Consider the following 144,179-nt stretch of genomic DNA (forward strand, 5'->3'; position numbering starts at 1 on the left):
ACCTAGGCACAACCCTTCAGAACACAGGTATAGGCAAAGACTTCATGTCTAAAACATCAAAAGCAATGGCAACAAAAGCCAAAATTGACAAATAGGGTATAATTAAACTAACGAACTTCTGCCCAGCAAAATAAACTTCATCAGAGAACAGGCAATCTACAGAATGGGAGAACATTTTTGCAATCTATCCATTTCACAAAGGGCTAATATCCAGAATCTACAAAGAACTTAAACAAATTGATCAGAAAAAAGGAAACAGCCCTTTCAAAAAGTGGGCAAAGGATATGAACAGACACTTCTCAAAAGAAGACATTTATGCGGCCAATAATCATATGAAAAAAAAGCTCATCATCACTGGTCATTAGAGAAATGCACATCAAAACCGCCATGAGGTACTATCTCATGCCAGTTAGAATGGTGATCATTAAAAAGGAAACAACAGATGCTGGAGAGGATGTGGAGAAATAGGAACACTTTTACACTGTTGCTGTGAGTGCAAATTAATTCAACCTTTGTGGAAGACAGTGTGGCAATTCCTGAAGGATCTAGAATCAGAAATACCATTTGACCTAGCAATCCCATTACTGGGTATATACCCAAAGGATTATAAATCATTCTACTATAAAGACACATGCACACAAATATTTATTGCAGCACTATTCACAATATCGGAGACTTGGAACCAACCCAAATGCCCATCAATGATAGACTAGATAAAGAAAATGTGGCACATGTACACCATGGGATACTATGCAGCTGTAAAAAAGGATGAGTTCATGTCCTTCACAGGGACATGGATAAAGCTGGAAACCATCATTTTCAGCAAACTAACACAGGAACAGAAAACCAAACACCACATGTTCTCACTCATAAGTGGGAACTGAACAATGAGAACACATGGACACAGGGAGGGGCACATTACACACTGGGGCCTGTCGGTGGGTGGGGGGCAAGGGAAGGGATAGTATTAGGAGAAATATCTAATGTAGGTGATGGGTTGATGGGTGCAGTAAATCACCATGGCACATGTATACCTATGTAACCTGCATGTTCTGCACATGTATCCCAGAACTTAAAGTATAATACAAAATAAATAGATCAAAATAAATTATGAAAAAAAGAGAAAAAAAGTAATTTGTGCTTGATAGTGAAACCTAGGTGTATTAGTGAGGGTTCTCTAAAGGGACAGGACTAATAGGATATATGTATATATAAAGAGGAGTTTATTAAGGATTATTGACTCACAGGATCACAAGGTAAAGTCCCATGATAGGCTGTCTGCAAGCTGATGAGCAAGGAAGCCAGTCTGAGCCCCAAAACCTCAAAAGTAGGGAAGCCGACAGTGCAGCCTTCAGTCTATGGCCAAAGTCCTGAGAGCCCCTGGCAAACCACTAGTGTAAGTCCAAGAGTCCAAAAGCTGAAGAGCCTGGAGTTCTGACGTTCAAGGGCAGGAAGCGTCCAGCACAGGAGAAAGATGAAAGCTGGAAGACTCAGCAAGTCTGCGCTTTCCACTTTCCTCTGCCTGCTTTATTCTAGCTGTGCTGGCAGCTGACTAGATGGTGCCCACCCAGATTGAAGTTAGGTCTGCCTCTCCCAGTCCACTGACTCAAATGTTAATTTCCTTTGGCAACACCCTCACAGACACACCCAGGAACAATACTTTGCATCCCTCAATCCAATCAAGTTGATGTTTAATATTAACCATCACACTTGGCAAATCATAATGCTAAATAGAATCATCATATGGGTAACTTACTGGAAATAGAGTAGCTGATTTTATCAAATATGAAAAATAATTTTTGTATGTGATGCTGGTGCTATTGGCATACACTAGAGGCTTTTGGTTGCAAGCAATAAAAACAGACTAACTGACTTAAGCATGAAAGAAGTTATTGAAAGGACTTGGGATAGCTCACAGAATCAAAGGAAAAGATGAGGATCTTGAAAGGACAGGGATCAAAGCTGCTCCAGGGCCCCAGGCAGAAATACATCATGGAAGAGACCCTCAGTTTCTTCAGGGCTCTCCTCTTGGCAGAATGCAGCGCCTCCGACTATTTTCATTGTTAGCTCCCTCCTCTCAACATTCATATCCTCAGAGGGGAAGATTAATGGGCTTAGTTTGAGTCACGTTGCCAGGCTAAGGAACAGTAGGTCTTGTTTGACAGTCTTACCCAGACCAAAATGAAACCAGAAAGGGAAATGCAAACAGGCACCTTCAATCCTACAGATACCCCTACAATGGCCTTCCTGAAGAGTTGTGCTCCGAGTTCTATGCAGTTCTCACTGAGGTGACCACAATCCCCATCCTGCCTTTCTTTTGATTAAATGTATGCTTTTGAGAGTTGCCTGTTTGGGAACGGCCAAAGAATAATTTTGTTCTGTGAATCCACTTGTGAATACAGTCTATTTGCAAATAAATCTGAAACTCTATCCAAATTAGGTCCTATAAGATTTATCTGTTGCAGTACTTTACAACATTTTTCTGTTAAAATATCCCCAGTGAGAAAGTAAATAATAGAGAATGAATGGATGAGCAAAGATGTCCACCAGAAGCCAAACCTTTTTTCAGAATGTCATGTTTTAACTTACCATTTTATTCACATTTTGCAGTACTTACTTTATATTTTCCTCTCTCAAAATCTTTATAAAATTGACCCTCTTGGTGGGGCGCGGTGGCTCATGCTTGTAATCCCAGCATTTTGGGAGGCCGAGGCGGGCGAATCACGAGGTCTGGAGATCGAGACCACAGTGAAACCCCATCTCTACTAAAAATACAAAAAATTAGCTGGGTGTGGTGGCGGGCACCTGTAGTCCTAGCTACTTAGGAGGCTGAGGCAGGAGAATGGTGTGAACCCAGGAGGCGGAGCTTGCAGTGAGCCGAGATCACCCCACTGCACTCCAGCCTGGGCAATAGAGCGAGACTCTGTCTCAAAAAACAAACAAAAAAAATTGACCCTCTTGCAGAAAAGCCCTATTTGTATTGGGGTTTTTCTTTCTCCTTGGCACACTGACATGTATCCCAAGTATATAAAGCACAGAAGTATAGAAATAAGGGAACTCTTACATGATTTTTCTTATTATTGTGTGGGACTTCAACTCTTATGTGCTAGACCTACAGTTCTCTCTAAGGAAGACTAAAAATGCATGATGAGTAATAATTTATACCCACTGACATTGCCTGGATATTTATCATTAGAATTCCCGAGCTGTGAGGGCCTTGAGAAGGAATCTAGCCTTTTACAGATAGAGGAGCTCAGGCTCATAGGGGTGAAGTAACTGTCATATTCACACCTACGGGAAGAGGCAGAGCTAGAACTTGATTGTACCTGAGTTTTCTTACTTCCATCCAGCACTCTTTTGACTACAGCATTTGCAGCAATATAAGATTCACTCAGTACATTCTACTCACAAACAGTATCTAGAATAGTCATATGTCCAATAAAGTATCTGCAGTCATCTGTTCTGGTGGCCATAACTAAATGCCATAGACTGGGTGCTTAAACAACAAATTAATTTTGTCACAGTTCTGGAGGTTGGAATTCCAAGATTAAGGTGCTGTCAGGGTTGGTTTCTGGTGAGGCCTCTCCTCCCAGTCTCTTATCTGTGCACGCAGGGAAAAAGAGAGAGCATGCAGTGCATTTTGGTTTCTCTTCTTCTTCTTATAAGGACACCCAGATTAGGGCCTCACCCTTATAACATTATTTAGCTTTATTTACCCTCCTAAAGGCCCCATCTCCATGTACATTCACATTGGGGGTTAGGGCTTCAACATATGGATTTTGAAGGGACCCAATTTACTTAATAATAGAATTTATCTATATCTATCTATCCATCCATCCATTCATCTGTTCTTCATTGAGGTGATTAATTACTTCACTAGAAAAGAGAACAAAAGATGGGGAGAAGGACAAAGTAGAAAAGGATAAGCAAATTTTTTAAAGCCTAATTATCACCCACTTATACTTACGTAGAATATTTTTTTCTAATTAGATAATTACCTATCAATCTTGGAAAGCAGCTGGAGACCAGGATTGGGATGCAGGGCTGGTGACATTTAGAAGGAAGAATGAAATACAGAATATGAGATGTTGTACCAAGGCCCTGGATGGTAGGTGTAGGTTGAGTGTCACTTGAGTTGGAGAAGGGAGAGTCATTTTGGGCATTGAGAAAAGGGACTACTTGGGGGTAGATAGGTAAAGGGAAGATAAACTTCCAAAGACTAGTTTTTCTTGAAACCTTTCAGTGTTTGTTTTTCATCTGTAAATTAAGGATTATAGTAATATCTCCTAGAGTTAATTTTCTTGAATAAAACTTATATAAAAAAGGACATTTTTTTCTATCTGCTCCCCATAATTTGCAAATCTGCTCCTCTCTCCCAATGGAGACATTGCTCAATATCCCAGATGCCAATCATATGGTCACATGTAAGTGGTACCCCCACAGGGTTATGCAGTGGACAGCATGTGTCTATGCTGAAGGCCCTTGTCTTTTCTCCATGGACCCCAAACATTGCAAATTACGGTTGCTTAGCCCTGCCAAGAGTCAGAACTGAGCCATTGCCTGGTCATATACCTCCTATGGGCTGCTCCCTTGGTAATACAAATTCTGGTTAGAGCCTTTAAGTTGGCCCCTGTAAGGGCTTGCTTGTTCTTAGATGGATTAATCTCCCATTCAGCCTTGGGTTAGTGGGTGACAATGTCATCCCAGTTTGGAACCTAAGAAGCAAGAACTGAAATAAATGAAAAGGAGCTAGTGCTTTTTTCTGGCATACACACAGTCTCACTGGAAATTACTGCTTTGATCAGAACTGATATTTTCACTAAACAGCATTCTTAGTATCTACTCAGAATTGCTCAAAATATCAAGTTTAAAGGGTTTCTTTGGACACTTTAAAAATTTCTGCTATGCAGCATATACGATAGCAGGAAATGCTGTAGACTTATCTACCTCTGATGTGGGCTTTCTGCTAATGCCTTTGCAAAGGGGCTCAAAAGTCTTCTCCAAATCTGCTTGGTTGCACCTGTGGGTCTCCTCCCTTACTTCAGAGAGAGGATGTTCATGGATGTCTTAGCTGTAGAAGGGTAAGTTAAGTTCAAGGCTGATGGTCAGAAAACTCTCCTTCCTTACAAGGAATTGTTTTTTCTCTATAGGTGTTTCCTATCTCCCCTCAGCAAATAATGCTCTGGTGTTGAGGCTACAGCTGAAGAGTCTGGTCTTATTACAAAATAGCCATTAATGTAGGGGAAAGGAGGTTAGAAGGGTCTGATGGCATTTAGCTCTTTCATGATTTTTATCTGTAGGTTATATGAGTTTCACCAACACTAAGAAACTGAATAATAACAATTTTGTTTTGAGACGGAGTCTTGCACTGTTGCCCAAGCTGGAGTGCAGTGGTGCGATCTCGTCTCACTGCAATCTCCGCCTCCTGGGTTCAAGTGATTCTCTAGACTCAGCCTCCCAGTTAGCTAGTATTACAGGTGCTCACCACCATGCCCAGCTAATTTTTTGTATTTTTAGTAGAGATGGGGTTTCACCACATTGGCCAGGCTGGTCTCAAACTCTTGACCTAGTGATTTGCCTGCCTCCGCCTCCCAAAGTGCTGGGATTACAGAATAATAATTTTCTAAAGCTCTCTTCGTCATGCATCATGGCTCAGTTATGTCACCCATCATTTAGTTAATTTGATATTTTGCTCTTAGCTAAATTTGCTTAGCCAAATATGCATACAAATGAAATAACTGCTGTCTTTACAAGTCACCCAGAAACTCAATGTTTTTGCATCACATACCATAATTGATGGGGAATTAAATTGGATTCTTGCTGGCATATCAGTCTGAAGCCCCAGGGAATGGTAAAAGTGCCCATGTTTGTGAGAATAAACCTTGTGGAACTGGTGTCATTCCAGTTAATAAAAATGGATTATCTTAATGGTTTGATTCAGGGGTCTTACTAGCATAGTCTCAGCCCTAGGATTGCCTTCACTCTAGGTGGTATCTGTTTTTGACAGGACAGAGGTGGTGTAATGGATTTCCCCATCTTTTTCTAAAGCAAGATATTGTTTTAATATTCTCTATGGGTTTCCACAAAACACGGTTTTTAAGAATCCAATATAAAGGATTTTATTTAATACCTATTTTCAACATTCAAAACAGTCACTGACAATTGCCTTCAGAGTGGGAGTGTTCTTAACCCAGTCAATCTCCATATTAGAAAAACACTTAGTATATAGTCCTTTTGCTCAATCTATTCTCTTCCACACCACACAACCCCACGACTGCCACAACCTCCCTCACCCTGGATTAAATCACTGTTATTCAGGCCTATAGTACTAATTTCTTACTTAGAATTTATCAACCACTTTTTTTTCCCCTCAATTCCCAATGTCACTGAAAAGTGTCTGAATAGGCAATAAATTTCTGTGTATTGTATGAAAAGTAGCTCATGATTCACCTGGAAATGTAATGAAACTCCAAACTGGGATCCCTGTGTTGGTTATGTGTTTTTTGTTTTACTTTTTTTGTTTGTTTGTTCATTTTTAAGAGACAGGATCTTGCTCTGTCACCCAGGCTAGAGTGCAGTGGCATGATCTTGGCTCACTGCAGCCTTGAACTCCTGGGTGTCAGGCCTCTGAGCCCAAGCTAAGCCATCATATCCCCTGTGACCTGCACGTATACATCCAGATGGCCTGAAGCAAGTGAAGATCCACAAAAGAAGTGAAAATAGCCTTAACTGATGACATTCCACCATTGCTATTTGTTTCTGCCCCACCCTAACTGATCAATGTACTTTGTAATCTCCCCCACCCTTAAGAAGGTTCTCTGTGGCTGGGCGCGGTGGCTCACGCCTGTAATCCCAGCACTTTGGGAGGCCGAGGCAGACAGATCATGAGGTCAGGAGATCAGGACCATCCTGGTTAACACAGTGAAACCCCGTCTCTACTAAAAATGCGAAAAATTAGCCAGGCGTCTTGGCGGGCGCCTGTAGTCCCAGCTACTCGGGAGGCTGAGGCAGGAGAATGGCATGAACCTGGGAGGCGGAGCTTGCAGTGAGCCAAGATCATGCCACTGCACTCCAGCCTGAGTGACAGAGCGAGACTCCATCTCAAAAAAAAAAAAAAAAAAGAAGGTTCTTTGTAATTCTCCCAACCCTTGAGAATGTACTTTGCGAGATCCACCCCCTGCCTGCAAAACATTGCTCCTAACTCCACCGCCTATCCCAAAACCTGTAAGAACTAATGATAATCCCACCACCCTTTGCTGACTCTCTTTTTGGACTCAGCCCACCTACACCCAGGTGAAATAAATAGCCTTGTTGCTCACACAAAGCCTGTTTGGTGGTCTCTTCACATGGACGTGTGAGACACTGGGTTTAAACTATTCTCCTGATTCAGTCTCCCAAGTAGCTGGGATTACAAACTCTCAGCACCTTACCCAGCCAATTTATTTTTATTTTTATTTTTTTGTAGAAATAGGAGCTTGCTAGGTTGCCTAGGCTGGTCCTGAACTTTTGGCCTTAAGAGATCCTCCCACCTCAGTCTCACAAAGTGCTGGGATTACAGGTGTGAGCCACCGTGCTCAGCCTATTTTCAATTGTAATTAATCCCAACCGATAATTTTACAAAGATCACTTCCTCCAAATGTTGTATTGACTCACACTCAAACTCTTAACAGCAGTGTTGTGGGTCCCTTTTTATGGGCAGTCATCAGCATCTATGCGCAGTCTTTACTTTTTGCCAATCCGATGGGTGAAAATAATGGTATCTCATTAATTCATTTTTCACTTTCCTGACAACTAGTAAGATAAAAAGGTTTTTATATATTTGTTAGCCTTTGCATCTCCTCTTCTGTTAATTACCTATTCATATACTTTGCCCATTAAGCAATCGAGCTCTTCATCTTTTCTAAAAATAAATTTGTAAGGTTTATTTTTATGGTAGGGATATTATCTTTATTTTATCAGATATATTACTAGCATTTTATCCCAAAATACTTTCCAAAATGGCTTGCATTATGATGTCTTTCATCTTACAGAAAAAGTTATCCTGGCTGGGCGAGGTGGCTCACACCTGTAATCCCAGCACTTTGGGAGGCCAAAGCGTGCGGATCACCTGAGGTCAGGAGTTCAAGACCAGCCTGCCCAACATTGTGAAACCCCCTCTCTACTAAAAATACAAAAAATTAGTCGGGTGTGGTAGCGAGTGTCTCACATGTCCGTGTGAAGAGATCACCAAACAGGCTTTCTGTGAGCAACATGGCTGTTTATTTCACCTGAGTGCAGGCAGGCTGAGTCCGAAAAAGGAGTCAGCAAAGGGTGGTGGGATTATCATTGGTTCTTATAGGTTTTGGGATAGGCAGTCGAGTTAAGAGCAATGTTTTGGGGGCAGGGGGTGGATCTCACAAAGGACATTCTCAAGGGTGGGGAGAATTACAAAGAAACTTCTTAAGGGTCGGAGAGATTATAAAGAACATTGATCAGTTAGGGTGGGGCAGAAACAAATCACAATGGTGGAATGTCATCAGTTAAGGCTATTTTCACTTCTGTGGATCTTCAGTTGCTTCAGGCCATCTGGATGTATACGCGCAGGTCACTGGGGATATGATGGCTTAGCTTGGGCTCAGAGGCCTGACATTCTTGTCTTCTTATATTAATAAGAAAAATAAAACAAAATAGTGGTAAAGTGTTGGGGTGGTGAAAATTTTTGGGGGTGGTATGGAGAGATAATGGGCGATGTTTCTCTGGGCTGCTTCAAGCGGGATTGGGGTGGCGTGGGAACCTACAGTGGAAGAGAGTTAACTGAAGAAGGATTTTGGGGTAAGGGGTGACATTGTGGTGCTGTTAGGAGCATTTGTGGTATAGAATTATTGGTGATGGCCTGGATGCGGTTTTGTATGAATTGAGAAACTAAATGAAAGACACAAGGTCTGAATAAGAGAAGGAGAAAAACAAGTATTAAAGGACTAAGAATTGGGGGGACTCAGGACATCTTATTAGAGAGTCCAAGGGCGTCCAAGGGGGGTTTAGCGTAATTACTTGCTTGGTTGGCAAGTTTTTGGGCTCTATCCTTGAGTTTTTTAATGTTGTCATATACCAGGCCAGATTGATTTATGTAAAACCAACACTCTTCATTTAAAAATATACAGAGTACCCCCCCCTCCTTTTTTTTAAGCAGTGAGTAAGTCAGGGCCTTGGTGATTTTGGAGGAATGAGAAATGCAAAGCCAGCAACTGTTTGTTAAAGAAGGATTAGAAATGGCTAGGAGAGAGTGAGATTGATAGTGTGGTGGAGATAGCTGGGGAGAGGTAGAGGATGGCATAAGAACAGGAATGAGAATAAGAGTAAATATAAAAGTAAAGAACAGGACTTCATCAGGGTGCAAGTACTGGAGGGTACCTTGCCACTGAAGATCTTCTATCCACATAAAGAGAGACTTAAGGGTGGCAGTTGAGGTAAAACCAGGCGCCACTAAATACCAAGAGCCTGAGAAACTGCTTGGGTGATTTGACTAATAAAGGCTGGTCTGTTATTAGACTGTATAGAGGTGGGAAGGCCAAACTGAGGAATTATATCTGACAGAAGGGAAGAAATGACTGCAGTGGCCTTCTCAGACCCTGTGGGAAAGGCCTCTTCCCATCCAGTGAAAGTGTCTACCCAGACCAAGAGTTATTTTAGTTTTCTGACTCGGGGCATGTGAGTAAAGTCAATTTGCCAGTGCTGGGCAGGGGCAAATCCCCGAGCTTGACCCGAGCTTGATGTGTAGGGAAGGGAGGGGGCCTGAACAATCCCTGAGGGGTAGTAGAATAGCAGATGGAACACTGAGAGGTGATTTCTTTGAGGATAGATTTCCAGGATGGAAAGGAAATGAGAGGTTCTAAGAGACAGGCTAGCGGCTTGTAACCTACATGGAAGAGGTTATGAAATGATGACAGAATAGAATGGATCTGTGAGGTTGGAAGGAGATATTTCCCTTGGTTAAGAACCATTTGCCTTGTGTGGGAAGAGATTGATAGGTGGAAGTTTCAGCAGGGGAGTAGGTGGGAGTGACCGATGAGAAGGAGAAAAACTGGCCAGGAGGGACAGAAGTTGGAATTCTAGCTGCTTCATTAGCTACCTTATCAGCATAAGCATTGCCCTGAGCGATGGGTTCTGATGCCTTTTGGTGGCCCTTGCAGTATATGACTCCAGCTTCTTTTGGAAGTAAAGCAGCCTTGAGAAGAGCTTTTATTAAAGAGGCATTAATGATGGAGGACCCTTGCGTAGTAAGGAAACCTCTTTCAGCCCATATAACAGCATGGTGGTGCAGGATATGGGGTCAGTATAAATATTGACGTGTAGTCCCTTTGCAAGAGTGAGGGCCCGAGTTAAGGCAATGAGTTCGGCTTGCTGAGAGGTAGTGGAGGTGGGCAGAGCACTAACCTCAATGATAGATGTGGAAGATACTTTAGCATAGCCTGCCTTTGCTGGTTAGTGGCGATTAGGCCTGGTGGAACTGCCATCAATATACCAAGTGTGATCAGGGTGAGGAACAGAAAAGAAGGAAATATGGGGAAACGGAGTGAATGCCAACTGTATTAGAGAGATACAGTCATGTGGGTCAGGTGTGGTATCAGGAATAATGTGGGAGGCCGGATTGAAGCCCGGGCCAGGAACAATGGTAACTGTGGGAGACTCAGCAAAGAGTAAATACAGCTGAAGGAGCTGGGGAACAGAAAATATATGCATCAGGTGTGAGGAAGAAAATAGATTTTGGAAGTTATGAGAGCTGTAGACAGTGAGTTGAGCATAGTTTGTGATTTTGAGGGCCTCTAAAAGTATTAGGGCAGCGGCAGCTGCTGCACGGAGACATGATAGCCAGCCTAAAACAATAAGGTCAAGTTGTTTGGACAAAAAGACTACAGGGCGTGGTCCCGGTCCTTGTGTAAGAATTCCGACTGCACAGCCCTGCACTTCGGCTGTGTGTAATGAAAAGGGTTGGGATGAGTCAGGGAGAGCTAGTGTGGGGGCAGTCTCTAAAGCTGTCTTCAAGGAATGGAAAGAGGAGTGGGGAAAGGATTTAGGATCTATGGGGTCAGCTAGGTTTCCTTTTGTGAGTTTATATAATGGTTTTGTTAGGATGGCAAAACCAGGTATCCAAAGGCGAAAGTATCCAACCATGCCTAGGAAGGAAAGGAGTTGCTGTTTTGTAGAAGGTGTTAGGGTTTGAGAGATCAGTCGGACATGATCTGCAGGGAGAGCCCGTGTGTTTTTATGAAGAATTATGCCAAGGTAGGCAACAGATGGAGAAGAAATTTGAGCTTTGGAGGGGGATACTGGATATCCTTTGGAGAATAAATGTTGAAGGAGCAGGAGGGTGTCTTGTTGAGAAGATTCAAAGGAGGGGCTACAAAGTAGAAGGTCATCAAATATATTGAATAAGGTGAGAAGCAGAGAGGTGGAAAGAAAGTAAATCATGGGAAAGAGTTTGGATGAAGTAATGAGGGCTGTCCCTGAAGCCTTGCGGCAGCACAGCCCAGGTAAGCTGCTGGGACTGATGGGTGTCAGGGTCAGTCCAGGTAAAAGCAAAGAGAGGCTGGGATGAGAGGTGCAGGGGAATAGTGAAAAAAGCATCTTTAAGATCAAGAACGGAAGAGTGAGTTGTGGAAGAAGGTATTGAGGACAAAAGAGTGTAAGGGTTGGGCACTACAAGGTGGATATGCAAAACAATTTGGTTAATAAGGCGCAGATCCTGAACTAACCTGTAAGACTTGTCCGGTTTTTGGACAGGTAAAATGGGGGAATTGTAAGGAGAGTTTATAGGTTTTAGAAGCCCATGCTGTAACAGGCAAGTGATAACAGGCTTTAATCCTTTTAAAGCATGCTGTGGGATGGGACACTGGCGTTGAGCGGGGTAAGGGTGATTGGGTTTTAATGAGATGGTAAGGGGTGCATGATCGGTCGCCAAGGAGGGAGTAGAGGTGTCCTATACTTGTGGATTAAGGTGGGGAGATACAAGGAGAGGATGTGAAGGACGCTTTGAAATGGGGGAAAAGGTGGCAATGAGGTATGGCTGTAGCCCAGGAATAGTCAGAGGAGCAGATAATTTAGTTAAAATGTCTCAACCTAATAAGGGAGTTGGGCAGATGGGGATAACTAAAAAGGAGTATATAAAAGAATATTGTCCAAGTTGGCACCAGAGTTGGGGAGTTTTAAGAGGTTTAGAAGCCTGGCCGTCAATACTCACAACAGTTATGGAGGCAAGGGAAACAGGCCCTTGAAAATAAGGTAATGTGGAGTGAGTAGCCTCCATATTGATTAAGAAGGGGATGGACTTACCCTCCACTGTAAGAGTTACCCGAAGCTCGGCATCCGTGATGGTCCAAGGGGCTTCCGAGGCGATCAGGCAGTGTCAGTCTTCAGCTGCTAAGCCAAGAAGATCTGGGAAGGAGTCGATCAGAGCCTTGGGCCAGTTGGACAGTCCAATTTCCAGTGGCGTCCTGCATAGATGGGACATGGCTTAGGAGGAATCCCGGGCTGTGGGCATTCCATGGCCCAGTGGCCAGATTTCCGGCACTTGAAGCAAGATCCTGGGGTGGGGGGAGGTTCTGGAGGAACCCCTGGCAGCTGCGGTTCAGGTGTTTGGAGTTCTTGTGTGCTGGAGATGTGGCTGGGGCTTGTCTCACAGTGGAGGCAAGGAACTGTAACTCAGAAATACATTGCTACTTTGCTGCCTCTACTCTGTTACTGTACACCTTGAAGGCAAGGTTAATTAAGTCCTGTTGTGGGGTTTGAGGGCCAGAATCTAATTTTTGGAGCTTTTTCTAATGTTGGGAGCAGATTGGGTAATAAAATGCATATTGAGACTAAGACGGCCTTCTGACCTTTCAGGGTCTAGGGCTGTAAAGCGTCTCAGGGTTGCTGCCAAACGGGCCATGAACTGGGCTGGGTTTTTATATTTGATGAAAAAGAGCCTAAATGCTAACTGATTTGGGAGAGGTTGGATAAAGAAAAAGGAGCATTAACCTAGACTATGCCTTTAGCTCCAGCCACCTTTTTAAGAGGAAATTGCTGGGCAGGTGGGGGAGGGCTAGTTGTGGAATGAAACTGTAAGCTGGACCAGGTGTGATGAGGGGAGATGATAAAAGGATTATAGGGTCGGGGAGCAGAGGCTGAGGAAGAACTGGGACCTGGCTCGGCCTGGTGAGAAGCAGCCTGGGGAGAATGGGAGAGGTCAGATGAGTCCGTAGAAAAGAAGGATTCGAAGGACTCAGAGCTTGGAGTGGAGACTGAAGGAACAGACAGGAGAGAAAGAAGAAAGATTTGGGATGAGTCTCACTGGGAGCAGAGACTAGGGAGGGACCAATGTGTAAAATAATGCCTGAATGTCAGGCACTTCCGACCATTTGCCCATTTTTCAACAAAAATTATCTAGATCTTGCAGGATAGACAAATCCAAAGTTTCATTCTCTGGCCACTTGGAACTATTGTTGAGTTTGTATTGGGGTCAAGCAGTATTGCAGAAGAAAATAAGACACTTAGATTTTAGGTCAGGTGAGAGTTGAAGAGGGTTTAAGTTCTTGAGAATGCAGACTAAGGGAGAAGAAGGAGGAATGGAGGGTGGAAGGTTGCCCATAGTGAAGGAGGCAAGTTTAAAGAGAAGGGTAGAGACATGGAGAAGGGGGGTGGGGAGCAGCCCTGGGCTGCAACGTGGGTGAGCAGCCAAAGCAGGTGTCCCCGCAATTGACTTGTCACCAAGGGAACATGGGTGAATGATCAAGGTAGGCATCCCTGCGGAGATCAGACACCAATGGAACATGAGTGAATAATCAGAGAGGCATCCCGCAACGATTAAACACCAAGGGAAGGCTGCCTTCCCGAGTCCGTGACTGGCACCAGAGTTTTGGGTCCACAGATAAAATGTGTCTCCTTTGTCTCTACCAGAAAATGAAGGGAATTGAAATTAAGAGAAGGGAGAGATTGAAGGGTGGCGCCAAGATTGAAAGGAGAAAGAGGTTGAGGGACAGTGAGAGAGGTTGGAGAAGAGAGTAAAAAGAGGCCGCTTACCTGATTTAAAATCGGTGAGATGTTCCTTGGGCTGGTTGGTCTGAGGACCTGAGGTCGTAGGTGGATCTCTTCACGGAGTGAGGGTGAGGACAGGGGACTGGTCTCCAAAAGGAGTCCCACTGACCCGGGTCTTCGGCACCAAATGTTTCATGTGTCCGTGTGAAGAGATCACCAAACAGGCTTTCTGTGAGCAACATGGCTGTTTATTTCAACTGGGTGCTGGTGGGCTGAGTCTGAAAAAGGAGTCAGCAAAGGGTGGTGGGATTATCATTGGTTCTTATAGGTTTTGGGATAGGTGGTGGAGTTAAGAGCAATGTTTTGGGGGCAGGGGTGGATCTCACAAAGTACATTCTCAAGGGTGGGGAGAATTACAAAGAAACTTCTTAAGGGTGGGGGAGATTATAAAGAACATTGATCAGTTAGGGTGAGACAGAAACAAATCACAATGGTGGAATGTCATCAGTTAAGCTATTTTCACTTCTGTGGATCTTCAGTTGCTTCAGACCATCTGGATGTATACGTGCAGGTCACTGGGGATATGATGGCTTAGCTTGGGCTCAGAGGCCTGACAGCGGGTGCCTGTAATCCCAGCTACTTGGGAGGCTGAGGCAGGAGAATCGCTTGAACCTGGGTGGTGGAGGTTGCAGTGAGCTGAGATCGCGCCACTGCACTCCAGCCTGGGCTACAAGAGTGAAACTCCATCTCAAAGAAAAAAAAAAAAAGTTATCCTGTAGCAGGATGAGCCACAGACAAAACTCTTCAGACACCGAGTTAAAGAAGGGGGTGTTTATTCAGCTGGTAGCATTGGCAAGACTCCTGTCTCAACAGCCGAGCTCCCCGAGTCAGCAATTCCTGTCCCTTATAAGGGCTCACAACTCTAAGGGGGTCCACGTGAGAGGGTTGTGATCGATTGAGCAAGCAGCGGGTATGTGACTGGGGGCTGCATGCACCAGTAATCAGATCGGAACAGAATAGGACAGGGATTTTCACAATGCTTTTCCATACAATGTCTGGAATCTATAGATAACATAACCAGTTAGGTCAGGGGTCGATCTTTAACTACCAGGCCCAGGGCGCAGCGCCGGGCTGTCTGCCTATGGATTTCATTTCTGCCTTTTAGTTTTTACTTCTTCTTTCTTTGGAGGCAAAAATTGGGCATAAGACAATATGAGGGGTGGTCTACTCCCTTAATCCTTCAGATAATCAAATTAGTCAATCTTTTATATATAGAGCATATACTATAAATACATAGATACATACAGTAAAATATATTTGTGTGTTTATATACATTTAGTGTGTATTTATGTGTTTATTTAGATCTGAGATTCTAACCTATCTCATTTGCCTTCTCTCTGAATAATTTCTTTTAACATTCTTTGTAAGGCAAACCTACTAGAAACAAACACCCTCAATTTTTGTCTGTCTGAGAAAGTTTTCTTTTTCCTTCACTTTTGAAGTATAATTTTGCAGGGTACAGAGTTCTAGGTTGGTGTAATATATATATATATATATATATATATATATATACACACACACTAAATGTATATACATACACATATGTATCAATGTGTATATATAAGAATATATGTATATATGTGACCAATGTTTCAGTATTCTATGTCACTTAGAAGTTATTGATGCAACTTATATCAATTAGTCAATTAACTAACCTGATTTCATATTATTCCAGGTCTTAAAGTTAATTAAAGATTTTGGAAATTCTATTTAAGATGATACATTACAGATCATAATTAATGTTGATATAAAAAGTTTCTCAGAATTTATATAGTTCTACACTGTTGAGTTTATAATTTTATATTTTTCCTAATTTAAAACATTATATGGGAGTAAATATATCTGATCAGTAACTCAATGCAAAAATTCAGGAAGTTTATACTGACTAGTTTCTTTATGTGAAGATAAATCCAGGGAATGAACTTAGAAATTTTTTTAAAAACCCAAACTATCAAGCCAGTGTGATTTACCTAAGGATTTTGGATTGTTAAATAAAAATGCTTGTGACCTAGTAGTTTTTGTCAAAAAGGGATTTCACCCCCTAAAAAACTAGCACATATTAATAGTTTCTTATTATCTGGGAGTTCTAGGGATATTAGATGTATATAATACTTTTTAGCCTCTAAAGCTAATAAGAATAAAGTTCCTTTTACTGAAGAGACTTTATAATCTAAATCAGGTGTTGGCAAATTTTTTATGGGTACAACCCAATATATATATATATTTTAGACTTCGTAGGCCTTGAGTTCTCTGTTGTTACTACTCAACTCTTCCATAAACTGCTGTATTCATAAATGAATGGATGTGGCTGTGTTTCAATAAAACTTTACAAAAACAGGTACCTTACAACCACATTACCAATAGTAGATATACAGCAGTTCCTTTTACCCAGCACATCATGTCTGGCTATCAACAAAAAATTGCAAGGCATGCTAACATGCAAAAAATACAGTTTGAAAAAGAGCATGAATCAGAATCAGACCGAGATATAGCACAGATGTTGAAATTATCAGACCAGGAATTTAAAACAACTGTGATTAATATCCTAAGGACTCTAATGGATAAAGTAGACAGCATGCAAAAATAGGCAACGTAAGCAGAGTTGGAAATTCTAAGAAAGAGTCAAAAAGAAATGTTAGAGATCAAAATTACAGTAACAGAAATGAAGAATACCTTTGAGGGGCTCATTAGTAGACTGCACACAGTTGAGGAAAAATATCTCTGAGCTTGAGGGTATACCACTAGAAATTCCAAAATAGAAAAGCAAAGACAGAAAAGATTAAGGAGAAAAATAAACAGGATATCTAAGAACTGTTGGGACAACTAAAAATTGTGTAACTATGTTAAGTGGAGATTCCAGAAAAAGAAGAAAGAGAAAAAGAAAAAAAAATATTTGAAGCAGTAACAACTGAGAATTTCCCCCAAAGTAACATCAGATACCAAACTTCAGGGTCAGGAAGCTCATAGAATACCAAGCAGGATAAATGCCCCCAAAACTACACCTAGGCATATCATATTCAAACTTCAAAAAGTCAAAGATAAGGAAAAAGTCTTGAAAGAAGTCAGAGAGAAAAAACACCTACGAAGGAGCAAATATAAGAATTACATCCAGCTTCTCAGAAACTATGCAAACAAGAAAAGAGTAAAGTGAAATATATTAGTGTTGAAAGAAAAAAACCCCACCAATCTAGAACTCTGTAGCCTGCAAAATTATACTTCAAAAGTGAAGGAAAAAGAGAACTTTCTCAGACAAAAATTGAGGGTGTTTGTTGCCAGCAGATTTGCTTTATAAGAAATGTTAAAAAGAAGTTCTTCAGAGAGAAGGCAAATGAGATAGGTTAGAAGCTCAGATCTAAATAAAGAAACAAAGAGCAATAAAGAATAAATAAGTGAAGGTAAAATAAATGAATTTATTTTTCTAATTCTTAATTGATCTAACAGATAACAGTGTGTTCAAAATGGTAACTTCAACAATGTATTCAATTATGTGAACATATATATTTGATTATGTATGCATAGATATTATATATGTATGCATATGTATAAGTGAAATGAATGATAGGAATTATAAAAGGAAATAGGAAGAAGGAATTAGGATTATTTTGTTATTATAAGGTACTTGTACTACCCATGAAGAAGTATAGTGTTATTTGAAAGTGGACTTGGATTATTTATAAATATATATTGCAAACTCTAGGGCAACCACTAAAAACAGTAAAAAAAAAAAAAAAGAGGTATGACTGGTATGCTAAAAGAGTATATGGAATCATATAAAAGGCTCAATTTAAACCATAGGAGACAGAAAAAAAGTGGAAGACACAAATAGAAACAAAAAACAAGTACAGCAAATAGAAAAAAGTAACAAATACAGTAAATATTAATTCAGCTATATCAATAATCACTTTAAACATTAATGGTCTAAATACATGAATTAAAAATCAGATAATTTGTTCCTCATTTGGGTCAGTTAAAAAAAAACAGAGATTGTCAAAGTGAATCTAAAAACAAGATCCAATGATATGCTTTCCATAAGACCCCTACTTTAAATGTAAATATACATAAATTAAAAGTAAAAAGATGGATAAAGATATACCAGGCTAACACTAACCAAAAGAAAGCAAGAGTAGCTATATTAATTTCAGACAGAGGAGACTTCTGAGCAAGGAAACTTGTCAGTAATAAAGAGAAGCACTGTATAATGATAAGGTCAATTCTTCAAGAAGACAGAAAAATCCTTATTATGTATGTTATGTACCTAACAAAGGAATTGTTCTGTTGTTTCAGGAGAGGAGCGGGAAGAACAAAGAGTACTTTGTCTTGCAACTTGGACACCAGCTTAGCCACAGCAGAATAGAGCACTAGGCAGAGTTGTGAGGCCCCATTCCAGGCCCTAGCTCCCAGATGACATTTCTAGATATACCCTGGGCCAGAGCGAACCTGCTTCCTAGAAGGAAAGGATACAGTGCTGGCAGAATTTATTACCTGTTGACTAAAGAGACCTTGGGGCCTGAGTCAATTAAATTTATTTCCTTTATAAACTACCCAGTCTCAGGCATGTCTTTATTAGCAGTGTGAGAATAGACTAAGAGAGTAAATTGGCACTGAGAGTGGGGTGCTGCTGTAAAGATAACCGAAAATGTGAAACCGACTTTGGAACTGGGTAACAGACAGAGGATGGAACAGTTTGGAGGGCTCAGAAGAGGACAGGAAGATGTGGGAAAATTTGGAACTTCCTAGAGTCTTGTTGAATGGCTTTGACCCAAATGCTGACAGTGACATGGATAATAAAGTCCAGGCTGAGGTGGTCTCAGATGGAGATGAGGAGTTTGTTGGGAGCTGGACATGTGGCATTTTGCCCCTGCCCTAGAGATCTGTGGAACTATGAACGTGGGAAACACGATTTAGGGTATCTGGTAGAAGAAATTTCTAAGTGGCAAAGTGTTCAAGAGGAAGCTGAGCCTGAAAGTTCAAAACGTTTGCAGCCCAACAATGCAGTAGAAAAGAAAAACCCATTTTCTGGGGAGAAATTCAAGCTGGCTGCAGAAATTTGCATAAGTAACGAGGAGCCAAATGCTAATGACCAAGACTAGGTAGGCGGGGTGGAAGTGTCTCCAGGGCATGTCAGAGAACTTCACAGCAGCCCCTCCCATCACAGGCCAGGAGGCTTAGGAGGGAAAAATAGTTTCCTAGTCCTGGTCCAGGTCCAGGGCCCCTCTGCTGGGTGCAACCTCTGGACTTGGTGCTCCACGTCCCAGCCGTTCCAGCCCATGGCTAAAAGGTGCCAAGGTAAGAGGCTGTTACTTCAGAGGGTACAAGCCTTGGGAGCTTCCATGTGGTGTTGGTACTGTAGTGTGCAGAAAACAAGAATTGAGGTTTGGGGACCTCAGCCTAAATTTTAGAGGATGTACGGAAATGCCTGAGTGTCCAGGCAGAGGTGTGCTGCAGGGGCAGGGCCCTTATGTAGAACCTTTGCTAGGGCAGTGTGAAAGGGAAATGTGGGGTTGGAGCCCCCATACAGAGTTCCCACTGGGCACTGCCTGGTGGATATGTGAGAAGAGGGCCATTGTCTTCCAGACCACAGAATGGTAGATCCACTGACAGCTTGTACCATGCACCTGGAAAAGCTGCAGATACTCAACACCAGTCCGTGAAAGCAGCCAGGAACAGGCCTGTACCCTGCAAAGCCACAGAGTCGGAGCTGCCCAAGGCCATGGGAGCCAACCTCTTGCATCATTGTGGCCTGGATATGAAACATGGAGTCAAAGGTGATCATTTTGGAACTTTAAGGTTTAACGACTGTTCTATTAGATTTCGGTCTTGCATAGGGCCTGTAGCCCCTTTGTTTTGGCCAATTTCTCCCATTTGGAATGGGTATAGGTACCCATTGCCTGTACCCCTACTGTATCTAGAAGTAATTAACTTGCTTTTGATCTTACAGGCTCATAGGCGGAAGGGGCCTTGTCTCAGATGAGACTTGGGGCTGTGGACTTTTGAGTTAATGCTGAAATGAGTTAAGACTTTGGGAGACTGTTGGGAAGGCAGGATTGGTTTTGAAATGTGAGGACATGAGACTTGAGAGGGGCTGGGGTGGAACGATATGGTTTGGCTGTGTACCCACCCAAATCTCACCTTATACTGTAATAATCCTCATGTGTCAAGAGCAGGGCTACGTAAAAATAATTGAATTATGGGAATGATTTCCCCCATAATGTTCTTTTGGTAGTGATTAAGTCTCACAAGATCTATGTTTATAAATGGGAGTTCCCTGGCGCAAGGTCTCTTGCCTGCCACCATTTAAGACGTGACTTTGCTCCTCATTCACCTTGTGCCATGATTATGAGGCTTCCCCAGCCATGTGGAACTGTGAGTCAACTAAACCTCTTTCCTTTATAAATTACCCGGTCTCAGGTATGTCTTTATTAGCAGCATGAGAACAGACTAATACAACTACCAAAGGCACAATCTGTGAAAAAAAATTGGTAAGTTTGATTCTATTAAAATTTAAACTTCTGTTCTGCAAAAGATACTGCCAAGAGAACGAGAAGACCAGCCACAGACTGGGAGAAAATACTTGCAAAAGACATATCTGATAAAGGACTATTATCCAAAATGTACAAAGAACTCTTAAAACTCAACAATGAGAAAACAAACGACCTCATTTTAAAATGGGGTTTTAACAGAAATAAACAGACACCTCAACAAAGAAGATGGACAGATGGCAAATAAGCATACAGAAGGATACCAACATCATAAATCATTAGGGAATTGCAAATTCAAACAATGAAATACTGCTATACACCTATTAGAACAGCCAAAATTCAAAACACTACAACCGAAATCCAAAACACTAACAACACAAAATGCTGGCAAGGATGTGGAACAATATGAACTCATTCGTTGCTGGTGGAAATGCAAAATAGTATAGACACTTTGGAAGACATTTTGGCAGTTTCTTGCAAAACTGAACACACTCTTGCTGTATGATTCAGCAATTGTGGTCCTTGGTATTTTTTTTCTTTTTTTTTTCAGAGATGGGGTCTCACTCTGTCACCAAGGCAGGAATCCAGTGGTGCGATCTCAGCTCACTGCAACCTCAACCTCCTGGGCTCAAGCAATCCTCCCACCTCAGCCTCCCAAGTAGCTGGGACCACAGGCACATGCCACCATGCCCAGCTAATTTTTTGTATTTTTGGTAGAGTCAGGTTTTCACCATGTTGCCCAGGCTGGTCTCAAATTCCTGAGCTCAAGCGCTCAGTCTGCTTTGGCCTCCCAAAGTGCTGGGATTATAGGAGTCAGCCATGCCTGGCCTTCTCCTTGGTACTTATCCAAGTAAGTCGAAAACCTATATCTACACAAAACCTGCACATTGATATTTATAGCAGTTTTATTTATAATTGCTAAAACTTGGAAGCCACCAAGTTGTCCTTCAGTAGGTGAACAGATAAGTTCTGTGGTACATCAGCAATGGAATGTGGTACATCCAGCAATGGGATATTATTCAGCACTAAAAAGAAATGAGGTATGAAATCATGAAAAGACATGGACAAGCTTAAATGCATATTAGTAAGTGACATAAGGCAATAAGAAAAGGCTACATACCGTGTGATTCCAACTGTGTAACATTCTGGAAAAGGTAAAACTATGGAGACAGTAAAAGTAGCAGTGGTTGTAAGGATTAAGATAATGTAAAGCATTTTGTAAACTGAAAAGTAAATGAAATACCATCCCCATAGTGTTTTGGGCTTAAGGGTCTGAGGCTGGATAACTCTTTCTGTATTTTCCTGTGCTTCATAAAATTTTGGGGTGGAAGGTTAAATGGTATTTAAGAAATCCAAACATTATATTCAGAACCCCTAAGTTCCTAAATGTGCCACATTTACTGCTTTTTTGAAATGACAAAAGAAGAAAATCTTTAGAAGAGAGAGGACTCCATAAACTTAAGATTCCAAGTATGTCCAGAGCAAGACATCCAGTGTGGCTTTCCTGTTATTCCAGAATTGTGGCTGAGAACAAAAGGCACTGAGTCCACGTCCTTCTAAGTACAGTGAAGCAGCCTGAAGTTGACAGCAACCACCAGATGCAAAGCAGGTTCACGGTGCACTAGTTACCGGTTCAGCTCACTGCATTTTGGACTGCACTTTTCCTATATCCAGTGTCCAGTGACGCAGAACACTCACACACAAGTTACATGAAGTGGGTTTATTACTTACAGACAGGCAGCAAGGGACAACAGAAGCATGTCATAATGACCATATCTCCCAAGGCCGAGGAAAACTTCGGGGAGTTTTAGGATGGCAGAGGGAGGATGGCGTCTCATCTGCTCGTGCACTGCTTGCACCGCAACTAAGGGACCCCAGAAAGCAGTTTGCTCTCAGTTTTTACTACAGGGCAATGGGATGTGCTGGGCTAGTACTAGTTGAAGGACATCCTATTTCTAGAAGAGACTGGAACAGAGCCTGGGCTGTTCTGGTCAGTTCCTCCTTGTCTATAGTATATTGCATTCCAACACATTCTACAGTTATTCTCGAGAACTACAAGTGAGAAAAGGGGAAGAACTGTGTTGGTTCAAGGCCACCCAGAGAACTGTTCTGTATGAGACCCTCCATCCCTAGCCTACTGACAGCTGACAGAGAAGAAAAGTGGGTACCGCCGCCCCACCACTCTTTAGGAGGCTGAACATCCTGGGAGCTAGGGGACCTGCTACTAGGAGGAAACTCTAGGAGGAAAACAAGCAAATGTCTGGGGAGAGACGCCAGGATCTGCATGTGAGTGTGTCAGATGGACATGTGGCTAGAATCCTTTTGCTTAAGTTTGCAATTCAAAGAAATACAGGGGCCGGACGCGGTGGCTCACGCCTGTAATCCCAGCACTTTGGGAGGCCAAGGCGGGCGGATCACCTGATGTCAGGAGTTCAAGACCAACATGGTGAAACCCCGTCTCTACTAAAAATACAAAAAAAATTAGCCGGGCGTAGTGGCGGGCACCTGTAGTCCCAGCTATTCGGGAGGCTGAGGCAGGAGAATGGCGTGAACCTGGGAGGCGGAGCCTGCAGTGAGCTGAGATTGCGCCACTGCCCTCCAGCCTGGGCGACTGAGCGAGACTCCGTTTCAAAAAAAAAGGAAAAAAGAAATACAGAAGATAGAGCCTGTCTGTGCCTGCACACCTGAGAGCAGGCCACGGGAACATGAGATTGATGTCTTTAATCTTGTCAGAACCGATAGACATTGGGGCAAAGAAGTGAGTACGGTAGAGAAATGTGGCAAGGTAGTCAGCATGGGGGGTGGGGTGGGGTCTGCAGAATACGTGGCCAAATCTCAATGGGACACTGGTGTATAGGGAGCTTCCTTAACAAGCATCATGTAGCTGCATAAACTACAGCAATGGGCAGTGAGGAAGAAGACTGTAGGCTTCCCTGATCATGGCCTTTCGCCTCTCCTTCTTTGTCCATCATCAGAGGAGCTACTGCAGAGGAGACCAGGAGAGAAAGAAGTGTGTGAAGGGTGTGCCTGGTGCCCAGCCCTCAGTTCTTCAGGCTGCACTGCCAAAGGGAGGAAAATTGCACTGCGAAAGGGAGATGGACATGAGATTCAACTTTTAAAGTAAAGTTAAATGAGTCTTAGAAACCAAAATGAGACTAGTTGAAAAAGTGACAATGTTAGAAAAATTAAGTCACATAGCCAAGACGTGAACAGATGTTTCCCAGGGGGAAAAAGAGGCTTTAGCGAACAAAGAATAGGTAGGTATTACAAAAATGCAACTGTTTACACACACACACGTGTGTAAATATGTGTGTATACATGTGTGTGTATGTGTATGTGTACAGTTGCATTTTTGTAATACCTCCCTAATCTTTATATACTTATATAAATACAAATAATATAAATATTATTGTTGCACACACACATATATATGATGATAGAGGATGTGGCATGTAGGATAAACCTTGAGAAATGGGTTGGAATGTCGGCAATACCAAGTCGGGAATCAGGAATTCAGGAGAAGAGCTTGAACAAAAAGGGCAAAGACAGTACAGACTTACCGCGGGGAAGTACAAAACCATTCTAGAGGACCACGTCGAAGTCCACATGGACAGAAACATTAGGGTGTTAAAGGGGACGATAAGGCTTGGATGGGCAGTTTGCTTCAAATAGTGGCGGTCATTGAAGTCAGGCACAATGTCTATTTTCCTTCCCACTGTAAACCTAACCCACGGCGGTTGGTCAAAGTCTTGCCGAATAAAAAAAAAAAAAAAAGAATTAAGTGACTGGACTGCCAAGCTGTAGAGCCTCTACTAAGCAATGTACAGCCAGGAAAGGATACCTTAGATGAGAATGACATGGGTAGAGGGGTGTTTCAGAAACATGGCTAAACAGCCTCGCTCCCAGCCTCAGCTGGGAGGCTGAATAAAGGACAGTAGCAGGACCACTCCAGCCTTTGAGGACACTTTTGGAAACCCTGGTGTTTTCCCAGCATCAACACTTACTGAGGGCTGCTTTCCATCCCTAGGTTCTTTCCGGCATTTGTAATTTCCAATCCACTTAGGACACTTCTACTCCTCAGAAACCGTTTCTGTCGGGGCCGTGAGAGGAGACAGTATAAGACTTCCTGGACTCAGGGGACGCCGGGTCCCCTGGAAGCGCCCATCGCATTGAAGACCACGTGTGCCTTGCTCGGGTCCCATTCAGACAAGTCCCGGGTCGTTCGCTCATCGCCCTCCACGCGACCAGGGGGCGCCCGCGGCATCGGCCCGGCTAGTTCGCAGGCGTGCGCCTTCCCTCACTGCGCCGGGCTGGGCCACATTCTCGGACCCAGAAGCCGCGTCAGAATTCCACGCTGGCCAATCAGAACTGTCCATGTACTACTGGGGGCGGGGCTGCCAAGGGAGGAGGAAGATGGCGGCGGGGGCGAGGTGAGGTGTTGGCAGTGGAAAGGGGTTCGGGCTTGGGGGGCGGGGGGACGCGGAGCGATGGCCCGCGCCGGCCGCAGGGGCGGATAAAAAGCCGTCGCGCCGCGGGAGTGGGCGGGAGGGAGAGGGGGTGTCCGAGGGCCACAAGAGTATGACGGGGCTGTACGAGCTGGTGTGGCGGGTGCTGCACGCGCTGCTCTGTCTGCACCGGACGCTCACCTCCTGGCTCCGCGTTCGGTTCGGCACCTGGAACTGGATCTGGCGGCGCTGCTGCCGCGCCGCCTCTGCCGCGGTCCTAGCGCCGCTCGGCTTCACGCTCCGCAAGCCCCCGGCAGTCGGAAGGAACCGCCGTCACCACCGGCACCCGCGCGGGGGGTCGTGCCTGGCAGCCGCACTCCACCGGATGCGCTGGCGCGCGGACGGTCGTTCCTTGGAGAAGCTGCCTGTGCATATGGGCCTGGTGATCACCGAGGTGGAGCAGGAACCCAGCTTCTCGGACATCGCGAGCCTCGTGGTGTGGTGTATGGCCGTGGGCATCTCCTACATTAGCGTCTACGACCACCAAGGTGAGGCCCGGTGCGGTGGTGGGGGGTGGCCGAGGCGTCTTGGACCGCTGGACCGCTAGACCGCTGGTCTGGCGGGTGGTGCCCATGGCACGAGTTGCCGCGGCCTCTCTGCAAATCACAGCGCTAGCGCTTTCGAGGAAGGGAGATCAGCTTTACTGAACACCTACTAATTCTCTGGATTTGACTCAGTCGCTTTTTAACATTTTAAAAATATCCCTTGGCCGGGCGCGGTGGCTCATGCCTGTAATCCTAGCACTTTGGGAGGCCGAGGCGGACGGATCACCTGAGATCGGGAGTTCGAGACCAGCCTGACATAACATGGAGAAACCCCGTCTCTACTAAAAATACAAGATTAGTCGGGCGTGGTGGCACATGCCTGTAATCCCAGCTACTAGGGAGGCTGAGGCAGGAGAATCGCTGGAACCCGGGAGGGGGAGGTTGTGGTGAGCCGAGATCGCGCCACTGCACTCCAGCCTGGGCAACAAGAGCGAAACTCTGTCTCAAATAAGTAAGTAAATAAATAAAAATAAATAAATAAAAAATCTCTTATTCGTTATAATACCGCAGTAATGTAGATGGCATTTGTATACCCTTGCCAAGGTTTAAAAACATTAACTGATTTGCCCAAGGCCACAAGATCGTAATGGGGCCACAAAGATATTGGAATTTTAGCCATTCTGTGCTTTTTCACAATCTTTGCCTTTGGTTACACCACACTGTTTCTTTAAGAGAGCTTCCAGGCGCTGTTCTTAAGTCGCAGTGAGGCTGTAGAGGACTTAGGCATGGGCTGTGTGATAGGTACTGCAAATGGGAGCGGTGGGGTTCAGGTGGTATTTGAACTGGGTTTATGAAAAATATGTGAGAGATTGGATAGGCAGAAAAGAAAATGGTCCCTTTCTGTCTTGGAAGCCTGGGATGGTTTGTGATCCTTCATCATCAGTGCCCAACACAGTACTTGATAGAATTGTCCTCTCATACGTTTTGATTGAGGGAATGAATTTCACCATAGGGAGTTTTTGTAAGTACAAAAATTCAGTACTTATTGGGTAGCTACAAACCTAAAGCACTGTGCTAGGCATATTCCTTGGAATCTTGCATTTAATTCCATGGACTCTCAGGCTTGTTAGGAGGTAGGCACACACTCACATATTTGACATGGTTAATAACAAGAAGTGTTGAGAGTAAAATTACTATTGTGAGAAGAGAGGAGAGAAATTGTGAATGAAGGAACTTGAGAAGTTCATGCAGTGGAGGTGGGATTTAAGCAGGACCTTGAAGAATAGGTAGGAGATAAGTTGAGGAAGACTCAAATTTGGGATGTCAGGTTTGATTTTCAATCAGATCTTGAAGGCATTGGAATTTCTTTAAAGATAAAGATGTGAGAAGAATGATTTAAGAGTATTGGTATGAAAGGAAGAAAACAAAAGTTTTATTCTCTGTTCAATAAATTACCTGTGTGCTCTAGAGAAGCATACATCTTTGTCAGATTGGTAAATTTAAGTGCAGGGTTTTGTCAGAAAGGGAAGGCAAAGGCCAGACAATAACGCTTACAGGGTGATCTCTGATTGCCCTATCATCTTTCCTGCAGCCCGCAAGGAACATGATGACGCAGTAGCCTGTCATCACCAAATGATGATTTGCCCTATAGGGTAAAGTTTGATATATTCAGAGACTGACATTTATGGAACTTGCTAAAGAACTCAGCAGACCAATAGAAATCATGAGACTGTTAGGAGATGACACAATCCATGCCTAAACCAATGCAACCAGTTTTGCTTGGGGAAAAAAATAGGTGAAGCGAAAGTGGACATCAAAGGCATTAAGCAACGTGGTGGATTGATGTACAGCCAGGTGATTCTTTTAAAGCAAGTATCTTTATCTTCCAGTAGGGAAGGAAAATGTATAGCTAAATTGTTTGACTTGATGACCGTGCCTACTAGTACAGACTATGATGTTGCCACATTTCCTTGTTCCGGCAAGTCCTGTGTTTAAATTGCTGATGTGATTCAGAAGTATCCTGTGTCATAGTTGCTAAAAGAAAAATGATTAGTAATTAAAAGGAAGAAGTAAGCTAAGCCAAGTTTTGGCTGAGAACTGAAAGGCACCTTAAGGAGCATTTTCAGTGAAAGGGCTTACAGGATTTTGTATCTTAACTGTAAAATCAGTTTTTTTGTTTTTTTTTTTTTAAAGGAATAAGAAATATTCCTGAAATAGGAGACCTTCAGTTAGTCCATTCTTGGTTTTGATTCGTTCATACATTCATTTACAGGTGACAGCTGGGGTCTGTTAAGTACCAGATACTCTTCCAGACATGGGAATGCAGCAATGTACTCATGGAACTTAGATTTCAGTGGGAATCTGACAAATAATATACGTGGGTGAATATGTGGTAATGTAAGTGCAATGAGGAAAAGTAAAGCAGAGAAGGGAAGATAGGAATGTTGAAAGTCAGTGGTGTAGGAAGGGGTACAGTTTTAAATAGGGAGGCCAAGGAGAGGCTCTTTGAATATAGACTTGAAAATATAGGCCATGTGGATATGTAAGAATCACTCAGAGGGAGTATAGACATGTAAGCTTTATTTAGTGTTTCTTTTTCAGTGTTTTTTTTTTTTTTTTGAGATGAAGTCTCGCTCTGTCACCCAGGCTGCAGTGCAGTGGTGTAATCTAGGCTCACTGCAACCTCCGTCTCCCAGATTCAAGTTCTCCTGTCTCAGCCTCCCCGAGTAGCTGGGACTACAGGTGCTGCGCGCCACCCTGCCCTGCTAATTTTTGTATTTTTAGTAGAGACAGGGTTTTGCCATATTGGCCAGGCTGGTCTCGAACTCCTGACCTCAGGTGATCCGCCCGCCTCAGCCTCCCAAAGTGCTGGGATTACAGGTGTGAGCCACCGCGCCCGGCCATATTCAGTGTTTCTAAATAAATGTCTATTTAAGCTTATTTCTAGATAGATATTTAACATATGAAAAATCCTATTGACATACTCGTAAATACCACTGGGATACAAGAAGTACAAGAAATGGTGTCTCTTAAAGAGTTTCCACTCAAGTAAGGATGTCCATTAAAAATGAACACAAGCTAATATAGAAATGCTAAGTGAATGGCAGATACTTTATTTAAGGAGCAAAAAATGGAAAATTTCCCGGGTTACCTCCATATTTGTCTGGTAAGGAAGGGAGCAACACCTGAGCTGGACCTAGTCAAAAAGACAGAATTGGGATTGGCGTGAACCGTGTTCTCTGTGTGTGTGAATGGGGATTTCCCTAATGGCAGCATTCTCATTAGACTAGGTTCAGTAATAGCATTGAGTAGAGTGTTGGGAGCAGTGAATATAGTAGGTTAATTTATGTAATGAACAGTTGGGAAATGAGGTAGGATGAAGGCTTGGACAGCTATTCTGGTTACCTACTGCTTTGTAGAAATCTAGCCAAAGCATAGTGTTTTAAAACAACAATTTATATATTGACTTAGTTCAGTTGGGCAGTTTTTCCTTTGGGTCACTCATAGCTTTCATTCAGATAGAGTCTGGGACCCAAAGGTTTCTCCTTATGTTTGGTGCCTGGTTTTTGATGGCTGAAATAGATGGGGCAGGTTGGTCATCTGGCTTCACATGGTCTGGAGGTTGGCTTCAGGGTAACCAGTTAACTAACTTCCCCCAGAACAAATGTTTCCAGAGACTTGGCCAAAGGCTGAAGCTGAAAGATGTCTTAGGACCTAACCTAGGAAATCATGCAGTGTTATTTTTGCTATGTTCTCTTGGTTAGAGAAGTCTCGCGTCTGTTCTGCATCAAGAAAGTGGAGAAATGGACTTCACCTCTCAATGAGAAAATGGCTTGTGTAGAAAGGTTGGGTGAGGATTTGAAGGGAGATGGATGGGCAGCCACTTTGAAGACAAGCTTACCACCTTACATTTTATTCTGTCCTACACCCCTTTGCTCTCAAATTTGTACTTAAATTCGTTCTAATTATGGTTGGATCTAGATAATAATATTTAATCCTTAGACTAAAAGATCTATTATATTGACCTTAATTTGACTGCCAGCAAACTGATCTTTTTTTCACTACCTGCAATATTTCTTGATTATAATAGAGTCTGCAAGTAATTCTTTCATCTTTCAAAAATTCAGGTTGTTCTCTCAGGACAGTGATCAGGAATTTTTTGAGTTCAGAATTCTAGCGAGATTTGGTTGTTCTGTCTATATGATTATAATTTAAGAAATGACCGTAACTGGGATGGTACAAGAACCAGGGGTTGGGGTAAATGGATTTTATTGTTCTAGCCTTAGCAGTGTTGTTTGTCTGTGTCTCACATGCAAGTACACTTGGCTCCAAGTTATTTGGATATGTATTGTTATCTTAAGTGATGGAACTTGTTCTTATTTCCTGGCTTTATTGTGCCTTGCTGGGAACCTTGCTGTTGGTCAGTATTTTTCAAAACCTGTCTGTGGACCATCTGTGAATTAGTCATTGGGGGTGCTTATAAAAAAATGCAGATTCAACACAGTTAGTAATCAAACTTAATGAGGGAACTGGGACCTGGGCGTCTCTGTTTTTATCAAGCTACCTGTATGATACTTCTGCACACTGAAGTTTAACCCTAACACAGATCAAAGGATACTCTGCTACTTGCCTTACATTATTTATATTTCATGTTCCTTTTCATGATTGAGGATAATTTGGGGTAAGCCTTAGGATTATTTGCTGTAAATTGGAATGATCCAGAATAAGGCATTGCCTTCTGTGTGAGAATTCAACAGTAAGACAACAAATTTTTTTTTTGTGCTGCTCTTTCTAGTGCTATTTCCTTAGTTTATTTAAATCGAAACTAGGTTGCTTTTGAAATGGTTTTTGGGTACAGGTTTCTCACAGTAAAATTTTAAAAGTCTGCCCAGTGTATCCTATCTTTTCAACCTGTTTCTGAATGCTTTGCATACCTTTTGCTATGTCTGTATTTAGGTATTTAATGTTCCAATTTCCTGGAACTCCCTCTTCTCCTTTTTCTGGCAAATGGCTGTATGCCTACCAAGAGGCTATTGTTCACCTTTTCTGAGTCAATCCTAAATATCACCTTGTATATTTTTGCCTTTCTTGAGTATTCACTCCGTTCCCTATCTTACTATATTTCTGAATCTCCTCAGAACTTCAAACATCTCTAAAGGTACTTCTGTTCTCTGCTTTGTGTAGTCGTATTTATATGTATATGTGCATAAACTTTCTTACTAGATTATAAGCTCCACAGATACTATCCATCCTTCTCATTTTTGCTTTTCTTACAGAGTGTATCTTGGTGTTATGCATGTAATGAATAGTTAATATGTGTTCCTTGAATTCAAAGAAGGGCTGCATTTCCTGTAGATAAGAATAATGAACTGAGTTGCGCTTTCTGCTTCCCAACGCAATACCCAGAAGCCTTAAAGTAATGGAGGAAAACGAACATAGTTTACCCTAGTTTACTTAGTTGGCACAGTGACACAGATGCTATTGAGAAGTATGATTTTCTTAAGTTTATTCTCCTTATGTTGAAATACAGAGGTGCCGGAAATGTTGAAAGTCTAAATATAAATGTGATTACATTTGACATACTGAATAGTACAACCTAGTGTTTATCTTCCCTCATGTGGAAACTCATGTAAGGGAGCATTCTGTTCTTAATCTCTACCTTTGTGTAGTTGACTTCTTGTACAGAGTTTCACATTTATCTTAACATCCTGAAATGTCCTCTTCACCTTTTTCTGGCAAAGGGCTAGCTACCTGTCAAAAGACTGTTGATTCTTTTCTTTTTTGAGATGGAGTCTGGCTCTGTCGCCGAGGCTGGAGTGCAGTGGTGTGATCTCGGCTCACTGCGACCTCTGCCTCTGGGGTTCAAGCTGTTCTCCTGCCTCAGCCTCCTGAGTAACTGGGATTACAGGCATATGCCACCATGCCCACCTAATTTTTTGTATTTTTAGTATATATGGGGTTTCACCATGTTGGCCAGGCTGGTCTTGAACTCCTGACCTCAAGATCCACCTGCCTCAGCCTCCCAAAGTGCTGGGATTACAGGTGTGAGCCACCGTGCCCAGCTTGTTGATTCTTGTAAGTTCATCCTAACTATCATCTCTGAAGTAGCCTCTCTCGACTGTTCCATCCCCAGTCTTACTCTGTCTTTGAAAAATTCTATCCTGCTTTTGTTAACTTTTTAAATGACTTTATTCTCTATGTACCCTTTTGTTTAACTATAGTACTGGATCTGTGTATTAAAGTAAACCTTTGCTGAGTGTGGTGGCTCATGCCTGTAATCCCAGCAGTTTAGGAGGCTGACACGGGAGGATTGCTTGAGCCCAGGAGTTTAAGACCAGCCTGGGGAATATAGTGAGACCCGCATCTCTGAAAAATAAAAATAGAAAATGAGCTAGACATGGTGTGTGCCTGTAGTCCCAACTACTCAGGAGGCTGAGGTGGGAGGATTACTTGACTCCTGGAGGTTGGGGCTGCAGTGAACCATGGTTGCACCACTGTACTCTAGCTGGGGTGAAAAAGTGAGATCCTGCCTCAATCAATCAATCAATAAATCAAACCTATATCTTAAGAGTAATAATTATCCTTTGTTGAACTTTTAGTCTGTACTGGATACTATAGAAAAGTGCCTTAAGTCGTCAGCAGTTTTACAGATAAACTGAGATTTAAAAAGCCAGGTTCCAAATCTAGTAAGGAGCAGATCTAGAATTTGAACCAGATTTTTATTCTAGAGCTTTTGTGCTTAACCATTACATTATTTTGATTTCCACTGGTAAGAGAATGTGACGACAGTGGTCACTTTTAGTACTGTTTCTGATTCTTTTGGGTCATCTTCAAGCTTTGGTAAACAGGCACTTATCTACAGGTTATAGAAATTATTTGTAAAAGATATTTAAAGACTAATGGAGATTTCTTCATTCCACTAGTATACATGTTCATCCTTTGAGTTATAGGACACATTTTTTAAAAAAACAGCTAAAAAATTTAATGTTATGGTGCTCCAGCTTTGTGTTGAGCTGTTAGTTTGTCAGGTGAGCAGATTCTGTAAATATATTCTCATTTTAAAAATGTCCAACAAGATGCCGAAAAAACCCACATGGATTGTTCATTTTACATATCTCTTGTGCTGACAAGCTAGGACTTAAATCCAGCCCTCATTTTGTTGTATACTTTGTCACCATTACACATACCTGTTCTCTTACTACAGCACTGCAGTATAATTTTCTACAGTATAATTATTGTTCTGTGAGGTGTCCTGAAGGGCTCTCTCCTGAAATAAAATAGCTTAATGGCCTATGTATTTTGTTATGATTTATTTTCTTATGACTACTTCAGTCATGTAAAATTTTAATGGTAGATTTTTTTCATTTTAAATAATTGCTCCATAAATATATGTTTTCTTCTCTGAAGATTGCTCTCTAGTCGTTTTATAATTGAGTTGTTAGAGGTAACTTAGGTGACTAGTTTAAAAAGAAAAAGAGGTAGGCCAATTTTTAGAACAGGCATTTATTTATAAATAGAGATTACTTTAATTCCATAACCAGTGAAGTGCTTAATAATAAGGAGAGATTGTTTCAATGCTTATCTCATTTTCTTCTCTTGTTTGTTCTTGTAAGTACTTGCTATTATTTCTTAAAAAGTCTGTTTCTGTAGAAGGGAATAAATAATCACAGTAAAAATTCCAGTTTCAGATTTAAAAGAGATAGTAAATGTATTTTAAAAGTCTCATTTTATAGACTTGATTATACATTTCACATACCTTTTAAAATAATCAGTATTTGAGGAATGCAAATAAGATTTGCTGATGGAATACTTGTCTAATTAAACTCCTTGTGACTTGGTTCCCTTAATTTAAAAAAAGTATGCATGTCATGACTTTATTATTCAGTTAATGTGTAAGACTGAATACAGTATGTAACCTAGTAGGTAGATTAGGCAAATTAACTTCTACTCTACTCTGCTTTCTTCTAATCCATATGTCTGGCTTCTCCTCTGTTGTACTTCCAAATGTTGTGGTGTCCTAGAGTTTGGAGCTGTATGTATGCCTTTGTCTTTCTGTTACTCACTTTGTTGCAACTACTCAACTCTGCTAGTGTAGCCAAAAATGGCCATAAGCAAATGTGGCTGTTTTCCATAGCAGTAGTTTGCTGACCCCTGTCCTGCAGATAATCTCCCCAATCCCATGGCTTTAAATGTCACGTGTGTGCTGACACACAGGTTTGGGCTGGAAATACAGTCCTGATATCTCCCATAATTCCAGACTTCTATATCTAACTCCTTGCCTAAAATAATTTATTAGGTCAATCCTATGCCTTATATGTCTAAAACAGTACTTTTGAGACCTAATCCTTGTTTTAGTCTCCATTGCAGCCACCCAAGTTTAAATTACCATTGTTCTTTCACCTGGATTACTGTAGTAGCCTCCTAATTGATCTCTATTTTTCTATCCTGGTCCCTGTATAATCCATTCTTCACCTACCAGCGAGGTGATCTTTTTTTGATGGCATCATTTGGACTGAATAAAACCCTCCAACAGCTTCTCGTTTTAGTTGGAATGCTTTTGAAATTCATTACCAAGGCCCACAGGCCCCTTCATGTTACGGCCATTGCTGACATTTCTGGTGTCCATATGATACTCTTCTTTCCTCGAATGTGATGAGAAACCTGACTGCTGAGAGAATATGCAATAGAGTGATTCCTATAATAGCAATCACCTGGGGAAGTATTGATTTTTATATTTTAAGAACTGAAAAAAACAGCAAAAAACTTTTTGTTTAATACAGTTGTTAAAATAATCATGAGACTAGCACCAAGGAAGGATACATATTACACAAGTAAAAAAAGCAGGATACAAATTGCATAATCATATACACTAGGATTACATATGCATGTGGACAAAGACTAGAAAATATTGAGAAGTAGAAATAGTTGTGTTACAATGGTAAGGTTAGGGACATTCCAGTAGTTATGGGGAAGGTTAGGGAACATTCCCTTATTATCTAAACATTGAACATCTTATTTTTTAAGACTAGAATTTAAAACAAATATTTCTTAGAATCTAAAATGAAGTCTTCATTTGGCCCCCAAAATGCATACCTGCTGTTTATTAAGAAATAACAAAAGCATGGTAGTCTTCCTGAGGTATAACTTTGCTAGAATAATTTTCTTCTTTCACGGAAGTTGAAGATTTTGTGGTTTTATTTTTATTTTTTTCAACTTTTATTGTAGATTCAAAGGATGTGTGTGCAGGTTCCTTACTTTGGAAATTGAAGATTTTCTTGTGTGTGTTTTTTCATAATGGCTATTTGATATATCTTTTCTTTCTTTTTTTTTTAGAGACAGGGTCTTACTTTGTTGCCCAGGCTGGAGTGCAGTGGTGCGATCATAGTTAACTGCAGCCTTAAACTCCTGGGCAGCCTCCTGAGTAGGTTGTACTACAGGCACAAGCCACCATGCCTGGCTAATTCTTTTATAAAGACAGGGTCTTGCTACATTGCTCAGGCTGGTGTCAAATTCCTGACCTCAAGTGATCCTCCCATCTCAGCCTCCCAAAGTGTTTGGGATTATAGGCATGAGCCACCATGTCCAGCCCATTTAACTTTTTTCTTTATATTTCATATAGTTTACATTTGGGAAATTGAGAGTACGTGAAATATAATTTTAAAGCAACAAAACATAAAGTAAAAATCTTTAAGTCATTATTGCAAAAACTTATTTTAGATTCCCAAGTCACTCCTAAAGAATTCAAATATCTGTTTGCCCTGTGAAACCTCCTTAAAAGCCTTTTAAAAAAGAGCTCTGGAGTCAGGAGAATCACTTGAACCCAGGAGGTGGAGGTTGCAGTGAGCCAAGATCGCGCCATTGCACTCCAGCCTGGGTGAGAGAGTGATACTCCGTCTCATTAAAAAAAAAAAAAGGGCTGGGCGCCGTGGCTCACCTGTAATCCCAGCACTTTGGGAGGCTGAGGCGGGCTGATCATGAGATCAGGAGATCGAGACCATCCTGGCTAACACGGTGAAACCCCGTCTCTACTAAAAATACAAAAAATTAGCCGGGCGTGGTGGCGGGTGCCTATAGTCCCAGCTACTCGAGAGGCTGAGGCAGGAGAATGGCGTGAACCCAGGAGAAGAGCTTGCAGTGAGCCGAGATCGCACCACTGCACTCCAGCCTGGGCAACAGAGCAAGATTCTGTCTAAAAAAAAAAAGCTCTAGTCCTAGTTTTTTCGAAAAATACTACTCATTTATTAAAAGATAGGTTGTATTTATTTTATAAAATTCAACTTTTTTGGAGGAATTCAAAATTTAGTTGTACAGTGGAGTTTAGTATTGTTCCTTTATCAGAGTTAGAAATAGTAACTGAACTGAATAATTTGAGGGATTCCTGGATTTCAGGCCAAATTCTTAGATGCTTGGCCAAAGACAATTGCTTGACCTTTATGGATCTTTTTCCTCACCTGTAAAAGGTTGAAATAAAGTGATTCTTGAGGCGCAATACTATATAATTCTGTAAAATACTGTTTTCTTAAAAATTTGAGTAATTTCAAGTGTTTTCCCTTAATCAGTTATTTCTGAATGAATATGGCCTTAGCTTCCTTTTACATAAAATAACTTTTGTAATAGTTTCTTTATCATTTTGGCTTTAGTTTGGATTCTAGAAGGGAAACAGGATGAATTATAATATGAGAAAAAGAATCTGTACATATACTATGATATTACTAGAGGAATTGCCTGTTTTAGTCAAAGCCAACCTTATATCTTGTATTTCTTGTGTATCATGTGAAGTGTGTATGTGTGTGTGTGTGTGTGTGTGTGTAGACATTGAATCCTGAAGAAAATTGTAAGCTGATAATATTGCTTGTGAATAAGTATGATCAGATTTCTGGGTGGGGGTCAAGTTATGAGTTATTAGGAATCATCTTGCCCATAGTGTCTTGTCTACACTCTTAGCAATTCTCAGAAACCATACCTTTAAATTTTATTTCTGCATCCAAATGAGCCAAGAAAGATTCTGTTCCAATAACTGTATGAAAGTCTTTATAAGAGACATTTTGTAACTGTGTCTGTCTGTAATATTCTTTCCTTTTAGTGGAACTTCTGCCTGTGTGCAATAAGGAAGTGTCTGCTTTTATTGTGGGATGTTCCTGGAAACCTAAGAAAAATTCCATTCAGTGACATGTTCCTTTATGTTTCATTATTGTTAAGCAGCACTTTGTACATTGGTAATTCAGTTGATTAAATAAACATTGAACTGCTATATGGAAAATATGGGAAAAGAGATGAGTAAGACACACATTCACAAATAAGACTACAGTTGAGGGGAGGGTGGAGAGATTTAAGCTATAATAAAAAGTAGAATATTCGTTTATTAACAAGTTTAAATGAGTGTATGTGGAGGGGTTGAGAGTGAGGGTAAGTCAGAGGAGGAATGGGGCACATCTGGCTGGGGAATTGGGAAAGGCCTCTTGAAGGTAAATGACATTTCAGCTGGCCTGTGAAGAATTAGGAGAATTTAACAGGCATGGGCTTGGGGAAGTGGCATAAAGGATGGAGGTTGGAGTCACTCCATGTGTTTTTGAGGAACATAGGCAATTCTGATTTGTGGGGATAAAGTATTACTGGGAAATGGAAAACTGCATTTGATTTCTGTTCAACAAGCATGGAAGCATAGGCTGGAATGTTAATGTTGGGCTGAGCAGTTCGTTCTTAATACACTAGGCATTTTAGGAACCATTTAAGATACTGAAGTTGGAATGTGCCAGGATTGAATAATCTGGTGGTGAAGCTAGCAGTACTTAATAGAAGGGGGCAGGAACACCCACAGAAGTTGCTTATAATATTATAAGGAAGTAGGCTGGGCCGGTTGCTCATGCCTGTAATCCCAATACTTTTTGAGGCCCGAGGAGGAAGGATCACTTGAGGGCCAGGAGTTAGAGACCAGCCTGGTCAACAAAGCAAAACCCTGTCTCTACAAAAATAAAAAATAAAAAAATTAGCTGGGCACAGTGATGTGCACCTGTAGTCCCAGCTACTCAGGAGGCTGAGGCAGGGGAATCACTTGAGCTTAGAGGCTGGAGGCTGCAGTCAGCTATGATAGCCCCACTGCACTCAGCCTGGATGACAGGGTGAGACCCTGTTTCTTAAAAATATGTGTGTGTATATATAATAAAGAACAGCACAATGGCTTGGAGCAGTGTGGGCAATGGACAGAAAGGAATATGGATATAGGAAACATTGCTGTAAAGGAGTATATGGGCTTAGCATAATTAGTAGGGCTTTGGGGGTTGATAATGGGAGAGTAGAGAGGATGCCTGGGTGACTGGGCAGATACTGATGCCTTTTTTAGAAATAGAGCGTCAAGAAGGAGGACTTTTTTTTTTTTAAATTATAAACCACTTTATAGCAATTACAATTTTAAATCACCTGCTGTCCTACTACCCCTATACATTTACTGTTCTCATTTTGCTGGTCCTCTTCCAGTCTTGTTCTTAAGTGCATGTAAGTTATACACTTAAAGTCCTGCTGCTTTTAATTTATTTTCTACCCTTGATGTCATATAAGTGTTCTGAGAGCTAGCTTTATTAGATAAGCCACCAAGGTTTGGCTTTATTCACTCTCGGATGCCTACAGAACTTCAAGGTAGAATTAGATGTTTGAACGAACTGGAAATGTTAGGAACCAAATGATCCTGTTTCTACTTAAAATTTTAACGTTTTGTTCATCATGGATAGTTTGGCATTTTAACTTTTAAAGATACTGCATTGTTATTCATTATCTTAATTACTGAGTTTTTTGGCACCCCCTTAAATTTTTGCACCCCAAATTTTACTTCACTTATTTTTGGGCCTTTTTTGTTTTCAAGTCTGGTGAGTGACTAGAATCAGAAAAGAAGGAGCACATGGACAGAAAGAGAGGGCTGAGACGGGAACCCTGAGGAATAATCTTTATTTAGGGTGAAAAGAAGAGAAAGTGGAAAGTGAGAATGGGCCATTCAAGGAGCCAGGTTACGTGTTGAATCAGGAAGAGAACATTGAGACAAGTTGGGATAAAGATAGAATTTTGAGAAGGAAGCGTGGTGGTCATTAATGGTAATGCTTCAGAGAAGTGGAGGAGGGAAGAATTAAGATTGAGGAGAGGTAGTGAATATTCTGGTGATAAGGTTGTCATGCATTGCTTTGAAGAGGGCAAGAGTTCCTGAAAAGATTTACCATTTTAATCTGGAGGCTAAGGTAAATATGAACAAATTGGTGAGAACTGAAGGCTAGGTTTTTAAAAAGAGTATCAAAGGAGGGGATTGGTGTGATGTGAATAGACAAAGCAGGCTTTCCTAGTATTACCCGACACTATTAAAATGAATAAATCTTAGTTTTTATGGGAAAGGGAGTCATTTACCATTTGATTTTTAATAAACTTGTATGTTCTGGCTGGAGTGTTATGGAGATTTTACATTTGTTTGGTTTTTTTTTTGTCTGTTTTAAAGAAAGAGTCTTTCTCTGTTGCTCAAGTGGAGTGTAGTGGCATGATCATAGCTCACTGCAGCCTTGAACTCCTGGGCTCAAGCGATCCTCCCACCTCGGCCTCCTTAATAGCTGGGACTAAGAGCGTGTGCCACCACGTCCAGCTAATTAAAAAACATTTTTTTTGTAGAGACAAGGTCTTGCTATGTTGCCCAGGCTAGCCTCTAATTCCTGGCCTCAAGTGTTCCTCCTGCCTTGGCCTCCCAAAGTGCTGGGATTACAGGTGAGAGCCACTGGCACCCAGCCCATTGTTAAATTAAGAAATTTTTGAAGTTCATATGACTTCCACAATTTATACATATAATACAGACCAAAGTGTGGTCTAACTTGTATAGATAGTTGGAAATCTTGTAAAATTTATAAGCCGGCATCATATATTTTATATGTTGTTTTGGAATATATGCTTTTTATATACATGTGAATTTTATGATTGATTTGGGGATATGATTATATCCTACACTTCTGCATTACTCCACAGGTATTACTGTTCTAAAGATTGCCATTCAAATAGCTCCTGATATTAATCACCTTCCTTTAAAAATTTTGCTAATATTTAGTGATATATTTTTTGCTTAATCTTGTTCTAGATATGGCTGTTTCAAAATGTTCACTTTTATATTTCCACGCTTAGAGTCTTATGATTGTGGGCTTTCATAATAATTGTGGGCATTCATACGTAGTGCCATCTTAGCCTTCTACTTTTCTCTATATATACCTACTTATATTTGAAATCTTACTAATCGTTATTCTTGTGTATATGGCTGTCCCACGTTAAGGAGGCTGACTCCCAAGTGTATATATATCTATGTCTCAGTTTCTGAGCTCCCATATTCTTTCAGCAGACATTTATTTATTGTTTGCTCTGTGCCAGGCACTGTGGTTGGCCCTGGTGAGCAAAACAGATAAGATCCCTACTCACATTGGTGCTTATATGACCTCTTTTGAACTTCTTCTGTGTCATCTCTCTTAATCACTTCTATAGTAATCCTCACCTAAATTTTCTGTCATTGGCTGTCTAAAACCGAACTCATCCTTTCCTTCAAACAAGTTCTCTTTGTGGAATTTTCAACTTTCAAAAATGTTATCGGCTGGGTGTGGTGGCTCACGCCTGTAATCCCAGCACTTTGGGAGGCCGAGGCGGGTGGATCACGAGGTCCGGAGGTCAAGACCATTCTGGCTAAACGGTGAAACCCCATCTCTCCTAAAAAAATACAAAAAATTAGCCGGGCATGGTGGCGCATGCCTGTAGTCCCAGCTACTCAGGAGAATCGCATGAACCCAGGAGGCGGAGGGTGCAGTGAGCCTAGATCACGCCTCTGCACTCCAGTCTGAGCGACAGAGTGAGACTCTGTCTCAAAAAAAAAAAAAAAAAAAAGATTATCATTTTCTGCTACCTAGGATAAAAGCCATGGAATTTTCTACATTCACTTCTAAGTCAGTCATGTACCATACATATTCTCTCAATTCTTCCTTTGTGGTAAATCCTTTTTCCCCTCATCGCCTCGACAAATTATGTATGGACTAATACAGTAGTCTGCTGCTTGCCCTTCTATATGCTGTTGCCAGATTAATTCTTCTAAAGATGCACATTTTTATGTATTTCCATATTGCTCAGAAATTGTTGCTTATCCATTTGATAGGCAGAATGAGATAAAAACTAGGACTATCCTCTTACCAGTTTTTTCATATCCTTTGCATCAGCAGCATTGGTCTGTTTTTTTAACATTCCAAACTCATGCTTTTTCTTAAGCATTTTTTCCCACCTGATATCTTCTCTAGTTTTTTCTGTTTAACCTGAGTTCATCTCAGCTCAAATCTTATTTTATAAAGCCTTCCTCACCAAAGGAGACTTTTGTAACTACTGTTACACATACACTTCTGGCTTGGCATTTGTATACAGTATATTCAGCAGGTTCTGTGCCATAGAGATATATATATATAGTTCAAAATATATATTCAAAATTGATATAATTTTGATTGTTTAATTATATATTGATTTAATATATTTATATTTAATTATATATATTTAATTATATATTGATTGATATAATTTTAATTGTTCAGAATACTCACCAGAATTTGCAAATAGTAATGACAAAGATGATCAAGGTAAGCATGAGTGTATAATTGAACATGTAACATATGAAGATGTGTGTTTTGTGTTTCATGGCAATTTCTGTTACTTTGTCATTTATTCATTCACGTTGCTCTGTTACTCTTTATTGTCAACAACTTTAATCATCAGATTTAGACTTTCCCATCTTAATCTTGGTAAAAAGTGAATACATGGTAAGGATTTTATTTTACCAGGCAAATTTTTTAACTAGTTCCACAGAGAATCCATAGAGTGGACACATTTGTAGGGATATTGAAATGAATATATAAATAGAGGTACAACTGGTTGTTCTATGGGGTGAGGAAAGAAATTGAATCTTTGCTGGACAAGAAAGTTGGAAATTCTACAAAGAGAACTAGTTTGATGGAAAAGATTTAAGCAGCTTTATATGTATATATTTATTATATATATGTGTATATATCAGCCTGTGTTCTCTCTCCCAGTTATTTTGTTAAACTACTTTAAAGTCATGCCTGACTGAGAGTGCAGAGTAGGAACATTTGATAAAGATTAAAAAGGCAATGGCTACTAGAAAGCTGCCTCTGCAAATTGTCAAAGACTTGTTCCTTTTTTTAGTTAGAGCTCTTACTAGTTTTACATTAAATGTATGTCACATAGTTCCTTTGTCTTTCTCATCTTTCTCAGTAACATGACAGTAGTTAACAGTGTTAACTTTTCCCTGCATAGAGGACCATACATTGTTTTATGTATTTTATTTCTGTGCTTTGTTTTAATTTACTAAATTGTTTTTCTGTTCTCTTTTTACGTAATCCTTATTACTTCCTCTTATGATTTAAAAAACTAATCAAATTGAGGCAAGAGTATTTAATACAAGTAGTAAATCTGCAGAAAAGGTACATTAGACTGTGAGTGAGGAACATAACAGGCTCTAGACCACTGCTGCAATTTATAATTTCTTAGAGAAGAACCTTAAAGAGTTTAGGCCTCAGTTTCTGAATCCATAAAGATTTTAAGTAAGTGATCTCTTAAAATTCCTAAGTCTAAATTTCTGTCATATTCACATGCCACTACTTAAGTAGTTACCTCTGTTCTTTTTTTTGCTGGAAGCCAGACTCTTGTATTAACAAAGTTTTGTTGTCATGTTTTCCTTTTAGATTCTAGTTTAGGACTAGTCATTACAGCTTTGTTTGACATTTGTTTAGTTCTGGATCTAGTGTTGTTTTCATAGCAAGCATTCACTTGAAGAGGAAAAATTAACCTAGTTGTGTTTTACTTGCCTTTTTCTTTTTTAAAGGTATTTTCAAAAGAAATAATTCCAGATTGATGGATGAAATTTTAAAACAACAGCAAGAACTTCTGGGCCTAGATTGTTCAAAATACTCACCAGAATTTGCAAATAGTAATGACAAAGATGATCAAGGTAAGCATGAGTGTATAATTGAACATGTAACATATGAAGATGTGTGTTTTGTGTTTCATGGCAATTTCTGTTACTCTGTCATTTATTCATTCACGTTGCTCTGTTACTCTTTATTGTCAACATCTTTAATCATCAGATTTAGACTTTCTCGTCTTAATCTTGGTAAAAAGTGAACACATGATAAGGATTTTATTTAACCAGGCAAATTTTTTAACTGGTTCCACAGAGAATCCATAGAATGGACACATTTGTAGGGATATTGAAATGAATATATAAATAGAGGTACAACTGGTTGTTCTATGGGGTGAGGAAAGAAATGGAATCTTTGCTGGACAAGAAAGAATTTGCATGTCTATAGATAAGAATTTTGCAGTGTTATCTGAGAATCCCATCAATTGTAAGATAGCTCCTATAAAAGTAGAATTGATAAAGGTATGTATGCTATAGGCAATGCATATTCCACTCTAACAGTTTTTTCTTAGTCTTTATTTTTTCTTTTATTCTGTGTTACTGCTAACGATATCGCAATTATACAGGAAATTTTAGATGCGTGAAAATTTGTTAGCTAGCCTATAAAGTTTCTGTTTTCCGGAGGATGTAGTCACAATGTATAGTCATTCTGAACACTTTGAAAAGAAGGCAGTGTATAAATATATACATGGATGTGATTTGGGATATATGGATCCTTTCAGAGGAGAGTAGCTAAGTATGTTTTGATATTGAAATTGAAGGGCTTAAAAAGTTCTTGTTTACTGTAAGAACTGTATGTTTATTTTGGTTTAACCTTGTATTTCTTAAAACTGCTTTTGAAATATACCTGGAAGAGAGTGTTTTTAAAATACATTGTTTGTTTTTTCTTCCAGTTTTAAATTGCCATTTGGCAGTGAAGGTGCTGTCTCCGGAAGATGGAAAAGCAGATATTGTAAGAGCTGCTCAGGACTTTTGCCAGTTAGTAGCCCAGAAGCAAAAGAGACCCACAGATTTGGATGTAGATACGTTAGGCAGTTTACTTAGTAAGTTTTTTTTTATATATATACATATATATGTATATGTATGTGTGTGTGTTTAGTTTTGTCACACGAGGATACAGTATGAAAGAAAATATTTTTGTTTCTTTCACACCATAAAGCCTGATTCTTTTGTTGTTAATACCTGTTAAATTTCTGAAATTTAAAGACCTATGTAAAAATGGTTTTGAGACAATGAAATTTGTAGCCACTCACTCGCATGAGGATTTAATGGTAAAGGAGACGACCTTTGAGGATCTTTTTTGTAGTGATGAATATTCTTGAAAATAGGACCTCTGCTTGTTAGCCTTCCTCTCCCTCTTCCCCTTTCTTTTTAGTTTGAACTTTCCCTTAACTTTGAACTTAATCTTTTTATGAGGTGATCCCAGGAATATAATCTTACTGTTACCATGATTCCTTTTTAATTATTCTTTCTATTATGCTATACCAAATATACAACTGTATTTGTCATGTTATACCAGATATAACTTTTTTTCTTCAGCTGTTTAAATAAGCCTTTAGTTTGCATATTCTGTCTAGAGAATTCCCTCTAGGACCTTTTTGCCTTAATGTCATGGTCCTTCTTGCTTACTGACATTAGCCTTGACCCTTTTGAAGGAAGACAATCTCTCTAGTAAATTCATGTTCATTAATAGCTTCTATAGGCATACAGTTTTAGACATTCATTCATTTTTTATTACTTAGAATATCCATTTACTTATTAATCGTGCATTTTCAGGCTGGATGGGGTGGCTCACACTTGTAATCCCAGCACTTTGGGAGGCTGAGGCAGGTGGATCGCTTGAGCGCAGGAGTTTGAGACCAACCTGCGCAACATAGCAAAACCCCATCTCTACAAAAAATAAAAAATTAGCCAGGCATGGTGGCTCACGCCTGTGGTCCCAGCTACTCAGAAGGCTGAAGCAGGAGTATAGTTTGAGTTCGAGAGGCAGAGGTTGCAGTAAGCCAAGATCGCATCAGTACACTCTAGCCTGGGTGACGGAGTGAGGCCCTGTCTCAAAAAAAAAAAAAAAAAGAAAAGAAAAGAAAAGAAAAAGAAATGCATTTTCTATCTTAACTTATTTACTTAACTCTCCATTCTTTGTTTCTTCCACTTTGACATGTGTCCGTCACAGAGCAAAGTCCATCTCCCACTTCTTGGTTTCGCTAACTTCCTACTTTTGTTGACTACTCGCTTCTTACCCTACCCTGTCATTGCCTAATTATATTCAGGCTCAGTGAGTAGTAGACCATTATGGGGCCTCTCTGCTCAGATGTTACTGGGATGTTGACTGTTTCCTGCACCCTATGAGGCCCTAATAAGAGAGTAATTTCATAAGGACGTTCTGAAAGTTGATGGAGATCCAAAGATGACCTTCAGGTAGTCCATGGGAAAGCGCTAATGTTTATTAAGCCCAGTTGTTGCCTTCAGGCATTGTAGGCTTAGGATAAATGAAAATGTACACAATTCTTAACTTATTAATTTGACAGAAGCAAGCATTCTGAATACCATCACCTCCAAAGTTCCTTTGTGACTGCATTTAGTCCCCACTCCTGCCCCCTAAACCAGCAACCACTGGTCTGGTTTCTGACTATACTTTTGCTTTTTCTATAAATTTTATATAAAAGGAGTCATACAATATATAGTCTTTTGTGTCTTGCTTTGTTTACTTACCATAATATTTTTGAGGCTCATCTATGTAAAATGCATTAGTTATTCATTGTTTTTTATTGGTGAGTAGTATTTTCTAGATATACCACATTTTGCTTATGTATTCATCGGTTAATGCACATTTGGTTTGTTTCCAGTTTTTGAATAATGCTGTATGACTGTTTGTGTACAAGTTTTTGTGTGGATGTTTGTGTGTTTTCAAGAATTCAGAAAGTCAGAATTCTATCAGATAAATTTAACAAAGAGAGTGAAATAATTAAAAAGAATCAAGCAGAAATTCTGGAGTTGAAAATGCAGTTGACATACTGAAAATGCATCAGAGTCTCTTAATAGCAGAATTGATCAAACAGAAGAAAGTTATAAGCTTGAAGATAAGCTATTTACAAATACAGAGAGGAGACAAAAGAATGAAACACACCTACAAAATCTAGGAAAAAGCCTCTTGAGGGCAAATCTGAGTTATTGGCCTTAAAGAGGAGATACAGAGAGAGAACGAGATGGGTTACAAAGTTTATTTAAACCTAGAGAACTTCCCAAACCTAGAGAAAAATATCAGCATTCAACTACAGGAAGATTATAGAACACCAAGCAGATTTAACCGAAAGATGACTACTTCAAGGCATTTAATAATCAAACTATGAAAGGTCAAGGATTTAAAAAAAAAATGGATCCTAAAAGCAACAAGAGAAAAGAAACAACATACAATAGAGGTTCAACGTATCTGGCAGCAGACTTTTCAGTAGAAACCTTACAGGCTGGGAGAGAGTGGCATAACATATTTTAAAAAGTGCTGAAAGAAAGAAACTTTTACCCTAGAATAATAGTATGCCCAGTGAAAATATCCTTCAAACACGAAGAAGAAATAGACTTTCCCAGACAAACAAAAGCTAAGAGATTTTATCAGCACCACACTTTCCCTGCAAGAAATGCTAAGGGGAATTGTTTAATCAGAAAGGAAAAGATGTTAATGAGCAATAAATCATCTGAAGGTACAACTCTCACTGGTAATAGTAAGTACACAGAATGTTACAGAACTGTAACTGTGGTGTATAAAACTGTCAAGTAAAAAGACTAAAAGATGACCCAGTCAATAATAATAACTAAAACAACTTTTCAAGACATAGACAGTACAATAAGATACAAATAAAAACAACAGAAAGTTTTAAAATGGGGAGATGAATGTAAAGTGTACAGTTTTTATTAGTTTTCATTTTGTTTATTTGTTTATACAAGCAGTGTGGTAATCAGCTTAAAATAATGGGTTATAACAGATAGTATTTGCAAGCCTCATGGTAACCTCCAATCAAAAAACTTACAAGAGATACACAAAAAATAAAAAGCAAGAAATTAAGTCATACCACCAGAGAAAATCACCTTTCCTAAAAGGAGGACAGGAAGGAAGTAAAGAAGGAAGAGTAGACCACAAAACAACCAGAAAACAAATAACAAAATGTCAGGAGTAAGTCCTTATCGATAATAACATTGAATGTAAGTAGACTAAACTCTTCAAAAGACGTACAGTGGGTGGATGGATAAAAAACAAGACCCAATGATCTGTTGCCTACCAGAAACACACTTCACCTATAAAGACACACAGACTGAAAATAAAGGGATGGAAAAAGATGTTTTATGCCAACGGAAACCCAAAAAGAGCAGGAGTTACTATACTTATATCAGACAAAAGATATTTCAAGACAAAAACTCTAAGAAGAGACCAAGAAGTTCACTATCTAGTGATAAAGGGGTCATTTTAGCAAGAGGATATAACAGTTGTAAATACATATGCACCCAACATTGGAGAACCCAGATATATAAAGCCAATATTAATAGAGCTAAAGAAAGAGAGAGAGAGACCCCAATACAATAATAGCTGGAGACTTCAACACCCCACTTTCAACACTAGACAGATAGAGACAGAAAATCAACAAGAAACATTGAACTTAATCTGCACTGTAGACCAAATGGATCTACTAGATATTTACAGAACATTTTATGCAATGGCTGCAGAATATACATTCTCCTTGTCAGCACATGAAACATTCGCAAGAAGAGACCATATGTTGGGCCACAAAACAAGTCTAAAACATTCACAAACATTGAAATAATATCAAGCATCTTCTCTGACCACAATGGAATAAAACTAGAAATCAATAAGAGGAATTTTGGAAACTATACAAACACCTGGAAACTAATCAGTATGCTCCTGGATTACCAGTGGGTCAATGAAAAAATTAAGAAGGAAATTGAAAAATTTACTGAAACAAGTGGTAATAAAAATAAAACATACCAAAACCTATGGGATGCAGCAAAGCAGTACTAACAGGGAAGTTTAAAGATCAGAGCAGAAATGAATGAATTTGAAATGAAAAAGTGTATACAAAAGATCAAAAATTTGGTGGTGTTTTAGAAAAGATAAAATTGAGAAATCTTTAGTTAGACCAAGGAAAAAAACCAGAAGACCCAAATAAATAAAATCAGAGATGGAAAGGAGATATTGCAACTGATGCTACAGAAATTCAAAGGATCGTTGGTGGCTGCTATGAGTAACTATATGCCAATAAATTGGAAAATCTAGAAGAAATAGATAAATTCCTAGACCTACAACCCACCAAGATTGAACCATGAAGAAATCCAAATCCTGAAGAAACCAATAATAAGTGATGAGGTTGAAGCTGAAGTAATGAAAAGTCTTAGAGCAGTGGAAAGCTCACGACTTGATGGCTTCATTGCTGGATTCTACCAAACATTTAAAGAAGAACTAATACCAATTCTACTCAAACTATTCTGCACAATAGAAAGGAGGGAATGCTTACAGATTCATTTTGTGAAGCTAGTATTACCATGTTACCCAAACCAGACAAAGACACATCAAAAAAAGAAAATTACAAGCCAGTATCACTGATAAATGTTCATGAAGAAATCCTCCACAAAATAATGGCAAACCAAATTCAACAATATATTAAAAAGATCATGACCAAGTGGGATTTATCCCAGGGATGCAAGGATGGTTGAACATACACAAATCAATGAATATGATATATTGACAGTATGAAAGATAAAAATCATGATCATTTCAATTGATACTGAAGAAGCATTTGATAAAATTGAACACTTGCATGATAAAAACCCTAAAAAATCTGGGTATAGAAGGAACATACTACAACATAATAAAAGCCATATATGATGGACCCATAGCTACTATCTTTCTGAATGGGGAAAAACTGAAAGCCTTTCCTCCAATATCTGGAACACAAGGATGCCACTTTCACCACTGTTATTTAGCATAGCACTGGCGGTCCTAGCTAGAGCAATTAGACCAGAAAAAGAAGGAAAAGGCATCCAGGTTGGAAAGGAAGAAGTCCTTCTTTGCAGATGATCTGATCTCAAATTTGGAAAGACCTAAAGATTCCACCAGACAACTCTTAGAACAGATAAACACATTCAGTAAAGTTGCAGGATACAAAACCAATGTACAAAAATCAGGGGCATTTCTATATGTCAATAGTGAACAATCTGAAAAAGAAACCAAGAAGGTAATCACATTTATAATAGGTACAAATAAAATTAAATATCTAGGAATTAACCAAAAAAGTGAAAGATCTCTACAATGAATACTATGAAACATTGATGAGAGAAATTAAGGAGGACAGCCAAAAAATGTAAGCCTATTTCCTGTTCATGGATTGGAAGAAGAATCAATATTGTTAAAATGTCCATACTACCCAAAGCAATCTGCAGTCAATGCAAAATATCAATGCAGTCTATCAAAATATCAGTGACATTCTTCACAGAACTAGAAAAAACAATCCGAAAATTTATATGGAATCACAAAAAGACCCAGAATAGCCAAAGCTATTCTAAGCAAAAAGAACAAAATTGGAGGAATCACGTTACCTGACTTCCAGTTATACTACAGAGCTATACTTATAGTTACCAAAACAGCATGGTACTGGCATAAAAACAGACACAGATTAATGGCAGAGAATAGACAATCTAGAGACAATCTAGAGACAAATGCATACATCTCCAGTGAACTCATTTTTTGACAAAGGTGCCCAGAACATACAATGGGAAAAACCAGTATCTTCAGTAAATGGTACAGGGAAAACTGGATATCCATATGGAAAATAATGAAACTAGAACCCTATCTCTTGCCATATACAAAAATCAAATCAAAATGCATTAAAGACTTAAATCTAAGATCTCAAACTAAGCAACTACTACAAGAAAACATTGGGGAAGCTCTCTAGGACATTGAACTGGGCCAAACCCTACAAGCACAGGCAACCAAAGCAAAAATGAACAAATGAGATCACATCAAGTTAAAAAGCTCCTGCACAGCAAAGGAAACAATCAGCAAAGTGAAAAGACAACACAGAGAATGGGAGAAAATATTTGCAAACTACTCATCTGACAAGGGATTAATAACTAGAATACATAAGGAGCTTAAGCAAATCTATAGGAAAAAGATCTAATCTGATTTTTTAAATGGGCAAAAGATCTGAATAGATATTTCTCAAAAGAATACATACAGATAGCAAATAGGTATATGCAAAGATGCTCAATATCACTGATCATTGGAGAAATGCAAATTAGACCTACAATAACATATTATCGTAAAATGGCTTTTTTCTAAACAGGTAATAACAAATGCTAACGAGGATGTGGAGAAAGGGAATCCTTGTACACTGTTGGTGGGAATGTAATTGGTACAACCAGTGTGGAGAACAGTTTGGAGGTTTCTCTAAAAACTAAACATTGAGCTACCACATGATCCAGTAATCCCACTGCTAGGTATATACCAAAAAGAAAAGAATCTGAACTCCTATGTTTATTGCAGCACTGTTCACAATAGCCAAGATTTGGAAGCAACTGAAGTGTCCATCAGCAGATGAATCGATAAAAGAAAATGTACATATGGACCACAGGGTAGTATTCAGCCATAAAAAGAACAAGATCCTGTCATTTGCAGCAACACGGATGAAACTGGAGGCCATTATGTTAAATGAAATAAGCCTGTCACAGAAAGACAAACATCACATGTTCTCACCTGTGGGAGCTAAAAATTAAAACAATTGAACTCATGGAGATAGACAGTAGAAGATGGTTGCTAGAGGCTGGGAAAGATAGTGGGGGAGTGAGCCAGTGGGGAAGTGAGGCTGGCTACTGTGTACAAAAAAAAAAAATTGAATAAGATTTTTTTTTTTTCAAAGTTGTTGTGTCTATTCAGGGTCCTTTGCATTTTTCTACAAATTTTGGGATTGGCTTTTTAATTTAAAAAAACTCTGCTGGGGTTTTGATATGGATTGAATCGAATCTGTAGCTCAATTTGGGGAAAGTTGCCTTCTTAACAATATTGAGTCTTCCAGTTCATGAACATAGTATATTTCTCCATTTATTTGGGTTCTAATTTTCTTTTTTTTTTTTGAGATGGAGTCTCGCTCTATCGCCCAGGCTGGAGTGCAGTGGCGTGATCTCAACTCACTGCAGACTCTGCCTCCCGGGTTTACGCCATTCTCCTGCCTCAGCCTCCCGAGTAGCTGGGACTACAGGCACCCGCCACCGCGCCTGGCTAATTTTTTGCATTTTTAGTAGAGATGAGGTTTCACTGTGTTAGCCAGGATGGTCTCGATCTCCTGACCTCGTGATCCACCTGCCTCGGCCTCCCAAAGTGCTGGGATTACAGGCGTGAGCCACCACGCCCAGCCAGGTTCTAATTTTCTTAAATAATATTTTGCAGTTTCGGGGTATAGAATTTCTACTTCTTTTGTTAAATTTACTCCTAGGTATTCTTTTTGATGCTGTTGTTAATGGAATTATGTTCTTAATTTTCAGGTTGTTTGTTAATACTTAGAAATACACTTGTTTCTTCATATTGATTTTATATCCTGCAACCTTCCTAAGATACAAGTTCACCTAATCTAGTAGCTCTTTTTGTAGAGACTTAGGATTTTCTAAATACAGATCATGTTGTCTATAAATAAAGATTACTCCTGCTGTCTCTGCTCAGGTTATTTTTTTATTTAATTTTTTAGTCTGGCTTATGTCTACATAGCTTAGTGGTAAGCCAATGATTTCCGCATTGGTTATGCTTAGATACCTTAAATTTGTAAGGCTTCCATGATTTCTGGTATTGGAAACTGAATTTAAAGTTGCCACCAGTTCTCAAGTTTCCTTGGCTTTTGATTTTCACTGGACTTTCTTCCTGCCCTGTCCCCTACCCTGCTTCCCCTCCTAGTATGTATGTTATTTCCCAGTCGGCCATGGATATGTGAGGGTTTATCTGAGCCCTTATTTCCTGGATCTCACTGTTAAATTTCTTGCCATTGTATTAACTGGGGCTACAACCTCAGGCAAGTAAAGCTGTGGGTTTTCCTATTTGTTGTCTTTTGAATTTCCCACCTTTAACTGTCAAACCATGGATTTTCATTGTTCCTTTTCCTTCTTGCCTACACCCTCCAGTTCCAAATTGAGTCCATATCTTTTCGCAGCAAGTAGCAAATCATCTAATTTTTGCTGTCAGAGCTATACTGGTAAAATGTAAGTTCTCTCCAGTTGATTGGGGTGGGCATTGGGAGCAGTCCCAGGCAAGAAGGCCATAGACCTTTGCCATTCTTACTGAAAGCTCTAGCTTTTTTTTTTGTTGTTTTCTTTAAGAATAATTGTCCGCCTTTGGTCAGTATCTAGTGTTCTTGAATGGTTGGTTTTGTCCAATTTAACATGTTTTTTATAGAGAAGATTTGCCACCCTCTTTACATCACTATTGGAGTTCCTTCTTGTCATTTTTTATGGAAGATAATTTATTGCTTCTTAGGTAATACAGGAATGTGTGTTCCTCTGCTTGGCCCATTCACTCTACCAGTATGGACTTTTAGAAGGATTTTGTTATGGAAATAATTTTTTCAATAGTACTGCTGGACAGGACTGCCTGATCCAGTTTCCTTATTTGACAAATGAAGGAATTTAGCACTGGAGAGATTGTACAACAGACAAGTTAGTGGCAGAATTGAGGATATTAACAACTATTGGAATGTTAGTCTCTTGGATTATAGTATCTTTTTTCTATACTCTTCAAATTTTATTTTTAAGCTATTGAAATACCCTTTTCCTTTTTTTCCCCAAGTCAGGTCTCATATGGAAACCAGTTCATGAAAGAGATAAAAATTGACCTTGTCCTTGTTGAGGCAGATGCTTGGTCTCCTTTTCCTCTCTGAGGCTGCTCTGGCTCTGGGGACCAAGGAAGACATTTGTAATATATGGCTAGGAGTTGGTCTTTTTGGGTTCATAGCTGTAAAATGAGGTGCATGAGGGAAGGAAGGAGAATAGATACTTTTTAAATTTCCTTTTCATCTCTGAAGTTATTTGATTCTGTGGCCAGAATCAAGCAGTCACACCTTTAGAACTGTAGTACCTTTCCCAGGATTCCAAGAGAACACCTACATTGAGTCTTAAAAGATACATCTGATTTTGGGGGTACCTATTGGGTATAGTGTGGGAGGTGGGTTACCCTTTCTTATCAGGTAATCAATCCAGTTAAACAGACTTTTGAGAAAACTTCCACATTTGGAATGAGCATAGATATTAAACTATGTATTACAGAGTTGGGGGTGGGGCATGGAGACATACAGATAAAACTTCTGAAGAAAACAGGTAGTTTAAAGAACCAATTTGATTAACACATTTTGCCCTTGATCTGTGTGTTTCTGTGTGTGTGTGTGTGTGCACATGCAGTGCATGTTAAGTTCATGTGTATTTATTTATTTCCAAGGTTCAAATGGTTGTCCTGATCCTGATTTAGTATTGAAGTTCGGTCCTGTGGACAGCACATTAGGCTTTCTTCCCTGGCACATCAGATTGACTGAGATTGTGTAAGTAATTAAAAGCGTACTGACTTTGTTTAGATTCAGCAAGTGTTTCTTGAGCTCAGCACTGTACTAGATCTGGTGGGGATTTCCAAAGAATTATAATACTGGATCCTTTACCTCAGTTATTTCACAGTACCACTGGTAAAATAAAGTCATACATAAATGAGTTAGACACAAGAGAGTGTATAGTTGTGCAGACGTTTGGTATTGCCACTGATTACCTTAGGAGATCAGGAGTGAGAGATAACTGTAAAGGGTGTGGCTTGATCCGCAGATACATAAAATGGGTAGTTTTCTTACTTAGAGAAAAGGCGAGAAGGGGGGAAAAAGAAAACCTGGGGTGTGTTTTAAAGAAATAAGGAACTAGCCACACCAGAGCAGACAGTGTTAGGCAGTAGTATGAGATGAAATCAAATAGTTCAGAGGTGTCAAGGCTCAGAAATCTTTAAATGCCAGCATAGGAATGTGTGTAGTGGTAGGCAGGCAGTAGGAAACGTGTTGAGCCTGTGTATTATGTGGGAATGGTGATTTTGGAAGATTTGTTTAGCAGCTTATGCACTAGAGTGGATTGAATTTGGGAAGGGATGAGATTAAAAAGACAAGTGAAGAGGCCATAACTATAATTTAAGGGAGAATACATTGAAGAGAATGAAATTGCTTATTTAGAACAGTTTAGGCAAACTTTTTTTGTAAAGGGCCAGATAGTAAATATTTTAGGCTTTTCAGGCCGTACAGTCACTTGCAACTGCTCCTCTCTGTTGCATCTATGCAACTCTGCTGCTATAGCTAAACAACCATGGATGATATGTAAACAAGCATTGTGACCGTGTTCTGATAAAACTTTGTTTACAAAAACAAGTATCAGGCTCCTGGGCTGTATTTGCTGACCCCTAATTTAGAATAAAGGAGAGACATAGTAGCTTTAAAATATATGTAAATGCTGGGTCTTGGAGAATACTACAAATTCTCTCTCTCATGACAAGTATTTACCATGTATAATTGCAGGCATAGCACTTTACTAATTGTGATAAAATTAGAGATGAAATGACTCCTAAGTTTTTAAGCTTAAGTGACTAAGTGATTATGATATTATTGAGAGGAAACCAGAAAGTGAAGGGAATATTCATTTTTGAAGGGAAGATGCAGATGATTTTGAGGCCATAGTCTATTTGGATGGATACACTTAGTGTAGAACAGATAAAGATGTAGAATTGATGCTTGAGTGAGAAGTCAAGGCTAAAGATGTATGTTTGGGGATCATCATAACCTAGGAAGTAGTTGAACCTATGAGAAAATAGAGTATCTCTCCAGGGTGTATGAAGGGGTATTTTAAGCTTGCAGGCAGGAGGGACAAAGTATGAAAAAGAGAAGGGAACGTGTAGCATGTTAGAGTTGGAAAGGACTCTAAATCATCTGTCCCACCTTCTCATTTTATAGATAAGGAAAATAGGGAAGAGAGACATTGTTCAAGCTTGTCACAAAGTGAATTAGAACCCAGATCTCCAGATTCAGAGTTTCTTTATGGTGGGAGTATGTTTCTCTTACCTGGTTTTCTCCAAGGGTTTTCAAGTCATTTCAGGTGGTCTCCAAGTATGGCAGCAGTGATGCTGTGTACAGTTGGGAGTGGTTTGGAGGGAAGAACAGAAGGATTTTGGTTTGAATCTTGAGTATGCAGCTCTATAACTTGACTTTGGAAAGTTATTTAAACTCTCTATATTTGTACAAAGGGCATGTTAATGTGGAGTTGAGAATTTAAATCTGATAATGGACAAGATATGAAGCACATAACAGGCTTTTCCTTTGACCTATGTACATGTCTATGATAGCTATATCACATTATACTGAGGTTTGCTTTGTATTTGTGTACCCTCTACGAGACTGAGCACTGTGATGGCAGGGAAAATGTTAATCATAATACAGAGAAGGGAAGGGTGGGGTTCTGACAGAACAGACTGAGAAATAGCAACAGAGCTTCTGAGGCATTGAGGAGTAGTGGCACTATATTTATTGAAGAGTCGTAGGAGATGAGGTTGATTGAAGGGGTAAGATGAGGAAGACTTAGGAAAGTTGAGAGTTTGAGGACATTTGAAGCAAGCTTTAGCAAGAAGAATGCATTAAATTTGTTCTTTGAGCATATTATTTCAGAGGTGTGAATAAGACTTAAGGTTGATAGCAGAGATTATTAAGAGATGATGAGGAATTAGAAGTGGATGACTTATTTCAGAATTTCTGGCAGTCTGAGGAAGGATAAAGAAAAGTAAAGCTAAAGACAGGCAGGAGTCCTTTCAAGGTAGGTTTGTTCACTCTTTTTTTGTGGTGCATGTGACTGTAGGACTCTGACTGTGACTCTTCTATTCTGACCAGGTGTTTGACCCTGATACTATTTGGAATTCCCACATTATAAAGCTACATAAATTACAGATTGTTTTCATGTTACCTATTTAAAATTAATAGTTACTTCTAATACATAAAAGGGAACCCCCGATTGTGTATTCAGTGTATCTTTAAAGTGCTTATTTTCACACTGTAATTGCCCTTGAGTAATTGGAAATGGTGGAGATAAGTGTTGATTTCTAGGTTGCTCACAACATGGCTGCAATATTTCATCATGTTTGGATGCTGTGTGGCTCTGCCCAACATTAAGCATGGCTTTCCTAAACTAAGTAATATTGGCTTTACTCTGACCAAGGAGAAATTCTTTAATGGATTTAAATGAGATCCTTTATACATAGATCTCTAGCTTTGCATTAATCTGAGCTTACGCTTTAACAAGTTATGAATCTCTCATTACTAGTTGCTTTTCTTGTGGAAAAAGAGGCATATTAATTTTTTACTTGATGATGACATTGTGTGTCCTTGTCATCTCATTGTCCACAATGAACTGAACAATCTTAGTAGAAATTGTTTGGCATATTCTGCTTATAATTTACCCTCAGAGCAGAGGGAATAGCTATCTTCAATGAACACTCATCAATAAACAGTGAGTGCGACTACCCCTCGGTGCCTCAGAGGCTCTCTGCTATTTCCCAGTCAGTTCTGTCAGGGCCCCACCCTTTCAGTCTACATATTATGATTAAGACATTTTCTGTGCCTGTCATGGTGCTGTCTGGTGGAGGATAATTTGGTGTATTCTATTCTTAACTTCTTTTTGGTCCTTATCTTCTGGTTCCCCCCTACATTACAGTGTATATCTAATTGCTTTTCTCCCCCCGTGTTTTCTTTTCAGCTCTTTGCCTTCCCACCTAAACATCAGTTATGAGGACTTTTTCTCTGCCCTTCGTCAATATGCAGCCTGTGAACAGCGTCTGGGAAAGTAGTGGTCATTGGTTGCATAATTTGATTTGAGGCTTGTGGAGGAAAGGACCCAAGTGACTCTGATGTTTACAAAGCACCTATGAAACCCTGTACACACCTAGTTCATAATCCTCATAATTTATCAACAAACACAAAAAAGTGTCTTACTTGAGAGTGAGTGTGTGTGTGTGCGTGTGCACGTGCACACATGTGCACGTTTGTATGTATGGAAATAAACTTATAAATGGGGACATATTGGAGAAGGAAATACATAGACCTACAACTTTGAGCAAATAGCAGTGATATTTTAGGAACTGAAATGTCACACTTAAAGTCTTCAGCCCAGCTACTTCCCTATTTTTGTGGGGAGAAGAGGGCCTGATTAGAACTGTTCTGGTTGTGTTTGGCGGGAGGGGAATAATTTTTGTTCAGTCCTTCTTAGTGACCAAACTTTAATTTTTAAGAATAATATATTGACTTACTGAACTGAAGCATTCTGAGTTGAAAGGAGCTCCAGAGGAGTGGAGTTCTATGTTGCTCACATGTTAAAATCTTGCTCCCCTTCAGAGCAGAGGGAATACCTATCTTCAGATATCCGTCCATTTTCATCTCTTAATTGTAGTCAAAAGTATGACTTGAGAGTGTTGCTCTGGTATTCTGAGAGTGTTGCTCTGGTATTCTGAGAGTGTTGCTCTGTATTCTGGGTTCTGAAGATTATTTGAAAAATAACTCTTACTACATTGAAATGCAGACTTTTAAAAATTTAAACATTGGATTAGGCAGTCAAAAAAAACCAAGCAAGCATAAAAGGTCAATAAGTTGTAATCTTGATAGTAAAGGTGGAAAACTTATTATAAATGGAAAGAAAGTTTTGATTTCCTTTTTTGTTTGATGGGCAGTATGCCATATTATACCCAAAGTTCTTTTAAAAAATATTTCCATCAACTATTTTTATTTAAAATAAACATTTGAGGGAAGTTACCAAGGCAGCTTTTTTCCTCAAAAGTAACCTGTTCCTCTTTGGAATAGCACATTTTAGGGGCATGGTTAATACCTGAGATTTTTACTCAGTAAATCCTGATGGTTACTGTGTGTAAAATATCTTTAAGTAGGATTGAAGGCCTCTGGGGGGGAATAAAATATTACCAAAGTCTATAAAAATAAATTTTACATGTTCTCTTTTATGACAGAGAGCAGCACTGGTTCTGTTATTTTTAAAATGAATAATTGATTTCTTGATAGGTGTTTAATATTTCTTCCCTCACTGCTGATTCTTAGATAGAAACCATTCTTTATATTTGATAGACTGTTTTCAGAAAACCCTTATAAACAAGTGTACAATACTTATCTAAAACTATACATTTAGAATGGAGCAGTTTAATACTAGATCTCAGAAGTTTGAAAAATAGCAAAGAAGACTGGATTTGGAAAGCATGGTCTACAATTGGTTGTTAAATTCTGAAGCTATGAAGAATAAATGTTTCAACTTTGGATTATGAAACCCCATTTATGATTTTTTAAATACACTTGAAATAAAAATGATTAAACTAAATTTTGGTCCAGTGACATTACTTTGCACTGCATAATCCATTATACATTGTACGACTTTTTTTTTGTTTTAATTTATTACTGAGAGTTTTGTGTGAAGCTACAGCATATCTAATCAGAGAATTTCTGATTCCTTATACTGTGATTATGTTATATTGAGGCATTTGTAGTGCAGCTGAAGACTGAATTTATGCCTTTTGTAAACATGATAGGTATAAATGTCTTATAAACATTCTGGAGTATATATAGCTTTAATGAATGAAATTTATGGACCTGATTAAAATGAAGGGATTTAATCGTTGTTAAAGTTAAGTTAGTCAAATAAATTACCTACTGGAATATAGCCCAAGCCAGTAAAGGTTTAATATTTGCATTTTCATGCTTTTATTTTCTCCTTCCATTCATAAGTATATACTTGAAAGTACATCTGTAGCCTATGATTTGAGTCTCTTGAAGTTCTAGGAAGAGGCAAACTACAAACTACTAGGATTCTGATTTCAGATATAGTCATTCCAGAACCTTCTCTTTATGAGTTCACCTGCTAGTACAATCTCCACAACTTGAATGGCATTGGTTGTTCTATAATTCCTGCCAAAAGCATCACAAGTTGTACATCATCAAGGCTCCTTTTGCACTCCCAAGAAGAACTGGTAATTTTAAACAAAAGTATGTGTCTTTATTTGTATTGGAAAATACTGTCTTTAAATTGTTTCTTGTTGACACTCCCCACAATGGAAAAATTACCGAATTAAACCTGTTTTATGGATGGCAGCTTGGAGCATAGCAAGAAGTTGGAGGATTTGAATTCCATTCCCAGTTCTCATTGTGTTTTGTTTCTTAAAACTATAATAATCGGTTACTGTTATAAAGTTTAAAAGGTGGTTTTAATGTGAATAGCAAATTCTGGTATATCGTGACTAATGCTTAAGAATGCCTGTCTTTGAGAGGAAGGTGTCATAATATTAATGAACAGTGCCAAATACACTGTGCATATCTGCAATTTAATCTTTGAATGTATGTTACTGGATTAGCTCCCTCCTCCTGTGTGATGGTACCATGCATAGAGTCAATCAAATCCTTGTGATGTTTTGTATGGACTTTGACAACATGTAAATAATGTGTAAAGCCAGTTTTTATGATTAAGGAATCAAATTTATTGAATTTTATTATTGAAAGTTGAAACTTAACATGTATGAACAAAAACCAATAAAAGAATATACTCTTTTCATTGACTATAGTATTATGTGAATGCTACATTTATTCTGAACACTTAGGGGCTGCAAAAATGTAATAAGAAATGCATATGACTAGATAGCAATACTGTTTTTTTTAGATGGTATGCTCTTGATTGAAATATACTCTCACTTTTACCAGGTTAAACATTTGAAATCTTATAATGTTACTTGCTTTTTGATAGATAATAGTGAAATAAATTCAGCTTTGCCATTGCTAGAGTTGTCAAAATTCCACAGTAATTAAAATTTGAATTTTTACCGAATATGAAATTTCCAAATTAAAAACGTATATGTGTACTCTTTTAAAAAGGAATTTGATAGTTCTTGTCAAATGAGAAAATTTAAAGGTAAGAGTTATGGTTTGTCTTATGCTGCATAGACTATTCACCTCCTAACTTGAAGGTCTAATCATAAGACAATTTTTTTTTGTGCATAGTTTTCATCTAAAATTAAGTTTACCAAAGGTAAATAACTGCTTACTAGGAACTTCCTTTAGCAAAAATTACTATAAAGTTCAGGACAGTTTGAAATAAAACCCAGGAAACAAGATTAATGTGAGCAGTTCTCCAAGATCCTAACTGGTAGGACATAAACTATGATGCAATGGTTAGGAAAAGGTAGTGCAAAAAGAATTTCTTAAGGTTTAAAAAATACACTTTTCATTATAGGAAAAAGAAGATTCAGAGAAACAAAGGAATGTAACCTTATTGATTACATTTTTGGTGATCACCGAGAATTTTTTGTACTATATTTTAAAAAATGTATTCTACTGTAACAAGTTAATAAAGAGATTTTTTAAAAAACTATAAACTAGAAATTGAGAGTCTTGCATTCTCTTTTGTATTTGATTATTGTGTCTGGATATAAATTACAATAGCACATGAAAATAAAATGTTTTAAAAAATTATAGTCCACATTCAATTATTCTTAATATTTAATGTTGGCCCAAATTCTTCAAATAATTTTATGCTCATCTCTCCCTCATCTAGTGATTCAAGGACTGTTAAGTTAATTTTAGCATGACGTATCCAGATGATTGCAACAAATAAAATTAAATGTACTCTGAGGTCAAACTATTAGCAATATCTGCTATTGACTGTTCATAGTCCCTTCATTAGTATTAGTAATTTAAGTTGCTGTTACGAGGACAAGAAAAACATCTGGCTTGGAAAAGGCAATCCTGGAAAAAAAGAAAAATTTAGAATATGGATAAATGCTAACAGCATAGTTCTGTCCTTGTATAGAGTAATGTTTCCATTCCGATAAAGATTTATTTCAATTGCTATATCTTATGGATTTGGTTCTATGAGTGCTTTATTTTAATAAATGTGTATTTTTCAGTGTTAATTTATCAGTAACAGCTATACTTAATAAGTGCCTTAAATTTCTTTCTTCTTTTTTTTAGAGATGAGATCTCACTGCATTGCCCAGGCTAGGCTTGAATTCGGTCTCAAGCGATCGTCCCACTTCAGCTTCATGAGTAGCTGGGCTGACAGGTTGTGTGCCACCACGCCAGGCAAATTTTTTATTTTACGTGAAATAGAAGTAGATATAGGTAATGATAATAGTAATCAACTGTTGTCACCATGTATTTTACTTAGATTTCAGACAATTAGAAAATGGGACATTCAGAAAAATGTGGAAGCTACTTACCTGGGGATGTTTGACATGGCATTCATTTTTCTAGTGCAGTGGTTCTCACCTGGAGTGATTTTGCCCCCCAGTGGACATTTGACAACTGGAGACATTTTTGTCACAACTCACGAGGTCTACTAGTGGTATCAAGTGGGATGAGGCCAAGGATGCTGCTAAACATGCTGCAATACACAGGACAGCCCTTGCAACAAAGAATTAGCCTCAAATGTCAGTAGTGCCAAGTCTCAGAATCTTTGGTCTAGTGTGATTTCTAAATTTTGTCACTTAATTTGTGGGAAGGTGGGGTGGTACTGGATGTTGCCCAAAATTTATCCTATAGGTTAATTTTTTAAAACATCAGATTTATTTAGAATTCATTCTAGATCCTAAATTATATGTGCATATTTTAATTGTATGAAATTATATATTAACATTTGCCCACTCATTAATTATATTCATTATGTTCACATTTATCTTTGACATTTGACTACCAGTTTTCCAAAGTCTGTTGGTTTGTTGTCTTAAGTTTATTTGAAAGAAAATGTGTTCTTTGACAGATAGTAATGTTTTATCCATATACAAAGTTATGAGAAATCTCATGCTTCAGATAACCCATTGTATAAACATTAAATTAACAGTTTCTCCCATTCATTCTGTAGGTAATTGTGATTTCCACAGTTTAATGAGACAGGGTCTCACTCTGTCACCCAGGCTGGAGTGCAGTGGTGCAATCTCCGACCCCCAGGCTCCCACCTCAGCCTCCTGAGTAGCTGGGACCACAGGTGCACATTATCGGGGGAACCCACCCCTGATAATTCTTCGTGGGTTCTTTAATATTTTCCCTAAGTGCTGGCTGGTCTGAGAAATAAAGGGAAAGAGTATGAAAGAGAGAAATTTTAAAGCTGGGTGTCCGGGGGAGACATCACATGTCGACAGGTTCTGTGATGCCCCCCAAGCTGCAAAACCAGCAGGTTTTTATTAGTGATTTTCAAAAGGGGAGGGAGTGTACGAATAGGGTGTGGGTCACAGAGGTTACCATGCTTCACAAGGTAATAAAATATCACAAGGCAAATAGAGGCAGGGCAAGATCACAGGACTAGGGTGAAATTAAAATTGCTAATGAAGTTTCGGGCACCCATTGTCATCGATAACATCTTATCAGGAGAAAGGGTTTGAGAGTAGACAACCGATCTGACCAAAATTTATTAGGCGGGAATTTCCTCATCCTAATAAGCCTGGATACGCTATGGGAGACTGGGGCTTATTTCATCCCTTATCTACAACTGTAAAAGACACGTCCCTAGAGTGGCCATTTTAGAGGCCTATCCGTAGGAACGCATTCTGTTTCTCAGGGATGTTCCTTGCTGAGAAAAAGAATTCAGTGATATTTCTCCTATTTGCTTTTGAAAGAAGAGAAATATGGCTCTGTTCTGTCTGGCTCTCAGGCAGCCAGACCTAATGGTTATCTCCCTTGTTCCCTGAACATGGCTGTTATCCTGTTCTTTTTTCAAGGTGCCCAGATTTCATATTGTTTAAACAATTTGTGCAGTTAATGCAATCACCACAGGGTCCTGAGGTGACATACACCCTCAGCTTACGAAGATGATGGGATTAAGAGATTAAAGACAGGCACAGGAAATCACAAGGTTATTGATTGGGGAAGTGATAAATGTCCGTGAGATCTTCACAATTTATGTTCAGAGATTGCAGTAAAGATAGGCTAAGAAATTATAAAATAGTAATTTGGGGAACTAATAAATGTCCATGAAATCTTCACAACTTATGTTCTTCTGCCATGGCTTCAGCTGGTCCCTCCATTCGGGGTCTCTGACTTCCCGCAAGACAACACCATGCCTGGCTTTTTTTTTTTTTTTTTTTTTTTTTTTGTGGTTTTGGAAGAGACAGGGTCTCGCCATGTTGCCCAGGCTGGTCTCAAACTCTTGAGCTCAAGCAATCTGCCTGCCTCAGCTTCCCAAAGTGTTGGGACTACTAGGCGTGAGTCACTGCGCCAGGCCAAAAATGATCTTTAAAATGTGTGTTTGTAACACAACTATGGCTTGTTTTTGAGGTCACATCTCCAAGAACAGACTAAATCACTGTTAAATTTCTTTACCTCTTGTTTTTAAATAATTCATCTGGTGGTCTTTTTTTAGCCTTCTGAAAGCACAACATTGAGGTGGTTTCAACCTTCTGTGATTTCCACAAATAAGTAATTAGAGTGTTTTTTATAAAGGAATTTTGCTTGCCCTGGAGACAAATGACTTTTCTAGGGGATAATAAGAGGGAAATAAACCTGCTATTGTTCAGGTACATATGAGATGTAAATGTATATGAGAAACTAGTCCTCATAACTGTCATTGACTGGAGTGTGCAGGGCACATCAAATGTAAAGAATCCAGGAGATTAATAGGAAAGTACAGAAAATCTCCAGGCAAATGATTTCATTAAATATTAATTTATGAGTTACTTGGAAGCTGAAAGCTATCTATACATGAGTATGCAGAATATCAAATTGGTTGCAAATCCAAACTCTGTCAGATGTACTGTAAGGTATCAGATGCCTATTAGATGTTAAGACCAGCTACAATGCTTATAGCATATCAGTTGGTGATGCCTTTAATTATTTTAAAGGAAATAATCAGTTTCCCTACTGCCTACTCTTCTGAGCACTGGAAGAAAAAAGCAAAGTTAACAAAATTAGCCTGTGTGCTTCAGAATTTGGATTTTTGTCAATTAAAAGGAGAAATAAGTATTACACATAAAACAGCACTACTTAGTTACTAAACTGGTGATTATGTCCAAGAATTCTCTATTTTAAAAAAATCTAATGTCCAAAAAGATGAACTTAGCTCTTGGTAGTTAAGCATGCTGCAAGGAGGCCTTCTCTAACTCGTGTCAACATCATTTTTTCCTACCCCCAAATTCCCTGCCCTGTGTGAAGAAAAAAAAAAAGTTTATTCCTTTTACTCCTTATCACAAGTAAGTTTACTCCTTATCACAAGCAAGCCTCACATTGTACCTCTGATACCATTTCTTCCTCTTTTCAGGATTTTTTTTTCCCTTCCAGTCTCTGTGCTATATTCTTCCCCTCAGCTACAGGTATTTTAGGTTTTTAACCTTTCTAATTCTTCGAGTCATGGCATCTCTCCTTTTCCTGCCACTGTTAAACATCTTGAAAGCCTTTACCTATCTCCTTGTTTCCTCAAAATTCCTGATCCTCTTACCCTGCTCCCATATTACTTATCACTTTCTAACATATATTTTATTTACTTATTAAGCTTAATTTTTAATAGCCTGCCTCTTACTAGAATGTGAGCTCAAAGTCAGGGCAGGAATTAAAAAAAATTGATTGAATTGACACATAAAACTTAGGTATTTGTATTGAATACAACATGATGTTTTGATACATGTGTACATGTAGAATGGCAAATTGAGCTAACTAATGTGCATTAACTCACTTTTTTTGTGATGAGAACATTTATAATCAATTCTCAGTGATTTTCAAGATGACAGTACATTCTTATGAACTATAGTCACCATGTTGTACAATAGATCTCTTAAACCTATTTGTCCTGTTTAACTGAAATTTTGTATTCTTTGACCAACAGCTCCCTAATTGCCTCCACCCACTTCCCCACACCCAGCCCCCGATAACTACCGTTCTACTCTCTACTTCTTATGAGTTCAACTTTTTTAGATTCGACATATAAGTGAGATCATTTGGTATTTGTCTTTCTTTGCTTGGCTGGTTTCATTTAACATGATGTCTTTTAGGTTCATCCATGTTGTTCCAAATACCGGGATTTTTGTCTTTTTAAAGGCAGGATGGTATTGCATTATGTATATATACCACATTTTCTTTATCTGTTCATCCATTGAACACTTAGGTTGATTCCATGTCTTGGCTATTGTGAATAATGCCACAATTAACATGGGAATGCATATATCTCTGACATACTGATTTCATTTCATTTGGATAAATACCCAGCAGTGGGATTGCTGGATCATGGTAGTTGTATTTTTATTTTTTTGTTTTTGGAGACAGAATCTCACTCTGTTGCCCAGGCTGGAGTGCAGTGGCATGATCTCAGCTCACTGCAACCTCCGCCTCCTGGGTTCAAGCAATTCTCCTGCCTCAGCCTTCCAAGTAGCTGGGATTACAGGCACCCGCCACCATGCCTGGCTAATTTTTTGTAGAGATGGGGTTTTGAAATGTTGGCCAGGCTGGTCTTGAACTCCTGACCTTGGCCTCCCAAAGTGCTGGGATTACAGGTGTGAGCCACCATGCCCAGCCCTATTTTTAATTTTTTAAGGAACCCTCACTGTTTTCTATACTAATTTACCTTCCCTCAACAGTGTAAAAAAATTGTTTTCTCCACATCCCCCTCCCAACACTTATTTTTTTTGATACGAACCATTCTAACAGGTATGAGGTGGTATCTCATCGTGATTGTAATTTGCATTTCCCTGATGACTAGTGATGTTGACCATTTTTTCATGTACCTGTTGGCCATTTGTATGTCTTTTAAGAAATATCTATTCAGGTCTTTTGCCCACTTAAAATCCAGTTATTTGTTTTCTTGCTATTGAGATATTTGAGTTCTTTATATATTCTGGATATTAACCATTTATTAGATATATGGTTTGCAGATATTTTCTCCCATTTCATAGGTTGTCTCTTCAACTCTTGATTCTATGGCTGTGCAGAAGCTTTTTAGTTTGATGTAATCTTATTTGTTTTTGCTTTTGTTGCCTATGCTTTTGGAATCATATATAAAAAAATCATTGCCCAAACCAATGCCATGAAGAGCTTTTCCCTTATGTTTTTCTCTTAATAGTTTTACAGTTTCAGGTCTTATGTTTAAGTCTTCAATCCATTTTGAATTGATTTTTGTATATGGTGGGAGATGAGGGTCTAATACTGTACATGTGGATATCCAGTTTTCCCAGCACCATTTATTAAAGATTATTCCTTCTCCATTGTGTGTCCTTGACACTTTTGTCTAAAATTAACCAACCGTAAGTGTATGGATTTATTTCTGGGCTCTTTGTTCTGTTCCACTGGCCTATGTGTCTGTTTTTATGCTGGTACCATTGCTGTTTTGATCACTATATATAACTTTGTAGTATATTTTGAAGTTGGTAATGTTATGTCTCCAACTTTGTTCTTTTTGCTCAAAATTGCATTGGCTTTTCACAGTCTTTGTGGTTCCATATGGATTTTAGGATTTTTTTTCTATTTCTGTGAAAAATGTCATTGCATTGAATCTGTAGATCACTGGGTAGTGTGGACATTTTAACAATATTAATTCTTCCAATTCATGAACATGGGATAGCTTTTAGTTTATTTGTGTCATCTTCAATTTCTTTTATCAGTCTTGTATAGTTTTCACTTTACAGGTTGCCTCACCTCTTTGGTTAAATTTATTCCTAAGTATTTTTTTTAGTATTGTAAATGGGATTTTTTTTTTAATTAAAATTTTGCATTGGTGTTCTTAAGTGAGGTAGGTCTAAAATTTTCTGTCCTTTGCAGTATAATTCAGGTTTGGAATCAATGTTATGTTTTCTTTATAAAAATTAATGGAAAGTTTTTTCCTCTTTTAGAAGTGTTTAAATAGCATTGGGAGTATTCGGTTCTTGAAGATTTGGTAGAATTCCCCTCTGAAACCATCTAGGGCCGGTGCTAGTTAGGTTAGTTTTTGATAAGTTTTTACATTTCAGTTTTTACTTTCTATCTTGTCAGATTTGATAAGAGATATTTTCTGAGGAAATATCTGTTTCATCTAGGTTTTCAAATTTATTTGGAAAGATGTGTATTAAGCAGTCTCTCATTTTTTAAAATATAGCATTTGTGTCAAAGTCATTTTTCCCTCTTTATTTCCTGTTTTGTGTATTTGTGTTCTTCCTGTCATCTCTTCCCTCCCCACTTTGACTGGTTAACTAGTGACCATTTATTTTGTTGATGAATGTTTTAAGAGTCAGATTATTTATTCTGTTGTTTCATTTCTAAATAATTATTTGTACCTTGTCTTTATTGCATTTCCTCTTTCAGCTGTTACTATTTTTATAGCTTTTGAAATGAGTATTGAATTTAGTACATTGATTCTTTAATTTTTATTGATATAAGTATATAGACTCTAAATTTTCCACTATTCACTGCCTTAATTTTATACTATACATTCTAATATGTTTTAATTATGATTTTTAAAAAAGAAATTTGGCAATTTTTTTTTCACTCTGATCTGAGCTGTTTGTTTAATGGATAATTGTTTTTTTTTTTAATTTCCAGGGTGAAATGAAATTTTTGGTTTTAAACAATTTCTAACTTTTTAGTTTTACTATATTGTGACTGAAGAATGTTGGTTGTATTCTATTTTTGAATTTTTGTGATATATAGTATATTTATTTGAATGTTTCACATTGTTTGACAGAAAGATAAGATTCTCTAGCATCAGGGTATATTTTGGATATATATAATATTGACATTGGTTCTGTTTTTAGGCCTTTTATATACTTAATGTATACTTTTTTCACTTGTCTTGGACTGATAGTGATCTCTTAGTATATTTCTGTTCATTTCTTCTTGCATCTTCTGTAGTTTCTGCTTTATGAAGGTGGCTGCTGTTATTTGGTATGTAGATATTCAAAATGATTATATCTTCATTATGATTATATCTTAATTATGGTTATAATACTATAAAGTATCTTTATTTGTCTTGTTTACTGCTTTGAGTCCTGAATTCTACTTTATCAGATATAAAGCTCACAACCTTGCTTTACTTTTTTTTTCAATTGCCTACTCTACTTTTCCTATTCCTTTACTTTTTGGCCTTTTTCGGAAACAAGGCAATGGGTTAGGCCTGTCTACATTTATTGATACAACTTACTGGTGAGTCTGTGCAGTAGAGAAAGTCAGCCTGAGACTTCCAAATTCATGTTAGAGCTACCACTTATTACAAATCTCTAATAATGCTAAATATTTTACTTTGTAAACACATTTTACAATACTGATGATCTTGTCTAACCTTCATTTTCTTAAATTTCATAAGTAAGAAATATTTGCCAGCTTTATCAAAAGAATATGACCACCCCAAGTTAATATTTTTAAAAATGTAGTTTTAAAATTGCTTAAGAGAAAATACATTTTTGAATAGGAATATTATGCTTTTATTACACAAGCAAGCTCAAATGGTCAGGCAGTACATTGATCAAGTCTGCTAGAACAGCATTCACTGGGAGAAAACTACCAAAGACAAGTAATATCCAGGGGATGCCATTGTCCATCCCCCCTAGAAAATGCATAGAGATTTTAGCAGGGATTGGTATTCTATTCAGAAAGAATACTTAGATTGTTGGCCTTCTAACCTGCATGACTAGGAAGGCACTGGCATCCTGCTGGTTGATCAGGGACTAGGGGGATCCTGGCCCTATCCTAATAGCTCAGGCTTTGTGGTTAGGGTGTGTGTGTGAAGGGATGGGGGTTGTTTTTTTTCCTCCCTTGTTGTAATCAGGGGCCTGGTTCCAAGTGATGTGGCAATCTGGTAGTAGGATTCACCTGCCTCTTTCCTGGCATGACCAAGACACTGAAGTCCAAGATTTGGGGTTAACTGAGAATGATTGCCTTAAGTGCTAGGCATAGTCAGTTTCTATGTAGCTTTGCAAATTCCAACTCCCTCTCTGGGAAACTAGACTCAGGCAAGTTAATAATTAACTTTGAATTTCTATTACAGAAACATCATTATGTTAGTTAATTTTTTATGTCAGAAGCAATTTATGTTTATATAAAGTACCTTACATTTTTGATATGGTTTCCATCAGTAGGTAACTGTATCATGATTTCAGTCTGGTCACTTGTGAGAAAGTTATTTTTGATTTTGTCATTTAAATTTGGATGTTGTTACTATGGGAAAATGGAAAAGTACAACTTCTCTTTAAAAAGTAGTAAGAGGTTTGGATATGAAGGTTGCTTCCCTTGAGGGGAAAATATGTTAGTGCAAATAATTTTCTGCACATGACATGCCTCTACAAAGTTGTTACACATCGTTTTTATTGTACTTCAATTTTTCTAACATGGCAGCAGGTAAAGCATTTTTAATATATCATTAAGCTATAAACTGATTCACAATAGGAAATAAGACAGGAATAAACTTTAGTTGGGGTCTGGGATGGATGGATTTTTAACTCAGTTTTTCATATATTTGAAAGTAAAATATAGATAACTGAAAAAAGAGAAACATTGATTATACTCTATGTTTTATGCCTCCTAAGTTTTCAATAATTTGTGGTATTCTAGTAAAGGAACACCTATATAGCATACTTCATATTGAAAAAGCCAGGATTCTATATTTCATCCATGTAGTATATATTTTATTCTACTTACATAAAATTTATATAGTTTTTTGAATTTTAAATCTTTGATATGGATTTTATATTTTTTTGGACAGGTAAAAACATCAAATATGTTTGGTATTTTCATTGGCATTTCCTTTTTCTTTTTTTATTGCACCATTTTGCACACCCATAACAATGACATGCTTATGGTGGATGCTTGACGAATATTAGATAAATAAATGACTGCAGTATGTCCTCCCTGAGGCAACCTTAATCCTTATTTGAATATGTCTGCTGGAATCAAATTTGTGATCTCCTAGAAAGAATGAATTCTCTGCAATTCGGCATGACGTGATGTAACTGTTAATTTTATATGTCAACTTGACTGGGCCACAGGGTGCCCAGATACTTGGTCAAATGTTATCCTGGGTGTGTCTGTGAGGGTGTTTTTGGAAGATGAACGTTTGAATGGGCAGACTGAGAAAGCAGACTGACCTTCCTAATGTTCATGGGTCTCATCCAGTCAGCTGAAAGTCATAGAGTAAAAAGGCTGATCCTCCAGGTGAGTAAGAGGGAGCTCCTCCTGCTTGACTACCTTGATCTGGGACATTGGTTTTTTTTCTGCCTTGAACTTGAACTGAAACATTGGCTCTTCCTGGGTCTTAAGGCTTCAGGCTTTCAGACTGGAACTTACACCATTGCTCTCCTGTCTCCAGCTTGCTAACAGCAGATCTTAAGGCTCCATAATCATGTGAACAAATTCCTTATTATCAATCAGTCTCTTTCCGTCAGCGATCCCCCACAGCCTATTCATTTTCTTTCTTTGGAAAACCGTGGAAATACCTGGCTACCATTCTGTTTTCAAAAATAATTAAAAGTATTAATGCTCATCATTTCCTTGAAACTAATTTCTCTTTAAACCAGTCTTATTTTACTGGGTACTTTAGTAATATACAGGAATAGATTATGATGGTATAGTAGGTTCAGTAATGGCCATCCAGACATCAAGTCCTAATCCCTGGAATTTGTAAATGTTACCTTATTGGAAAAGGGGTCTTTGCAGATCTAATTAAGGGTCTTGAGGAAAGGGGATTACTCTGGATTATCTGGGAAGGCCTTAAGTACCATCACAAATAGTCTTAAAAGAGACAAAGGGAGATAACATGAACACACAGAGGAGAAGACATACAGATAAGGAGGAGGCGGTGTGGCCATGAGGCAGAGATAGGAGTGATATAGCCACAAGCCAAAGAATACCTAATGCTGTCAGTAGCTGGAAGAAGCAAGAAACAGATTCTCCCCTAGAGTCTTAGGAAGGAATGTGGCCCTGTTCACAACTGGATTCAAAGTTCAGGCCTCCAGAACTTCAAGAGAATAAATTTTTGTGTTTTAAGCCACTAATTTGTGATGATTTGTTACAACAGCCACAGGAAAGTAATACGGATGAAAAAGCTATAGTTACTTAGGTGATCATTAAAAATGCTATTGTAATAGAAAATAGTGGGGGAGGAGCCAAGATGGCCGAATAGGAACAGCTCTGGTCTACAGCTCCCAGCGTGAGCGACACAGAAGACGAGTGATTTCTGCATTTCCATCTGAGGTACCGGGTTCATCTCACTAGGGAGTGTCAGAGAGTGGACGCAGGACAGTGGGTGCAGCGCACCGTGCATGAGCCGAAGCAGGGTGAGGCATTGCCTCACTTGGGAAATGCAAGGGGTCAGGGAGTTCCATTTCCTAGTCAAAGAAAGGGGTGACAGATGGCACCTGGAAAATCGGGTCACTCCCACCCTAATACTGTGCTTTTCCAATGGGCTTAAAAAACGGCGCAGCAGGAGATTATATCCCGCACATGGCTCGGAGGGTCCTATGGCCACGGAGTCTCCCTGATTGCTAGCACAGCAGTCTGAGATCAAACTGCAAGGCGGCAGCGAGGCTGGGGGAGGGGCACCCGCCATTGCCCAGGCTTGCTTAGGTAAACAAAGCAGCCGGGAAGCTTGAACTGGGTGGAGCCCACCACAGCTCAAGGAGACCTGCCTGCCTCTGTAGGCTCCACCTCTGGGGGAAGGGCACAGACAAACAAAAAGACAGCAGTAACCTCTGCAGACTTAAATGTCCCTGTCTGACAGCTTTGAAGAGAGCAGTGGTTCTCCCAGCACGCAGCTGGAGATCTGAGAACAGGCAGACTGCCTCTTCATGTGGGTCCCTGACACCTGACCCCTGAGCAGCCTAACTGGGAGGTACCCCCAAGTAGGGGCAGACTGACACGTCACGGCCGGGTACTCCTCTGAGACAAAACTTCCAGAGGAACGATCAGACAGCAGCATTCGCGGTTCACGAAAATCTGCTGTTCTGCAGCCACCACTGCTGACACCCAAGCAGACAGGGTCTGGAGTGGACCTCTAGCAAACTCCAACAGACCTGCAGCTGAGGCTCCTGTCTGTTAGAAGGAAAACTAACAAACAGAAAGGACATCCACACCAAAAACCCATCTGTACATCACCATCATCAAAGACCAAAAGTAGATCAAACCACAAAGATAGGGAAAAAACAGAGCAGAAAAACTGGAAACTCTAAAAAGCAGAGCGCCTCTCCTCCTCCAAAGGAACACAGTTCCTCACCAGTGATGGAACAAAGCTGGACAGAGAATGACTTTGACGAGTTGAGAGCAGAAGGCTTCAGATGATCAAACTACTCCGAGCTACAGGAGGAAATTCAAACCAAAGGCAAAGAAGTTAAAAACTTTGAAAAAAATTTAGACGAATGTATAACTAGAATAACCAATACAGAGAAGTGCTTAAAGGAGCTGACGGAGCTGAAAGCCAAGGCTCAAGAACTACGTGAAGAATGCAGAAGCCTCAGGAGCCGATGCGATCAACTGGAAGAAAGGGTATCAGCAATGGAAGATGAAATGAATGAAATGAAGCGAGAAGGGAAGTTTAGAGAAAAAAGAATAAAAAGAAACGAACAAAGCCTCCAAGAAATACGGGACTATGTGAAAAGACCAAATCTACATCTGATTGGTGTATCTGAAAGTGACTGGGAGAATGGAACCAAGTTGGAAAACACTCTGCAGGATATTATCCAGGAGAACTTCCCAAATCTAGCAAGGCAGGCCAACGTTCAGATTCAGGAAATACAGAGAATGCCACAAAGATACTCCTCGAGAAGAGCAACTCCAAGACACATAATTGTCAGATTCACCAAAGTTGAAATGAAGGAAAAAATGTTAAGGGCAGCCAGAGAGAAAGGTCGGGTTACCCACAAAGGGAAGCCCATCAGACTAACAGCTGATCTCTTGGCAGAAACTCTACAAGCCAGAAGAGAGTGGGGACCAATATTCAACATTCTTAAAGAAAAGAATTTTCAACCCAGAATTTCATATCCAGCCAAAGTAAGCTTCATAAGCGAAGGAGAAATAAAATACTTTACAGACAAGCAAATGCTGAGAGATTTTGTCACCACCAGGCCTGCCCTAAAAGAGCTCCTGAAGGAAGCACTAAACATGGAAAGGAACAATCGGTACCAGCCATTGCAAAATCATGCCAAATTGTAAAGACCATCGAGGCTAGGAAGAAACTGCATCAACTAATGAGCAAAATAAGCAGCTAACATCATAATGACAGGATCAAATTCACACATAACAATATTAACTTTAAATGTAAATGGACTAAATGCTCCAATTAAAAGATACAGACTGGCAAATTGGATAAAGAGTCAAGACCCATCAGTGTGCTGTATTCAGGAAACCCATCTCACATGCAGAGACACACATAGGCTCAAAATAAAAGGATGGAGGAAGATCTACCAAGCAAATGGAAAACAACAAAAGGCAGGGGTGCAATCCTAGTCTCTGATAAAACAGACTTTAAACCAACAAAGATCAAAAGAGACAAAGAAGGCCATTACATAATGGTAAAGGGATCAATTCAACAAGAAGAGCTAACTATCCTAAATATATATGCACCCAGTACAGGAGCACCCAGATTCATAAAGCAAGTCCTGAGTGACCTACAAAGAGACTTAGACTCCCAAACAATAGTAATGGGAGATTTAACACCCCACTGTCAACATTAGACAGATCAACGAGACAGAAAGTTAACAAGGATACCCAGGAATTGAACTCAGCTCTGCACCAAGCGGACCTAATAGACATCTACAGAACTCTCCACCCCAAATCAACAGAATATACATTTTTTTTAGCACCACACCACACCTATTCCAAAATTGACCACATAGTTGGAAGTAAAGCTCTCCTCAGCAAGTGTAAAAGAACAGAAATTATAACAAACTGTCTCTCAGACCACAGTGCAATCAAACTAGAACTCAAGATTAAGGAACTCACTCAAAACTGCTCAACTACATGGAAACTGAACAACCTGCTCCTGAATGACTACTGGGTACATAACAAAATGAAGGCAGAAATAAAGATGTTCTTTGAAACCAACGAGAACAAAGACACAACATACCAGAATCTCTGGGACACATTCAAAGCAGTGTGTAGAGGGAAATTTATAGCACTAAATACCCACAAGAGAAAGTAGGAAAGATCCAAAACTGACACCCTAACATCACAATTAAAAGAACTAGAAAAGCAAGAGCAAACACATTCAAAAGCTAGCAGAAGGCAAGAAATAACTAAAATCAGAGCAGAACTGAAGGAAATAGAGACACAAAAAACCCTTCAAAAAATTAATGAATCCAGGAGCTGGTTTTTTGAAAGGATCAACAAAATTGATAGACCGCTAGCAAGACTAATAAAGAAGAAAAGAGAGAAGAATCAAATAGATGCAATAAAAAATGATAAAGGGGATATCACCACCAATCCCACAGAAATACAAACTACCATGAGAGAATACTACAAACACCTCTATGCAAATAAACTAGAAAATCTAGAAGAAATGGATAAATTCCTCGACACATACACCCTCCCAAGACTAAACCAGGAAGAAGTTGACTCTCTGAGTAGACCAATAACAGGCTCTGAAATTGTGGCAATAATCAATAGCTTACCAACCAAAAAGAGTCCAGGATCAGATGGATTCACAGCCGAATTCTACCAGAGGTACAAGGAGGAACTGGTACCATTCCTTCTGAAACTATTCCAATCAATAGAAAAAGGGAATCCTCCCTAACTCATTTTATGAAGCCAGCATCATCCTGATACCAAAGCCTGGCAGAGACACAACAAAAAAAGAGAATTTTAGACCAATATCCCTGATGAACATCTATGCAAAAATCCTCAATGAAATACTGGCAAACTGAATCCAGCAGCACATCAAAAAGCTTATCCACCATGATCAAGTGGGCTTCATCCCTGGGATGCAAGGCTGGTTCAATATACGCAAATCAATAAATGTAATCCAGCATATAAACTGAACCAAAGACAAAAACCACATGATTATCTCAATAGATGCAGAAAAGGCCTTTGACAAAATTCAACAACCCTTCATGCTGAAAACTCTCAATAAATTAGGTATTGATGGGACGTATCTCAAAATAATAGGAGCTATCTATGACAGACCCACAGCCAATATCATACTGAATGGGCAAAAACTGGAAGCATTCCCTTTGAAAACTGGCACAAGACAGGGATGCCCTCTCTCACCACTCCTACTCAACATAGTGTTGGAAGTTCTGGCTAGGGCAACTAGGCAGGAGAAGGAAATAAAGGGTATTCAATTAGGAAAAGAGGAAGTCAAATTGTCCCTGTTTGCAGATGACAAGATTGTATATCTAGAAAACCCCATTGTCTCAGCCCAGAATCTCCTTAAGCTGATAAGCAACTTCAGCAAAGTCTCAGGATACAAAATCAATGTACAAAAATCACAAGCATTCTTATACACCAACAACAGACAAACAGCCAAATCTTGAGTGAACTCCCATTCACAATTGCTTCAAAGAGAACAAAATACCTAGGAATCCAACTTACAAGGGATGTGAAGGACCTCTTCAAGGAGAACTACAAACCACTGCTCAAGGAAATAAAAGAGGATACAAAGAAATGGAAGAACATTCCATGCTCATGGGTAGGAAGAATCAATATCGTGAAAATGGCCATACTGCCCAAGGTAATTTATAGATTCAATGCCATCCCCATCAAGCTACCAATGACTTTCTTCACAGAATTGGAAAAAACTACTTTAAAGTTCATATGGAACCAAAAAAGAACCCGCATCGCCAAGTCAATCGTAAGCCAAAAGAACAAAGCTGGAGGCATCACGCTACCTGACTTCAAACTATACTGCAAGGCCACAGTAACCAAAACAGCATGGTACTGGTACCAAAACAGAGATATAGATCAATGGAACAGAACAGAGCCCTCAGAAATAATGCCGCATGTCTACAACTATCTGATCTTTGACAAACCTGAGAAAAACAAGCAATGGGGAAAGGATTCCCTATTTAATAAATGGTGCTGGGAAAACTGGCTAGCCATATGTAGAAAGCTGAAACTGGATCCCTTCCTTACACCTTATACAAAAATTAATTCACGATGGATTAAAGACTTAAATGTTAGACCTAAAACCATAAAAACCCTAGAAGAAAACCTAGGCATTATCATTCAGGACATAGGCATGGGCAAGGACTTCATGTCTAAAACACCAAAAGCAATGGCAACAAAAGCCAAAATTGACAAATGGGATCTAATTAAACTAAAGAGCTTCTGCACAGCAAAAGAAACTACCATCAGAGTGAACAGGCAACCTATAAAATGGGAGAAAATTTTTGCAACCTACTCATCTGACAAAGGGCTAATATCCAGAATCTACAATGAACTCAAACAAATTTACAAGAAAAAAACAACCAACCCCATCAAAAAGTGGGCAAAGGACATGAGCAGACACTTCTCAAAAGAAGACATTTATGCAGCCAAAAAACACATGAAAAAATGGTCACCATCACTGGCCATCAGAGAAATGCAAATCAAAACCACAATGAGATACCATCTCACACCAGTTAGAATGGCAATCATTAAAAAGTCAGGAAACAACAGGTGCTGGAGAGGATGTGGAGAAGTAGGAACACTTTTACACCGTTGGTGGGACTGTAAACTAGTTCAACCATTGTGGAAGTCAGTGTGGTGATTCCTCAGGGATCTAGAACTAGAAATACCATTTCACCTAGCCATCCCATTACTGGGTATATACCCAAAGGACTATAAATGATGCTGCTATAAAGACACATGTACACGTATGTTTATTGTGGCACTATTCACAATAGCAGAGACTTGGAACCAACCCAAATGTCCAACAATGATAGACTGGATTAAGAAAATGTGGCACATATACACCATGGAATACTATGCAGCCATAAAAAATGATGAGTTCATGTCCTTTGTAGGGACATGGATGAAATTGGAAATCATCATTCTCAGCATACTATCACAAGAACAAAAAACCAAACACCACATATTCTCACTCATAGGTGGGAATTGAACAATGAGATCACATGGACACAGGAAGGGGAACATCACATTCTGGGGACTGTTGTGGGGTGGGTGGAGGGGGAAGGGATAGCATTAGGAGATATACCTAATGCTAAATGATGAGTTAATGGGTGCAGCACACCAACATGGCACATGTATACATATGTAACTAACTTGCACATTGTGCACATGTACCCTAAAACTTAAAGTATAATAATAACAAAATAAAAAATAAAAATAAAAAATAAAAGAAATAATCTGACTGGTTAGTGTGTGTGTTTGTGTGTGTGTGTGTGTGTGAAAAATGTGTAAATAACCATTATGCTTTACTATGTAATTATTTAAATTTTACAAACTGTTGCTATTTGTCTGCATACTCTAAATTGATTCAAATTATTGTGCTGTACAGACTTTTTGAGGCTCAATTTGGATTTCTAAGATAAATGAGGTAAGGATTGCCCTCAAATATTACTGAACTACAGTCACTTGGTAAGACTTACTTTTTGTACAACTAGTCATAAGGTGGATGCCAGTCTGATGTTAATATGTCTAACAATTTAAAGGTGTAGTGGACAATCAGTGTTTGGGTGGCTGTCCACCCTCCAAATATTCCCTCCTGTTTGGGATAGTCCACCACTGGCATAATCTTCATGGAAGATAGGATACTACCCCTACATATAGTAGCTAAAATGTTTTTCTTTTCCTCTTCCCTCTCCTGGAGCCAGGAGTTGGTCATGGGATCAGGGCTCAGTTAATCAAACACTCCCACCCAGAACTTTGCATCTCTGGTGACTAACGTATCCATAGGAGGAGTTCGGCAGGATTCATGGTGGCAGGGGCAGCTATTTCTGCTCTTCAGCGCTGCCTTTGTTGGCACATATTCCAAGTTTGGTTTGCCAGCATCCCATCAATAATGTGAGCTCTCAACATCCTTCCAATAAATTCCCTTGTTACTTGAAAGAACCAGTGTTGGTTTCTGTTACTTTCAGTTGAAAGGCTTATAAAAGCTATAATGGTTCTTGGTATCCATCTTAGTTCATAATAGTTTCTTAGCAGTTCAAGGTTTATTAATCCAACAGAATTTCTGACTCAGAGATGGTAAAAGTGAAACATCCTGTGTAGCCTTAAACTTATAGGTGTTGATTATCTTTTCAAGCTATACCAGATTGTAAAAAGTAATTGAAACATGTAAGCAGCTTTGTCACAAGCTAGCTAGTGTCTTTGCATCATTATAACACCAAAGGTAACAAATTCTGCTTGAAATTTAAGATAAAATGATATAATATTTTTTGTTGCATGAATAATATGACATATATAGGAAATTATAAAATAGATAAACTTATTATTGAAGCTTTACTTCATGCCAGACATTAAGCATTTAGACATTTATTTAATCCTCATAACAATCTTATGAGGAAGGTACCATTAAAATTCCCATTTTGCAGATAAGGAAATGGGGGCATTTGCAAAATCAAAAATAAAAGGCAGCCGATACTTTGTTACTCTGTAGTGCTTTTAACTTCATCATTATTAGTAAGTCAGTTCTGTAAGACTCTGCCTTCTTAAGTGCAGCCAGGTCCAGACATCTCAGCCACTGCAAGCTTCATGTATCCTTTATCTGCTGCTTAAGTATGGATCTCAAAATAGCACCACATACAGATGGTGCAGCTGGCCTAGCAGATGTAGAGTGAAGCTATCTGCAAAATTTTGCAAATGAATCTGTAGCTTAATATGTTACAGATATATAAAAATAATAAGAGTGCACTATTTTAATGTATAATTTTTTTAAGGAACACCTTCCTCATCTAGAGAATCATTTGGGATTATTTAAGGCAATGTCAATTTTATAGCTTAGCTGGAAACCATAAGGAGAATCTCAATACAGAAGTGTACACCAAAAATGACTTTTAAAGAAGTCAGTATGGGTTAGGTTTCATAATCAAGCTGGCATAAATAGCTTTTTAGGCATTTCTGCCCTAGTACCATCCTTTGACCTAGTGATATTTTACCTCTTTGCTGCGGCAGGCTAAAGGCATCATACAGGTAGAAAGGATTGTCTGAAGCACAATTCTGTGTTTCTGGGATTCTCCTGTTTCTTCAGTATTATATGTATCTGCCTTGATCTCCTTTGTTCTTTGATTTTCTGTTCATTCTCATATTGACTCTTACCCCCTTCTCCTAGCCCCAGCTTTCCCTTGGCAGCTTATCCCATTAGGTGTCTTTCAGCTATCTAGTGCTGCATAATGGAGTACCCCAAAATTCACTGGCTTAAAACAACAACTGTTTTTATTATTTCTCACTATTCTGTGAGTCAGGAATTCAAAGAGGGAAGAGCAGAGATGACTAATGTCTGCCCCATATCATGTCTATTAGAATGTCCAAAATGTTTTCCTCACTTCCATGTCTGGTACCTGCACTAACTAGTCTCTAATGGTAGGAGCTGGCTTGAGTGATTCTGCTGAGGTCATATATTTAGGGTCTTTGGTCTAACTCTTGGCTGGGTTCCTCAATTCTTCATGCAATCTAATGACCTCTCCCTCTCCACGTGGTGTCTCCATAGGGCTTCTATATGTGGTGTCAACAATGGGGTAACCAGACTTCTTATGTAGCAGCTCAGGACTTTCAAGAGTACAAAAGCAGAAGCTGCCAGGGCTTCTGCCTTATTCTGTTGGTCAAAAGAGGTCACTGGGCCAGGTGAAATTCAAGGGGAGGAGACTATAAAAGGACAACTTTGGGAGTCACCAAAGAACCAGGGTACCACATTGTGTAATCGCAGCATCACAACCATGTTTGTGTTCAAACATTGTGTGCATGTACATGATGGACATTTGATAAAAGCATTTTCTCCATTCTCCTTGCATTAGGCTAGATCCTTATTTCAGTCACCCATACACAGATGTAAAAACAATTATCTTGCATATCATGGTTATTACTGCTTCTCTGGGTTAGGTCAGATTTGTAATAATTTTGATCAGGGTTTAACACAGAATTTTGAGAGCAGTGAGTTATGCCTTATCTTCAAAATAAAGGTAAGACCAGAACGAAGCGATAATACATTTCTGAGTAAAAGAATTGGGAGATCCTATGGGTTGATTCTTTTTTTATTTTATTTTATTTTTGAGAAGGAGTTTTGCTCTTGTTGCCCAGGCTGGATTGCAATGGTGCGATCTCGGCTCACTGCAACCTCTGCCTCCCGGGTTCAAGTGATTCTCCTGCCTCAGCCTCCCGCGTAGCTGAGATTACAGGGATGTGCCACCATGCCTGGTTAATTTTGTATTTTTAGTAGAGATGGGGTTTCTTTATGTTGGTCAGGCTGGTCTCGAACTCCCAACTTCAGGTGATCTGTCCGCCTTGGCCTCCCGAAGTGCTGGGATTAGAGGCATGAGCCACCACGCCCGGCCGGGTTGATTCTTTCAAAATCAACATTCTTGAGATATAACATGTAATTAATTTAAGGTATAACTAACCTAAATATAATCCATGAATCTTGTGTTTTTTTCTCTGAGTTTTGACAATTTCATATACTTGTGTAAACATTATTCAAAACAAGACATAAATCATTTCTATCACCTCAGAAGGTGTTTTCATGCCCCTTTCCAGGTGGTTCCTTCTCACACCTAGAAGCAATCTTTGCTCTCATTTCAACTACCACTGATTAGCTTTTCTAGTTCTTGAATTTAATGTAAATGGTATACACTATGCAACCTCTTGTGTTTGGATTTGTTCTCTTATGATGTTTTTGAAATTCTTCTGTTAAGGTCAGTGTATTCATAGTTTATTCCCTTTACTAATGAGTTTTCAATTGTATGGCTATAGCAAACTTTGTTTTTCCATGTGCCTGTTTCCACAGGTATTTTGGTAACTTCCAGTTTTAGGCTACTTTAAATACATTTTTGCATAAAAGCTTGCTGGGATATTGATAAGAATTGCATTAACTCTACAGATCAATTTGGAGAAAATAAAAGTTATCAATTTTGAGTCTTTCAATCAACATAGAATGGTTTGTATCTCTAGGGTTTCATTTTTCTCAGCTATGTTTTGTGTTTTGTATTGTAGCAGTTTCCACATTTCTCATGTTTATTTTTAGATACTTATTGTTTCTTGATATCGTGTCACATGGCTAATTTCACTTATTAGTTGAGTAGTCATTTTTTAGATGTCATAGTTTCTTTGAATGCAATCATGCCACTTGTAACTAAGCATCATTTAGCTTCTTCCTCTCCTGTCTTCATGCTGCTTATTTCTTTCTCTTGTCTTTCTTTCTAGCTAGGACTTCCAGTACAATGTTGGAGATAGTACATATCCTTGCCCTTTTGCCAAGGATAAGGGAAATATTGTAATACTTCACCATTAAAATATGATGTTGGCTGTTTATCAGATTGACAAGGTTACCCTCTGTTTCTTGTTTCCTGTGAGTTTTTATTTTTAAAATCATGAATGGGTATTGTCTTTTATCAAATTTCTGTTTTCTCTATCTGTGGAAATGATTTTATGACTTTTCTTCTTTACTGTTGTAATGTGATGAATTACAGTGATTTTTTTTAACTGTTAAACCAATCTTACATTCCTAGGATAAACTCCACTTGTTTGTGATGTGTTATAGTTTTAATTGCTGGATTTGGCTTGCTAATTTTTGTTACGGAGTTTTAAAATATTTGTTCAGGAGGTATACTTGTCTGTGCTTCTATTGCACCGTATTTACTTCTAGTAGGAAGGTTATGCTGCCTTGTTTCATAAAACAAGTTGGAAAGTGTTTCTGTAAAAGAGTAATAACTCTTTTTAAAACAGTTTAAGATGGGCATTATTTCTTCCTTAAATGTCTGATGGCATTCATTGGTGAAGCCATCTGGACCTCGAGTTTTCTTTGTGGTAATGGTTTTGATTACAAATTCAATTTCTTTCATGGATATAGGTTTACTAAGGATATTTGCTTTCTCTTGAATGAGCTTTGGCAGCTTGTGTTTTTTGCCTTGCTTGTTGGATTTTGTTGGCATAAAGTTGTTTGTAATACCCATTATCATTCTTCTAATATCTATCAGATCATAGTGATATCCTCTTTTATTTGTGAAACTGATAATTTATGTTTCCTTGTTCTGTAATCTTTGGCCCTTGTGTTAGTTAGAAATGTGTGGCTTAATTTCCTAAAGTTTGGGAATTTTCTGGGTATTGTATTGTTATTCATTTCTAATTTCATACTTGTGTGGTCAGAGAATTACTCTATCATTTTTATTATTGGAAATTCATTGAGACTTTTTTTCTGGCTTGACACATGGTGTATCTTGGTGTATGTTCCATGTGGACTTAAACAGAATGGATATTCTGCAGTTGTTGGATATTATGTTCTATAAATGACAGGTCCAGTAGTATTATTTAAAATCTATGTGTTTGTTGATTTTTGTCTCTGCTTTCTTTAAGTAGTGAGAGAAGGGCATTAAAATTTCCAGCTACAATTGTGTATTTGTTGATTTCTTTAGTTTTGACAATTTTGACTCATGCATTTTTAGGTTCTGTTATGAGGTGATTACATACATAGTATTGTCATATCTTCTTAATAATTGTCCATTTTATCATTACCAAATATCCCACTTTATAGTAATACTTCTTGTCTCAAAGTCTGCTTGGTCTGATATAACACAGTCACAAACACTTTCTTATGCTTAATGTTTGCATAGTATAGCTTCTTGCATGTTTTACAACTTTATATTTAATGTGTTTCTTTGCTATATTTTTTGGTATTGCTTATTTATCAGATCTAATAAACTGCCTTTTTACTGGAATGTTTAGTCCATTTTTACTTGATATGGTTGAGTTTAATTCTACCATCTTGCTACTTTAAAAAATTATTTGTTTTTTGTTTACCTCTTTCTCCATTCTTGCCATCTTAGGTATTTTCAATATTCAGTTGCTTTTCTCCTCTATTGTCAGGTATTTTATAGTTAAATCATTTTATTCAGAAATAAACTAAAATTTATTTTTATTTTGAATAGACTTTATTTTTTAAAGCAGCTTTAGGTTCACAGCAAAAATGAGCAGAAAGAACAGAAAGTTCCTGTGTTAGTCTGTTTTGCATTGCTATAAAAGAATACCTGAGGCTAAGAAATTTGGAAAGAAGAGAGGTTTATTTAGCTCATGATTCTGTAGGCTATACAAGAAGCGTAGTGTCAGTATCTGCTTCTGGTGAGGCATTAGGAAGCTTACAATCATGGCAGAAGGCAAAGGAGAAGCCAGCGGGTGACATGTTGAGAGAGGGAGCAAGAAAGAGAGGGAGGAGGTGCCAGGCTCTTTTTAAACAACTGGATCTAATGTTAACTCATTACCACAGGGAGGACACTTAGTCATTGATGAGTCATTTACTGTCACCATACTTTTGTCTTTTCTAAAATGTCATGTAGTTGGAATCATGTAGTATGTAGACTTTTCAGATTGGCTTCTTTTACTTAATAATATGCATTTATGTTTCCTCCATGTCTTTTCATGGCTTCATAGCTAAGGTGTTTTTTTTTTAGCACTGGATAATTGGATAATATTCTGCAATATTATCCACCCCCATGACCCAAGCATCTCCCACTAGGCCCACCTCCAACATTGGAGGTCACATTTTAATATAAGATTTGGAGGGGACAGAACATCCAAACCTTATCAGTTCCCCTTTACCCCCATACTTCCTCATACACATAATCTCCCCAATATCAACATCCCACACCAAAGTGGTACATTTATTACAATCATGGAACCTACAGTGACACAACATTTACACCCAAAGTCCATAGTTTAGTTTTCCCTCTTGGTGATATACATTCTATGGATTTTGACAAATGTATAATGACATGTATCCACCACTATAATATCATACAGAGTATTTTCACTGCCTAAAAATCACCTATGCTTCACTTAGTGACTCTGTTCTTCTCCTTTTTTTTTTTTTTTTTTTTTAGACGGAGTCTCACTCTGTCACCAGGCTTGAGTGCAGTGGGGCGATCTCAGCTCACTGCAACCTCTGCCTCCCGGGTTCAAGCAATTCTCCTGCCTCAGCCTCTCGAGTAGCTGGGACTACAGGCACGTGCCAGCATGCCCAGCTAATTTTTGTATTTTTAATAGAGACGAGGTTTGACCATGTTGGCCAGGAGGTCTTGATCTCTTGATCTCATGATCCACCCGCTGCGGCCTCCCAAAGTGCTGGAATTACAGGCGTGAGCCACTGCGCCCAGCCTCTTCTCCATTTTACTGTTTCTATACTTTTGTCTTTTCCAAAATGTCATATAGTTGGAATAATGCAGTATGTAGTCTTTTCAGATTGGCTTCTTTTATTTAGTCATATGCATTTATGTTTCCTCCATGTCTTTTCATGGCTTCATAGCTAACTTTTGTTTAGCACTGGATAATTGGATAATATTCTGTTGTCTGAATATACCACAGTTTATTTATTTATTCACCTACCAGCTTAGGTGGCTAGGGCCGCCATAACAAAATAACACAAGCTGCATGGCTTAAACAACAGAAATTTATTTTCTCAAAGTTAAGGAGGCTGGAAGTTCGAGATCAAGGTCCAGCAGGTCTTGTTGCTGGTGAGGACTTTCTTCTTGGTTTGCAGATAGCCACATTCTCACTGCATCCTCACTGGCCTTTTCTCTGAGTTCATGTGGAGTGGCCAGGGAGAGATCTTTTCTTCTTATAAAGCCACCAGTTGTGTTGGACCTCATTTAACCTTAGTTACCTCCTAAAGGCTCAATCTCCAAATACAGTCACATTTGGGATTAGGGCTTTAATATGTGAATTTGGAGAGGGGAGTAGAAACAATTCAATCCATAGAATCTATTGAAGGGCATCTTGGTTGCTTCCAAGTTTTGGCAATGCCATAAACACCTATATGCAAGATTTTTGTGGACATAAATTTTCAACTCCTTTGGGTAAATACCACTGAGTGTGACTGCTGGATTATGTGGTAAGAGTATGTTTAAGAAACTGCCAAACTGTCTTCCAAAGTGACTGTACAATTTTGCATTCTCACCAGCAATGAAAGTTCCTGTTGTACCACATCCTCACCAGCATTATTATCAGTGTTCTCGATTTTGGCCATTCTAACAGTTGTGTAGTGGTATCTCATTTTTTAATTTGAATTTCTGTAATGATATGTGATGTGGAGCATCTTTTCCTTTGCTTATTTGCCATCTGTCTTTATCATCTTTGGTGAGAAGTCCGTTCGGGACTTTCGCCCATTTTTTAATTGGGAAATTGTGTTTTAATGCAAGATAATTTTATAGACTAGTAAAGTTTTAAAACAACCTGTGAATCTAGACATTAAAAAGCATTGGAACAATTTGTGAAATTTATAAATACAGTCTTTAGAGTTCTGAAGAATTTGACGCTTTTTTTGTGTCTGCAAAGTTTTTATTTTTTAGGTCATTCAAATCCACATGAAAATAGGCTTTGGCTAGGGTAAATCCACTTACTATATAAATATGAGATTCTCAGGTATTTTGGTTTCTGAGGAATAATAACACACATATTGAGGAAAAACAAGAGGGCATCATTTTCTTATATCTTTAAGAGCAAGGCAACATTGCCCAGAATGCTGTTCCACCTCTGCTTATCCCATTCCACCACTTGCATTCTTTGGCTTGGACTATGTCACACATCTTCTCAAAGCAGTCACAGAAAGGAAAATAATGTCTTCATAATTGGCTTAGACAAATAAGGACCTAGTCTTGGGCTTAGGGATGGGGCTATCCTCCTCTGAATTATATGGCCACGTGGAAGAGGTGGCTGTCTGAAGAAAATCAAAGTACTATTGTTAAGGAGACATGTTGGTGGTGAACAACAATGTTGGCTAAACCCTATTTCTACAAATAAGTTTACTTACTCTGACCTTGGAAGCTAAAAAATCTGGTACTGAGGGAGAGTTGCCACACAAGGGATATGTATCAATCTGAGGGAGAGAATCATGTAGCAAAAAAACAAGATGGAGAGCATGGGGGCAGTGAACCCCAGGTAGAGACGGGCTTGGGAGGGGATTCAGGCAGAAATAGGGGTCATGAAGCTGATCCTAATGGAAGGAAAGCAAACTTCAAAGGCCAGCTTGGCTGGCTACAAATTTTGCCTTGGGCCATCAAACTCAGATGTTTGTGTAACTCATAAATAAACCAAAAGCTCTAGGCAATTACAGCACAGTTATAAGTTGAGGGTAAGGACTATGAGCTGTTTCTTAAAATAATTAAGTTGGGGGGATCTCACCTCTCTGGACATTTATGGGGTCTTATTTACTGCACAAAGGCATTGCATATGTATGTGGAGGTGAAGAGCAGGATCAGCTATATAATTTGCAAGGCCCAGTGCAAAATGAAAATTCAGAGCCCCTTGTTAAAAAAATTATTAATAATTTCAAACCACTCAGTGCCTCTTCAGACTTTACAGAGAGCAATCCTCCCTCTAGAAATTACTTTATGGCTGTATAATTTGTGTAGTTGTACAAAGTTCCCATGCTTAGAACGGCCTCACATTTTGTTTAATCCTTAAACATTATGGTTTCTAGCTGCAGTTTCTAGCTGCAATTCTACAACAGAGGCAAGTTATTTTTTTTCAGATCTCAGTTTGCTCATTTCTTAGAATTGATCTATACTAGTAGTTTTCAAACCTGTTATTTTAAAGCAGTAGAACCCCCTTTACATCAAAATTTTTACTTGGAGTCTGCTGTGGTCTGAATATTTTTGTCTCCCCAAGATTTATGTTAGCCGTAATCTCCAACGTGATACTGTAAGGAGGCGGAACCTTTGGGAGGTGATTTGGTCACCAGGGTGGGACCCTCATGAATGGGATTAGTGCCCTTACAGGGGCTGAAGAAACCATAATTTTTCCACCATGTGAGGATGTAGTAAAGTAGAAAGTGGATCCTCACCAGACACAAAATCTGCCATGACCTAGATCCTTCCCAGTCTCGAGTTCTATAAGAAGTAAATTTCTGTTGTTTAAGCCACCCAATTTAAGAAATTTTGTTATAGCAGCCTCGATGGACTGAATACAGGATGGAATGATTACAGTCCTAAATATGAAACAGATAAAAGAGAAAGTATCTAATTCAAATCGCCTCTCTAATAGAAGGAGCCCATGAAATTCCACAGAATAATTTGATAACACTCCATTGCGATCAAGTTTGCCAACTACAGCCCTCAGGTCAGAAGCCCTCAGCTGCTAGCTGTTTTTATACATAAGTTATTGGAACATAGCCATGCTCATTTGTTTACATGTCATTTCTGGCTGCTTCTGCTCTACAGAGTAGAGTTGAGTACTCTTGACAGAGTCCACATGGCTGGCAAAGCCTAAAATATTTACTTTCAGATCCTTAACACAAAAAGTTTACCACTTCTTGATCTAGATTATTTATGCTGATGACACTGGGAGGATGGCAAGAACAAGACAAGGCACAAGGGTTCCCAGGCTTGGAGAATGGGCAGCCTAACAAGGCAGGAAGTTAGATATCAGCTAACAATCAAGCGACCAATGTGGAACTGGTATGTGTCACATGGATCCAGATCCTGAAATAAGATAGAAACCTAATTACCAAGACAGAGACACAAGGCTGAAATGAGAAAAGCAGCAAGTTTGCCCACATGCCAACTTAACTGAAGTATGGATTAGTCCTGAGATTTCTCCCCACAGTGGTTTAGCTTCCAGAGCCCTGCAGGGAAATAGAGTTGGAGAATAAAGAAGTACTGGGACAGGGAACTGGTGGGTCCTCATCAAAGTACTATAACTTTGATGAGATGAGAAGATAATGGCCCCTGGAAGGGTACGAGAGTGCAAACATAAAACACTCATGTCAGTGATAAATCAAATATAGAGAATAAATAGGCCAGGTGTGGTGACTCTTGCCTGTAATTCCAGCACTTTGGGAAGCCAAGGTGGGCAGATCACCTGAGGTCAGGAGTTTGAGACCAGCCTGGCCATGGCAAAACCCGTCTCTACTAAAAATACAAAACTTAGCCAGGTGTGATGGCACACCTGTAATCCCAGCTACTCGGGAGACTGAGGCAGGAGAATCACTTGAACCTGGGAGATGGAGGTTGTAGTGAGCTGCGATCGTGCCACTGCACTCCAGCCTGGGCAACAGAGCGGGACTCTGTCTCAAAGATAGATAGATAGATGATAGATAGATAGATAGATAGATAGATAGATAGATAGATAAGGAAAAACCCAGAGAGAACAGAGTAATAACTAAAACAAAATAGACTGTTTCCTAAACATCTTTGATAGGTACCATAAAAATGAATGAGATTACATACATGTACAATGCAGTCTTTGACTTCAAGGATTATACATAGAAGTCAAAATACAATACACTGGAATATAATCCTGTGTATTTGAGGCTCCCTGTGGTAGTTTTAAAGTAGAGATCCCAAGGTACTTCCCCAGACCTACTGAATCAGAGTCTCTGTGACTGGGACTTGGGGAAAGTAATGGGCTGAACTGTGTATTGTGTCCCCCAAAAATTCCCATGTTGAAGCTCTCAACTCTAGTACCTCAGAATGTGACTGTATGTGAACATGGGGGTCTTTAAAGAAGTGATTAAGTTAAAACGAGGCTGTTAGGGTGTGCCTGAATCCAATCTGACTATTGTCCTTGTCAGAAGAGGAAATATGGACACACAGAGAGACACCAGGGGTGCACATGCCCAGTGGGATGACCATGTGAGGGCAGACCAAGGTGGCCACCTACAAGCCAAGGAAAGAAGCGTCAGAAGAAACAAAATCTGTTGAAACTTTAATCCTGGATTTCTAGCCTCCAGAACTGTGAGAAAATAAATTTCTGTTGTTTAAACCATCCAGTCTCTGGTATTATTATGGTGGCCCTACCACATGAATAGATCATGTGTGATATTTGAATATCTACACAGGTAATTCCGACACTCACACTGAGTTGACAACCACTTGGTTAGAGCTAAGATGCAGACCCAGGAGGAAGATAAGGAAAAGGTGCTGAAGAATGGATAGAGGAAATGTTGCCTTATAAATATAAAAGAGATGAGCTTTGTGTTGCCTGTGAGGTTCCCCATGCCTGTTACTTTGGTTGTCAGCCCTGAAGCAGCTGCGGTTGTGCTGTCCATATAAAACTCTTCATTTGCCAGGTGGCTCATGCCTGTAATCCCAACACTTTGGAAGGCTGAGGTGGGTGGATCACCTGAGGTCAGGAGTTCGAGACCAGCCTGGCCAACATGGTGAAACCTCGTCTCTACTAAAAATACAAAAATTAGCCAGGCTCGCTGGCAGGTACCTGTAATCCCAGCTACTCAGGAGGCTGAGGCAGGAGAATCACTTGAACCTGGGAGGCAGAGGTTGCAGTGAGCCGAGACCGCACCATTGCACTCCAGCCTAGGCAACGAGAGCGAGTCTTCATCTGAAAAAAAAAAAAAAAAAAAGCTCTTTATTTACCATCTTAGTGCTGTTTCTGTTGTTTTGAGTTGAATCAGGTCAGTCTTCATCTTGTTCTTGGGAAGTTTTGCCCCCAGTCAATGGGAAGCTAGCACGTTTTCCTATCATGTACTCTTAGTTGCCTCCCTCTCCTGTTATCATGTTGGAAACTGTGCAAGAGACAGAAGCCAAGAACTAAGACTTTTCTTACCACTAAACAAACTGTTTTTAAACTAGACAAAATAAGGGCCATTTCTTCGGGGGTGGAGTCATCTCGTTGCTATTTATGGCTTCTTGTTATAAATCCAATTTCTCAAAAAGAGTTCCAGCATTAGCAGATTTTAATGAAGTTGTTATTAAGCATATTTGGCTCTGATGAACGCAAATTTATTTCCTAATGATCTTTGTCTGACTGAAAATAGCAAGTCTTGAATATGTTAGTCTGTGCAGGGAATATTAATGTTTTCTTAATTTTTCCCAGTGATATTGAATCAAAATGGCTTTTGGCAAATCAGTCAACTGAAGCAGTAGGTAAGGACACCAAACTCCTGTCTCTTATTACTTAACATGATATATATTCAACTAAAATTACAGTATCCCATTTTCTTAGTGCTTTGAATGGAAAAGTTCCAGAAAGTAACCATTTGATTTAAAACTCCTAGCACTTTTTAAAACAAGGTATCATCTCCTTTTAAAGGTTAGAGTTCAGGGAAAAACATCAGCAAGATATCAGAGTAGGAGATGCCAGCCTTCATCCTCCCACAAAAAAAATAATAATTAGCTATCCACAAGTGAAAATAGCTCTAGAGAGCTCAGGCATCAATTTGAAAAGCTGCAGCAACACAGCAAAGCCAAAAAAAAAAAAAAAAAACAAAAACCCAGAATAATTGCACAAAAGGCATAGGAACAACAGTTTCATTTTGCCTGCACCATCTCATCTCCTGAGGCTGTCACTGCTCAGTGCTAAGAGGGAACTACTCAGTGCACAAGTTGTCCTTACAGGGAAAAGGAGCGGAATGAATGACCAACTTCCCCAGTCTTTTGGGGGCATTGCTCTAAGGATCTGCTTTGGTTTCACCTCACCCAGATCCCTGGGGACACCAACATAGCTGAGACATCTGGAGAGGACTAAAAACTTAACATGACATATATTCAACTAAAAAACAAAGAAGGCTGGAGGCTATCAGTGTCAGCCATATGGTGGATGCTATTGAGACCGCCCCCCCCCCCCCCATGGCTTGATCCTCAACTCTCACCACTGAGGACCTCAACAGCAGCTCTTGTGGTATTTCACAGCATCCCCCCACCGCCCTCCCACCACCGCCACCACCAGCCAGCTCCACTGAGGACCCCCTGGTGTTCAACATTGTGGATCCAAGCGGTCTGCTCCACAGGGGATGCCAAAAGCTTTTGCCTTTGAGATCTACAGATTTTTGTCTTTGCAGACTCCAGCTGTCTGAGCTGCCACCTTTTTCTCCCCTTCCCAGAGCTTTCTTTCCACCATGGGTGCCCCATCCCCACACACAGCATGGCCACTGCATGCACATGCTTGCAGATGACTTGGGTTCCTGCATCAAGCCATGGCATGCAATGCTGTATGTATGCCCACGGGTGATCCTGCAGGCATGTGTGTTTACATAGCTGACACTGACCCCACTGCCAGCTTTCACTACTATTCAGTCACCTGCAGCTAGCCATCAGCTCTGGTCCCCACAGCAGTGTACATGCACCAGCTAGCCCCAACTCCCTCACCACCAGGCACGTGTCTTCAGCTATTCCTTGCAGTTGAGCTCATGCATACTGGCAGGCCCAACCCCTGCAGCCACACTGGCATGTACAGCTGGTCTCTGCAGGCACACAGGTGTAAACTTCAAGCCCCGGTGTCCACCACTGTTTGCCCTTGTCCCTTGCTACTGAAGCCAGAGGCACTGCTGAGGACCCTAACAGCTTTTTTACTCACTGTGGATCCCCTGCAGTTCTTATCAATAAGGGTTTTGCTGCTGCTGACGTCATGGACCACAGCTTTCTGAGCTGATAAGACTCTACACCACCCCCACACAAGACCCAAAGCTACTTTATTCTCCCACATTTGATATCTGGTGACACAGTATGCTCCAGGGCCCCCTCACCCCACTGATAAACGTCTTTTCTTACCACAGCCAGTCAATTAAATCTGGAAAAGGTCTTCAAAGGCACAGATACCTGCCTGTTTACCTATATATCAAACCTGCACAAACAAGGATCACAAGGAACCAGGGAAACAAGACACCAACCAAGTAACAAATAATTGTTCTAAAGAAGCTCAGCAGGTTACAAGAGAACATAGATAAATGATTTAATGAAATCAGGAAAACAATATGAGAACAAAATGAGATATTCAAAAAAAGAGATAGAAAACAGAAAAAGAGAGAACCAAACAGAAATTTTGAAGCTGAAGAATACAGTGACTGAAATAGAGAATGTAATAGAAAGTTTCAATAGCAGACTCAATCAAGCCAGAGAATCAGAACTTGAAGACATGTCATTTTAAATTATCAAGGCATAAAAGAAAAAGTGAAAAAGAATAAAAGGGAATGAAGAAAGCCTATGAGATTTTTGAGACCCCATCAAAAGAGCTAACATTTGCATTACAGAATCTTCAGAAGGAGAAGACAGAGAGGGAAAAGGACAGGAAATTATTTAAAGAAATAATGGCTGAAAATTTTCCAAGTTTGGGAAGAGATATGGAAATCCAAGCACATGAAGCTCAATGGTGGTCCCCAAAGACTTCACTGACACATATTTTAATCAAACTATCAAAAGCAAAGACAACAGAGAGAAATTTGAAAGCAACAAGAGAAAAGAGGCTCACCAAACCAAGAAAATTTCTATGAGGCCATCAGCAGAAACCTTGCAGGCCAGGAGAACATGGAATGATATATTCAGAGTGCTGGAAAGAACCCCTGCCAAACAATAATAGTTTACCTGGCAAAGCTATTCTTCATAAATGAAGGATAGATAAAAATTTCCTCAGAGAAACAAAAGTTGAGGGAGCTCATCATCATTAGACCTGCCTTAAAAGAAATGCTAAAGAGAGTTCTTCAACCTGAAATGAAATAATGCTAATTAGTAATGTAAAAACATATGAAAATATAAAACTCACTTGGAAAGATAATTATGTAGTCAAATTCAGAATACTCCAGTGCTGTAATAATGGTGTGTAAATCACTTATAACTCTAGTACAAAGATAAAAAGTCAAGGCATTAAAAACTATATCTATAATAATTTATTAATGGGTTAATAATATAAGAAGTTATAAATTAAAAACATAAAATTGGGCAGAGCTTGTATAGTGATCAAAGTTGTTATTAGATTAAAATAGCCTGTTGTAACTATTAGATATTTTATGTAAGCCTAACAATAACCACAAAACAAGTACCTATATTAGATACACAAAAGATAAAGAGAAAGAAATCAAAGCATACCACTACATAAAATAAATAAATCACAAAGATAACAGAAGAGGAAGAAAGGAACAAAGAACCTACCAAACAGTCAGAAAACAATTAACAAAATGACAATAATAAGTTCTTACCTCTCAATAATTATGTTAAATGTAAATGGACTACATTCTCTATTCAAAAGACATAGAGTGGCCGAATAGATTACATGCACGCACGCGCACACACACACACACACACACACAGACCCATCTATATGCTGCCTACAAAAGACTGACTTCAGCTTTAAAGACACACATAGATTGAAAGGAAATAAATGAAAGAAAGACTTTCCATGCAAATGGAAACTAGAAAAGAGCAGGGGTAGCTATATCTATATCATACAAAATAGACCTTAAGTCAAAAACTGTAAAAGAAACAGTCATTATATAATGATAAATGAGTCAATTTATCAAGAGGATATATCAATTGTAAATATATAGGCACATAACATTGGAACACATCAATATATAAAACACATATGAACAGCTCTACAGAGAGAATTAGACCACAAAAAAATAGTAGAGAAAAGTAATACTCCACTTTCAACGATGGATCAATCGTCCAGACAGAAAATCAGTAACATTGGACTTGAACACTATAGACAAATAAACCTAACAGACATAAACAGAATATTCCACTCAACATGGTAGAATATTTTCCTCAATTGCACATGGAACAGTTTCCAGAAAGGATCACATGCTAGGCCACAAAACAAGTCTTTACAAATTTAAGAAGATTGGATTTATATCATGTATCTTTTCTGACCACAGTGGTACAAAACAAGAAATCAACAACATGAAGAAATTTAAAAATTCACTATATGTGGAAATTAAACAACACCTCCTGAACAATAAATGGGTCAAAGAAGAACTCAAAAGGAAAATTTAAAAAAATCTTGAGACAAATGAAAATGGAAACACAGCAGACCAAAACTTATGGGATACAGAAAAAGGCATTCTAAGAAGAAAGTTTGTAGCAACAAGGACCTACATTAAGAAAAAAGGAAGATGGGCTGGCCTGGTGGCTCACACATGTAATCTCAGTGCTATGGAAGGCCAAGATGGGAAGATTGCTTGAGGCCAGGAGTTTGAGATCAGCCTGGGCAACATAGTGAGACTCCACCTCTACAAAAAATAAATTAGGCAGGTGTGGTAGCATGTACCTGTAGTCCTAGCTACTGGAGAGGCTGAGGTGGGAGCATCACTTGAGCCCAAGGTTTCAAGGCTGCTACGAGCCATGATCATGCCATTGCATTCCAGCCTGGGAAAGAGGACAGCAAGTCCCTGTCTCTCAAAAAAAAAATTTTTAAAGAAGGATAAAAGAAAGATCTTGAACATAAGGAAACAGAATAAAACTAAACGAAGCCCAAAGTTTAAAAAGGAAGAATAAAATAAAGGATAATTAAAATCAGAGTAGAAATAAATAAAACATAGACTAGAAAAACAATAGAAAAATAATCAGTGAAACTGGGTTGGTTTGTCAGAAAGATAAACAAAATTGACAAACCTTTAGCCAGACTAACAAAAAAAAATAGAGCATACTCAAATACAATTAGAAAGAAAAGAGGAAACAACTGATATCACACAAAGAAAGGATCATAAGAGACTACTATGAATAATTACATTCCAACAAATTGGATAAACTAGAAAAAATGGATGAATTCCTAGAAACATACAACCTACTAAGACTTAAGAAATAGAAAAATCTGAACTGAACAATAATAAGAAGATTTAATCAGCAATCAAGTCTTCCAACAAATAAAAGTCCAGGACCAAATGCTTTCACTGGTGAATTCTACTAAAATTTTAAAGAAAAATTAATGGAAATCCTTCTTAAAGTCTTCCAAAAGTTGAAGAGGAAATAATATTTTTAAACTCATTTTATGAGGTAAACATTATCCTGATACCAAAGCTGACAGGGACATTACTGAGAAATAAAATTATAGGCCAATATCCCGATGGACAAAAATGCATAAACCCTCAAGAAAATACAAAAACCTTAATTCCACAGCACATTCGAATGATAATACACCATGATCAAATGGTATTTATCTGTGGTATGCAACAATGGTTCAACATATGCAAGTCAAATGTGATACACCAAATTAACAAAATGAATAAAAAAAGATACGATTATTTCAATAGCTACAACAAAATTATCTGATAAAATTCAATATTTTTTCATGATAAGAACTTCCAACAAATTAGATATAGAAGAGATGTATTTTAACAAAATAAAGGCCATATGTGACAAGTCTGCAGCTAATGTCATACTCAATTGTGGAAAATTGAAAGCTTTTACTCTAAGATCAAGAAAAAAACAAGGATGCCCCCTCTCACCACTTCCATTCAACACAATATTGTAAGTTCTAGTCAGAGCCATTAGGCCAGAAAAAGAAAGGGCATCCAAATCAGAAAAGATATAAAACTGTATGTGTTTACAGATGACATGATCTTATATGTAGAAATCTCTAAAGATTCTATGAAAAACTATGAGAACTGCTACAGAAATTCAGTAAAGTTGCAAGACAGAAAATCAACATACAAAAATCAGTTTTATTTCTACACATTAACAATGAGCTAGCTGAAAAAGATATTAAGAAACAATCTTGTTTACAACAGCATAAAAAAAGAAAACTTAGAAATAAATTTAACCAATGAGGTGAAAGATCTGTACACTAAAAATTATAAAACACTGATTAAAAAATGAAGAAGACATAAATATATGGAAAGATATTATTTGTTCATGGAGCAGAAGAATTAATATTCTAAAAATATCCAGACTACACAAAGTGATCTACAGATTCAGTGCAATCACAATCAAAATTCCAGCGACATTTTTTATAGAAATAGAGAAAACAATCCTAAAATTTATACAGAACCACAAAATATCCTGAATAGCCAAAGAAATCTTGAGCAAGAACCACAATGCTGGAGGCAGCACACTTCTTGATTTTAAATTATATTACAAAGGAATAGAAATCAAAATAATATGGTACCAGTATAAAAACAGGCATATAGACCAGTAGAACAAAATTAGCCCCAGAATAAACCCACACATATATAGTCAACTGATTTTTGATAAAGGTGCCGAGAACACACAATGGGGAAAAGATAGTCTGTCCAAAGAATGACGTGGGGAAACCGGATATTCACATGCAAAAAATTGAAATTGGATCCTTATCTTACTTCATGCACAAAAATCAACTCAAAATGGATTAAAGATTTAAACATAAATCCTGGAACCATAAGACTCTTAGAAGAAACAAAGGGGAAAACCATGACACACATCGTAGCAATAAATTTTTGGATTTGACATCATATGCACAGGCAGCAGAGGTGAAAAAGTTAAAAATGGATTACAGAAAACTAAATACTTCTGCATAGCAAAGAAAATAATCTACAACATATAAAGGAAACCCATGGAACAGGAAAAAAATTTGTAAACCATATGACTGATAAGGAGTTTATATTCAAAATATATAAGAAATTCACGCAGATGGCTGGCAAGATGGCTGAATACGGACAGCTCCAGTCTGCAGCACCCAGCGAGTTCAATGCAGAAGGCAGGTGATTTCTGCATTTCCAACGGAGGTACCTGGCTCATCTCATTTGGACTGGTTAGACACTGAGAGTAGCCCACGGAGGGTGAGCTGAACCTGGGTGGGGCGTCATCTCACCTGGGAAGTACAAGGGGTTGGGGAACTCCCTCCCCTAGCCAAAGGAAGCAGTGATGGACTGTGCCATGAGGGACAGTGCACTCTGGCTCAGATACCACGCTTTTCCCACGGTCTTCACAATCCACAAACCGGGAGATTCCCTCAGGTGCCTACACTACCAGCGCCCTGGGTTTCAAGCAAAAAACTGGGCGGCCGTTTGGGCAGACACCAAGCTAGCTGCAGGAGTTTTTGTTTCATACCCCAGTGGCACCTGGAATGCCAGTGAGACAGAACCGTTTACTCCCCTGGAAAGAGGGCTAAAGCCAGGGAGCCAAGTGGTCTAGTTCAGTGGACCCCACCCCCAAAGAGCCCAGCAAGCTAAGATCCACTGGCTTAAAATTCTCACTGCCAGCACAGCTGTCTGAAGTCAACCTGAAATTGTCCAGCTTGGCGGGGGGAGGGGCATCTGCCATTACAGAGGCTTGAGGCAGTTTTCCTCTCACAGCATAAACAAAGCAACCAGGAAGTTCAAACTGGGCAGAGCCCACTGCAGCTCAGCAAAGCCACTGTAGCCAGACTGCCTCTCTAGATTCCTCCTCTCTCAGCATGGCATCTCAGAAAGGAAGGCAGCAGCCCCAGTCAGGGGCTTATAGATAAAACTCCCAGCTCCCTGGGACAGAGCACCTGGGGGAAGGGGCGGCTGTGGGAAGCTTCAGCAGACTTAGGCGTTCTTGCATGCTGGCCCTGAAGAGAGCAGTGGATCTCCCAGCACAGCACTTAAGCTCTGCTAAGGAATGGACTTCCTCCTCAACTGGGTCCCTGACCTCCATGCCTCCTGACTGGGAAACACCTCCCAGCAGGGGTCGACAGACACCTCATACAGGAGAGCTCTGGCTGGCATCTGGCAAGTGCCCCTCAGGGACAAAGCTTCCAGAGGAAGGTACAAGCAGCAATCTTTGCTGTTCTGCAGCCTCTGCTGGTGATATCCAGGCAAACAGGGTCTGGAGTGGACCTCCAGGAAACTCCTGCAGCAGAGGAGCCTGACTTTTTGAAGGAAAAGTAACAAATAGGAAGGAGTAGCATCAATACCAACAAAAAGGACGTGCACACAGAAACCCCATCCGAAGGTTACCAACATCAAAGACCATAGGTAGATAAGTCCACGAAGATAAGGAAAAACCAATGCCAAAAGGCTGAAAATTCCAAAAACCAGAATGCCTCTTCTCCTCCAAAGGATCCCAACTCTTCACCAGCAAGGGAACAAAACTGGATGGAGAATGAGTTTGATGAATTGACAGAAGTAGGCCTCAGAAGGTGCATAAGAACAAACTCCTCTGAGCTAAAGGAGCATGTTCTAACCCAATGCAAGGAAGCTAATAATCTTGAAAAAAGGTTAGAGGAATTGCTAACTAGAATAACCAGTTTAGAGAAGAACATAAATGACCTGATGGAGCTGAAAAGCACAGCACAAGAACTTAGTGAAGCATACACAAGTATCAATAGCTGATCAAGCGGAAGAAAGGATATCAGAGATTGAAGATCAACTTAATGAAATAAAGCATGAAGACAAGATTAGAGAAGAAAGAATGAAAAGGAATGAACAAAGCCTACAAGAAATATGGAACTTGTAAAAAGACCAAACCTACATTTGATTGGTGTACCTGAAAGTGACGGGGAGAATGGAACCAAGTTGGAAAACATTCTTTAGGATATTATCCAGGAGAACTTCCCCAGCCTAGCAAGGCAGACCAACATTCAAATTCAGGAAATACAGAGAACACCACAAAGATACTCCTCAAGGAGAGCAACCCCAAGACACATAATCATCAGATTCACCAAGGTTGAATGAAGGAAAAAATGTTAAGGGCAGCCAGAGAGAAAGGTCAAGTTACCCAGAAAGGGAACCCATTAGACTAAGAGTGGATCCCTCTGCAGAAACCCTACAAGCCAGAAAAGAGTGGGGACCAATATTCAACATTCTTAAAGAAAATAATTTTCAACCCAGAATTTCATATCCAGCCAAACTAAGCTTCATAAGCAAAGGAGAAATAAAATCCTTTACAGACAAGCAAATGCTGAGAGATTTTGTCACCACCAGGCCTGCCTTACAAGAGCTCCTGAAGGAAGCACTAAATATGGAAAGAAACAACCGGTACCAGCCACTGCAAAAACATACTAAATTCTAAAGACCATCGACACTATGAAGAAACTGCATCAACTAACATGCAAAGTAACCAGCTGGCATCATGATGACGGGATAAAATTCACACATAACAATATTAACCTTAAATGTAATGGGATAAATGCCCCAGTTAAAAGACACAGACTGGAAAATTGGATAAAGTGTCAAGACCCATCAGTGTTCTGTATTCAGGAGACACATCTGACATGCAAAGACACACATAGGCTCAAAATAAAGGGATGGAGGAATATTTGCCAAGCAAATGGAAAGCAAAACAAAGCAGGGGTTGCAATCCTAGTCTCTGACAAAACAGATGTTAAACCAAAAAAAGAGCAAAAAAGACCAAGAAGGGCATGACATAATGGTAAAAGGACCAATGCAACAAGAAGAGCTAACTATCCTAAACATATATGCACCTAATACAGGAGCATCCAGATTCATAGAGCAAGTTCTTAGAGACCTACAGAAAGACTTAGACTAGTGGCAGACTTTAACACTACATTGTTCATATTAGACAGATCAATGAGACAGAAAATTAACAAGGATATTCAGGACTTGAACTCAGCTCTGGACCAAGCAGACCTAATAGACATCTACAGAACGCTTCACCCCAAATCAAAATATACATTCTTCTCAACACCTCATCACACTTATTCTAAAACTGATGACATAATTGGAAGTAAAACACTCCTCAGCAAATGCAAAAGAACGGAAATCATAACAGTCTCTCAGACCACAGTGCAAGCAAATTAGAACTCAGGATTAAGAAACTCTCAAAACCACACAACTACATGGAAACTGAACAACCTGCTCTTGAATGACTACTAGGTAAATAACATAATTAAGGCAGAAATAAATAAGTTCTTTGAAACCAATGAGAACGAAGACACAACATACCAGAATCTCTGGGACACATTTAAAGCAGTGTGTAAAGGGAAATTTATAGCACTAAATGCCCACATGAGGAAGTGAGAAAGATCTAAAATCGACACCCTAATATCACAATTAAAAGAACTAGAGAAGCAAGAGCAAACAAATTCAAAAACTATCAGAAGACAAGAAATAACTAAGATCAGAGCAGAACTAAAGGAGATACAGACATGAAAAATCCTTAAAAAAAATCAATGAATTCAGGAGCTGGTTTTTTGAAAAGATTGACAAAGTAGATAGACCACTAGCCAGACTAATAAAGAAGAAAAGAAAGAAGAATCAAATAGACACAATAGAAAATGATAAAGAGGATATCACCACTGATCCCACAGAAATACAAACTTCCATCAGACAATACTATAAATACCTCTACACAAATATACTAGAAAATCTAGAAGAAATGGATGAGTTCCTGGACACATAAACCCTCCCAAGTCTAAACCAGGAAGAAGTTGAATCCTTGAATAGGCCAACAACAAGTTCTGAAATGGAGGCAGTAATTATTAGCTTAACACCAAAAAAAGCCCCAGAACAGATGGATTCACAGCCGAATTCTACCCAAGGTACAAAGAGGAGCTGGTACCATTCCTTCAGAAACTATTCCAAACAATAGAAAAAGAGAGACTCCTCCCTAACCCATATTATGAGGCCAGTATCATCCTGATACCAAACCTGGCAGAGACAGAACAAAAAAAAGAAAATTTCAGGCCAATATCCCTGATGAACATTGATGCGATAATCCTCAATAAAATACTGGCAAACAGAATCCAGCAACACATCAAAAAGCTTATCCACCACGATCAAGTTGGCTTCATCCCTGGGATGCAAGGCTGGTTCAACATACACAATCAATAAACGTAATCCATCACATAAACAGAACCAATGACAAAAACCACATGCTTATCTCAGTAGAGGCAGAAAAGTCCTTCGATAAAATTCAACACCCCTTCATGACAAAAACTCTCAATAAACTATTGATGGAACATATCTCAAAATAATAAGAGCTTTTTATGACAAACCCACAGCCAGTATCACACTGAATGGGCAAAAGCTGGAAGTATTCCCTTTGAAAACTGGCACAAGACAAGGATGACCTCTCTCACCACTCCTATTCAATATAGTATTGGAAGTTCTGGCCAGGGCAATCAGGCAATAGAAAGAAATAAAGCATATTCAAATAGGAAGAGAGGCAGTACAATTGTCTCTGTTTGCAGATGACATGACTGTATATTTACAAGAGATGTGAAGGACCTCTTCAAGGAGAACTACAAACCCCACCATTCAAGGAAATAAGAGAGGACACAAACAAATGGAAAAACATTCCATGCTTATGGATAGGAAGAATCAATATCATGAAAATGGCCATACTGCCCAAAGTAATTTATAGATTCAATGCTATCTCCATCAGCTAGCACTCACTTTCTTCACATATTAGAAAAAAAGTTTTCTTGGCCCATATAGCCAAGACAATCCTAAGCAAAAAGAACAAAGCTGGAGGCATCATGCTACCTGACTTCAAACTATACTACAAGGCTACAGCAACCAAAACAGCATGGTACTGGTACCAAAACAGATATATAGACCAATGGAACAGAATAGAGTCCTCAGAAATAACACCACACATCTACAACCATTTGATCTTTGACAAACCTGACAAAAACAAGCAATGGGGAAAGGATAATAAATGGTGTTGGAAAAACTGGCTAGCCATATGCAGAAAACTGAAACTGGACCCCTTCCTTACACCTTATACAAAAATTAACTCAAGGTGGATTAAAGCCTCTCCCTCTCCCTCTCTCTCTCCCTCTCCCTCTCTCTCTCCCTCTCCCTCTCCCTCTCCCCACGGTCTCCCTCTCCCTCTGTCTCCATGGTCTCCCTGTGATGCCGAGCGGAAGCTGGACTGTACTGCTGCCATCTCGGCTCACTGCAACCTCCCTGCCTGATTCTCCTGCCTCAGCCTGCCGAGTGCCTGGGATTGCAGGCGCACGCTGCCACGCCTGACTGGTTTTTGTATTTTTTTGGTGGAGAGGGGGTTTCGCTGTGTTGGCCGGGCTGGTCTCCAGCTCCTAACCGCGAGTGATCTGCCAGCCTCTGCCTCCCGAGGTGCTGGGATTGCAGACGGAGTCTCGTTCACTCATTGCTCAATGTTGCCCAGGCTGGAGTGCAGTGGCGTGATCTCGGCTGGCTACAATCTCCACCTCCCAGCCACCTGCCTTGGCCTCCCAAAATGCCGAGATTGCAGCCTCATCCCGGCCCCACCCCATCTGGGAAGTGAGGAGCGTCTCTGCCTGGCTGCCCAGTCTGGGAAGTGAGGAGCGCCTCTTCCCGGCCGCCATCCCGTCTAGGAAGTGAGGAGGGTCTCTGGCCACCCATCATCTGAGATGTGGGGAGCGCCTCTGCCCCGCCGCCCCATCTGGGATGTGAGGAGTGCCTCTGCCCGGCCAGGACCCCGTCTGGGAGGTGAGGAGCGTCTCTGCCCGGCTGCCCAGTCTGAGAAGTGAGGAGCCCCTCCGCCTGGCAGCCACCCTGTCTGAGAAGTGAGGAGCCCCTCCGCCCGGCAGCCGCCCCGTTTGGGAAGTGAGGAGACCCTCTGCCCGGCAGCTGGCGCATCTGGGAAGTGAGGGGCATCTCCGCCTGGCAGCCGCCAAGTCCGGGAGGGAGGTGGGGGGCAGCCCCCGCCCAGCCAGCTGCCCCGTCTGGGAGGTGGGGGGCACCTCTACCCGGCCACCCCTTCTGGGAAGTGAGGAGCCCCTCTGCCCGGCTGCCACACCGTCTGGGAGGTGTACCCAACAGCTCATTGAGAACGGGCCATGATGACGATGGCGGTTTTGTCGAATAGAAAAGGGGGAAATGTGGGGAAAAGATAGAGAAATCAGATTGTTGCTGTGTCTGTGTAGAAAGAAGTAGACATAGGAGACTCCATTTTGTTCTGTACTAAGAAAAATTCTTCTGCCTTGGGATGCTGTTAATCTGTAACGTTACCCCCAACCCTGTGCTCTCTGAAACATGTGCTGTGTCCACTCAGGTTTAAATGGATTAAGGGCGGTGCAAGATGTGCTTTGTTAAACAGATGCTTGAAGGCAGCATGCTCCTTAAGAGTCATCACCACTCCCTAATCTCAAGTACCCAGGGACACAAACACTGCGGAAGGCCACAGGGTCCTCTGCCTAGGAAAACCAGAGACCCTTGTTCACTTGTTTATCTGCTGACCTTCCCTCCACTATTGTCCTATGACCCTGCCAAATCCCCCTCCGTGAGAAGCACCCAAGAATGATCAATAAATAGTAAAAAAAAAAAAAAAAAAAGATGGATTAAAGACTTAAACGTAAGACCTAAATCCATAAAAACCCCAGAAGAAAACTTAGGCAATACCATTAGGACATAGGCATGGGCAAAGACTTCATGACCAAAACACCAAAAGCAATGGCAACAAAAGCCAAAATCGACAAATGGGATCTAATTAAACTAAAGAGCTTCTGCACAGCAAAAAAAACACTATCATCAGAGTGAACAGGCAACCTACAGAATGGGAGAAAATTTTTGCTGTTTATCCATCTGGCAAAGGGCTAATATCCAGAATCTCCAAATAACTTAAACAAATTTACAAGAAAGAAACAACCCCATCAAAAAGTGGGTGAAGGATATGAACAGACACGTCTCAAAAGAAGGCATTTTTGTGGCCAACAATGATAAGAACAAAAGTCCATCATCACTGGTCATTGGAAAAATGCAAATCAAAACCACAACGAAGTACCATCTCACACCAGTTTGAATGGTGATCATTAAAAAGTCAGGAAACAACAGATGCTGGAGAGGATGTAGAGAAATAGGAATGGTTTTACACCATTGGGGGGAGTATAAATTAGTTCAACCATTGTGAAAGACAGTGTGGCGATTCCTCAAGGATCTAGAACCAGATATGCCATTTGACATAGCAGTCCCATTACTGGGTATATACCCAAAGGATTAGAAATCATTCTACTATAAAGACACATGCACACATATGTTTATTGCGCACAGTTGACAATAGCAAAGACTTGGAACTAGGCCAGGCGTGGTGGCTCATGCCTGTAATCCCAGCACTTTGGGAGGCCGAGGCAGCCAGATCACGAGGTCAGGAGATCGAGACCATCCTGGCTAACACAGTGAAACCCCGTCTCTACTGAAAATACAAAAAAATTAGCCAGGTGTGGTGGCGGGCGCCTGTAGTCCCAGCTACTCAGGAGGCAGAGACAGGAGAATGGCGTGAACCTGGGAGGTGGAGCTTGCAGTGAACCAAGATTGCACCACTGCACTCCAGCCTGGGTGACAGAATGAGACTCCGTCTCAAAAAAAAAAAAAAAAAAAGACTTGGAACTAACCCAAATGCCCATCAATGATAGACTGGATAAAGAAAATATGGCACATATACACCATGGAATACTATGCAGCCATAAAGAAGGATGAGTTCATGTCCTTTGTAGGGACATGGATGCAGCTGGAAACCATCATTCTGAGCAAACTATCACAAGGACAGAAAACCAAACACTACATGTTCTCACTCATAGGTGGGAATTGAACAATGAAAACACATGGACACAAGGAGTGAAACATCACACACTGGGGCTTGTTGCGGGGTTGGGGGTTAGGGGAGGGATAGCATTAGGAGAAATACGTAATGTGGATGACAGGTTAATGGGTGTAGCAAATCACCATGGCATGTTTATACCTATGTTAACAAACCTGCCCATTCTGCACATGTATTCTAGAACCTAAAGTATAATAATAATTAAAAAAACAAACTCGTGCAATATAATAGCAAAAAGAAAACATAATTATAATCTGGTTTAAAATTGGGCCATGGACCTGACTAAACAGATATTTTTCCATGGAGTACATTAAAATTGGCAAAGTGTGTATGAAAACATGCTTAACACCGCTATGTTTTAGGGAAATGCAAATTGAAACCACAGTGAGCTATCACATCATATCTGTTAGGACAACTGTTAGAAAAAAAGATCATTTTTGTGAGGATGTGGACAAACCCTTGTACATCATTGAGTATGTAAATTGGCACTGCCATTATATAAAACAATATGGAGGCTCCTCAAAAAATTAAAAATAGAACTGCCATATGATCCAACAATTTCATTTCTGAGTATATATCAAAAGACATAAAATCAGTATCTCAAAGGGATATTGGTACTCCTATGTTCAGTGCAGCATTATTTTCATTAGTCAAGAAATGGAAACCATCTGTCCTACAACAGATGAATGGATAAAGGAAATATAGTGTCGTATTAGCTGGGTGTGGTGACTTGTGCCTGTAATCCCAGCTACTCAGAACGTTGAAGCAGAAAGATCACTTGAGGTCAGGAGTTTGAGATTAGGAGTTTGAGACCCCTATCTCAAAATATAAACAGAAAGAAGGGAAGGGAAGGGGAGGGGAGGGGAAGCGAGGGGAGGGGAGGCGAGGGGAGGGGAGGGGAGGCGAGGGGAGGGGAGGGGAGGGGAGGAGGAAACATGGTATATGGACACAATGAAATATTATTCAGCCATTAAAAAAAAAGGTGATTGGCTGGGCACAGTGGCTCATGCCTATAATCCCAGCACTTTGGGAGACTGAGGATCACTTGAGGTCAGGAGTTCGAGAACAGCCTGGCCAACGTGGTGAAACTCCGTCTCTACTAAAAATACAAAAGTTAGCTGGGCGTGTTGATGGGCGCCTGTAATCCCAGCTACCTGGGAGGCTGGGAGAATCACTTGAACCTGGGAGGAAGAGGTTGCAGTGAGCCGATATCAGGCCACTGTACTCCAGTCTGGGCAATAGAGTGAGACTCTATCTTATAAAAAAAAAAAAAAGGAGATCATTTTATTTGCCACAACATGAATAGACGTGGAACACTTTATGCTAAGTGAAATAAGCCAGACACAAAAAGGCAAATATTGCATGGTTTTATTTTTGTAGCATCTAAAAAAAGTCAAACTCATAGTAATAGAGGACAGAATGGTGGTTATCAGAGGTTATGGGTAAGGGAAGAAGAAGAGATGTTGGTCAAAGAATATAAACTTCCAGTTACAAGTTAAATGAGTTTGGGAGGCCTAATGTACAAGATGGTGACTATAGTAAATGTATTGTACACTTGTAATTTGCTAAGAAAGTAAACCTCACATGTTATTACCACACACCACTCAAATATAAAGTGATGTGCATATTAATTCACTTGATTGTGTTAATCATTTCACAATGTATAGATATACAAAACATCATGTTGCACACTTAAATAGGTACAATTTTTCTTCATCAATCATACCCCAATAAAGCTTGGGGGGGAAAGACTAGATTTCAGAATGACATCAGCAAGATGGCCAAATAGTAGATCCCATGGCATCACTTGCCCCACGAACATACAGCTAGAAACTATTCAAGGAAAAGAATACCACCCTGAATTCACCAGAACTCCAAAGAGAAGCAGAGAAACATCTTGATCCCACAGAAACAGGAGTAACCATGACCAATAAGATAAACCATCATTTTGGATTATGCCAATCCCTTCTCCAAGCCAGCATAATGTGACTCACAGATAATCATCCTAAGCCCATGATTTTTGAGGTGAGTGGAGGGATTGGGAGGTGAACATTTTATCTCTCCAATGGTCTGGAAATCTTTTCAGGGAGCCCACTCTGGTCCCATCTTGCAGGAGTCATTATGAGGCCCAGCAGAGCTGAACCAACCGGGGTGAATTGGGAACAAAGAGTGAGGTGATGATTGCAGTGACTGGTACGCAGAACTTATTTGGCTACTCTGTGCACTGATTAGTGGCAATGCCACATTGAAGACACTTCCAGATGCCATATTCCTGCATGGAGCACTATCTGCGGCAAGGCCCAAATCCCTGGCTGAAGTTTTTACAAAGCCCAGGTGCTCATATGGAGCCTTCCTTTGGCCTGCAAAAAACTAAAGGCTTGTTATTAAGTTCTGGTGTCTGCTTAAGTTTTCCCTATAGTGAGAAACATTGAAAGGGCAGTGGTTAATTTCAAAGCAGCATTTAAGTTCCACTGTTCATTATAAGTCTTCCTCAGACCAAGAAACAATAGCAGGGCAACACAATAGCTGCAGTGCAGTGTTTTAATTCCAGTGCTCATTATAAGTCCTCTCCAGATGTTAAGAATCCACAGGTCAGCATTTAAGTCCTGATACTAAGTAGTAAAGGTCTAACACAACTAAAAAACACCTGCAAAAACTAGAAGAGGTGACTGTCTTCTCAAATGTGCAGGCATCAGTGTAAAGACACAAGGACAGTGAAAGCTCAAGGAAATAGAACGCTATCAAAAGAAACCAAAGCTCCAGCAATGGACCCAAAAGAATTTAAGATCTATGAAATTACAGACAGAGAATTCAATATAATTATCTTAAAGAAGTTCAGGGAGTCACAAGAAAATATGGATGTGAAACTAAATGAAATTTGGAAAACAATCCAGGAACAAAATGAGAAATTAGACAAAGAAGAAGAAACAATAAAAAGAAGTTCTAGAAATAAAGAATACAATAATTCAACTGACAATTTATTAGAGAGCTTCAATAGCTGACTTGATCAAATAGAAGACAAAAATAGTAAGCTTGAAGATAGAACATATATTATTACCCAATCAGAGGAGTAAAAAGAAAAAAAGAATTTTAAAAAGGTGAAGACACTTATGATAATTATAGGATGCCATCAAGAGAACTAACCACAGCATAACAGAATTTCTGAAGGAGAGGAGAGAAAAAACAGCCTAGAATGCATATTTAAGGAAGAAATGGCTGAAAATTACCCAAATTTAGAGAAAGACATCACGAGATGCAGGAAGCTCAGAAATCACCAACAAATTTAACCCAAAGAGGAAATTGCCAATGTACATCATAATCAAATTAGCAAGAATCAAAGACAAAGAAAGAATTACTCAAAGCAACAAGAGAAAATAAACATTACACATTCAGTGGAGCCCCAATATGGCTGTCAGTGGATTCTCTCAGTTTCTCTCAGGAGAAACTGCAAGCCTGGAGAGTGGGATGCCTTATTTAAAGTGCTGAAAGAACAAAAACTCTGCCAGTTAAGAATACTAATCCACCAAATGAATCCTTCAAACATGAAAGAGAGAGAAAAACTTTCCCAGACAAAAGCTGATGGAATTTGTCAATACCAGACCTGTCTGACAAAAAATGCTAAAGGGAGTTCTTCAATCAGGAAGAGATGAATGCTAACATTTATCTATAATTTTCTATAACAAGAAAACATTGGAAAGTATTAAACTCACTGGCAAAAGAAAGAAAACAAATTCAGAATACTGTAATACTATGACTGAGATAAGTAAAACACTTATTAATATAAGTATGAAGACTAAAAGACAAAACAAATAAAAACAATAAGTTTAAGAATTGGTTAAGAGATAGAAAATATTAAAAAATGTAAATAGATAGAACCATCAAAAAGTCCAAATGACGGGGGCGTTTAAAGAGTAGCCTTTGTTTTTGTTACTTTTCTTTGTGATCAAAGTTAAGCTGTTATCAGTTAAAATAATCTGTTATAACTATAATACATTTTGTTAAACCTTATGATAACCACAAAGAAAAAACCTATAATACATATATGAGAATAAATAGCTCAGAATCAAAACATACTACCAGACAAAATCGCTTAACCACAAAAGACATCCAGAAAGGAAAAAGAAGGAAGAATCTATAAAACATCTAGAAAACAAGAAAAAGCCATTAATAAACCATTACATATCAATAATAATTTTGAATATAAATATATTAAATTATTCAATTAAAGGATAGAGTGGCTAAATGGATAAAAAAATAAGATCCAACTATATGCTGTCTACAAGAAACTCACTTCACCTATAAAGATATGCACAGACTGAAAGCGAAGTGATGGAAAAAGATATTCCATAGAAATGGAATCCAAAAGAGGAGTAGTTATACTTGGGAAAAATAGACTTTAATTCAGGAATAGTTAAAAAAAAATACAAAGAAGGACATTATATAATGACTAATGGGTCATTCAAGCAAGAGGTATAATAATCATAAATATATATGCACCCAATACTGAAGCACCCAAATATATAAAACTAATGTTAATAGAACTAAAAGGAGAGATTGCCTACAATACCATAATAGTAGGAGACCTCAGCACTCCACATTCAGCAATGGACCGATCATCCAGACAGAAAATTTACAAGAAACATGAGTCAGACTGCACTGTAGACCAAATAGACCAAAAAGACATTTACAGGATTTTTCATGCAGCAACTTCAGAATATATATGCTTTTTCAATAGCACATGAAACATTCTCCAAAAAATACTACATGATAGGTCACAAAACAAGTGTTAACAAATTTTTAAGTGGTGGCCAAGATGGCTGACTAGAAGAAGCTAGTGTGCATGGCTCTCATGGAGAGGAAAGGAAGAAGCAAGTAAATACAGCATCTTCAACTGAAACACCCAGGTACATGCATTGAGACTAATCAAGAAAACATCTTGACCCATGGAGAATGGAGAAAAGTAAGGCAGGAAGACAGCCCACCTGGGAGTGACACAGAACCAGGGAAACCTCCCTGACCCAGGGAAGAGGTGAGTAAATGTGCCACCCCAGGAACCTACGTTTCTCCCACAGATCTGTGTGACTCTTGGGTCATGATATCCCCCCGTGAACCCATTCCACCAGGGCCTTCAGTCTGACACACAGAGCTACGTGGAGCCTCAGCAGAGCAACTGCTCAGACACATGTGGAGATCTATGAGCCTTAGACACCCAGGCTTTCTGAGCTTCTCAGCAAAAGTAGCTGCAACTCTGGCAAAGCAGGAGGCTAGACTCCCATATATACCCCTAGGAAAGGGGCTAAATCTAGGGTGCTGAGCAGCAACAGTCTACAGGTCCCACTTTCATGACACCTCACAGGATAAGACCCACTGGCTTGGAATTCCAGCCAGCCTCTGGTAATAGCATTACGCCTCCCTGAGATAGAGCTCCCAGGGGAAGGGGTGTGTCACCATCTTTGCTCTTGGGGCAACTTTGCCATTCCAGCCTTCAGATTTTGGAAAGTCCAAGCAGAAGACAGGGGGCAGAAGTGGTCCCCCAGCAAAACACAGCTGCTCTATGAAAATCTGGCCACACCACTTTTTTTTTTTTTTTTTTAGATGGAGTCTTGCTCTGTTGCCAGGCTGGAGTGTAGTGGCACAATCTCAGCTCACTGCAAGCTCCACCTCCCAGGTTCAAGCCATTCTCCTGCCTCAGCCTCCCAAGTAGCTGGGACTACAGTTGCCCACTACCATGCCCGGCTAATTTTGTTTTTGTATTTTTAGTAGAGACAGGATTTCACTGTGTTAGCCAGGATGGTCTTGATCTCCTGACCTCATGATCTGCCTCCCTTGGCCTCCCAAAGTGTTGGAATTACAGGCATGAGCCAGCATGCCTTGCCAGCCAGACCACTTTTTAAAGTAGATCCCTGATCCTATTCCTTCTCACTGAGCAGGACCTCCAGACCAGGGTCTCCAGACACCCCTGTTGCTGTTTTCTGGCCAACAGAGATTTGAAACCTCTCTGGTTTGGAGCTCCCAGAGGGAAAGGTGGGCTACTATCTTTGTTATTTGGGCAACAGCCGTTTCAGACTTTGGGCTGTGGTGGGTCCAAGCTGGCTGGGGGTGGAAGTGGTCCCCCAGCACAGCTTAGCTGCTCTATGAAAATGTGACCAGACTCCTCTTTTAAGCGGGTCCCCAGTCCTCTTTCTCCTCACTGGGAGGACCTCCCAACCAGGGTCTACAGCAACCCCCACTGGTAGTTTCTGTACAACAGAGATTTGAAACCTCCCTGGGATGATGCCCCCAGAGGAAGGGGCAGGCCACCATCTTTGCTGTCTTAGTGACTTGATTGTTCCAGCCTTTGGGATTTGAAGAGTCCTAGCTCACTGGGGACAAAAGCAGTGCCCCAGCACATCTCAGCTGCTGTATGAAAACGTGACCAGACTGCTTTTTAAAGAGGGTCCCCAATCCTGTTTCTCCTCACTGGTTGGGACCTCAAAACTGGACTCTCCAGCTACCTCCTACCAGTGTGTTCAGGCCAGCAACAGGTTTGTACCTCAATGGGACAGATCTCCCAGAGTGAGGAGAGGACCGCCATCTTTGCTATTTTGCAGACTTCACTGTTGATACCTCCAGATACTGGAAAATATGAGGTAACTAGGGACTGGAGCAGGCCCTCCACATACCACAGCAGTCTTACAGAATAGTGGCCAGACTCTTATGTGGGTGCCTGTTTCCATATCTCCTCACCAAGCACATCTTCCAGGCCTGGGCCTCCAGCCACTCCCAGCCAGAGCTATCAAGCCAGTAGCAGCTCTGCAACTCCTTGGACAGAGCCCCCAGGTGCAACTGAAAGCTTCTCTGCCACTGCATCTGCAGTGGAATTTCCCTTGCTATCCTTGGACTAACAAAGGAACAAAGACCTTAAGTGCCGTATTCATACCTCCAACAAGCTACAGTCGACCCAAGTGGAGGAGGCCAGTGTCTCTCCCATGGGTCCTCCTGCATCCCCCCACCCCCTGCCAACACTCATCACCAGACAGGGAAACTCCAGCTTTGGCCCACAGCACAGACCCTCCATCCTCCATCCTCGGCTGATTGCACTGAGTGATCTCTTTGGGGTGGAGCCCCCAGGAGACAAACAAAAGACCCTTGGCCACAACCACTACTAAGGTCCCTTCCTCTGATGCCTCCAAGTTGGGGGAAGGAACATAAACACTGAGATCACCCCAGAGCTGCAGTGGGAGTCCAGGAGTGCCATGCCATGATCTACAGCCAGCACTCAAGGGAAAAAGGAACCCACAATTTCAGAGCATTGAGGGGGAAGATGGCTAAAACTTTGAGGAAACATAGAGGAGTCACACAACTGAGAAGGTCTACCAAATGACCAGTATACCTAATACCATGTACTGGATCACACCCCAAAACTTCAACACCAAAAATACCTCACTAACATGCCCCCTCCTTGAAACCAAAAATAGGAAGTCAGCTTCAAATAAAGACCCTGCACAGAGCATCAGCCCTGTTAAAACATCCAGAAAAGAGCTTTATTGACTGTAGTCAATCTACACTGCAGTTAAAGAAACACCCACACAAAGACATGAGAAAGAACCAACACAAGAACTCCAGTCACTCAAATGGCCAGAAGGTCATAGGTCCTCCAAATGACTACACCAGTTCTCCAACAAGAAGTCTTAACCAAGCTGAGCTGCGTGAAATGACAGAAATACAATTCAGAATATGGATAAGAAAGATCATTGAGATTCAGGAGAATGACAAAACCCAATCCAAGGAAACTAAGAACCATAATAAAATGATGCAGGAGCTCAAGGACAAAATAACCAGTATAAAAAAGAACCTAACAGATCTGACAGAGCTGAATAACACAATACCAAAATTTCAAGATGCAGTCATGAGTATTAACAGCAGAACAAACCAAGCTGTGGAAAGAATCTCAGAATTTGAAGACTGGCTCTCTGAAATAAGACAGTCAGACAAAAATAAAGAAAAAGGAATGAACAAAACCTCCATGAGACATGGGATTGTGTAAAGAGGCCAAGTCTATGAATCATTGGCATCCCTGAAAGGCAGTGGGAGAAAACAAACAACTTGGAGAACATTTCAGGACATCATCAATAAAAACTTCCCCAACTTTGCTGCAGAGCCAAGAATCAAATTCAGGAAATATAAATAACTTCTGCAAGATTCTACACAAGAAGATCATCCCCAAGACACACAGTCATCAGATTTTCCAAGGTCAAAATGAAAGAAAGAATATTAAAAGGAACTGGAGAGAAAGGGCAGGTCACCTACAAAGGGAACCCCATCAGGCTAACAGTGGACCTCTCCACTGAAACCCTACATGGGAGAAGAGACTGGGGGCCTATATTCAACGTTTTTTAAGAAAAAATTCTTCAACCAAGAATTTCATATTCTGTCAAACTAAGCTTCCTAAAAAAATGAGAAATGAAATCGTTTTCAGATAAGCAAATGTTGAGGGCGTTCATTATGACCAAACCTGCCTTACAGGAGCTCTTGAAAGGAGCACTAAATATAGAAAGGAAAGACCACTACCAGCTAATACAAAAACACACTTAAATACACAGATTAGTGACACTATAAAGCAACTACACAAAAAGCACAATAACGAGCTAACAACATGATAAAAGGATCAAATCCACACATATCAATACTAACTTTGAATGTACATCAGCTAAATGGCGCAGTTAAAAGGCACAGAGTAGCGAGCTGGAAAAAAAGCAAGACCTAATGTTATGCTGTCTTCAAGAGACTCATCTCACTTGTAATGACACCCATAGGCACAAAATAAAGGGATGAAGGAAAATTTTCCAAACAAATAGAAAACAGAAAAAATCAGAGGTTGCAGTCCTAATTTCAGACAAAATAGACTTTAAACCAACAAAGGTTAAAAAAGACAAAGAAGGGTATAAAATAATGGTAAAGTGTTCAATTCAATAAGAAGATCTAACTATTCTAAATATATATGTACCCAACACAGAGGCACCACAATTCATAAAGCAAGTTCTTAGAGACCTACAAAGAGACGTAGACTCCCACACAATAATAGTAGGAAACCTCAACACCCCACTGACAATATTAGGTAGATCACTGAGGCAGAAAATTAACAAAGATAATCAGAACCTTAACCCAACATTTGACCAAATGGATCTGATTGACCTCTGCAGAACTCTCCATCAAAAACCAACAGAATATACATTCTGCTCATTGTCATATGGCACATACTCTAAAATCAGCCATATAATTGGACATAAAACAATCCTCAGCAAATGAAAAAGAACCAAAATTATATCAAACACACTCTTGGATGACAACATAATAAAAATAGAAGTCAAGACTAAGAAAATCACTCAAAACCATGCAATTACATAGAAATTAAACAACCTGCTTTTGAATGACTTTTCAGTAATATTGAAATTAAGGCAGAAATCAAAAAGTTCCTTGAAACTATGAAAACAGAAATACAACACACTGGAATCTCTGGGATACAGCTAAGGCAGTGTTAAGAGGAAAATTCATAGCGTTAAATGACCACATCAAAAAGTTAGAAAGATCTCAAATTAACAATCTAATATCACAACAGAAAGAATTAGAGAAGCAAGAACAGAGCAACCCCAAAGCTAGCAGAAGACAAGAAATAATCCAGAACCAGAGATGAACTGAAGGGAATCAAGATATGAAAAACCATTCAAAAGGCCAATGAATCCAGGAATATTTTTTGAAAAAATTAGTAAGATAGGACACTAGCTAGACTAATAAAGAAGAAGAGAGAGAAGATTCAAATACAGAGAACTAGAAATGATAAAGGGAAAGTTATCACTGACCCCAGAGAAATAAAAATAACCATCAGAAAGTTACTATGAACACCTCTATGCACACAAACTAAAAAACCTAGAAGAGGCAGATAAATTCTGGACACATACATCCCCCAAGACTAAACTAGGAAGAAATTGATTCCCTGAATAAACTAATAATGAACTATGGAGACAATAATAAATAGTCTACCAATTAAAAAAAACCCAAGACCTGATGGATTCATAGCCGAATTCTACCAGATGTACAAAGAAGAGCTGATACCATTCCTATTGAAACTATTAAAAAAAATGAGAGGGGACTCCTCCTCAATCTATTCTATAAGGCCAGCACCACACTGATACCAAAACCTGGCAAAGACACGACAAAAAGAGAAAACTTCAGGCCGATATTCTTGATGAATACCAATGCAAAAATTCCCAATGAAATATTTGCAAACTGAATCCAGCAGCACATTAAAAAAGCTAATATACCATGATCAGGAGGCTTTATCCCTGGGATGCAAGCTTGGTTCAACATGACAGCAAATCAATAAATGTGATTTATCACAAAAACAGAATTAAAGACAAAAACCACATGATTATCTCAATAGAAGCAGAAAAAGACTTTGATAAAACTCAACAGCCATTCATGTTAAAAACTACAAATCAAAGGAACATACCCAAAATAATGAGCCATTTATGAGAAACCCAAAGCTAACATCATACTGAATGAGCAAATGCTGGAAGCATTCCCCTTATAAACTGGCACAAGGTGAGGAGGCTCTCTCTCACCACTCCTATTCAATACAGTATTATAAGTCCTAGCCAGAGCAATCAGGCAAGAGAAAGAAAGGGCATCCAAATAGGAAGAGAGGAACTTGAACTTTTCCCATTTTGTGGACAATATGATTCTATATCTAGAAAACCCCATAGTCTTGGCCCAAAAGCTACTTCAGCTGATAAACAACTTCAGCAAAATTTTAGGACACAAAATTAATGTACAAAAATCACTAGTGTTTCTACACACCAAGAATGGCCAAGTTGAGAACCTAATCAGGAAGACAATTCCATTTACAATAGCCACAAAAAGAATAAAATACCTAGGAATACAGCTAACCAGGGAGGTGAAAGATCTCAACAATGAGAATTACAAAACACTGCTCAAAGAAATCAGAGAAGACATGAAGAAATGGAAAAATATCCCACATTCATGGATAGGAAGAATCAATATCAGTAAAATGGACACACTGCCCAATTTACAGATCCAATGCTATTCCTTTCAGACTACCAATGACATTCTTCACAGAACTAGAAAAACTATTTTAAAATGTATATGGAACCAAAAAAGAGTCCAAATAGCCAAGGCAATTCTAAGCAAAAAGAAAAAAGCTGGAGGCATCGTGTTACCTGACTTCAAACTACATCACAGGGCTACAGTAACCAAAACAGCATGATACTGGTACAAAAACAGGCACATAGACAAACAGAACAGAAGAGAGAGCTCAGAAATAAGGCTACACACCTCTGACCATCTGCTCTTCACAAAGCTGACAAAAACAAGCAATGGGGAAAGGACTCCCTATTCAATAAATAGTGCTGGGATAACTGGTTAGCCATATGCAGACGATTGAAAGTGGACCCCTTCCTTACATTATATACAAAAATTAACTCAAGATAGATTAAAGACTTACATGTGAAACCCAATACTAGAAGACAACTTGGGCGATACCATTCAGGATACAGGCACAGGCAAAGACTTCATGATGAAGACACACACAAAAAAATTGCAACAAAGGCAAAAATTGACAAATGGGGTCTAATTAAACTAAAGAACTTCTGCACAGCAAGCAAAATAAACTACCAACAGAATAGACAACCTACAGAAGGGGAGAAAATATATGCAAACTATGCATCTGAGAAAGCTCTAATATCCAGAATCTATAAGGACCTTAAACAGATTTACAAGAAAAAAAACAAACAATCCCGTTAAAAAGTGGCCAAAGAACATGAACAGACACTTTTCAAAAGAAGACATACCTGTGGCCAACAAGCATATGAAAAAAGCCCAGTATCACTGATCATTAGAGAAATGCAAATCAAAATCACAATGAGATACCATCTCACACATAATGGCTATTTTTGAAAAGTCAAAACAGATGCTGGCAAGGTTGCAGAGAAAAGGGAACACTTATACACTGTTGGAGGGAGTGTAAATTACTTCAACCACTGTGGAAAGCAGTACAGTGATTCCTCAAAGAGCTAAAAGCATAACTACCATTCAGCCAGGCAATTTCATTACTGGGTATATACTGAGAGGAATATGAATCATTCTACCATAAAGACACATGCACACAAATGTTCATTGCAGCACTATTCATAATAGCAAAAACATGGAATCAATCTAAATGCCCATCAATGAGAGATTGGATAAAGAAAGTGTGGTACATATACACCATGGAATACTATGCTGCCATAAAAAAGAACAAGATTATGTCTTTTGTGGAAATATGGATGAAGCCGAAGGCTATTATCCTTAGCAAGGTAATGCAGGAACAGAAAATCAAATACCACACGTTCTCACTTATATGTGGGAGCTAAATGATGAGAACTCATGAACACAAAGAAATGAACAACAGACATGGGGTCTACTTGAGGGTGGAGGGTGGGAGGAGGGAGAGGAGCAGAAAAGATAACTATTGGATATCGGGCTTAATACCAGGGTGATGAAATAATCTCTACAACAAACCCCTGTGACATGAGTTCACCTATAGAGCAAACCTTAACATGTACCCTTGAACCTAAAATGGAAGTTGAAAAAAAACCCACAAATTTTTAAAAGTTAAAATTATATCAAATATCTTTTCTGACCACAATGGAATAAAACTAGAAATCAATAACAGAAGGAACATTAGAAACTGTACAAATCTGTGGAAGTTAAACAACATACTCCTGACAACAAATGAGTCAATGAAGAAATTAAGAAGGCAATTAAAAAATTTATTGAGACAGATAGAAATGAAAGTAAAACATAGCAAAACCGATTGGATACAACAAAGGACTTCTAAAAGGGAAGTTTATGGCGATAAATACCTAAAACATCAGAGTAGTAGAAAGACTTCAAATAAACAACATAATGATACACCTCAAGTAACTAGAAAAGGAAGAAAACACCAAACCCCAAATTAGTAAAAGGAAATAAATAATAAGTACTAAAGTAGAAATAAATGAAGTTGAAACTAAGAATAATAATACAAAAGATCAACAAGACAAAAATTTTGTTTTTTTTTTTGAAAAACAAAGTTAACAAACCTTTAGCCAGACTAAGAAAAAAAGACACAAATAAATAAAATCAGAGATGAAAAAGGAGACATTACAATGAAAACCAGAGGTGAAAAAAGGAGACATTACAATGAATTCAAAGGATCATTAGACTATTATGAACACTTGTACACCAACAACTTGGAAAACCCTTTTGCTATGTGATGTGCCTACTCCTGCTTCACCTCTGACATGAGTAAAAGCTTCCTGTGGCCTCCCTAGAAGCAGATGCTGCTATGCTTCCTGAATAGCCTGCAGATACATGAGCCAATCAAACCTCTTTTTTTAATAAATTACCCAGTCTCAGGTATTTCTTTACAGCAATGCAAGTTCAGCCAAATACAGCCAATAGCAAACAATCTGAAGAACATAACAAGAAAGCAGTTTGGCATGGTGGCTTATGCTTATAATCCCAGGACTTTGGGAGGCCAAGGAAAGGGGATCACTTGAGGCCAGGAGTTTAAGGCCAGCCTGGACAACATAGTGAGATGCTTTCTCTACAAAAAATACAAAAATTAACTGAGCATGGTGACATGTGCTTGTAGCGCCAGCTACTCAAGAGAGCGAGGCAGGAAGATGGCTTGAGCCCAGAAGTTCAAAGCCACAATGAGCTATGATCACACAACTGCACTCTAGCCTGGGCAACAGAGCAAGACCCTGTCAAAAACAAACAAACAAACAAAAACAGAAAAGAAATCAAAAAAGCAATCCCATTTAAAATACCTACAAAGAAAAGAAAATATCAAGGAATCAATTTAACCAAAAGGGTAACATAATTCTACAAGGAAAACTATAAAAAAGCTGATGACAAAAATTGAAGAGACTCAAAAAAAAAAAAAGAAAGAGAAAAAAAGTTCCATACTACCTAAAGCAATCTACAGATTCAATTCCTGTGAAAATACCAATGACATTCTTCACCAAAATAGAAATAACAATTCTAAAATTTGTATAGAACCACAAAAGACCCTGAATAGCTCAGGCAATCTTGAGCTAAAAGAATAAAGCTGGAATCATCACACTACCTAACTTCAGAATATACTACAAAGCTACAGTAACCAAAGCAGCATGGTAGTAGCATAAAAACAGACACATAGAACAATGGAACAGAATAAATAACCCAGAAATAAATCCACACAGTTATAGCCCACTTATTTTTGACAAATGCATCAAGAACATACATTGGGGAAAGGAGAGTCTCTTCAATAAATGGTGTTGGGTGAACTGGATATTACTCAGATTTGATCACTATGCATTGTATGCTTGAATGAAAATACCATATGTGCCCTATAAATATGTACAATTATTTATGTATCAATAAAAAACAAAGAGTATTTTAAAAATACATCTGGGTGCCAAAATTCATAACAAAAAGTTATGATTCTGTATATAAGCATGATGTTCATTATTTTAGTATTTCTGCACAAAGGACTTTTCTAACTTGTTGCAAGCTTTCATTAGGAGTAGAATTATAGCCATTGTATTTATTTTTCTTGTTTTGTTTTTATGGCTAGGCACATGATTTAGGGAAAATTTACTTGGAGAAATCACATATCTGTTACATATGCTACATGAAATAGGGAGGACTGAATTCTTTCATCAGAGTACAGAAATTGATTAGACATATACATCCCTACCTCATAGGAGAGGAAAGCTTTATTTGGTGTATCCTGAGACTATTCAAAGGATACATTGTAGGATTCATTGTACTTCTCAGTTACTAGATGAAGATTCTCATATTGACACTGCACATCTTCATGCAACTCTTTGGGCTGCTGGAATGCTCAGAACTAAATTTAGATTTTACTTCTATTGAGCATTTTTATAAACTCTTCATATTATAATTTTTAGCCTTATTTTTCATTAAACTCAATTTCTTTTGACTATATCACTTGGGCTCTCTTGCCAATCTTGAGTTCTGCCAGTGGGAGACCACAGAACATTAAACTGGTGGAAGGAAAAATGGGACATTTTCCCTGCTCCTTACCTACTTGGGCCTGCATTTGTGCTGGTGCCAGCATCCATCCACACTTGTACCTCCTGTTGAGAGGGAGGCCCTTCCCCCACAACTCTAGCTTTCACTAGATTCTGATAGCCCTACTCGCCCTTGCTCCTTCAGGTCTGGGAGTTGTGCTGGCTTTCTGCTCTTGCCAGTGTCTGAGTGCAATATCCCTTGTTGGTTTCCCTTATTGATTAGGGAATAACCAATATGGGAAAACCAATTGGTCCTGGCTTCCTGCTCTTGCCAGTGAGTGCAGTATCCCTTATCGGTTTCCTCGGCCCTCTGCACACATGGGAGGAGTAGCGGGGTAGTCTTTTAATTAATATTTTTTGAATTATCAGAGTTGGACTCAGTTTCCTATTAGGTACCTGACTGATACCCACCCCTTCCTCAAAGACATTTTACTGCCCTCTATTGAAACCTTTCATATGCAATTGTATACACGTATCTCCAGTGTGAACCGTGCCACTTAGATGTGGGTTGGAGTAAACAATCCAAAGCACAGCAAAATGAGAGGGACAGAAGTTTTAACTTAATAAGGGGAAGCCATCCTCCATACCTCTATAAAGGAACACCGAAGCCTCTCCACTTAGTCTCAGAGTGTCACCTGCGTATGCTTCCTCATTCTCAAAGTTTCTCTCTTCAGTCCTTTCTCTCGTCCTCACTCAGCAGCTTCTTTCAGTTTTTCTCATTGAGTATTTTGTCTCTCCCTTGGGAAACTCCACCCTTCACCAAGTAGAGTTGTCCGAGCCACAGTCCTCTCGTGTGTCTGGTAAGTTCCACCTCAGATTTAGCAGGAAAGAAATGTTAGGGGTTTTTCTTCTCCAAAGAATATGCTGACTCTGAAGAAAGGAGAGTTGAGTTCTGATCCAACAAGCATGGGGTTGGAGTTGCAGATAGAGGTGGACAGTGAATGCCTTTATTCTAGCTTGGGTTTCCACAAGGTATATGGCTGTGATCAGTTGTTTCTCAATTAGACAAGGGTATCATCGTGAAGAAAATTAATTTTTTCTGGAGACGACATTGTATATTCTCACCCAGTGATTATATTTCTTCTATTAACAGTATTTTAACCCTATTCCTTGCATACACACACACACAACCAAGTATTGTTGTATTAAGGTAGCATTATTTTCTTAGGTTTTCATGATATAGAAACCTACCTTCAGCGAAGTTGCTGAATAATCTGGGCTGGGTGGTGCCATGTTCAAATAGTTTTTCCTGATTGCCAATCTCAGATACCCACCTTATAATGCAATCACAGATTGTGCTAATTCAGTGTAAAATACTCTTAAAGTACCTTGATGCATATATCGATTAAGTTAATGGTTCTCAGCTGGGACCAATTTTACTTCACAGGTGACGCTGGTGATTGAAAACATTTTGGAATGTAACCGAGGGGAAGAGGTTATTACTAGAGGACAGAGGCCAGGAATGGTCCTAAACATCCTACAACGCACAGGACAGGCTCACATAACAAAGAATTATCCAGTTCAAAACTCCCCTCAGGGAGCTTTCATCCGTGTTTTGATTAGGGAGGTAAAATCACTAAGACTCACTTTTGGACATGTCCTTATGGGATTGTGCTCTGATTTGAAGCAGAACCACTTCTGTGGATAAAAGGCCAAAGTGTCCTCATTTTCCAAATTTCTCCCTTACAATGACTCACACACACACTCATTCACTCAGAGGAAATCAAGATAAAGAGCAAGAAGCTTCAAAAGCTCAGCCTGACAGAGGGTGTGTGATGAAGGTTAGGGTTCAATTTGCTCCCTTCATCTTGGAGACAGGGAGGCAAGTTTGGACAGTACTGGTATTAAAAGGAATTCCTTCCTACTCCTCTCGCTTCTTCACTCATATCTGGCCTCACTGGCAGGGTTTCCAGATAAAATATAGGATGTCCTGCTGTCTTAGCTCAGGCTGCCATAACAAAATACCATGGATTAGGTGGCTTAAACAACACACATTCATTTCTCACAGTTTTGGAGGGTGGGAAGTCCAAAAGGAAGGTATCAGCAGGTTTGGTTCCTGGTGAGGGCTGTCCTTCTGGCTGCCAGGTGTCCACGTTATCACTGTGTCTTCACATGGCCTTTCCTTGGTGCATGGCTGTGGAGAGACCCCTCTCTCTCTCTCTCCATATAAAGCCTCCAATCCCATTAGACTAGGATCCCACCTTTATGTGCTTATTTAATTACCATCTAAAAGTTCTATCTTCAGAGATAGTCACAGTAGGGGTTAGAGCTTCAACATACGAACTTTAGGGAGAACACATTTCAGTCTGTAGCACCAGTTAAATTTGAATTACAGATAAACAACAAATAATTTACTGGGCATACTTATATTAAACATTATTCATTGTTAATCCAACATGTAAAATTTAATTGGAAATCCCGTATTTTTATTGGCTAAATCTGCCAACCCTCTTCCCTGGGCCATTAGCTGGCATTGGCAACACAGACCCTGTTCTAGGATCAAAAACACAGGAGGAATGTGATGGATTCCAGAGTCACATTTCTACAGGATAGGTCTGATTTTGCCTAAAAAACATATCCCCTTCCCTTTGCTTGTCTGTCATTTGGAGAAACTTCTTTACTAACACCAGTGCGTGGTTGTTGCAAGTGCAACTGTGCCCTTTCCAGAATGTGAAAAGAATAAATGTTGCCATTTACAATTAGAGTATTAATTTTATTTTTTTCTATGTGATACAGATATTGAATAATTTGGAAAGTAAAGGGGAATTTTTGTTATGGCTTTTATAATTTTCAGCCTCAAATTTAATAACAATATTATTTATTGATGATTAATAAGTCATCATTTTATTACCTCATTTTTAATATAGCATTTTGCTATACTCTGCCATAAATTTTCATATATTATCATTTACCTCAAGGACCTTATTAAAATACTGTCAGTTATTCAATTTTCTACAACTTTCAAAAAAATTATAAAAATACCAAAAGAATGACTCCAGGTCTTTCTCCGTGGTGTGTCTGTGTTTTGGTTATGCTTATATTTTCTCATTCATTAATTGACAAATATTTTTTAATACATATAGTGAACCAGACATTTGATAAGCATAACTAAGACCCTCTTACTGGATTTCTGAACTTCACACTTTGACAAAAGTAACACAATTGCTTGGCAGTTTGTATTAGTTGCATGTTGCTATGTAACAAATTAGCCCAAATCTTAAAGCAATAGCATTTCTATGTCACAGTTTTCCACAGGTCAAGAATCTGGGTACAGCTTATCTGGGTCCTGTGCTCCAGAGCCTCAGAGGTTTCAGAGTTGACGAGGGCTATGGTCTTATGGTGTGAGTGAGAAATGAGCCTTTCTAAGCTTCCTTGTGTGGTTGTGGCAGGATTCAGTTCCTCAAAGGTTGTTGGACTGAGGGCCTCAGTTCCTCACTGGCTGTTGGCCAGAAGCTGCTCTCAGTTTCTCACCACATGGGCCTCTCCATATGATAGTTCAGAACATGACTGCTAGTTTCTATTAGAGAAGTCAAGTGACAGGGCCAGAGAGAGAGTGCCAGCATGACCAAAATAATCTTTTGTAACCTAACCATGGAAGTGACATTCTAAGACTTTTGCTATATTTTATTTGTTAGAAGGAAGTCTCTAGGTCCAGCCCTTAGGAGAAATTAATGTTAGGGGCAAAAACTGAAGCCATTTTTAAGATACTACTTTAATTTCTGGCCTTTGTTTTTCAAAAAGTCTAACTCATTGAAGTGATTAATATAAGTTATCTTGAAGGACAGAGGAGAATAGAGGGGAACAATTTTCAAGTTAAGGAGAGAGGGTGGGAAAGATTTCCTCAGGAGTAAAGAGGCTAGAAGTCTGACAGCCTGTTGAGAGCAATTGCCCTAGGGGTAAATGAGATGAGGGACCAGAGCTGATTCTACCTGGGTGTAAAGGCAATAAATGGACATTTCTTACACACCTGTGTAAATCTGTACACCGAGAGTCTTTGTTGTTTTTGATATTTATCAATGTTTATTCACTTTAGGAGTTGACATGTGACTAAGAGGGGACAAAAACCAATGTTTTAAACTAACTGCATAGTCATTTTATGGATTTAAATCTTAGTGTGTTGGATTTAAATGGGTTGTTGTAGAATTTGGTAAGACCTTTTAAGTTATGTTAGAGAGAATTTGTTCCAGAGCAATTATGATGCTTGTAGCCAACTTAATATTTGTTTTCATAATTATTTTCCAATACATGAAATGCTGTAAAAAGACCAGAACAAATGAATTTTTGCTTATTTAATTTGCTATTTTTAGTGATCAGGATACGGTGTTTATTAGGCTTGTGAAATGAAAATGTTACATGTTCAAATTTGAGATAAAATCTTAGTAAACTGAGCAAAAATTATGATATCTCCCATGCTTCATTCTTAATTCTACTGCTCCTTCCGTTTGAAAAAAATTCAAATATTTTAGTCTTACTTGTCGGTTCCTCTGCTTCGGACCTCTTAGCAATTCCTGCATTCCCAATGCTGTGATTCTGGTCAGAGCATGTCTCTCTCTGCTGGTCTTCTGCCGGAGCCTTCCAACAGCTCCCCATGGATGCTCCTCAAACCCATCCTCTACACAGCGAGAGAGTGATCTGAAAACAAATGAACAAACAAAAAAAGTCAGACCACACCCTTCCCTTTGCAAAATCCACCCGAAGCTTCTCATTCAACTTTGAATAAAACACAGACTCTTTAGATATCTTCAACCTGCCTGTTCAATGCCAGCTATACTCCCCCCTCACTCTACTCCACTTTTGTTCTGGCCCTCATACTTACTAAACTCTAGAGCCTAATTCAGGTGAGTCAAGCATACCAATAAACAAATAAAAACAGGCCAGGTGTGGTGGCTCACACCTGTAATCCCAGCACTTTGGTAGGCCGAGGTGGGCGGATCACCTGAGGTCAGGATTTCGAGACCAGCCTGGCCAACATGGTGAAACCCCGTCTCTACTAAAAATACAAAAATTAGCTAGGTATGCTGGCAGGCGCCTGTAATCCCGGCTACTCGAGAGGCTGAAGCAGGAGAATCACTTGAGCCTAGGAGGTGGAGGATGCAGTAAGCCTAGATCATGCCACTGCACTCCAGCCTGGGAGACAGAGAGAGACTCCATCTCAAAGCAAACAAACAAACAAAGAACCACACACACAAATAACAAAAAGCAAATCTGCTTGAGGTAATCAAAGTGCTCATAATGATTACTTTCCATAGATTAGCTGTTACCTGGATGGAGTCAGATTCTGTCTCATGTGTTTGATTCTAGTTTCTTCTGTCAAATGACTGATGATAATCGAGGACTTCCTGTGGCAAGCAAATTAAAATAGCTTTCTCTGCCATTACTCTCCAAAGCGTGTGAAGATGACCTGTTTAGCTGTTCAGTTGGTCTTTTGCTCAGAGTTCAAAGCCTCCTATTTCTTTATTTGATAAAGTTTAGCAGTAATATCTGTGGGTCAGAAATTTCATGGTATTTAGAGACTGGGCAGTGGATATGTGAGCCTGAGGCAAATTTATGTGTTATTAATTTCTCTCTCCTTCAGCTCACCAGTCCTCATGAGCAGACATGCCCTATTTATCAATATGACCTATGCATCAACAACTTTGGAAGCTCCCGGTTGGCTATATCCTTAGAAAGGAGATGCATTTTCTTGATTAAACAATATACCATTACAATGGGTAAGCTTGAAAGAGATGGAGAAAATGGAGTTACTAATCATTCTTCATGCTCTTCAGGAAATGCAATTTCTATTTCAGTAAAGCAAATAATTTCTCTTTGGTAAGAAAAAAAAAAAAGAACTCTAAATGCTCCTCACCTGTGGGTCATACCTGAAAGCCTCAGTCTATCCTATGGGATGCTATGCATTCCTTCTGTATGGCATTCTTTCTCCCAGTTGTTTCTAAGTGGTAGACAGAGTTGAGGCTGAGCTTAGGTCACTTTTCCTGGAGATTTTATGTTATGACTCTTGTAGTTCTCTCAGAGTACACTTGGACTAAAGACTTCAAGTTCTCAAAAGAAAAATAAGACTATATATCAGCCATAGAAACATATATTAAGAGATGATAAAAGCAAACAAAATGGTATATTAAAAGCTCTTGTCACTTCTTCCAGAGAGCCAAAGAAATGCCTATTAAGCATCAACTGTGTGCTCTGCACTCTATTAGGATGAGCAAATCATTTATTTGGGATTGAACAATGACATATATACTACAATGAAGAACATGAAAAATATACAGCATAATAGAAGGCAAAATCAGAGACTGTAGGAGCCAAAAGGTGGGGAATCAAAAGAACTGAGATGACCAGCAAAGCCTTCAAGAGTCTTCAGTGATGAGAATGATTTGCCTAGGAGCCAAAGCCTTAGTCATTCTCCTTGCAAAGCCTATGTGACAGCTTCCCTATTAATTTTTTCACAGATAACATTCCATCTCCTCAGAAGTGTGTGACCCTTTGGGCCACAGCTGGCTTCTTCCAGAGAGGAGAGGCTTAAGTCCTGATTCCCCTATTTACCTGGGGACTCCAGATGTTTGCAATACAAGGTCAAGTTTATAGAACCACCCAATACCATTTCCGTCTTCAAATATGGGCTCAGGTTTCCTTGGAGGCAACATAGTTATTTCTTATCAGCACTCATTTAAAACCTGCACAGGACTGATTACCACAGGACTGATCAGTCTCTTCTGTCCATATACCCCAGCATAGGGGCTGAAGGGCATTCTCCTAACTCCCAACACCACTTGTAAACCTAAGCACTCATGCAAAAATCCTTCCTCTTTGGACTTTCAGGTTTTCCATCTTTTTCTTCTTAATAGCTGTCATCTACAGAACTCCTGGCCACTTTTCCATACTCAGTAATGACTATGGGCTCTGAATCCCTGTCATCGTCTTCATCCCAAACACCACCATCTTTCTTGAAATAAGCACAGGCTTTGAAATGAAAAAGAAGTGGGTTTGAGATTTAGCTCTGCTATGTACCAGTTGTGTGACCATGGGCAAGTTACATAATTTCTCTGATCCTTAGTTTCCTCATACGTAAAACATAAGAATAGTGCTTACTTCAAAAAGGCTGTGCAATTACGCATGTAACTTGCTCACCACAATGCTGAGCCATAGACAGTGATAAATAAATATTGCTTATGAAGATTGCTATGAGTAACAGCACACCCAACACCCTTGTTTATAGTTCATTGATCTTCTCAGCTCTACCATCTCGTCCTATGCAGCCCCACCTTCAGCTTTGGGCTGCACCTTCGCAACCTGAATGTTCCTCCTGCAAAATCTTAAACATCTACATTTTTATGCCACCTTTTTCTATTATTCTAGGCCTCTTATTTCTATGCTCACTTTACACCTGTTCTTCAATTTTTTTATCTTCAGTTCCTCTTTGTTCTTCTTTCTCTTGTTTCTCAAAAATGTACAGACCTCATAATGTTATTTAATTTATAACAGTCTTTGACAACTCTCTTGCTTTTTGGTTTTTCTTCTGCATCTTTCTGGTAAAACCTTATTCATAAATCAAACCAGGTGACTACTTCTTCTGTTTTCATACCCAGTTTCCAGAGAGCTACTAGAAAAAAATACATTTCAATGAGAATGTGTAAGTTTACAGTTTCCAACCTGGCTCTGGTGAACTCCCTCTGCCATGCGTCACCTCATCCTCTGTACCTTCAACACTCTCTTGGAGTTCCCTACATCTCACCTCTCTCAAAGCTTCCAGCTGAGCTGCTTGACAATTACATCATGAGAGGAACTTTTTAAACTTTCTGCTACTTCCGCTCTCTTAGCCCTTTCCTAGCTCCTCCCGCTCCAATGATATAGTAACACTTGCTCTTACAGTAGAAAGTTCTGTATCCCATCCTTCCCTGTTTCATCGGGGATGTTGTTCCATTGTTTTATCTCAATCATCTCATGTTGCTTTACCCTTTTTTCACTTAATGTGCTCTTTCTCTCAGAATGTAAATTTGTTCAAGATCTTCCCTTCTTCATACACTCGCCCTCTTCAGACACTATTGACTAGACTCTGACACATTCTTCCTGGTGTTTCCTCGTATGAATCCCTGCCTCTCTGGCCAGGCTTTCTCAGCTGTTATTGTTTCTTCTTCTTCTCTTCCCATTCCCCTTCCCCTCCCTCCACTTCTCCTTTGTTTTCAGGATTCTATCCTCAATCTCTCCCTGTTGTTAATCTGGATCCTCTCATACAGGGGCGATAGACACAATATTTAACAAGGCAGAGTTGGGTACTGACAAATCAGAATAGATATGGTCAAAAGCAATTCATAGCCATGCCATGGTGTACTGGCTGAGCATTAGCCCTGACTCCATGGAATCAACCTCCCCTGTGGTTTACATCTGTACTGCCATCTCAACTCTCTTTCCATAAATCAAAGTGAACACACACACAGGAATGTATTAAAAGCACTGCAAGTTTAACATTTCTAAAACAGAGCTCTTCTTTTACTCTCTTCTCTTCTCCAAATGTTTCTTCTCCTGTACTCCCCCTACTGCTACTGATAGGGAACTGACACCTTACTATATTCTGAGCATTGCTATATCACCACTATGACCTCAGGTCCGTTTTCTACTTTTGCTGTGGGAAGACCACAAATCTTAAGCAGTAAATTCCCTGCTAAAAAATGCTATAATAGCTTCCTACTGCTTTTAGAATAAAATCCAAGCCTCTTAGGAAATATAAGGCTCTTCAGGATTTGGCCTGTCCCTCTTTAACCTGGCCTCTCAGCACTTTCCTTGCCACCCTTAATCTTTTGTGCCCTCCACTTTATCCTGGATAGATATCCGCCTCCAAAAGTCATGCTAATGACTTTTGCCATGTACTTTTTACAGCATCTCTCTACTACCTGGCCCATTGTTACCACCACCCACTCACCCTAACTTCTTGGTTAGAATAGTTCCTGCTTTAAAAGCTTCATCAGATATGTCATTTTTAAAGGAGGACTTATTGAGCTCCCCACTCTCCAGTATGAGTTAAGTACACGCCCCCGCCCCTGCTCCCATTGCCTCATGACTACCTCTTCCATTACACTTACCAGAAATTTTTGTATCTGACCATTACCTCTCTAGTTCTTCACTGCAATGTGATATCCTTGAAGGCAGAGACTATGAGTCTCAAGCTGAATTAGTGCTTAGCATACAGTAGGAGTCAATGGGAGCTTGTGGATTGAAAGGCTGACTGCACCAAGCAGGAAGATCATAGATGATGAACACAAGCACACTGGGTCTGTTCATTGTTAGTATGAGGGTTCTGTTTATCATTTGAAAAAACTCAGAATTAGTGATGCAGATGACACTGCCTGGTCTTTGATCAGTGTTTGGAGGAACTATCAAGATAGACAGAAACTGTCCCTCAGGAGTTTCTGAGCATCTACAACTGATCAGAGGGCTCTGTGAGCACCTGCTGGCTTCCCCTGGGTACCCATGGCGGCTTAATGAATCTTGACTACTGACTGTACCTTTCTCTGTGCTTTACCAAAACAAGTTAATATGCTTTAAGTAAGTTGCATTTGCCACTCTCCTCCTTTCTATATTTTTTCTTTCATAGAGTAAGAAAAGCAGCAAAATGGACATAGGCAACATTCTTCAAATCACCTTGTTTTATATTTTGGAGGCTTTTTCAAATCCTGCCTATTTTTAATTGTTTCAGTAAAGCTAAATAATTTATTTTTTTAATGTTTCTCTGTTGTCCTGTAATTTTATTATATCCAAAGTATATTACAGACACAAATTGTGATTTAGCTTGTGATTCTGGATCCTCAATTGCCTGCATCCATTTAATTTAAAATTCTATGGCAGGATGATACACTTTAATTAGAGGGTCAAACCACCATGTCTCTGGTGCCCTGGGGGCGGTGGTGAACATGTTGGGGGAAGCACAAGTCTGAGTGGTAAAGGAAGAGGTTGTCTTCAGTCCCCGGATCAGGCTGAGTAATTTGGAGCTGAGTAACAACACAGTAGTAAAAGAATCTTCCTTCAAAATCATCTTTTCAATTGTTGCTCAAATTGTGGTTAAAACATCCCTTCATTTGCCCTTCCCACTCTCATCTTTCATTGCCCACTCAAGAAGATTAACAAAAAGCAGGAAAAATTAATTTCCTAAATTCTTGGAACAAAATAATTTCAAGCCTATTATATTAGATGATTTTATCCTTCTTGTGAAAATACTGTTGATGGTAATCTGATTTTTGCTTATGATTGAAATACAAAGAAATTTTTCTTCTATCACATGATCCTTGCTGGGGTTTCCTGAACCTATCTGTCTCACATCATTATCATTTTATTTTTTTCACAGCTTGGCCTAGTGTTATGTTAAAAATACCCAAATGGCAAGGCAGGTGTTTATTAATTTCGTATTATCATTAAGAAATGGAAGGGAAGTAGGATTTATTGATCACACATGATGTGCTAGACCCAGTGCTATATGCCTTACATAAGCTACTTAATTAAATTCTTATCACAATCTAGTGATGAAGAGATTATTTTCGCTATTTTAGATGAATATATGGGAGTTCAGAGAGCTTAAGTAATTTGGCCAGTGGAGTACAGAACATAGGAACACCAGGATTTAAATCTGATTATGGTTAATTTCAGAAGTCCATTATTATTCTACTACACAAGGCTATACCCTAGTGTGATTGAAGAGTACCATAAAGTTTAGTATTTAATTTCCCTTTTGCTTCTTATTGATTTTTCTTTTAAAAATTTTATTGTGTTCCTAATGGATTCTCTATGTTTCCTGCAAACTGCTGTGGATGGTACTGTTGTGTGTGCATGTACATACATGGATATCCATTAGAAGTCAGAGATAGTTTTGTTTATGTGTTAAGATATTTAGCCAATAGCATTTTCTAATGAGAATTTTTCCCTTTTCTACACCCCCAATTTGGGGGTTTTATAAAATAGTCTATAATCTACAAAATCAAAACGTGCAACCAATGACTTATCTGTACAAATTTTGGAGCAGTTTGTGTGGTCGAAATTCGTTTGCTCTTCTTTATCTGCCTCCACCTCCTTCCAACTTACTTTCTTCCACTCCTGGTGTTCCCTTCCAATTTGCTCTCAGTTCATACTGATTCCTAATGGCTGACCTCACCCATTTTTCTCCTCCTCTTTTCCTGGGCCAGTTTATGTCCCTTCCAGGAAACCTTTGTCTATCTCCTTCCCTTTCTGATATCTTTTAGTCAGGACCACACAGCTGAAACAGTGAGTCAAAGGTTAAGTGATTGTTAGCGATCGTTGTACAACTAAATTAAAAGAACAAGGACACTGATTTATGGAGTTGTGTGGGTTTTTTGTTTGTTTGTTTTGAGACAGGGTTTTACTCCTGTCATCCAGGCTGGAGTGCAGTGGTGACTTCACAGCTCACTATAGTCTTGTCCTTCAGGGCTCAAGTGATCCTCCCACCTCAGCCTCTTGAGTAGCTTGGGTTACAGGCACGTGCCACCATGCTCAGCCAATATATATATATATTTTTTTTGAGATGGAGTTTTGCTCTTGTTGCCCAGGCTGGAGTGCAATGGTGCAATCTCAGCTCACCACAACCTCTGCCTCCCGGGTTCAAGCTATTCTCCTGCCTCAGCCTCCCAAGTAGCTGGGATTACAGGCGTGTGCCACCACACCCAGCTAATTTTGTATTTTTAGTAGAGACGGTGTTTCTCCATGTTGGCCAGGCTGGTCTCAAACTCCTGACCTCAGGTGATCCACCCACCTCGGCCTCCCAAAGTGCTGGGATTATAGGCGTGAGCCACTGCACCCGGCCACCCAGCCAATTTTTAATATTTTTGATAGAGATGGAGTTTTGCCATGTGGCCTAGGCTGGTCTCAAACACCTGGGCTCAAGTGATCTGTCTGCCTTGGCCTCCCCACACCTGGCCATGAAGCTATTTCTTTTTAAAACTCATCCACGGTGGTTGGACAATGCTGGCATATGGTGGCTCCTCAATGAATATTTCCAGGTCTTTGGCCCAGGCTTCCTATAAGGTTACACAAACATGGGGGCTATACAAAATGGTGTGTTTTAACTGTTGTTGGTTTCTACGTCATATACTTTGAAAGTAACTGACCCAGGGTATAGGGTGAGGCCTACCATCTACCAGGCACGTCTAGAGTAGGGGTCTTTGGTGAGGAAAGGATCCTTAGAAAAAGGGACAGTTTAGCATTATTTAGTGTCAAGTTAGCTAATGATGTGATAGAGATCACAGGCAGGGTCTCACTTTACTCCACAGTCTTTGCAACCTTATTGTCCTTCTGTCTTAACACTCCTGCCTTGACCTCCTTACATTTGCTTTGTGCCATCCACCCCAATCCCAATGTCTTTCTCCATTTTCTTGCTGAAACTCTTTAAGGCCTGTGCATGCTTTCAGAACACCCCGTATTTCTGCTAGCAAAGCACTTATAACCATTTAAATTATGTGTGTGGCTGGAGAGTATGTCAGAGCCTCCCTGGGAGACTATTATATGCTCACTGCTTCAGAAAAAAGCTATGGAGGGCAAAAAGCAAAGGTTTCTTGTCTTTTGTCTTCCAAATTTTTAATCTGTGGGGGCAGGAAAGAAAAGACTTACTGGTTTAACTAATATTTTTGGAGGGACAAGGCCTTGTCCCTTTTGGCAGAGTCTGCTATTGTGCTCAGCAAAACCTGTTTCTTTTTTGTCTTGGACACAGAGCTAGATAACACTTTCTGGACTCCCTTGTAGTCATATAAGGCCCTCATCAAGTCTGAACCATGGAATACTGACAGAGGTGATGTGTGCCTCCTCCATACCTGGACTATAAAAACTCCCGAGCAGGCCTTCCCTCCTCATCTTTCCTCCTTTGCTGGCTGCATGGCATGGACTCTAAGGACTTAGAAGATAGTGGAATCACGAAATGAAAAGAAAGTGGGTCCCTGAATCACCAGGAGGGAGGTTTCCTGCTGAATACTTCCAGTGAAGTGTTTAATAAGGGCATGGGGGATGTAGCAGAGAGACCTGATAAAGGTTTGTGGAATCTGAGAATAGATGTGGAACTCCAGTTTGGTAGCAGAATTTTACCAAAGGAAGAAGAGGTGTGTAGTGAATCTAGGGCCCACCACACAGCAGAATCATTTCTACCTCCATAAGCACAACACAGACACAGTATCCAGAAATGCTGGACCCACGTAGATGGGTCAGGGCCATTTCTCAGAGATGACCTCACGAACTGATATCAAGCATTATATGTAATGCTGAATGTCTCAGAGTGGGTAGATAGTCTCAATTGGCTTCAAGGGACAGGGCTGCCCTTCTTCATCTCTCCCCACCCACTCCTCAACGCTTTCTAAGACCTACCTCCAAAATTATATGGAACTCATGGAAAGAGAAGTCTCTAGTGATCTGAGATAGGGTTTCTGCTACTCTAGTAGAATGGGAGCTTGAAATAGAAAGTAGGATGAATTATAGAAAAATTCAGAAATGTATACATTTTTCACCACTGAGTATGAGGACTGAAATTTATCTTTTCTCTCCTCGTTTGCTTGTCTGTCTTTCCTGCTGTACTGTGAACTCCATGAGACAGGGTGTACCCAGTTCACCAGGATGTCCCCAGGTCCTAGCACATGGCAGGCACCTAATGACTATTTATAAATGTGTTAACAAATGAGCAGACTGTGGGTGAGAGAGTGGTTCCATTTCCATCTATCAGTAGTGGTTGTAGAAAATAACTTCACATCAATAACAGCGGAGAACCAAGTTGGGAGAGCCTTCTGTTGGGGATTTTGTTCTTTTCTTCTAATGGCCAAAAAGCTAAATGTCACTGAATCTATCTCCCAGAAGACAGCATCGGCTACTGGGTCTTAAAAGAAAAATTACCAATGACAGAATACTGTCACCTTTGTGAAAGACTTCCTTTCATCCATGTTTAACTCTTTAGGGTACTAAGCTTGGAAGACAATAAGCAGATGTGTGGTGGCAGCCTTCCACTGCAGTATTTGTTTTCATGAAAAACAAGCTTATACATTTTACATGCTGTGTCTCCATACTTTGATTTCAACCATAATGAGCATGAGCAAGTATTAATAGCATTTTTATATAAGATGGAAATGCTACACTTGTTAATGACTTGAGAGTGGTTATTCTGATGTACTATGAAAGATAATTTTATTCCTGGTTTTTCATTTTACATGATAATTATCATAATCACATATCAAAAATAATTATATATCATATAATTATTATCATATCAAAAATAATTATCAATATTTTTCTGGTGGGGACTGTTTATTGAGTGCTTACTTAGAGTATCTGTTGTTTTTAAATTATTATTATTATTTTTTAAAGAGACAGACTTTCCCCCTCTCACCCTGGCTGGAGTGCAGTGGCCCCATCATAGCTCACTGCAGCCTTGAACTCTTGGGCTCAAGTGATCTTCCCGCCTTTGCCTCTCAGAACACTGAGATTATAGGCATGAGCCACTGTGTCTGGTCTTAATTACTTTTGGTTTTGAACCTATCCTTAGAGAAGAAGGAGGTGTTATTTCCCTTATCCCTCTTGGGATCACATCTTGACAGGTGTATGGGGGCAGCAGAAACTCCTAAAGCGATCTAGAGAGATCAGAGTATCACAGGCTAGTGCCTCTCCTGAGCAAAGGCTGGGGAGATGCCAAGACCAACAGAAGCTCTGAATTCAGAATAAGAGTGGGTTGAATTGTTGTTATTAAAGAATATGTCCACCTGGAACCTCAGAATATGACCTTACTTGGAATAAGAGTCTTTACAGAAGTAATTAAGGTACGAATCTTGGGATGAGATCATGCTGGATTCGGTTGAACACCAAATCCAATGACAAGAGTCCTTATAAAAGATAGAAGGAGAGAGATACAGAGAGAAGGCCATGTGAAGATGGAAGCAGAAATTGGAGTTCTGCAGCCCTGAGCCAAAAACAAAACAAAACAAAAAAAAACCCAAAGGTTGTTGGTAGCCACTCGAAGCTTGGAGAGAGGCATGGAACAGATTCTCCCTCAGAGCCTGCAGAAGGAACCAACTTTGCCAACACTTTGATTTAAGATTTCTGGCCTCCAGGACTGTAAGAGAACAAATTGCTGCTGTTTTAAGTGATCTAGTTTGTGATGATTTGTTATAGCAGCCCTAAGAAACTACTATAAGAATGGAGCCAACAAGAGCTGCAGTGGCTAGGCAAGGGGACCTACGGGCAGCCTCACAGAGTCTCATCCTGCACACTGCACAGAAAGCAGCGAGGCTTCCCAGCCCAAGGGTTACAGAGAGCGAGAGTGGCCTGGAAGAGCTTTAGGCCAGGACGAGAGAGGATCAGAGCATGAACACAATGGGCCTGGGACAATGGCTTGGTGTCAGTGTTCTCAGTGACAGATGCCAGCATGATGCAAGAGCAGTTCAGCCACTCCTCAGGGAAACTGGGAAGGGCCCCAGTATAGCAGGCTGCCAGGAGGGATGAGGAACATCATGGAGGAAATCATGAGGCCCTTCGTGTATAGCATATAGCCCAGGGACCTCTCTGCCCACTGACAAGTTATGGCATGAGCTGCCTCTAATGTTTTGTTACTCAGGAAGAAAAGAAAAGATTGGGAGAGGGAAGAAAGCCTGAAAATCAAATATTTACCAAAAGAGGCCAGGTACTTCCCTGAAACTATTTTACACTGGAAGGAAAAGTTACTTTTAACTGGCATGTTTAACTTAACTCCAGTATTAGCCAAATCGGAGGCTCAAGGAAAAAGTGAAGTATAGAAAATATTCTATGTTTTTGTACATCGGAGTTGTTTGTGCAAATTCAAGAGTTTTATACTTCATCTCCATCTTTTGTGATATGAGGTGTTTCTCAGGTGGCTCTTCTGCCTTTCATGACAAGATTCCCTGGTGGTTCCAACCACCTTCCCCCAAGTCTTCCAGATGGCTCAAATATAGTGAAAGTCTAGAGGGAACCCACTGTAAACTCCAGATGAGACTTTGTATAATGCATAAGATTGCTCAAAAGGGATGAGTTTCTTTTTTTTTCTTTCCTCTCTCCAAATTTATTTTATCATGAAAACTTTAAAATATGCAAAATAGTTGAGAAAACAGTTAAAAAAATTCTTATACTCCTCACTTAGATCCAACAATAAATTTTGGATTGCTAACATTTTGCTATTATCTCAGTCTCTCTCTGTATCTATCCATTGCTAGATATAACTATTTCTCTGTATAGATAGATAGGTAGATGACAGATAGACAGATACTCTTTAAATGACAGGCAATAAGGAACATATATTTAAAGTGCAGAATTTTATGACATTTGCCATATGTATGCACCCATGAAACCATCACTGGAATCAAGTAATAAATATAACCATAAGTTTCACCCGAAAATTTCCTTCTGCCCCTTATACCTTCCTCCTTGGCTCCTCTCCCTTCTCACCATTCATCCCAAGACAACCTCAGGTCTGCTTCCTGTCACTATAGATTAATTTGCACTTTCTAGATTTTTATATGAATGGATTCATACAGTATATACTGTTTTTTTAGGGGTGGCTTCTTACACTTAGCATAATTATTTTGAGATGCATCCAGGTTGTTGCATGTGTTAATAGTTTATTTCTTTTATTGCTGAATTGTTTACTGTTGTGCGTAAACTGTAATTTATTTATCCATTCACCTGTTGATGGAAATTTTGGTTGTTTCCAACAAGCCAACCTACTGTGAACATTTCTATATGTGTCTTTGCGTGGACATGTTTTCATCTCTTTTGGGTACATATCTGTGAGTGGAATGGCTGGGTCATCATACCATGTATGTAAGTGTAACATTTTAGGAAACTGCCAAACTGTTTTCTAAAATGGTTATACCAAGTTATATTTACACCAGTAATGTATGAGAGTTCCAGCTGTTTCAAATTCTTGCTAACACTTGTATTCAACATTTATAATTTTAGCCATGCTTATAGGTGTGTAGGGAATTCTCCTTATGGTTTTAATCTGCATTTCCTTAGTGCCTAATGATATTGAGCATTTTTGTGTGTGCTTACTTACTTCCTCCATATGTCTTCTTTGGTGAAATATCTGTTCAAATCTTCTGCCCTCTTTTAAAATTATGTTTCTTGTCTTATTAGTAAACTGTCAATGTTCTTTTTATATTCTAGAAAAACATTATCTACTGGATATATGCTTTGCAAATATTTTCTCCAACTGTGTGGCCTGCCTTTTCATTTTTTATAACAGAGTCTTTCAAAGAACAAAGGGTATAATTTAATAATGGTGAGGTATCAAGTATTTGCTTTTCTTTATCTGTTTTGTACACATTGCGAGTAAAGAAAGCAAAGTGTAGTTAGATAGGCACATAAATTTTAGAGCCAGACAGGTCTGAGTGAATTTAACTTCTCCACTTACAGGTTAAACTCATATGAGCTCAGTTGTCTCATCAGAATAAGGGTAAAATGTCAGTGACAGACTCGTAAGATTCTTGTACAGAATTAAGTGTGTGTGTGTGTGTGTGTGTGTGTGTGGTATAAAGCACTTAGTAACTGGCATATGGTAAGTATTCAATCTTTAAAAAATAGCTATTATCTTCCTGAACTTGTATCATGGTTTTGCCTTTATATGTACTTTTTAGGAACATGGAGGTGCAAATTGGAAATTTAACCAAGTCCATCAAACCTTGATGACACTGTCTGGGCCAGGGTAGGGGCCCATCTATGTCACTGGATCTACACCTTCTTCTCCTGGCACACAAACCTAAAGGAATTCTTTCAGGACTAGATAAGAAAATGGATGCTTATTCCTAACAGTCGCAGTGATGGTTGTTTACTCGGGAGAGAGCATGAGTGAAGCACATTAGAGTAACACAGGTGTACTCTGGTTTCATCCATAGGCCTCCCACAGTAGGTAAATGTGGTCGCCACCATTTTACAGAGGACTACAAAAGGCTGCTGATTCATGTGTTTCACATTCTCAGCTGAGAGCAAAGTTGAGATGGCAGCAATTTATCAGGAAAGTCTTCCTTAAACTGGGGCTGTTTCTGGGAATACGCCTACAGACCCAGCAATGAATCTTAGGAAGGAGCCTGTAGAACAAGGGTTAGAACACTGGGATAGTTAAAGGGCTGACTGGTCCATAAATATGGGAATCTTGTTTTCTATGTGTCATTGCTCATAGCCTGCTCAACAGTTCTTTCTTCCTCTTTTTTGCTAATAAAATCCAATTTTTATTTGAATTGCATCTTGCCCAGCCTCAAGGGATAAATCATGACTGAACTAAGTCAATTATAGTAATTCCGTTCCCCACTGCCAGTGATTGGCTTAGAAGTCTAGCCAATGAGACATAAGAAGTCAGCGATGGATTCTAGGAAAGATCTTTCTTTATGCTGTGGGTGAGTTAGGCAGGGAGAACGCACTCTTTTGGTTCCAACCCATCCTTCCTGCTTTGAACTTTTTCATGTGAAGTTGTGATGTTGGAGCTACTGCAGCCATCTTGTAACCATAAGAGAGAGTCACAGAGATGCACACGTAGAGTTCTTACTTCATTGACCCATAGACCCCAGCCTGGAGGTGCCTACCTCCAGACTTCTTGTTAAGCAAATTGAAATGAAGAGGTTATTCTGTTATTTCTGTTTTAACCCCAGTTCAGTTCAGGTGCAGTTGACTAAGATGTCTTAGTCAGAGTTTGAGAAGGTAATTTAGTACAAGGTCTAACTGACAATTTCTAGTTAAGTGTTGCTGTCAGATTCGTCTCATTGTAATCTCCACACTGGACTCTTCTTTAATATATCACAAAGGAGTCTGACTCTACTGATAGATGTCTCCTGTCTTGGAATCAACCTGGTACTGAGGAAGACTGTGCAGAACGTGGCTGCTCCTGATCCTGGCATGTCTTTGATAAACAAGCTTATTCACACAGTTGTGTTGAGGCAGCAGACCTTTCCTTATTGGAAGGGTCTCTAGTTATATTATTGCTATTGGTTGTAGACAGGGTCATGCTTGCTGTTATAGCCTGAATAATTGATTCTACAAACCAATCCACAAACAAAAACTCAATATTTTCTGGATGGCTGTTTCTTTAGTCTTTGTATTGGCTCTTTACAATGTTTCTTGGCAAGCCTGTTATTTTTCTTTTAAACTTGTTGAAATCTGCTGCATACTTAACATCAAAATATGTTTTGCTTGTCCTAATGGCTAATTACTTGAAGTGGGAAAAAATCTCTAATACAGACTGATTAACAACATAGGCTTGGAAGTTACCGCCCACACGTGGAGCCACTCATCTTCAATGCAAATATTTCATATAATTACATGAAACCAAAGAAGCTTAAACCATACCTTTTGAGAGAAGAGGAAGCAGGCTTCCTGTAGGAATACTTTAGTGACCTCTATTTAACAACCACGAATATCTTTTTATATATTTGTAGCTCTGGCATACTTTAAAGTCAAAAATGGGGAGTGAAACTTCTGGAATTTTTGCTCAAATAACTTGACTGGATGTACACACTTATGAACTTAAAACAGTTATTACAAGCCTGCAATATTTCGTAAAACATAATACTTGTACACAATTCAGTTTCAGTAACAACCTGTAAACTTGTAAAGGGATACCGTCCCCACAACCCACCTTTTTAAACGAGATATCTCCACTTTGTTTTGGCTATAAAAGCAACATACGCTTCATGACAAAAATTCAAACTACACATTCAAATGTTCATGTTTATAATGCAGAAGTCTTCTATAAGCTCATCCTCCCAAAGGAAACCACTACTATTTAGTGCACAGACTTCCAGTTTCTTATGTATACATAGTATATTTATAGAAATGGCATCTTACTCAACATACTGTTTTATAAACTGCTTTTGTCGCTTACAATATGTATCTTGAACGTCTTTGCAAGTCTAAGTTATATACTTCATCTTTTAAAAGAGATGAATAATAGTCTGTGCATAACAAATTCAGAAAGCTTTTCATTTACCGTTTTAAACAATTCCACAAGAAACATTTATGTACCTGCATCCTTGTGTACTTGTCTGATTATTTTTCTTTATTCTAAGAAGTGGAATTACTTTATTAAAGGATGGTGCTTTAAAATTTTAATACATATTGGCAGATTTCTCTAGAGAGTTTATATCAGGGTTGGGCATGATGGCTCATGCCTGGAATCCCAGCACTTTGGGAGGCTGAGGTGGGAGGAGCACTTGAGCCCCAGGAGGTTGAGGCTGCAGTGAACCGTGATCCCACCACTGTATTGGAGCCTGGGAAACAGAGTGAGACTCTGTCTCTAAAAAAAAAAAAAAAATAGAAAAAGAAAGTTTATATCAATTTGTATTCTTGTACACAATGAATGAGAGGACCCACTCTTCCCAATGTCCTTGCTGTTGCTGAGCAGTAACAATCTTTTGAATATTTGTCAATCTGAAAGATAAAAATAATACCACTGATGCTTGGTTCTATATTTAATTAATGATTAGTGAGATCGAACACGTTTTCCCTGGTTTTTGTCCACTTATTTATTAATTGCTTGAGCATATCCTTTGCCCATTTTCAATAGGAAAGTTAATCTTTTACACACTGATTTGTAAGAGCTTTTATATGTGAAAGGTCCCAATTGTTTATTTTTATATATTTGTAAATGTTGCTTTCTTGTTGATAACTTATCCAGTTTATTAAGGTTTAGTTATTCACAGAGTCCCAGTCTTCCTGGGAAAACAAGCTGAGTTGAGTTAGGTGGTACCTTCTCTTTGTTTCTCTACCACTTTGGATGCGCATCTACGAAAATACTCATAACTCAGTACTTAGAGTGTTTTTCAAACTAAGTCTTTGACCTGTAGCTGTTTGAAGGCAGGGACAATACTTGCTCATCTGTGTACCCTAGTATCTAATATGACACTCCTAATATGCAGTCATTAAAAGTAATAACAAAAGCATGGCTATTTGGGTTTCTTTTTTCTCTCCCTTCCAAAGTGCAGCCCAGGCTGAATCTGTTTAACGGTAGGATATGCAGTTTTGTCCTAACAGTAGGACATGCAGTCTAGTCCAGTTTTGAGCACTTACAATGTGCCAGTATTATGCCAGAGGCACATATTGGGCTATTACAACAAGATAACCTAAGCTATGTGTTGCAGTTCTAGAGGCTGGAAGTCCAAGATCAAGGTGCTGACAGATCTACTGCCTATTGAGGGCCCACTCTTGGTCTATAGAATGCTGTCTTTTCACTGTGATCTCACATGGTGGAAGGGTCAAGGGACCTCTCTTGGGCCTATTTTATAAGGTCATGAATCCCATTTATGAGGACTCCACCCTTATGATATAATCATGCCCCAAAGGCTCCCCTCTTAATACCATCACCTTCGGGATTAGAATTTCAGCATATGAATTTTGGGGGAGCACAAACATTTAGACATAGCAGCAGATTATGCCCAAGAGGGAGGGACTGGAGACCCTTGGTCATTTATCTATTTTTTAATTCAGAGTAAAGTGACCTCTCCCTAAAATTTGGAATGTAAGGGCCAAAATGTTAAAGCCACTTTCTGCATATATGGTGCCATATATGAAGAATGAAAAAATTTTTAATATGACTAATGTGGGGCTTTAGCTTTACAATGTCTTAAAAACGAATGATGCAGCAAGGACAATGTCTATATTTTAAAACAACTAGGTTTTTATGCAGCAAGGACAGTGTCTATATTTCAAAACAATTAGGTTTTTATTCATATATTTCCAGATGCAAATATATTTAGCTTGTGTAGATTAGTTTTGCAGTTTATCCTCTTTTTTGTGATCATGCTGATAACTGAAAATTTTGAAGAGCTGCTGCTAAGCAATGTGACTTGAAGCATGTAAAGACAGTTTCCTGTAACAACTAAAATGTAAAAAAGAACTATCTTAATTTTACTACTTCATTATCAACCAACCTACTTTTAATGTTTGGGTAATCACATCCTTACTTAAAATTTTTGTGCAGTCATTTAAAACAGATCTAACAATCTAACAGAAGACTAAAGGGAATTCTTGAGATAAAAGTGTTTGTATGTTTATATAGTGAGAAAGAGATAAGATTTTGATATTCAACATTGGGTTTTCTGTCATTATCTGGGTGACTTTGAGCATGTCTCTTCTGCTTTCTGAGTCCAAGACTTCACTGGGAGTCACAGCCAATATAAGACAAATAAATGAAATGCAGTACAAGAATGTGAAAAAGACAACATTTTCTACAAAGATTGTACTCTATTGTGTACGCTGAAAATCCAAATGACCTTACAGACAAATTATTAGGTATAATAAAAGAGTTCAGCAAGCTTGTTGTATAAAGATCAACATTAAAAAGAGTTTGTATTGCAGCCAACAATCATATGAGAAAAAGCTTAACATCACTGATCATTTCAGGAATGCAAATCAAAACCACAATGAGATACCATCACACATCAGTCAGAATGGCTATTAATAAAAAGTCAAAAATAACAGATGCTGGTAAAGTTGTGGAGAAAACGGAATGCTTATACACTGCTGGTGGGAGCGTAAATCAGTTCATTGACTGTGGAAGACAGTGTGATGATTCCTCAAAGACTTAAAAGCAGCAATATCATTTGTCCCAGCAATCTCATTACTGGGTATATACCCAAAGGAATGTAAATCATTCTATTATAAAGACACATGCATGAGTATGTTCATTGCAGCACTGTTTACAATAACAAAGACATGGAATCAACCCCAATGCCTATCAATGATAGACTGGGTAAAGAAAATGTGGTACATATACATCATGGAGTACTACGCAGCCACAAAAAAGGCATGAGATTATATCCTTTACAGGAACATGGATGGAGTTGAAGGCCATCATCTTTAGCAAACTAATGCAGGAACAGAAAACAAAATACCCCATGTTCTCATAAGTGGAAGTGAAATGATGAGAGCACATGGACATATGGAAGGGAACAACACACACTGGGGCCTATTGGAGGCTAGAGAGTGGGAGGAGGTAGAGAATCAGGAAAAGTAGCTAATAGATTCTAGGCTTAATATCTGGGTGACAAAATAATCTGTACAACAAACCCCCATGACAATAATTCAATAATCAAAATAATTCAGTAATCTCATGTACGTAAGATTGGCAAAAAATGGCAAAGCTTGAAAATAGCAAGTTTTGGAAGTCTTTGGAGAAAGGGGAATTCTCCTTTATGGCCTTTGGAGCCCAGCAGGAGGAAAGCTTACTTTTTAAGAGCATGGACTCTGGAAGATGCCTTCTTCTCTTGCTAGCTGTGTGACAGTCAAGCTATTTCAAATACTTGTGCCTCAACTTCCTCATCTGTGAAACAGAAATGACAATGATAGCCAAAACTTACATATAGCTTACTTGATACTCAGCCAGATCCTGTTCTAAGGTACTTCAAAGTGTTTGTGTGAGGATTAAATGTAAAGCTTTAAACACACTGTCCTGCAGAATTAACACTATACAAATGTTAGATATTTTTACTTGGTTTAATAAAGCTAAGGCTGTTCATATACTTCAATCCAATGATTCCACTTTGTACTTCTGAAGTACAAACTCCTGAAGAACTCTTGCACTTGAGTGCAGGGGCCTATATAAGCTTATGTAAACAGTATTGCCTATTACAGCCAAAATTAAGAGTACCTAATTGACCATCAGTAGGAAAACTAATAGTGGTGTATTCATTCAATCATAAGAGCTACATGGTTACATGTAACAACATGGACAAATATCAAAAAACATGATGGAAAAGCAACATACAGATGGACATATATGGTAAGATTCCATTTATTTAAAGCTTAAGCACATGCAAAAGAGTGTGATGTGTTTATGGACAAATATTAACGTGGAAAATTTATAAAAACAGATATAAAGGATCTCACCAACCTCAAGAGAACAGTTACATGTGGGTAAGAGAGGGGCAACAGGAATCCGGAGAATGAGGAATTCAGGCTGATGGAAACACAGCCATATTCCATTGTACCATCTGAAACACAAAACCTCTGTTGCTGCGGAAGCCAACAAACAAAACAGAAGCGCTAACAGGCTTCCACCACCTCAGCTCAGAAATGACACGGGGCATTTCTACTCACATTTCATTGGCTAGACCTAGGCATCTGGCCACACCAACCTGAAGGACATTCTTTTAGTAAACACTAGTAACGTCTCCCACACTTGGCCTGTGGTCTAAGTAGACAGAGCACATTCAACTCCAGAACAAATAACTTCACATTGTCATTTTTTGCTCTTGATCTGAAATTTCTGAATAATTCAGTCTCCTTGGGTCCCTCAATCTTTGGATCCTCAACGACTAGATCTGCCATCAAATACCTTGAAAGCCTTGATAGAGACCAACTGCTTGTTTCTCAGAGCCACCAGATGGGAGCAGAGGTTACCAGGATTTTATCCAATAGTGTCACAGAAAGTCTGGAGGGTTCTACATCTTTTTATGATTTTGTATAAGTGTCTAGAAATTTTTGAATTTTTAAAAATAAATGTTGCTTAGTAATCATCATAGTTATTCTTTTAAAATAATTCAAGATTTACTTCTTGGTCACATAATAAATCTCTTTGATTAGAGAGTCTTTGAATGAGGTGCATGCTGACTGGTAGATCATCCATGAGCTTGGGAGGCTTTGAAAGGCTCATTCATCAAAGCCAGCAGTTTTGGCAAACTCTGAGCTACAGCTTTAATTAGCATCATGTTGCTTTCTTCAGTTTGGATTTGCATAAGTTAAAGCAGCCAGGGAAATATTTTACTAAAATCCACCTGTTCACTCAGCATCACCTACTCCTTTGGTTTTCCATAAATAGCTCAGGGTAAAGAGTTGACAGTCTACCTGTTTCCATACTCACAGCTTGGGTGACTCAACTAAACATATGGAAAGATAGAGTTTGGGGCTTTGTGACTCTTCTTGAGCCAGGGAAGTGGATACCTGAGGCTGTTTTCTTCATACCTTCCTTGATACCTTTCCATTTGGCTCTCAGGTTTGGAGCTGGCCTTGTAATTAAATCGGAGCTCTAGCTGGCTTTGATGTTGCCCTGTCATCTTTTACTTTTTTTCTCAATATCCTTAGAAACCAACACTCTCACAAGTCACTCTCAGAGCTGCCTAAACTCTTTATTTAGGCACATAGGTTACATTGTCTTTTAATTAACTATAGGTGTTAAATAATTTGGCTCTAATATGAAATTAATGACTGTAAACAGGATTGAAATAGAACAAAAACTATTCCGATAACATAGGATATAGCTGTATTTTATAGTTAGTTTCCCCTATTATTGATGTATTCTTCACTCACATCTACCCAAATACTGTCTGAAATTTGAGAGGAGAGGCAGGAGAGT

The 144,179-nt window shown here is 39.3% G+C and overlaps 2 protein-coding genes across 4 annotated transcripts; one reads left to right on the forward strand and one right to left on the reverse strand.

Moving 5' to 3' along the window:
* Nucleotides 1-8,242: 8,242 nt before the first annotated feature.
* LOC129534535 (uncharacterized) lies at nucleotides 8,243-24,850 on the reverse strand. 3 transcript variants are annotated; one of them, XR_008681152.1, is made up of 5 exons: nucleotides 24,536-24,850; nucleotides 24,092-24,279; nucleotides 14,038-14,270; nucleotides 12,310-12,470; nucleotides 8,243-8,635 (listed from the first exon to the last, which is right to left on the reverse strand). XR_008681152.1 is itself a non-coding variant. In XM_055391936.2 (3 exons), exon 3 carries the CDS (start codon nucleotides 11,602-11,604, stop codon nucleotides 10,462-10,464), a length of 1,143 nt encoding a protein of 380 aa, XP_055247911.1. In that variant the 5' UTR covers nucleotides 11,605-12,470; nucleotides 14,038-14,270; nucleotides 24,536-24,850; the 3' UTR covers nucleotides 8,243-10,461. The 3 variants fall into 3 exon arrangements, 1 of the variants encoding a protein (XP_055247911.1); XR_010134352.1 differs by lacking the exon at nucleotides 24,092-24,279 and having other exon boundaries at nucleotides 8,243-8,638; XM_055391936.2 differs by lacking the exon at nucleotides 24,092-24,279 and having other exon boundaries at nucleotides 8,243-12,470.
* Nucleotides 24,851-24,862: 12 nt separating this feature from the next.
* NUS1 (NUS1 dehydrodolichyl diphosphate synthase subunit) lies at nucleotides 24,863-59,152 on the forward strand. Its single transcript, XM_004044597.5, has 5 exons — nucleotides 24,863-25,524; nucleotides 42,404-42,529; nucleotides 43,393-43,542; nucleotides 52,977-53,076; nucleotides 56,300-59,152. Exons 1-5 carry the CDS (start codon nucleotides 25,110-25,112, stop codon nucleotides 56,388-56,390), a joined length of 882 nt encoding a protein of 293 aa, XP_004044645.1. The 5' UTR covers nucleotides 24,863-25,109; the 3' UTR covers nucleotides 56,391-59,152.
* The last annotated feature ends 85,027 nt before the right edge of the window (nucleotides 59,153-144,179 follow it).

Source organism: Gorilla gorilla, chromosome 5 (genome assembly GCF_029281585.2).
Source record: "Gorilla gorilla gorilla isolate KB3781 chromosome 5, NHGRI_mGorGor1-v2.1_pri, whole genome shotgun sequence".
NCBI lineage: Eukaryota > Metazoa > Chordata > Mammalia > Primates > Hominidae > Gorilla > Gorilla gorilla.

What these genes read in the sequence shown, in the direction of transcription:
- LOC129534535 (XM_055391936.2), bottom strand. Translation starts at nt 11,604, where the DNA reads ATGCTTTTTTCACTATTCCCCTGCACCTCTCATCCCAGCCTCTCTTTG.
- NUS1 (XM_004044597.5), top strand. Translation starts at nt 25,110, where the DNA reads ATGACGGGGCTGTACGAGCTGGTGTGGCGGGTGCTGCACGCGCTGCTC. An exon ending in TAGCGTCTACGACCACCAAG is followed by an intron (nt 25,525 to 42,403) that starts GTGAGGCCCGGT and finishes TCTTTTTTAAAG; the next exon opens with GTATTTTCAAAAGAAATAAT. An exon ending in ATCAGATTGACTGAGATTGT is followed by an intron (nt 53,077 to 56,299) that starts GTAAGTAATTAA and finishes TTTTCTTTTCAG; the next exon opens with CTCTTTGCCTTCCCACCTAA.